Below are 144,179 nucleotides of genomic sequence, written 5' to 3' on the forward strand. Positions count from 1 at the left end.
TATTACTCCAGCCACGGTAGGCAGTCAAGAACGGACAATTAGGATTCAATTCATACCCCCATGAAGCATAATCGAAGATGGCGAAGGCATTCTCATTAACAAACGCTTTTGAAATGACATAAACTGAGCAACATCAAAAGGAGCCTCCAAGGAAGAGGCATCCTAGCTCTAACATTCACAATGGATGATTTAAGTAATGGCTTCCCCAAAATCAAGCGTTACCTGCAACGATATCGGGAACATTCCTTACAAGTGTCCGAAACGCTACTGAAAAGTGTAATAGCATAGAACACAAGATCCGTGGACATTAACTGAGCATGAACGAACATCAGTAGAACCAATATAAGCACAGCGCACCATCAGGCAGCATATCATTGAATATCTAGCTATTTCCGCCAAAGATAGCAAAGTGAAGATTCACACAAACTGATTTGGGAAAGGTGAAGATGAGAGCTTCAGCCACAGTATCATCTGTTACTTCAGTAATAATATCTCAGCTTCGAAAGCAACATTTACTTCAACAGCAAGTGAAGAGCCTGAACTTTCCTTGCAATTGTCAGCGAACCTCCTGTATATGAAATTCAAGCACATGGGGGATATAAGACAGTCATCACCACCACCACCACCACCGCCACCATCACACTACTATCAAAGGAACCAGTTAACAAATGATAGGAGGAACCAGCCACCCCCCAAAAAAGAAAAAATCCGCTAACGCCTTTTATTCTCGTATACGTAGTAGGCGGAGCATGTTTTTTTAGCCTTAGCCTTATTTAACGTTTGGAAACTTAGGGGGAAGTTGAATCACCACTGGTAGCCAATCAAAGATAGCTGGCCAAAGACTATACATGGTATCCTGTGAGGAGAGACTGATGACAAGTGCTACCATCGTCTGCAATCCTAACACTACATATTTATTGTCTGTGTGGTTTTTCTGGTAAATTTTCTTGAGTTTATGGGACAAAAAAACTCCTTGTCCATGCTGGAGATCGAATGACTTGGGAACCCAAGAAAGGCTTAGGAAAATGATCCTCTATTTGAATTGTTTTTTTCCCGACATATTCTATGTTTAATAGAGGTAGCAATTGCTAAGAGAGAAGAAGAGAGAGAGAGAGATTGGTCCGGTTCATGATATTGGACAGCAGCAGATGTGAAGCATTATCAGAGGGTACGAAAAGTTACAGAAGAAACAGATGTGTTAGATAGTGGAAGTTTGTCTTTAGATGACAAAAAGACAGATGAAATATATCTGAGACCGAAAGGGCATCAAAATATAGAGATGCCTCAGAACTTAGCAATATGATGAGAAATCTTTCAATATAAGAAAAATGAATCCAAAAGATTTCTTCCTAAGGTACATCTCTCCCTTTAAGAATTAATAACCTGCTTTCAAAAACCAAATCTGTTATAATTATGTTTTTAGAGAAAGAAAAATAAATAAATAAAAGTATACAGTATTTTAATATTATTTTACCCCTGGTATTTTAATCGCGTTGGGAGCTGAAAAATATTAGCTGTAAATGGTTCTGCCAATAGCTTAGACAGTAACAAAAATTAGAAGAATTTGACAGAACGAGACCAAAATACTTTTAGCCAAAATGGTCAAGAAGTACAGTTCCTAATTTGGAAATCTTTTAACATGTGAGATGCAAGTCTGTTATGTCAGAGTCTATGTAGCTCAGTCGGTTTCAACATAGCTTTTGACGTAAGGAATTCGCTGGAACCTACTTGGATCGGAATCTTTTCTAGGAATTAAAGAACCATTTTCAGGGCTTTTCAGGTGAAGGTGAGATAGTACGTGCAATATGGTGGTGGAAGTGTTTTCCACCACTGAATAAGAATGGCTGGCTTGTTGCGGGGTTTTCGTCCTGTAACATCCAGTCGAGGGGAATACGCGTTATATGCATAAAAAACTATATATTTCGGCATAAGTCTAACCACGTTATCAGAAACGTACGGTTCTGAAGGCCAAATATACGAGTTCTTGGCAGCTAGTGGGCATTAAGAACCTGTAAGCAAGGAGGATTATTGTTGTTGTTGTTATTAAGATTGTTATGTCAATTATACACAGCAGTTTTAATTATAGCAATTATGATCTGTGAAGCACAGTTTGTAAAAAAATTTCTAAAACTGAATCGACCGTAGAACGAATACTATTTAAGACAATAATATATAGCATTAGGGTTAGGGGAACACCAGATGGGGCATTCATCTCTTGTAGTCTTTTTCTCTACTAAAATGATTGAAGTCTTGGGCCAGCTATGCATGGTAGCAAAAGGGTGGTGTATTGTTCCTTCCAGTTTCCAAAAATTATTTAAGGCTCAACGGCCTTTGCTACTCTCCCTCTGAGGAATAAAGTACATTATTATTAGTGGATGATACCGTCGTCAGTAATGTTTTTAGTGTGTGTGTGTGTGTGCGTGTGTGTGTGTGTGTGTGTGTGTGTGTGTGTGTGTGTGTGTGTGTGTGTGTGTGTGTGTGTGTGTGTGTGTGTGTGTGTGTGTGTGTGTGTGTGTGTGTGTGTGTGTGTGTGTGTGTGTGTGTGTGTGTGTGTGTGTGTGTGTGTAACATAAGCTGTGAGAACAATTTCTTTAAGAAAATTTTGCCAAACACATTCCTTTATTTAATCAAAGCTCAATTTCATCAAATCAGTTAACTCCTTCTCAAGAATGTTGATTATTGGAAAACGGATGCAGTGAGGCAGAGTTTTAGCATTCCCTCTCATTGATTTCTATTACCTTCAGGTATTTTTTCATGCTATGCTGCATGTTTTAAGGATATTTGCAGGGCCATTCCTTTACAGAATTTCGAACTTATTTAACATCTGCAAATAAGTATCATAAGTACAATTAAATCACTTTAATCACTTATACCTAAAGATCTGTCTTGAGGTATAAGTTATTTATAAAGTTATATCTACGTTAAATACTACTGATCCATATGCAAAGAAGTGACAAGTGACTAGACGAAATTATTTTGATATGAAAAACAATTTAGCTCAAGGCATAGTAAAGAGATTGATAGGTATAAAATCATCCTGGGAATTACAGATACCAAATGGAATTGAGAAGGTCACTTCAAAAGACAGGATGGTAAGTTATTTGTTTACTCAGGTGGTTACTGAAAGTATCACTGCTGTCCCAAGATCCTTTGAGTCACCACCTAAGTAAACAACTAACTTACCATCCTTTCTTTTAAAGTGACCTTCTCCATTCCATTTAGTATCTGTAATTCAAAGGATGTCAATTTTATACCTATCAATCTCTACAATCTCAAGAGTACCCATCTTTAGACCCCAAACATTCAATGTTCCTATGTAAAATTCCCTTCTAAGATGACTTCTATACTTTCTGTGTTCCTCATTCAGAATATCACTGACTATTGTTGGAAAATGTAATATACTTCTCGAACTGCACTCTCTGCCTACGCCCTGAACGCAGCTCTGATTATTCTGCGTGACAACCGATGCAGCATGAGCTGTGTTATAATGCACAACCCTATTAGCATTTTGGAGTGAAGTCACTGCAAGAAGGAATTGGTAGAGTTGCAATGGCCCTTTCCACATAAGATGAGCTGAAATAGCAAAATAGGGAATTTTACAGCACAAGCCTTATTGGTGGTAACCCCGTCAATGATAGGATACTTTCAATTAGACTTAAGGCTCAGCCTGTCAGTGCATCAATCGTGGTAGTTTATGCACCCACACGAATAGCCTGAAGAAGAGAGTGCGGAATTCTATGAAAACTTCCAGACTGTTTTGGACTGCCTACCAAGGAAAGACATACTTTATATCTTAGGGGACTTAAATGCAAAAGTAGGAAAGAGTATGAGAGTTAGGTCGGAATGTGGCATGTTTGGTCTGGGTGAACATAATACCCATGCTGAAAGACTGTTTTTATTTGTCTATGATAACAGATTAGTTATTGCCAATACCGACTTTCAGAAACACTAACGACGGACCTATTCTTGGATACCTAACATTGATACATGAAGGCACCAGAATGATTACATCCTGGCTGCCCAGCGGTAGAAGACAAGCATCTCTGATGTGCATACTTTTCCTGGAGCAGATTGTGTACAGGACATCAGCTAGTAAGAACCAAATCGCCTTGACATTAATAAAGCTTAGTTTCTCAAAGAAAGATCGTTAAATTTTAATTCCGCTCAGCGGCTAAAAGAAATTCTCTTAAACCTTTCTTAGATTTGTTTCCGCGTTAAGTGACCTCTGGCAAGGATAAGTAGATTTTTTTTCACCATAAATAGTCGAGTATTTTCTTCTTCAACTCATGTTTGGGTTATTTCCCGAAGAGCCTGAAACTTGATATTTTTCAAGTGCCCACAACTCAAATCATTCTGGAAGTATTGCATGTTAGCTGTATTCACCCTATCTATCTTTGTATTATCATCAAACAGCTGTATACCACTAGTCACATCCTTCCAATGGAATTAGTGTAAAGATTGAATAACCAGATCGTGTGGTACACTACTGGTTATCTTAAATGTTGCAGACTCACACTACACCATTTTTGATATCAGTCAGGCCTCCTCTTATCCAAGATAACAGTTTCTATTCAAATTCCATATCTATCATCTTATGAAACAAGCTTCCATGCTGTATCACCTTCGAAAGCCTTAGTAAAGTCCAAAACTATCGTGGTGTATCAGTTTAATACCTCATAACGTAGGTGTAACATTATAGACCTAACACCTAGGTATAACATTATTATAAAATGTGAGCAAATTTCTAAAAGACTTCCTTTAGTAAATGCGTGCTGTTCATTATAAAGTATAGATTCTCTCTCAACTAATTTCTATATTCTATCTCTTATTTTATATATATATACCAATTTTTACAAAATCTTCACCACTCCTCCCGACTGCTATATCAATAGTTAGGGACATCAATCTTTGCACCACACTTTTGTAATGGAATCATCATGCATTCTTTACACAGCTGAGTTATCTTCCCTGCAAAGAGACTAAAATTATGTAGCCAGGTCAAACTCCAGCACAGCAGTTTAGCATCTATGCTAATATCTCATTAGTGTCTAATGCTGAACTGTTATACAGTGATGACAGCTCTTGTACCATCTTCCTCATACAACTGCAATTCTTCAACCAGTAATGAGATGCTACTGAGCTTAATGTTGCATACACCAGTTTGATCTGTCTAACAAATTGAGCAGTCATTACAAAGATAATAAGCCGAAATGCTATTTTACCGGCGAATTTGTTAATTAAGAGGGAGATGTTAAATCCCGTTTTATTTTATAGCCGGGTATGAAACTCGGGTCGAAATCCATCGACATCCATAGAGTTTTAATGCCGAAAAAACTATCGGCAGAACCAAGTGTGAATGATCACTTGGGCACTACAACACCAAGTTGCCCTGGTGTTGTACTACCCAAGTGATCATTTACACTTGGTTCCGCCTTCTCACCTTTTGTTTGAAGAATGCAAGGAGTTGTTCAGCTTTCTCTCTCTGTGAAGTTGCTTCGCTGTCTGGTCTTGTATGTCTGAGGTAGAAGCTGTATATTACCGCTTTCGCAATGATGAAGAGGCAATTGCAGAATGAATGATTATTTGACTCTGCATGAATGAGATTGAAATACTCCTCTTGCGTATGAAGAATACCAGGTAAGAGCTGCCGTTTCCTGAGACAAACTGATTAATTGGGTGTTGACTGGGCATTCTAAGTAGACATGCCGGACTGTTCCTTAACGGTAGCAGACCATGCAGTTATCTGAGACATCTCAGTTAAATTTTCGTAATATAGTTGGAGTGGGTAATACATAGTGCCACATTCTCCACTGAATATCTGGTCGGATTTGATTGCTCTTGTACGATATGGTAGGTCCCATTGAAATAGTGTTTGGTGGGATGATGCAGGATTTTCCAATACAGTGCTTTGGTTCGACTGTTGTGTTAGAGTGCTGTAGATTTTGTTGGTGTTGCTGGGTGTAAATTTCTCCCATGAATTATTAATTTTTATTAGAAAGATAGGCACCGGATCTTCTGAGTTAGGAGGGCTAAGCCCCTCTTTCGTTATGCTCTCAGTCATAGCGGCTTGAAAAGCGGCCTTTGCAGTTTGTATCTGCTCAGCCTGATTCCTGTATTCCAGATTTTCGAGCGATTTTGGAAAGCGCCAGGTGAGGCTCGGAGAAAGAATGCCACCCAAGATCCATACACACCTCGCCAGCTCCATGGAGGAAAGAAAATCTCTTTCTGAGTGATCGGGTTTCTTACCATCATGTTGTGGAAGATGGGTTCCATGAGGATTTTAGGAAGGGATGCTGTCTTCACTGTGTGCTGGAGGTGTAGCTTCTTCCATCTTCGAAGGGCATCTTTGTAGAAGTTTGTTAGATTCACTGGCACTTGCGCTGTTGTCATTCTTAAGGTTGTCGAGAGAGAGTAGTGGCAGAAGTGAAAATATATTCAGTGGTGCATTTGTGTGCTATTTTCTGTTGTAGGGTATTAAGGAAAAATAGAGTGCGGAACGTTGTTATCCTGTTGTCAATGGAAGTCAAGTTTTGTCCTCCATCTTCGAGAGCAGTTCATAGCTTGGAGTAGAAAAGTCAGTTTGTTTTGTTCCATATGAATCGATAGATGGTTGGTTTTATTTGTTTGAGGAATTGCACTAGTGGCGTGAGAATCTTTATTGTATGCCAAAGGACACTGGTGGCTATTTGGTTAACAATTACTGTTCTCCCTCTTGTGGAGGTAGAGGCTCGTATCGCTGCTCACTTTCCTAGTACTTGCTTCAAACGTTTATTTAGTGTTTGCCAGTTCTTATCCATATAAGAGGGTGTGTTTCCTAGGTAAATTCCCATGTCTTTGTTCCCCCTCTGCGGACCAGTGACCATACATTGGGGAATCGGTTCGGTTTTTCCATTTGCCACACCACAGTCCTGTGGTTTTATGTGCGTTTAGTTTGGCTCCTGAGACTGCTTGGTATTGTTGGTATGCTATTTGTATGTTATGGAAATCCTCTTGTTTGCGGGCTATAATTGTAACATCATCAGTATATGCTGTCAGGGTTATGGTTTGGTAGGAAAGTTCAGAACGGGATGCCCTAAGCAGCAAACTTTATCTACACAAAAAGGACTCAATGGCAATTGTGTAAAGAAGACCTGAAAGTGGACAGCCTTATTTAATACCTCTGCTATATGGTTCAGTTATGGTAAATTTGTTGTTTATTTTCATGCAAAAGCATGCTTCGGTATACAACATCTTAATAGAATGAATGATGCTTGAGCCAAAGCCGAAGGCTTTCAACCAGCTGAATAGGTATAGACGTTCAATGCGGTCGAAAGCTTTTTCTTGGTCTAGTATTACAAGACCCATTGTTTCACTGTTGTTGTTGGCTATGTTTAAGAGATCCCTTATGATGTGTAAGTTTTCGTGGATAGATCATCCAGGGATGGAATAGCTCTGATACCTATTTATTATTTCGTTCAGAGCGGGTTTAAGTTTGTTGGCAATGGTTTTTGATATTATTTTACAGTCGGTGTTATGGTGGAGATGGGTCTCCAGTTTCCTAATTTCGTCGCGTCGCCTTCCTTTGGAATAAGTTTAATAACAGATGTTGTCATATTGAGTGGGAAGCCACTGGCATTGGCATCGACATATACTCTGTAGAGGATTAATCCAAGCTGTTCCCAGAAGGACTGGTAATATTCAGTGGTGAGAACGTCTATGGCAGGAGATTTATCTTTAGGTAAGGAGGTGCAGGCAGTTGTCAAATCGTGTAGCGGGAGTTCTGTGTTATGTCTAGTTGCTGGTGAGAGTATTTTCACATCGGAGAGAAATATATTCGTGGCATCCGTAGATGTTGAGTTTCCTTGGTATAAATTTTTGTAGTACTGCAAGGTATATAAGAGGATTTCGTCATGATTTTCAATGGTGTTTCCACTAGCTGTTGTTATAGCAGATGTAGTGGTGCACTCTTGTTGGCGTTTTTACATTGAGAAGAAATACTTTGTGGGTGCATCTGCGAAGTTAATGTGTTTGCATCGTGCACTTATTAGTGCTCCTCTTGCAGAGTGCTCTAGGTATGAACGTATGGTAGCTTCTAGATTCCTGAGATTCCAGGTGATGTAATTGATCCTGCGCAGTAACTTCTGCTTGAAATATCCTTTTAATTTTATGGTGGACTAGTAATGTCATTAACACTGTAGCTTGGAGAAAAAATCATATTGTTAACGCTGTTAACAATAATGTTAACAGCGTTAACATTATTGTATACGAGTACACGTAGACTGATATCGCTATTCCCGTTTTTATAGTTTTAAAGTGATTTTAATTTCTGTTTTTAATTTAAAAGTGTTGCAAGATAATTCTTCGTGTCATGCTGGACATAGAGATGTAGTAGTAGTAATAATAATAACTGTAATAAATTTCAACAGGAGTCCATTTTCTAATTTTTCTTTTGTGGTTTTGTTTTCTTCCAGTTGTTTGTTCTACCTATCTGAATATTTTTCAGTATTACGCCATCGTTTTAGGATATAGTTACCATCAAGGAAAGTTAAAGGAGGATAGACGAATGTTAAGTGCATATCCTTTATTTAGAGAAGCGTAAACTGGACACCTTCATTGTTTCTTTATCACTTTCGGCAATGGCATTTTTGCGTATGCCTAATATGGCCATAAGTATATGTTTGACGAAGGATTTTGTAATCGCTTGCAGGAGGCATTACGAATTTACCCATTGTTTCATTGAACAAGAATTTTTTTAAATGTTTGGAACTGATTTTCATATAAATAATAATGACACTATATTTAGTGCATTTAGTCGGTTTTAACTGTCTAGTACGTCCAAATCATATTCACTAATGTTATTTTTTGAGTCTTCGTCAGTTTGGAAAAACTCATTAAACCACAATGATGCTTGATGAACATTGTAAATAACGATGACGTGTTTTGTTGTTGTTTTCCTAAGACTACTGACAGACAGTTTTTAGGATATATATATATATATATATATATATATATATATATATATATATATATATATATATATATATATATATATATATATATATATATATATATATATATATATATATATATATATATATATATATATATATATATATATATATATATATATATTTTTGCTTGAAAAGAAGAGAATGGACACCACAATCTGAGGAGCACTCACCTTAATAAGATATAGAACCTCCTTTCGCTGCAATAAATGCGCCGAACGTACGACTTTACACAAGCGTACGACAGCGATCAATGGGAATTTTGGATCATTCTTCCTGTAGGCATGTAATGACCTCCTGGTGTGTTGTGGGGTGGACGTCCCTTGACCACACCCGACGCTCCAGTTGATCCCACAGATGTTCAATAGGGTTGCGATCAGGGCACTGTGGAAGCCAGTCAAGTATGATGACGTTCATGTCCACAAACCAAGCCGTTACGACTGCAGCCTTATGACACGGTGCATGTCTTGCTGAAAGAGACAATGGTCAGTTTCATAGAAACGCCACCAAGTAGGAAGCAATGCATTCTCCAGAATATTCAGATACCTCTCGGAGTTCATTGTTCGTGGCACGACAAACAGAAGTCCGACTTTCATAGTTGGGATTACGCACTCTAGTAAGAGATTTTCGCAGGGTATGCGCCACATCCACATCCGTCGATCTGCTCGGTAGAAGGTGTAGGTGATTAGTCACTCCATAGCTTTTCCAACTTCTACGTCCCACTGTACACGCTCTTTGACTGAAAAGTTGGTTCGGGTAATACTACAATATGCAACCCCTCCCCCACATAACCCGAACCAACATGTTGGTTCGGGTTATGTGGGGGAGGGGTTGCATATTGTAGTATTACCATGGAATTTTGTGAGCTTTATTTGTGAATGTTTTTGTGTAGATTCTTGTTCCAGTCGATGCCCGGAACATCGAATTCAACATGTAGAATGATGAAGGGCAGTTTTTACATATTATTCTTCGTAGCATCATACGGTTACATTCGGTGAGTGTGGTGGGTTGTCCACTGTGGGCAGCACTTGCAGTTGACTTCCTGCATTTCCATCTCAGTATTTTGTCACTGATTGTTGACCTGGGATGGCCCAGTTTATTTACAATTTACCGAACAGATAGGCCAGCAATATGGCATCCTATCACAAAGCCTCTTTCAAATTCCAACAGTTCCTTTCTCGCAGCCATTTCACCTGGACCCGGTTGAACTGATTTGGGAGCACACATTCCACAAATTAATACTGGCTACAAACACGCGACTCCTTATATCCCACGTTGCCTATAGGGCTGTCCATTGATTTCTTTCAAAGTAATGTACGAGCTCTCCATATAACAATATTAAATCACGCAATTACTATTGGTGATCATTCTTCAATTGCATTCTTCAAAGAAGTCTTTGTTTTTCATAGTTTTCACCCTTAAAGAAGATCAAAGAGTCATGGTGTAACCAAGAGTGTTGATTCCTAGCAGTAATAATAACTGCTGCTCATTCCCTCCAAGAATATTTTAGACAAATATTATAGATAATATTTTAGAGTAAGATCACAATTTATCTAAATGTATGCCTTTAAAGTTAGATTTACCATTATGATTTCTTAATAATCTCAGAGTCACAGTTTTCGAAATTCTTAATATCTTCATACTGTAACGCTGCGTATTACATTGGTGGTGTTATATTACAAGAGGTGAAGGAAACGAAGGATCTTGGGATATTTGTGAATAGACGGATGAAGCTTTCAGGATATAAGTAATTAAATCAGCGAAAAGAAATGCAATCGTAGTAAGAAGAAAAAATTACAAGTAAAGACAAGAAAGTAGTCATTTCACTGTACAAGACTTCTGTGCGCAGATTTCGTCGTCTAGATTTCTAGGTAAGCAGCAAGTTCTGGAAATGGTTCAGAGGCAGATAAGAAAGGTAGCATCGGGTGTGTAGAATATTAACTACGATGACAGTTTAAGGGAACGCAGAGTGCAGTGTTTTGTGTTTCGTAAATAAGCATAGGTGACGTGATATGATTGAGGAATTACATGGCAGAGGACCTTATCAGATAGATGCCTGGGATAATTTTCCAACGGCCGAGGGAGAGAAAGGGATAAGAGGTCATTCTAGGCAATTGTATGAAGGTGCGGTGCATAAGAGAGTTTGTCATGACTTTTTTCTTGGAGAGTAGTTGGAAAACGGAATGCGTTGCGTGATGAGTGTTTGTGGATGATATTGAACCAATTTAAGTTGATATACGACAGATATCCCTGTTAGATTGCTTCATACTGTTACTTCCCTCGATGGATTCCAGGAGGTGTTTGTTAATAATAATAATAATAATAATAATAATAATAATAATAATAATAATAATAATAATAATAATAATAATGAGAAAGAGTTTGTCATTTGTTTTTATATTCTTATATTAATGGAAATGTGTATACTACGCCTTTCTTAACCTTTTGATTGCGTACTGTATTTTGTTTGTTTGTTTGTTTGTTGTTGTTGGTATCATTATTACCTTGATTTATTTGATTCATAATGATGTTTTTGACGTGTTTATTCTCCGTAGGAATCGCAACAGCTCTGCTGTCTTCAATATATCACTGTCATCATTATGTTATATAATAATTCATGTTTTAGAATAACAAACAACGGCGGCTCGTGCATAGGAATTGCAGCACCCCCACTTTTTCTCGATATATAAATATATGTATTTATTTATTTATATTTGCTTATAATATTTAATTTTATCATCAACAATCCTATACAATTCTCTTATTTTGTATAAAAAATAAGAAAAATCCATCTTGTAGCACTTAGGAGGGCGAAGGACGCTAGCAGCACTGTGTTTACCACAGTGCCATATTGCTACGCGCGCAAGTATATGCATGGCATAGTAAGATACGAGCTATTAGCGTAATGCGGCACTGTCCGTCGCGCAGTTCCTCTGTTGTTTATATGCAGTTTGCATCAGTAGTAGAGTGTTCGTAGTGTTTATCGTGTTTACTCCGTCTCTTTAAATATTTGGACATTACAATTAAAGAATTTAATTAATGAAATAAAGAGTCAAAAGGCTTTACTTCGGCGATGTTAAAATTAATTAAATTAAGGGGATATTTAATCCCACACTATTTCAAAGCCGAATAAGAAAACTCTAAGATAGAAATCAAAGAGTTTCATGCCGAATATAGCAAACTATAAAAGTTCAGCGAGTCCAAGCGTGAGCAAACACCTGGGTGGTGAAATACCGGGAAACTAGTTGTAAAAGTGGATAAATGGATTGCTATCCTTAGTATTTGCCCTAATGTAAAACTCATCCCATAGGAGATGTATGTTGTTTTACATTAAGGGAGATAGGTCACTACCCAGACCGGTTTCAATCTTTATTGAGGTCTCATCAGTGAGTAGGTAGACTAAATAATACGAAGATTATAGTGATGATAGCTTTAATACTTTACAGTACGAGTTGTCAAAAAGGTGCACAGATAAATTAATGAAATAAAGCGCCAAAAGGCTTCACTTCGGCGATGTAATGTTCCAAAAATTGTAAATCCATTCCTTTAATTACAAAGGAATGGATTATATTGTTAAGTAATTTCGAATTATACCAAACTGTATAATTTTATCGATAATAAATAATATTTTTTCATGTTTATTTTTTTATTTTAATTTTTACCATAATTTTGATATTTTATCCAAACACGTATACACTGTAACTTACAGTGTGTATGCATATTTCGAAAGTTGCAGCACCCCCACGATTTCAAACCACGAGCCGCCACTGATAATAAATGACAAATTTCTCTTATATATCCTTAATACCCATAAACCTAAGAATTGTACTTAGATTTCATTTTTGATAAAAGAATTTGAGTGAAAGAAGTTAGGAGGTGAATTAAAAGAGCTACCGTTGAAGATAGGTGAATGTACTTCTGCGATATACATCATTACCCAATCAGTTAACAACATTCCAAAAAAAATTATAATCTCCATGACCAGGAAAAGTTAATAATGCATTTCTTTTTGCTTGCTGATGCTAAAAAGGATACGAATCCCCAGATGAACTTATTAATCCTTAAATATTTATGACACGACACTAAGTTTAGCGATTTCGTTTTTATCTTATAATTTTCATTTCTTCTAGAAGAATTAAGTTTCATTAGTCTAGCTCCTCTAAGTAATCCCACTAGTTATTTCCTCGCTCTCGACGCTGTTGACTGCGATAAAATTAAAATAAAACTTTATTTAGGGTTGGAAGAGGCTACAATGTTGCTGTTATTTAGTTCCCTCCTATCTAGTTCTTCTTGAATGTACATGATAAATTCAGACATTTTAGGAGAATAATATGAATAGATGACATTTTCAGAAAACAAAAGACAATTAATAGAAATGCAATAAGTGAAACGCACAATGCAGAATAAAAATTTTATATATTTATTTTCTTTTTAACACAAAATTACATCATCAACGTCATATAATTTTCTTTCACAAATAAATATAATTCATAAAGCTTACTTTTGGTTGATCTCTTTTCATTATGCTTCAAAAAAGATAACCGATGTGTGTATTTAATTGTTTATTATCGTAACAGCATATATTCACATTTTATGCCGCTTCACGTGAATGACAGCTAGCCAAAATTTCCACAGTAGTACTGAAGTTATATGAATATCATTAGTCAATGAAAATGTGCGCTGGTTTTTAAACTAGCGATTTTAGGCATGCGTATTCAGTGATGATTTTCCACAGTGTTTGGCAGTAATATGTTTCATACATTTAATAAATATTATTTAAAACAGAATGCGTTTTTTTTTTTTAAATTTCGTTTTAAAGTTGGAATCCTAAAAAATAAGTTTAAATGCTTTCAGTGAAATTTACTTGAAAAAAAAAGCAAACTCTTATTAAAATATTAATCAAGCAAATATAGTCTACTGAAAGCATTATAAAAATTAAGATGTTCTGCTTCCGTATTCAATATTTTAATCTAATTACTGAATTAAGTTCCTTTAGTGAACGTTGTTTGGTAATATAAAGAATCGGTCGAAACGAGAATTAACATCTTTGCTCCTCTTCGGGCCATTTAAATAGCAATGAATAAATAATCAATGAATAATACTAATCTCTCTCTCTCTCTCTCTCTCTCTCTCTCTCTCTCTCTCTAAGCCTAGAATAAAATAAAACTATTAAATTTCCCAGATTTTTATGAAATGTTTATTGCCTTTTGAAGAGTGTTTATTAATAATAACGAACATGTTGCCATTTTTAATATACGGTATTTAGGACTTGTGAGATTGTAATGATGAAAAAACGTTAATATATTAAGAAGCTTAGAATGTTTGCGAATTTTTATATAAAATTTAGGATTTCTGAAGATTTAAAAAAAAAAAAAGAAGGCAAAAGAATACATTTTTAACGAAAGTGAAAGAGCAAACTTCGAACTAGGAAGGATAGTCGAGTGGATGCATTTAATAATTATCTAGTAAAAAGTAGTTATTAATTATAATAATGCTGATAACACAATAGCGAAAATGGGAAAAATGTATTTTGCATAACTAGACAAGAGGTCTTGCGTAGCCTTTTTTGATGAGATTCGAATCTAAACCTTCCCTGTTATATTTTTGTAACAAAAGGGAACCAGAAACAAACAAATGTCAATAAAATGTCTCAGGTATATCGCAGCCGCTCATATTTAATCACGATATTATAATTTTAATTATGTATTACTTTATTTTTGACAGATGACAAACACATCGCATTTCAGCCGTATTAATTAAATATTCACTTCTAAAATAGTAGTAATAATTCTAGATTTAATATTTCCTTCAACGAATCCTTTTGGTGTGACAACTAATAGAAAGTGTCCCGTACCTTCACAATAGAACACTCAACTTATCTAGTTTTAGTAATGAAAGGAAAAAAAAAAACACTTATAAATTAAAATCATCTGTTTCAGATTTAAATAACTCAGTCCTTTCTTCATGACAACATACCAAGATTCGCCTTAAGCAGATAACCATATTGATATTTAATAAAGTGGTAGCACTGAATGTCGCTTTACCAAAAAGAAAGAAAGAAAAGAAAAAAGTATAGCAAGTGCGAGAAAAAGAATTTGACTTAGATGTATTGATTACATGCCTGAGATTATATTAAATTATATTTTTTAATACCATAAACGAAGCTATGGAATTCTAGTATTACAAATCACAAACTTCATAATATTATTATTAGGATTTATTTTGATCTCTTTTTAAAGATTTTACTGATTTCATACACCTCACTGTGATATGGTTTTGCAGGCGTTGCGTTAGGGTTGGCCACCATTATCACAACACTCAATGATAGTGGGAAAGCTGCGCTAAAACGAAGTCTCTAGAACTAGCAATGTACACCAATAAATTTATTCTTAAATTCTCATATTAAAAATCAGACAATATACCTAGAAGGAAGAATTATCTTCCTTTGAATGTATCCATAGATTTTCCACAAAACTGATCCAAAGTAAAGTACGAAATTTCAAATGGTGGTCAACGGAAGAGATCTGTTTTGTTTTGTTTTTCAATATGTCGACGCTAATTCTTGATCCCAAAATTTCTCTCTAAAAAGTTTTTCTTAGTCGAAAAAAACATCATACTAAATTATGGATCGATCTCATAATGTATAGGACATTTCGTTGGCACACGGAGTCGAATCGATTGAACAGTGTTGGTTTAAAATACTTTCTTCGATGCCATACACAGCAAAGTGTAAAACAATTATCACACACACAGAGACACGTATGTATATAGTTGATCATTCCTTAGTTAGGATATTTTAAATAAATACGATATGTTGCGCATAATGTAGAAGCAACAATACACAATACAGGTGACTAGTCTTAATTTGATCACTGGGCCAGTTTCGGCAACATAATACGTGGTATACAGTAACTGGCTTGAGTAGTTGTTTTTTGACGATATCGACATATTCTTTGTCGTTATTTTCCTACAACAGGCTAATTACATACATCTTTCAATGGGTGAAACTTTGTAGCATTTTAGACTCGAGATAAAACCTGTTTAGTCTCTTCTGGCCACTGGTTTCCTGTATCAGAAGGACTTCTTTGCAAAAACTGCAAATAAACAGATTAGAATTTTATTTGTAATTATCATAGTAACACAATAGTGGTTTATTTTCAAAAATTTATATTATGATTACAAGCGAAAATATTATTTTTTTATAACAAAAAGGAATTAAAAAACAAAGGCAAATAAACTGTCTTATGTATATCGCGTATTATTCTGTCTACTCATATTCCATGAATTACTTAATTTCTATGTTTAGCCAGTACTCGTTGCTACGTAAAAAATAATCTACATGATGTCATTTAAATTTCCATGATTTCTCTTATTGTTTACGTGCATCTCCATGGAGTTTGTACAATATCTGTTGTACCTCTGCTTCTCATTGGCAGGCGACTCACTGATAGCCGCGCACTCTCACAACTCTCATCACACTCTCATTACTCATTCCATAATAATTGCTTAGTTTTATAATTTCTAATCAAATGTTCTAGTCCACGTTTACTCAATTTCCAGGGATGACTTCTTGTTCTGCCACCTATAGCCAAGTGCTGAAATATTTCCTGCGCATTATTCCTATAAAACCTTTTTAGTAACAGCAATTTAGAAGAAATACGACCTTTCCAACTGAATGAACAATTAGTCAAGCATAATAAAAGTATATAGAAACGCACAGTGAACTTTAGGATAATAATTAAGGTAAGTGAAGAAAACCCATTTATTTTTTTTTAGAAGACTATTCAAGTTATTTTTACATTTACACTTACTTTTAGACAAGAGGCTTACCGAAATGGTTGTAACCGCATAAGACATCCGCTTTCCTGTCTGCCTAACAGTTCGAGTTTGATACCATTTTCTGAGCAGAACTGAAGTCACCTACAAGGTGAAAGGAAACGTAACTAAAGGAAGAAGGAACCAATAAGAAGTTCACAACTGCTAAATCAAATATGCTTCCTGTTCTTGCTTTAACCAAACCTTCTCTATCTATATTATTACAATGTTAACAGAATATTAATATACTGGTATATCGAAAACTTTTGGCAATTTCTTGTAAAGAAATGGATCCGGTTTTCATCTCATGGAATTGATTTTAGCAATCTGATTAATAGAAACAGGAAATCATACGATTTTAAGCAAGTGTTCCAATTAAAGCGAAAAGCAATGAAGGAATTATAGATTTTATCTCGTTCAGTTGTATTATAATGTCGAACATCAAAGGAAAGCTGTTATGGAAGAGTTCAATTACACTACAGGTTCAATTATACTTATGCTAATCAAACTGGAAAGATTAAGTCGGGATGAACAGGCCTCATTAAGATTGAAATTAAGAACACGTATTTATAGCTAATCATTGAACATTTTTCGATTTGACTTTTTTTTTACAAACATAGAGGATATTGGACAGGAAAGAGCAGTGCACAACTGCTCAGATTAGCACAAGAGCGCAGTTTGTTCGCCAAGATGGTCGCTGACCTTCGATAGAAGATAGCACAATAATAAGAAGAAGAGGTTATAGTGTAGCTAAGTTTTTGGGACCTTTGGCAATTCGTAGCTACGCATGTTTTTAGTGTGACATTTCGATAGTTAGTAAAAATAGCCTGTTTGGAATAGGCTCTAGAAAGGCACCCTTCATTCACTGGGTCTTAAGGCCCAGTGAATGAACCAGATTTCTAGTTTCGAATAAAAAAAAAAGTTGTGATTATTAATTTATTTCGAGAGATGTATTTATATCGTTAAATTAACGTCAATTATTTATAACGTCAAAATAATCTCAAAATCTTTAAAAAATACCTGAACGAAATATTTTCTATGGAGAGAAAGTCATGAAAGCCTATTCATTTTTCTGTTATGTTAAAATGTCATTTTTAAATCTCATTACTTAGATTACGCTAATCAATGAACGAACTGATTCGAAATAATTCAATGAAATTCTGTGCGAATTAAACTATTCTGTTTAATCTATGTTGATCCTCATATACATTAATCACTTTTTAAAGTTATTTAGGACTTTGTTTTGTAAATTAGTTTCCTGATAATTAGGAATTTTGAAAAGTGGCCCGTAATGCCATTGCTTCAACTGACAATCAACTACTTTATGACACACGTTTAACACTGAAAAAATCAAGATTGCTCATCTTGCCCAATCTCTAAACAAAATTCTATGTTGGTCTCGGGAGGGGGGGATTTTGTCTTCAGATTATGCAATCCTCAGCCTACGTACTTTTATTAAATATGCTATAGAGCAGTGCTTTCCAAACTGTGGGCCGTAGGTTTTGTTGAGGGGGGCGTGAAATAATGAAAACAAATTGAAAATGTTTTAAGACTAAGTAGAATTTTTTATCTTAAAAGAAACGTATTTAATTTTTATTATTTATTATTTCTTTTTTTGTTATTTTTTATATTTTAATTGAAAAAAAAATCACACATTGGTGCGGGTTCACAAATTTTGCTTCCTCCGTATTTCGGCGCTTAATATATGTAAATATATTAAGCTTAATAATTAGTAAATATATGCTTATTCATATAAGTTGCATTTCAAAGCAGAAATCTAAGAATTTCAGTTTCAAATATTTCACCTGATATTGACTTTTTGTGTAGCAGTATTGAAACCCATTCATCACATTAAATTGTTATTAAACTTCTTTTAAGTTTTTAATTCTTTCTTTATTACTAATAACTTACTTTTCATGTGCTTGTACTGCAAATGTGCAATAACAATATACCTGTCTATATAAAAATATGAGATAATGTGCCATGTCAGATGTGTAGGTGAGATGCTAAAAATGTAATATTTGCATTTGATTTTTGCAATATTCGCTGTGTATGTTTTGTATTGAATATAAATACAATAAATATTATAATAATATACGTCTATATTACGATTTTTTTTTTCGAGGGACGACGAGTAATATTTTAATTTTTCCAAAGGGATTGACATTCCTTGACATCCAGAAGTTTGGGAAGAACTACTATAGAGGAATATCGGATGATACGGAATATCATGTGTAAGCGTGTGTAAAATTGTATTCCGTATTACTTGAAGTTTCTCTACGAAATGTATTACCAACATTTCGTACGTTTACTGAAATTTTGGATGCACAACGGACATAAAAGAAGTATGTTTTTCATTAAATTGGGCTTTATTTGGTGTAATCATCTTTTCTAGCGTATAAGATGACATAAGACAGAGAGAGAGAGAGAGAGAGAGAGAGAGAGAGAGATTCATTACACTAAGATTAGTTAGTGACTCGATATTATCTTACTGGTCGGATAGTAAAGCTGTAACGAATAACATGTCAATCTCTCTACTCTCTGTATATGAATTTTTTTTTTTTTTTTGAAAATAAAGGGCTAACTCTGTTGGTCCTTTATTTTCAAATGACTGCGAGATACAACTCTGGACTGCAAGAGAGCGAATACAAAAGCGTTAACATTTTGTGCAGCTAGAGAACTGGGAAGGACTGCACTGAGTGATGAATCCTGGGTGACGTCATTTCATTCGGACAAAAAAAAAAAAAAAAAAAGCAAGAATACTGCAATAACGCATGACATGTATCTGCCGTAACAGTGAAGGCACTGGCGGTGGAAATGACTCTTGGCACGTTTTCTTGGCTCTTCTTATACCTTCCCCTCCCCGACACCTGTAATAAAGAGCCCTACTTCAATACCGTCTAGAGAAGTACACCCCCAGCCCTAATGGCCATTTCACCTGCGCGTAATAGACATACGTAACAGGATAAAGCAACATGTCATGGAATCGCGTGCAGGAATGGTTTCAAAAACATGATGGATTGGTCTCATCCATCAGTTTCGATCTTCTGTGATGCAAAGAGGCATCTAAGATTTGGTTTATCATTCTGCCTGTTAGGGTATGTGATAACTATGAAGTGTTTCGGGCTTACGCAATCAATTCTATTTAGCATGCAAAGTAGAAATGATACAATCCTTCATTTAGATTTATAGAGATAAATCTAGAAAGCAACTGCCACATTAATCCACCAGTAACTTTGTAATTATAAGATGAAATATTTCATTATGTAGACTAAGAAGTTTTCCTTAGTAAGTAGTAGAACTTACCTCTCCATTGCAGAAGCAGAATAAGAGAGAGACGCAGAATCCCTGCAAAGAAAATTAATAATTACAAAGATCTTTTCCCCTGTGAAATCTTTAAAATTCATGCACATTAGAACATTTATATTTTTAAGTTTCTTCCTTTTGTAAGTTATTCTTTCTTAAATACGAAGAATTTATAGTCTATAGTCTTTATTACTATAAAGAATAAATAGCTATAAATAAATAAATATAAAGTTACTAACCTGTAGTGAGGTTACGATAGCTGAAATGGTTTCGTACACTTTCTCTCCATACGACATTGGTTCAGGACGGAAAGGGATCAGAAGATAATGAAGACCCAAAAGAGGGATTAAAATCACAGTGGCTCGTACTGCTTTTCTGTACCACAGGATAAAAAATAAAAGTAGCATGTTTAAAGGCCAGTGAACGAGACTGCGCACTGCGTGTTTTGCATCCAACAATATCGTTTCATAATTACATGAATTTATCAGTTCACATAAATATGGAAATTAAAGTTCAGAAATTTCTATTTATAATACGGCAATACTTGAACGTCATAGCATGTTATGCTGTTTAAGTGATTATCGCTTGGTGATTATCTCATTATGCCTACTTAGTAATTATTATATATGATCTACAGCAAACCCTTACTGTGCTATGAAAGGAAACCTAGCAAATCAAGTTATTAAAAGCAATTATTTATGGCCCACTCCTGCATGTTACAGATTCAATTAATTCAACAAGTTCAACTGTTAGCAATTTATTTATCAATCTGCCGATCACTACGGTCTCGGCAGGAAATCTTCCACTCTTGCAAAACTCTCAAAAACATGAAAACAAGCAAGATTTCATCAAAGATCATTTTAAATTGGATTGAGGCCAAAGATGAGGCAGAGATGCCAGAGGAACAAGGTTTTAGGAAAGGAAAGGGTACCAGAGATCAGATTCTTTGTCTTACTCAGATCATAGAAAAGTATAAAGAGTTTAGACGCCCTATGTTAATGTTAATGTGTTTCACAACCTATTCCAAACCTTTTAACTGAACAGCATGCGAAACTGTGGGAAGTGATGAAAACAACGGGGTTTCCTTAACACACTATCAGGTTGATTGCTAACTTGTACAGTAAGCAAGAAGCCACACTAAAAGCAGGTGTTGGATTCACTGATTGGTTTCAGGCAGGCGTGAGCGTCAAGCAATGATGCCTACTTTCTCCTTATGTCTTCAGTATCTATGCTGAGGACCACATGCGTGAAGCACTGGATGAACGTAAGACAGGAATTAGGATAGGTGGTAGATTGATCAGTCATCTGAGGTATGGTGATGATATGGTACTCCTTTGTAACGACATGGAAGAACTATGACCAATTCTCGACAAAGTTAACAAGAGCAGTAATAACAGAGGACTTCAACTCAATCCTAGCAAGACAAAGATGGTTCTAAAAGGAAATACAAACAGGAAAGCTCTTGAGAAACAAGTGTACCTTAATGGAAAAAGAATTGAGGAAGTCAGCAAGTTTGAGTATCTAAGATCCATTATTAATGTGAAGAATTGCTGTTCAGAAGACGTCAGAAAAAGGTTAGGAATGACTAAAACATCAGTCAGAGACCTGTCTAAAATCTGGAAGGATGGATCTATCTCCATGGGAAAAAAGTTGAGGATTTTGGATGCAGTTGTTTTTCCAACAGCGACTTATGGATGTGAGACTTGGAACCTAAAGAAGTCAGATAAGAAAAGAATAGCTGCTTTTGAGATGTTGTGTTACAGAAGGGAGTTGAGGATATCATATACTGAAAGGCGTACAAATGAATGGGTATTAGAAAAGATTAGTAGAACGTTAAGGCTCCTTAAGAATATTGACAGAAGAAAGTTTGAATATTTTGGACACATTGAAAAGAAGGAGGACTTCTCAGAACAGCAATTGAAGATTAAGTTCCTGGAAAAAGAAGAAGGGGTAGATCGTCAATGAGGTAGATAGATAGTGTGTCTGGAATGACTGATCGAGTTGAAGCTTCCAGAAAAGCACCAACAGGACTTCCTGGCAAGGACTGGTGTGTGTGTGTGGTATATCACCCAGCAGCTGAGTCTAATTTGATTATGTCTAATGAATAAACGGATGGACCTATCGAAGTGGGTAATTCAAGTAATGCTCTACAAAGAAAAGCATTACGTGGTAGATAGTCAAGAGTAGCTTGGGCTTCCCAAGATGCAAAAATTAGTTCCATCAACCTTGTGCAATTCATTGTGCTATTTTCTCTTCTCACAATGAATAATACGAAAATAGTGCTCTTTCGGATGTTCATCAAGAACCTTAAGTTCAACGACTGCAGCAGATTAAACTCGAAGTCATCCGAGCAGATGATGGGCAAACTACGCAGTCTGGGTTCAAGAGTGTTTCAAACTTTAGCAAGGTCGCGACCAGAGAGATTGCAGCCTGCTGGAAACTATTGCTTGAATACGATGAAATTTATTGCAACCACCTTATACAATGCTCATGCAAATGACTGCAAGTTGTACTAGCCATGCTGCGAGTCTCAGATGTTGAACGGGATTGCGATAGTCTAATGTTTGTCATTCATATTATAAATTTGAATCTTGTTGTAGTCATCAAACACAGTAACGAAGGAAAAGAGAGAATCAGAGCAAAGTGCTAATATTGCGTAGAGAAAATATGATTGTAATAATATATATATATATATATATATATATATATATATAATTCAGTGAGAAACTGAATTTCGCAATATATATTAAGAATATGCTATTTATTTCAAAATTTGTAAAAGTTAAAACCAGATTAATAAGACAAACATGCAGCATAGAATTAATATAATAAAAATAAAGACATAAAATAGCAATTTTTGATAATATTTTAATACAGTGAACAAATACCTTGTTTGATTGGTGTCCGGAGAGTTTACCGCCCTCAGTTTAATCACCAGAACACGAATGATATTGATGAGGAAAACAAGATTGAGCTATTTTCAAAAACAAATAGAAACTTATGATATTTATTACGAACATAAAGAAAAAATAAATAGAAAAACATTCCGAAAAATATGTCAAATGTTATTGTGCGAGAACAATTTAAATAAAAGATATTTTACAGTATATATAGCCTGTACTTAGCTACTAAATGAGCGGTTAGAATAGAATAATAATGGTTTGATGTAAAATATAATATTCGATAATGTTGCATATTATTTCCAATGTTACTCATCATCTATGTGGATAATGTTATATAAAAAAGGGACGTTAAACCCGATATCAAAACTTAATCTCAGCTCTTTATTTAATGAAGATGTTATATGCTTAAATAATTCCGGTACACGTTAGCAAGATTCCTTATCCAAATTGAAGATGCCAACTCCTGTAACAAATCTGGTTTAAAAATCAGACAATAAAAGGACTATACGAGAAAAAGCAGAATAGGCACATGGAAAATTTGACTAATTATCAATGGACAGCTTATAGAACAAGTAATAATTTTATTTATTCAGGCATAATTTTTAGAGAAGACCACAGAATAAGCAAAAGCTTATATGGGGGGGGAGGGAATCAAATCAATACATATATATAGAATAAGAGAGAGAGAGAGAGAGAGAGAGAGATTAGTCAAATACTACACTAAGACGATGTTCAAACTAGTTAAACTAGTTTTAACTTACAAATTTGACATTTGGGTTAGAAATGTTGATCAAAGACTGGAGACCACAGATATCAGATTTTTGCTAAAAATTAGGAAACAGATAACACCAATAGTAGGATCGTATTAGAACTGAAGATATCAAGAAGAAACTTAACATTGTGAGTACTCATAAAAGTGTAAGCAAAGGCAGTCTAATATGGTATGGCACTTAAGCAGAATGGGAGAAAAAAAAAACAAGTGTTGTTTTATTAGAATGATAAAGAAAACAAAAATCAGAGAACAATGAAAGATCTACACGGACTGATACATTTAGAAGTGCGTTAGAAGACTGAAATATTATATCTGATGATACTGGAGGTTTGACCAATACCAGCATAATTTGGAGAAAAACTGTTCATAACAAGCTAATAATAATGCAAACATAATCATGTGTACTGTCATAGTAGTTTGTGCACTCCCATGAGGGTACACATCTGAAATGCCGATGAAGAAGAGATATTCCACAGTAATGATTTCCAGTCCTTCTGCTCGTACGATATCTAAACATTAAATAATCCTTAGAGCACTCCCCCCCCCCCCTTTTTTTTTTAATAAATTGCATATTGTACAATATCTCTTATTGTAGAATTATTTCTGAAACAAGCTGTTAATATTATTAATATTACCATACTTGAATTACTTGATTTCTAAAATGATCCTTATCTTATTTATAATTTCTTTTCTTTATTTATTTATCTTTTCAAATGATATAAAAATATCGAGTTACACATTAACCACTCTTTTCCCTTTCACTTTTAACGGTGAACATGCGAGTACATCGAATCAAGCGTAACTTTCTTTTATTATCGAAGGTCACCTTTCTAGAATTACTTCGGTTCTATAAGTAAGAAATTCTTTTGGCTACAAAGAGTGAAGGCTGCCTCAAAGCTTACAAGTTCTTTTAAAGCGATAGTCTTGTAGACTTCTGAATGGGTGATAATCTGATGATGCAATTCGTCCCTTCCGTATTCAGAGGGCGGAACATGGAGTAGCCAAAGAATGACATTTTTCTTGCAATGCACCTTTAAAACACTGCTTTAGCGAGGAGAGGAGGTTTTGAATGTGAGGGTTTTGTTGGCTAAGACAGTTGTTTCAAAATATACCATACGTTTATTGAATGAAACGAAGAGGGGGAAACCTTTGTAAGATGATGGCCAGCTCACCATTGTAGTCAGTGGACTTTTCGCCACTGTCGACAAAGTCAAACATCGTTATAAAATCACCCACATTTTATATCCTCAAATAGGACGCTCATTATTAGATATGATGAGATTAGGTTAGAAATTGTGTGTGTGTGTGTGTGTGTGTGTGTGTGTGTGTGTGTGTGTGTGTGTGTGTGTGTGTGTGTGTGTGTGTGTGTGTGTGTGTGTGTGTGTGTGTGTGTGTGTGTGTGTGTGCGTGCGTGCGTGCGTGCGTGCGTGTGTGTGTGTGTGTGTGACACCAGCATATAATTAAATTATTCAGAAAAGCGTAATCACTGCCGCCATCACGACTCTACTCTACTCTAAGAATTCTCACCATTTAACAGGAAAGAAATACCCCAAAATATATTGGAAAATTAGTACAGCAATCTATAGAAGAAAAAAAAACTGTATGTTTGAGTGACATCAGCATATAATTAAATTATTCGGAAAACCCTAAACACGGCCGCCATCACGACTCTACTCTACTCTAAGAATTCTCACCATTTAACAGGAAAGAAATACTCCATAATGAATTGGAAATTAGTACACCCATCTATAGACAACCAAACAAAACATGACGACAATGACGAACGTGTGTTCACCCTGGGAAATTCCAAGATATCTTATTCAAAAACATTGCCCACAATTCCATAGCTAAACCAAAACGCCATGTGATATCACAGAGAGACATATGTTCCCGAGAAATTTCCAAACACATAACGTCACGATTCTTATCTCTAAATATCTCCCACAAGGCAAAAAACGAACCAAACACACCACGTGATGTCCCTGACAGACGAGGGTCCCAGCGAAATTCCAAACTCTATAAAAACACACATCCACGTCACGATTCCTTATCTTATCTTGATCTTGTCAGTAGTGTCCCACCAATCACGACAGGATTCCTTATCCACTAATATATCTCCCTATTCCATTCAAAACAATAACGTCACTTATTTACAACTAACAAATGACGTCACTTATTTAGAACTAACAAATGACGTCACTTATCTTCATCTGATAACAACAAACATTCACGTCACGATTCCTTATCTTATCTTAATTTTGATCTTGTCACTAGTGCACCACCAATCACAACACGAATCCTTATCTCTACCATCACCCATAATTCCATACGCGAACGAAAACACAAGAACTCACGTCACTGAAACATATTCCCCCAGGGAAATTCCAAACATTCCAATCTCATGACGCCACGCCCACAATGACGTCATCTTCTTATCAACCAATGACGTCACGATTCCTTATCTTATCTTATCTTGATCTTGTCACTAGTGGCTCCCATACTCATATGCCTGGAAAGGAGTGTCCTGGGTTCGATTCCCGTTGCCGACGTGATGAGCTTAAGAATCTTCCTCGTACATAGTCAAGTTAGCCGGTTTTCGGCGTAGACTGCAGGGTTTTCTCCTCAGTTTATCTAAGGTTTTTCCTCCTGTAAACCGGCCCTGTGAACACACGCACCTACAGCCATAGAATATATCGGGAGGCATAGAACTAGTCACCTTATCCTCGGGACGGGTACGACCTACAAGGGCTTAAGATAGTTCTGTAACAGGCCAGTAGGCCTAGCACGCAGAAGGAAGAAGAAGTGTTGTAAACAGTACATTTTTATTGATCAATAAGATTATCTCGTTCCATCATATGGATAATCTAGTTTTCAGTCTTTTTTTCGAGACCTTGCAAAACACGATTAAGAATGAAGTTGTTCAAATTGAGTTTCTTGAAAAGTATTTGAAGAGTTACAGCAGGATTCTCTTAAAGTACAATTAAGAACAAGTCATTGTCAAACTAAAGATGTCTGCCAGGACTGCTATAACAATTCATGGGATAAACCGCATTCATTAGATTTGAACTTTTGGAATCATTGCCGGCATTTTTAGCATTCACATCTTTTTCACGATAAATATTTTAAATGCCTTGAAGCGGTTGCAGATGCACTGTTACATTTCTTGAATTCTTAGGGTAGTATGTCATCATCATCATCATCATCATGCTTGTCAAGGATTTAGGCCTAGAGTGGCCTGTTCCGGCCTTAGAAGTCATCGTTTAAGAGGACGTCCTAGTTTCCTTTTTCCTGGCTTGCACTTTAAGGCTTGTTTTGGTAATCTTTCTGTTTTCATTCTTTGAACGTGTTCCATCCATTTATGTTTATATTTTTTAATTTTTTCTATTACTTGTTCTTGGTTTAATTCTTTCATAATTTCTTCATTTCTTTTTGATCAAATAGAACAGTGGTTTTCAATATTTTTCATAATATAGCACACGTAGACTAATTATTAAAAATCTGTACCACACTAAAAATATATTCTTTTCATTTTTTGACGATCAGGCAAAAAATAGGCATAATTTTGATTGATTTACATACAGAAGATATTAATAATAGTAATTACTTATCCTTTTTGGGAGCTTCAAGGAAATAAATGTGCAAGTAACGACATTTCTTTCTTTCAGTTAATTTGTTTTCACAAATCTCGCGGCACACCTGAAGACCTTTCGCGGCACACCGGTTGAAAATCGCTGAAATAGAGTATACTTTGCAGTTTTTCTCAAAAAATCCATTTCAGCTGTTATTAATCTTTGTATTTTTGTTTTATTGCCCAGATTTCACTTCAATACATTAGGACTGATAGGACTAATGTATTGTATACTTTTAGCCTCATTTGTTTTTGTACTAGGTTAGGTTTAAATATAGAATTAATTACACCTGTTATTTTCAAATATTTCGCAATTTTTACGTTTATATCTTTATCATTTTCATATGTAATCATACAACCTAGGTAGTTAAATGAATTCACCTGTTCTGAGATCTTGTTATCTATTACTATTTTAGTTCTAGCTGAATCTTGTTCTTTAAAAGCCATAATTTTTTATATTTTTCTGTTGATATTATCATTCCATAATCTTTGGCATCTCGTTTAAATTTAAAATACGGATCTTTCTGTAAGTTATCTTCAGAATTAGTAATAATTATTTGTTCGTCGGCAAAAAAGGAGAGTGTTTAAGTTCACAATAGGAGAAGGTTTAATACTTTGATGGAAAATTTTTATTCCATTTTATTATTATTTCATTTAGATAAATATTAAAAAGAGTTGCCGAAAGGGGACATCCCTTCAGGACTCCTTGGCTTATCTCTCTTGTATATGATAGCTCATGATTTAATCTTATTTGTACAGTATTTGATTATTTTCATATATACTTAGATTTTAGAATATTATTTGGTATTTGTCTTTTAATACGTTAAATAAAACGCTTCTTTTAACTTTGTCAAATGTTTTTCAAAGTCCATAAATGTAATGTGTGTTTCTAAGTTGTATTCTCTTCTTTTCTCTATTATTAATTTTAGACAAAAGGCCGGGTCTACACATGATCGTCCTTTTCTAAATCCATTCTGTGCTTCTAAAATAAACTTTTCAGAATATTTTATTAGTTTTTTTTTTTATAATTCTGCTATATATTTTATAACAGGAATTAGAATACTTATACCTCTATAATTTTTAGGATCATCTCTATTACCTTTTTTAAAGATAAGGATCCCAATTGCTTTTTTCCATTCTATTGGTGGGTTACTATTGAATAGATTTTTTTTAAAAATAATAGGAGCCTTTCTTTGAACCTTATTCCTGCATATATAGAATTATATACTTGTGTATTTCTCACACTCCTTGATTCTTTGAGAATATGTGAACCAGTGGCGACCCGTACATAAGCACTGCGACACTGCAGCAACCCCCCAAGAAAAAAATGAAAAAATTAAATTTTGTTTGTGTTTATAAATAATAACAATGCTTACAACATTATATAAATGCAGTACAACATGTTAAAGGTTATTACAGCTTATGCTTTGACATTCATTGAATAGTTAATAATTGGAATTGTTCGATTATAGATACAAGGCTGAATTATGATGAGTTATGTTGAAAATATGAAAAGAATTACATTTTTTCAATTATCGTTACACGAAACAAATACACTGCGATCTAACGCCGATATTCGTTTGCACTTGTCATTGATACGAAACTTTTATTATTGGTGTTTGTTCGTGGTGAGGATGAAATATTTTTAATAAAGCAATTTTTAATATGTAAATTTATTTATTAATAAATTCGTTACTGATTAGGAAAAAAAAGTTTTTTTTTTTTTTTTTTTTTGTATATGCCCACTTAAAATTTTCACCGGCCGCCACTGATGTGAACACAAAAACTCTGTTGATAACTAATGATTAATATCGAAGCATATTAACGTAGCACCATTCCATGTGATGTAACTGTATAGATCTTTAGACAAGATACATGCTTGGCGACATAGAAAAACAACGCTTTTTCTGCGAGCAACTCAATCTAGCTATAGTACCGAATCACATTATTCCATCAAACATGATTTGGATAATATATTGACTCCAATATCCCTACAAGGTAAACAACTTTATAGACCATACAGTTCATAAAATTTATTTGCAGAGTTTAGCCAGATGATCAATAGTTACAAATTACTCAGAAAACGTGATCGATATAACAGCCCTATAGAACTACTATATGTCAAATAATAACCAATATTCCGTTAACAATCACTGCGATTCTGATACACAGAAAAGCGTACCACAAATTGAAACATCTACTAGCAACTTTATATAAATTAATAACCTACATGACTTACATAAGCTAATGAATTACTAACGGACATGCTTTATGTATAATTACATACGCTGAAACATTACAGAGTATTTGGATTAATATAAACTATCAATGGCAAAAATATAAATGAACATGCTCAAAAAGATAACCTGTATTACATTTCTAGTATGGTATTTTAATTAAAAAAAAAATTGTGTCATCGTCTGCTAAGTTACATCGTTTTCTACGTTCTTTAAATTATGGTTCGTCTTATGTAACGGCAAACGGTATTTCGTAAGTCAAAAACCTTTAGGTAGATAAAACTACACGTGAACCGAAATAAGTTTCATTTAAAAGGTTTCTTTACCTCTGGGATTACGTAGAAAGAAACTAGATGCCAATTTTAGACGGAAAACACAAATGTAACGATCAGTTAATAAAATTTATCGAACCGCAGCGACATCTTCAAAGTGATTAATAAACGTAATGTCGCATCGATTTTCTCCGAGATAAAAAAAATAAAGTAAATCATCGCAGGTCGTTACTGAGTCGTTGACTGATAACCAACTAGTGCAGATATTAGTTTTGCGTCTAAAAGGTAATAAAAAAAAAGTAAGGCGGAATTCGAATGCGATCATTTCTGAGATTTTTAATTATTACTTCCTTTAAAAAAAATTCAAATTGATTCGTGAATAATTCCAAAACAGGAGAGAAAGAAGAGGAGAGAAACTGTTCTAAAATATGTATATAACAGTTGATTGGCTAAATATTTGCGTGAATAATTAAATAATTATTCACGTAAATAATTAAACATGACCCTTGCGTCATGTTTAATTATATTAAACATGACGCAAGGGTCAAATCAGATTTTTAAAAAATCCAAAGACTTTTTACTCCTTTAAAACAATATTTTTAATACTTTTCCTGTAAATTACAACACGGTGATTTAGTGAAAACACAAAAAAATACTCCTATGGTTTTTGGTAGGCCATTATGCATCTATAACCTTTCAAGCACCCTTAGATTTCATAACCGCTGTTCAACAGGGTGGTTAGCCCTACACTGGAACAACTGCTTGTGTTCTGCAGGCCTTGGCTATTATACGAGAAGAAAAACCCGAGTTTCCGGGAGGTAAAAAAACCCTTACAACTTCTGTATAAGACCAACTAACTCACTTTCCAATGAAAGCCCTGATAGAGGTTCTTGGCATCGTAGACGGGGCTGGAAACCATATCTTTCCAACCGAAGGACATCTCCGAAACTGACTGAGTTACGGAGGATTATAATTTGACGGTTATCAGCATTAAAACGAAGTGGAACATGTTTTTTTTTTTTTTTTTTAATTTTTAATGTCATCTCTTTCTCAATATAAATTCAAATCACGTGGTTATTAATTGTTAATATGAAATCATTAATAATAGGCTTATAAATCATGATTAGCAACCGAAGAATATGAAAAATTATATCTTCGAATAACAAGAAAATGATATAAATGCAAAATGGCGACTTCAGATGAATTGTTGCGATTTATACGTAATTTGAATTGGTTTCCAAAAGTTTTGGAAAGTCTTTACGCTCACGTGTAAAATTTGTTTTGAAATTTCACTGCGGTGAAATATGAGCAATAGAAAAATTAATTACCATTTTGACAAATGGCGCTCGGGAATCGACAGTCAGCGGAAGTTTTTTTTTTTTTTTTTTTTTTCATTTCTTTTGATAGAAATGCGGAGATAATTACGGCCGATGACTTCGCGTCACTATCAACCGAAGCATCGTATTACTCACCGATGGAGAGTTCGAGTTCGATAAAATAGCTCACGCGCTAGAAATTTGTGTGGATGTCAAATCGTAGTTACCAAATGAATGTAAATCGATATTTTTAGAAGATATTTATTATCCCAAATATCATATATATCATAAACATAATAATAATTACTTTAATAATTTGCTGAGAAAGTATTAAAAATCGCTTGGAACGGTATATTCGAGAGAATTGTCCAAAATATATTTTTATATTATAATTTTTGTATTTCATTTCTCATAGGAGCAGTTTCAGACTTTTTTTTTTTTTTTGGATAACAAAGGTAAGAGAAGGCAAACAAAGATTTTTCTTATCAGAAAAAAATATAAGGTTGTCGGACTGTCGCTGTCTAGGTAGCAATGAAGATGACTAGGTTGTAACACCCACTTGTAACATTCCTCCTACTCATTTCACAAAGCTTGGTGCCGGAAAATCACCAGGATTTTTGCAACCCGTTCCCAAAACACTTTTCCCCATACTAATGAGCCATTTTATCATCAGCAGAACTATCGATAAGTTATTCATGTATAGGAGCAAAAGGAAGAGATCGATATCAATTATTACATCTCCAGAGAGCCAGAGATTCATTGAAGGATGACCCTGGAAAATGTGATTACTTGGTACCTATCATACCCTCTTCTTAAAAGCAGTTACTGAAGACGCATTCAAAATATCCCTTGGCGGCATTTCTGTTCACTGACTTGATGCCATGAAAAGAACCTGAACCCCACATTCTTCCTGACCACACCCTTTAGGGATGACTCCGAGTTCTCTTCTACCCTGCCATGAGCCATAAAATGTTCTCTCTCTCTCTCTCTCTCTCTTTGTGTGTGTGTGTGTGTGTGTGTGTGTGTGTGTGTGTGCGTGTGCGTGCGTGCGTGTGTGTGTGCCCAATGATGGAAGTGGCGTTTGCTTCTATAACAATGCTAGGCCGTCCAAAGAAAGACTTTTCTTTGGACGGCCTAGCATTGTTCAATTCTAGTCGATGACTGAAGGAACGTTTTTCTAAACCTTTCTTCGACCATTTCCCGACATAATCGATCTCAGGCATGGGCAAGCAGGTTTTTTTTTCTCTCCGAAACTCGGCTTTTTGTCCAGTAAACTCAAGAAACTCCATCCTTAGAACCCGCACGCTTTTCAGACAAAAGATATCGTGTTAGGGTTAGAAATCACAAGATGGCAGCACTTGTTTGGCAGTCTTTTCACCGCTCAAAATCAGTGACAATCTCGGGCCAGTAATTTCTGATTGGCTACTGGTGGAAGTTGAACTGCCCGCTCGTTCTTTCTCCAAAAGTTGGATACGGCTAAATGACCTGGCGAACTCTCTATAAGGGAATAAACGGCGTTAGCGGATACATGGCTCCATCAGATAGCATTTAGTTGCTCCATCTTCCGACAGTCCGAAATCTCCTACAGTCTATTTTAATAATCGATTCAATAATCAAAACGACTTGAAATAAATAAATAAATGGTGACATAAAAGCAACCAACCTGTTAAAGTTACTTTTGAGTGAAACGATGACTCTTACTGTATCGGAAATTTAAATTTTCCAATACAGTGCTTAAGCATTTTAAAAAATAACTCATTTTTCTTATAACTTATTTTGACTACATCTGTAGCTAAATAAAATACAGATACATAACAAATAATTTGCGTTCATTTAATTTGACTATAGAAATACATGGAATATTTATGTAGTCAATCTAGACGTCAATAGATGGCGCTAGAGCAAAGCAACATCATATCGTCTAATTTGAATGTACAAACTTCATCAATCGAAGAGAATTATTAGGAAATTATTACAAATAAATAAATGCATAATATTTTATAATTTTAGATAATTTGATATCTTTTTAAATAAAATTATTTGTAAATATCACTCCGTATGAAAAAGCTGTCATTGCCCACTACAGCAAAAGTTTACATAGCCAAAATTTCCGAGTTTTGTTTTGTTAGCACTTTTGTCGTTGGTTTTAATCTTCCTTACAAGAGTTCGCACTGTGGAGAATATTCAATTACAGAAATGCTTTTTAGCTCTTGAAGGAAGAGTTTAATGGATAAATTGATCTAAAAATAAGCACAGTTGTAGTAGAATATATAACAAACGTACAGTGAATTGTATTAATATACAAAGTTTGAAAGACGACAATACTGAATTGTGCAATATATTGAAAATTGTCTTATTCTGTAAAAATCAAGTCAGAAATATCTCATTTATACGTCTTCTATAATCACTATTCTCACAAATGTATTGGGTACATGCAGAAATAAATAAAAACATGTTTTATTGTTGGAAATCGGCAACACTTTGGTTAGTAATGACCAGCGGAAGAACTTTTTGCTAAATCCAGTAGCTGCTTTAACACTTTCATTGCCAAGCTGAAAATTGGAATTTCGTTTGGTGGGCAAATTTTTTTTATTTTTTTATTTAGTTAGCGACGTCCACGCGATACCGCGTGATCGGCCGTTTGGTGAGAACTCGCATCGCGTGATATCGTTCATTGCCAAGCTGAAAATTGGAATTTCGTTTGGCGGCCAAATTTTTTTATTTTTTTATTCAGTTAGCGACGTCCACGCGATAACGCGTGATCGGCCGTTTGGTGAGAACTCGCACCGCGCGATATCGCGTGATTGGCAATGAACGTGTTAATACTAATTTTAAAGGAAGAGTATGCTTCATCCTTCCTAAGTTCTGCCTATGAGCATGCTGTCCATAATAAGATATTATAGGCCATCCCACAAGGGTCGTGTTGGTCTTGATTTCTTCAGGAAGTTGCACACTATGAGCTCAGAATGCGAACTGCATAGCAACAGCGCTTTCTCTTCTGAAATGCTGTTAACTTTGAACTCATGGCTCGCATACAAAGACCAAAGTGAATTCCAAAAAAAAAAACGTTGATCTATGTCGCATAAAGGCACAGATGAATTCATTTTCTAACAATTTCTTTTAGATGAATGTATATGTTTATAACATGCGATTTTTTTTTTTTTTATATTCGTGTATAACAGACACGTTGCTAATTTACTCACACAGAATTTAGAAATTCCAAAAGTTATTATCATGTGCGCAGGATACCTAGCGCACACATTGAAATTTCATATTTGAATAATAATAAAAAAAAAAAAAAAACCAAAGAGGGAGGTGGACAATTGCTTCTAAGAAGGTCGCAATCAGTGTAATGTAGTGGATTACGTTTGCGAAGAAGAAGCTCCGTGCCATGGGTATTGAAAAGAGGAGTTCAGATGCCACGTGCCATTCGAGTATTATTGTTAAAAACCAAATGCACTTGATTTTACATTCAATTCACATTGTTCCTTCAGTTTTTCTTTAAAATAATCCTATAACATCCTACACACACGTGTCATCGCAAAAGCGTCTTCGAAAGTCTGTTAGGATGATGTGAATGGGAAATTCCACGCGTCGCAGATTTCACCATTCACCTCAGGCACGACCTTCTAGATCCCATAAGTCTTAGAAAAAATTAGTTTTCTACAGATACGTGAGACAGGTTGCTGTAGGAAGCAAATCTATTAAGCTTGTGGAAGGGAAAGAGGAAGAACAAAAGAAAAAAGATTACCTTCATGCAGCGACAGAGAGAGAGAGAGAGAGAGAGAGAGAGAGAGAGAGAGAGAGAGAGGGTATTGCGATAGTAGTTCGAAATCATATTCACTTTTATTGATCTTATTTAACCCAGCTCTAGTTTGGGTGTGTTGGTTATCCAGCAGCTATTTGCTTGGAGATTAGTGGAAGGAGATGCTCTTCAAACAGAACAGCCCTGGATTAGTTAGAAAGAATCAGGAAAATGTATTGCAGTACGTATTTATGTAAGCAACGCGATAGCACGGATTATCTTCAAGGCTGTTTATTACTTTTACGAAAAAATATGAGTAGAAATACAAAACGTATGAAAATATATTGAAAATGTGAGCTTTGGAAATTGATTCAATATTTGCGTGGTATCGGGAAGAACTACGGATTGCGAACTCTAGAAAGATTAATCAATATTTTACAAGTAAAATTTTCCTGTCAAAATTTGCTGACTGTCATTTTAATTGGCAATTTGGATCTTCCTTGTTCCAGTAACCTATGATATTTTCAAAAGAGATTTTTTTTTTTTTAGTTTTTCCTCAACAGCGCTCTTTTAAATACGTCACACTAATATACGACGCTAATATACGTCACAAGTTAATCTGATACTTTTTTGTCTTTGCTAGAAATGCAATGTTAAGTCACTTTTTTTAAACAAAATAAAAAAAATCTCTCAATCAAAATGCAGGAAAAAGTGACACAAAAAACCACAACCAACGAACTTTTCGCACATGTTTAGTTTTTATTAAATTAGTGATTATCTCTTTTAATTATTTCTTATCTTCTTCATCTATATTTTAAACGGTTTTTTTATTATTTTTTATTTTTTATAAATCACCTTCTAGGAGTCCATTCCAACACTTTTTTCTTATTTTTTCTAGTTAAAAGCATCCCGTTTACTTATGCATAATTAATAATCTTCTGAAACTTATATAACTAATTATCACAAAAGAAGAAGCGGTTAACAGTTTCGAGAACAACAAAAAGGTAATATTAATCTAAATGTTTTAGTTATCAATCAACTGATATGTTTTCATTGAAAGTTGATAGCAATCAACTTTCAATGAAATGGATCGAATTTTAATGGATCGAAACATAATCTATTCACTTAATTTTCTTGTAAATATTTTCCAGTTTGTAAGAAGTTCAAAAGAGATCTGAGAGAGAGAGAGAGAGAGAGAGAGAGAGAGAGAGAGCAATGAAATTGAAGTTTACTTACCAACATGGAAAAACACACAGGGCCTGAGAGAATCCACATGTAAACGCTGTCATCTATCCAGCAGCTAAAATTGAAATACACAAAATTCATCATTGGCATATATTTAAGTACAGTAGTTCATATTAATGTTTGCATCCGGAGTCACCAGAGGGTTTATTTTCTATTCGAGCTGTGATCATGCAAATTTGATCTTCCCTTTGTTGATATCGGCTTGAGAAAAATAAAAACAAGAATAAAAAAAAGGTTAATTAAGATAGGATGAATATACGAAATGCATTCAGCAGTCACTAACCTTTACCAGAAATCACGAATGGAGAATTATAATTGATCTTGGATGTTCTTATGAGGTATGTTGACATGAAACTGAAGTGTCTTAATGATATAGTAGCGAATGTTTGGAATTAATTTATTGAGTAGTTTTCACAATAAATCTTCACCCGTTAACTTTACTAGAGACGATGGTTTATGGAATACAGTTATTTATTTTCTATTTTAGAGTTCTTTTAACACTGGTAGTAAGAGAGATCATTGAGGATGCCTACTTCTTGGCAGAGTTTTGGATTACCTGTAGGCTACAAGATGTCTTACCTTCGGAACCACTTATCGTGTTGTGTTAAAGGTGAAGTTAGAAACTGCACTACCTAAGAGGACATCAACCTACATTCGATTCTGGGAAGGAATACATAAACAATGTTGTATAAACAGATGATACGAGAGCCATTATGATATGTAAAATTATAACGCAATATCTAAGACAAGAAAAACTTAACATACAGATGCAAATAAGATAAAGAAAGAGGAGATGAAAACAGTCATTTATATGTATGAGAAACTAAGACTTAAAAGCTTGACGAGAATGAGTAAGATTAGATCCTTTCATGTACAGTATATTATTCGAAGGTAGTCAAAGAAGAAAAAACTGTTGTGTGCTCATCTTCTCTGCATCTATTGCTATGCTGTTTATGGATTTGAAGGGAAGTAAGTGCTTGTTGGAGGGAAACAGAAACATTTAAAATTGGCTTATATGAAAATCCTTTGGAGACCAAATGGTAGAAAGGACCGAAGTGAATGTCTGTTGCGGTGGATTCAGATCGGATGGCAATGCCACAGAACAAAACTACTGAAATATTTACCATCTCATATGATCGTAAATAAATAGGATGGATTGGATTTTAAAAATATACTAATGGATGACAGCATGAGTCGGCATTTCAACGGAAGTGTGCATTAGATAGGATAAGGAATCGATCGATTTTTTTGTGTTTACATGTGTGTGTGTGTCATGACATTTGAACACGGCATCTACGGCATCATAAAGTCGCGTCTCGGTGTATTTCTTCAGTCGTTCATGGAAAGCTTTGCTTATCGTAATGTCAAAGAATCAGGAACGTACTTTCATTTTTACATTTTTCTAAGGATTACACCTGGAGTCACCGGAGTTTTATTTTATTTTTATTTTTAAATCAAATTGGAAAGGAAACTCCAACATCAGTTCTTGTTGTTTATGGTGGAAAATACGCCGAGATCAGCCTTTGCTATGGCTGATCAAGAAACCTCTAACCTTGGCTCAAATTCTACGATATCTGAGTGATGCTAGGGACTTGAAAATTCGACATGCTGTAACTCAAGTTCTGAATATTCTTTCTTTCTTTCTTTTATTCTTCCCCCTACTCCACTCCTTCTTTACACTTCTGCAGACACCCTACAGAGTGCATTGTGCAATCGATTTCGATCCAATTTGGAATATAGTTCTTTAACTTTACGCCTTTTAGGTTTTCCAGAAAGGTCAACCCAGTCAGACTAAATTGTAGGGAAAGATTGTAAAGGAAGAAGGCAAATAAGAAAGTAGAATGTTGTAAAGACCATTGGGATTCCTCGACTGTTTTATTCATGTTATCTAAAAAAAATGAGTGATACCTCGCAAACATGTTATATCTAAAACAAAAGCGAATTAAGTACTGAAAAAAATAAAATAAAATAAAAGGGCTGGCTGTATTTAGAAGCTATTCAACTGTTTTAATTATTAGACTGTAGATTTCCCTCTGGAATTCCAGAAGTACCAGAGCAGCACTAAAAATCAATAATAAGCAAATTAGGTATTTCTAAACTACAACCAAGTGCCTTAGTCAGTCCACTTTTTTTTCTTCTTTTTTTATTTATTAATGAAGTGTGTTTTATGAGTTTGATCACAGCGGCTTCGGGATGATGAAATGGCCGTTAACACTCGAGTGATACTCAACGAATTTGGGTGCACGTGACTTTTCTTCTTTCTCCTCGTTATAACTAGACATATTTCAATGATGGTGCTTGCTTTTACCTACCACAAACAGCATTTCAAATGAACTTCCAGCTGGAACATGCGCATACATGACGACGATATTTATTTGAAAGGAGTTGAACTTAATATGTACATTTAAGTGCTGAACTGCATCGTTTTTTTTTTTCCTAAGGTTATTCCGTCTCGAGACACTTTAATAAGATTTAATAATAGACGAAGAGTGTATGCATATTGTCAGAAATCACTCGCAAGTGTATGGAATTCTCAGTTTTTTTTCCTGACTCTAGTATCATTGTTAACCTGGAGGTTAACGATAGCGTCGAAATATGAAGTTTAATTAGTGTTTATTACAAGCCGTAAATTGCCTTTCCAATCCGAATTGTCTTCTATTCTCCTATATTTTAATTACTTTTTGTTTTGGTATTGTAATTGGAAATTCGATATATGTGGTTGACATTTTAAATGGTTATTAACCCCTTAACGTACCAATTAAAAATCAAAAGCGGTCGTTTTTCTGCCAATTTTTTGGGCGAGTTTTGGGCGAGGGTAATTTGCTAGATCAAATTCATCATTGTTTGAAAAATAATGACGAATTTGTGCAAACGCAAACGAAATAGCCAATACACGCCGTTGGCAACTTTTCTCGGCTGAAAGGAAATAGACACAAGATTGTCTAGCGTCTATATTCGGTTGTATTTATAAGTGAAACCAAAGTTCAAAATCAATTTTGGTGCAATAAATAAAAGACGTGTCACAGACGTCTTTGTATGTTAAGAGGTTAAAAGAATGGTTGAACTTCGTTCGGGTCTACAGTCATCATTTTATCCTGTTTTGTAAATGTTGGTTATTAGCTATCGAAATGGATGTTAAACAATCCATTTATCTTAATAAAACTGCGTGAATACTTTCCTGTATAACTGTTTTTAAAGTAAGTTAGAGAATCAAAGAAATTCGCACAATATCCTGTTTGTGTCATGTACACATTTCGAGAAGACTTGCATAATACTTGACAAATTCTTATTATAGCGTTTGTGTGATAAATACTTAACGCAGTTGAATGGAAATTCTACACATTCCGAGGCCTTATAAGTCACCTCTTACAATTTACACCCAAAAGGAGACGTAAATTACTTGATTCCTTCATAAATTAGTTTCGAAGCAATTTCATTCTTTATCGTTCATACTTCTACATTGATTTTATTATTGTAGCTGCTTCAAGAAATTACATTTTCTGGATCGTTTTTCTTTTGTTTCTCGATGGCTGCAACTTTATAGGTTTCCTAGATGAGATTTCATTTCAGGAAGATGAATTCGCTTTGTTTTCAAGGAGAATATTACCACAGACGCTATACAATAAATGAAATTCGAGTCTCTCGAACGAATATATTCAAACATTACACTTCGCTACTTAACGTTCGCAAAATTTTCGAGCAACTGAAGAGTTATAATTTTTCACGACAACGATTTCCGAAATGCGACTTCCTTGACCTGGCAACGATTTAAATAACAAGAAATAAATTGCATAGCAACAAGAATCAAATGACAAGTAGTAGACAATATTGTAATATTAATTTTGCGATGTGATGACAGTAATACAGATTTTTTTTTTTTTTTAAATTCTGAAACAGACGAATATTGGCAGTCTTATAAATTGATGTATTTTGTGTGTGGATGCATCATTTATATAAAGAAAAGTCAGACTTTTAAAGCTTTTATTTATTGAAATTTCATAGCAAAATGAATTTTTAATTTTTACTCTCAAAATGAGTGCAATATTTTAAACTTGAAGTAATACTAAAACAGAACAGTTCTAATAAAAGTTAGTTTACTAGAACATATAGAATGCAGCATTTTTCCCATCTTTGTTTATCGTATTCATTTACTTCCAATTTATATATTTATGCTCATTTTTATCGTTGGAATTCCTTAAAATGGCTGTGACAGAATCAGAGGCCAAAAATTTGATTCAACGTTAGATGGTTGTAATTACGGTTGTAATTTCAAACTGGTGGGTGATTTCTTACTGTTGAAACCAGTGGTGGCTCGTGGTTTGAAATCGTGGGGGTGCTGCAACTTTCGAAATATACCTACACACTACAAATACGTGTTTGGATAAAACATCAAAATTATGGTAAAAATTAAAAAAAAAACATGAAAAATATAGTTTATTATCGATAAAATTATATAGTTTAGTATAATTCAAAATTACTTAAAAATAAAATCCATTCCTTTAATTGTAATTAAAGGAATGGATTTACAATTTTTGGACATTACAATTAAATCCTTTAATTGTAATCTCCAAATATTTAAAGAGACGGAGTATACACGATAATCACTACGAACACTCTACTACTGGCGCAAAATGCATATAAACAACAGTGGAACTGCGCGACGGACAGTGCCGTATTACGCTAATAGCTCGCATCTCACTATGACGTGCATATGCTTGCGCGTGTAACAATATGACACTGTGGTAAACACAGTGCTGCTAGCGTCCTTCGCCCTCGTAAGTGCTACAAGATGGATTTTTATTATTTTTTATACAAAATAAGAGAATTATATAGGATTGTTGATGATAAAATTAAATATTACAAGCAAATATAAATAAATTAATAAATATATTTATATATCGAGAAAAATTGGGGGGTGCCGCAGTTCCGCAGTGCCTATGCACGAGCCACCCCTGGTTGAAACCATTAGGGCCAGTATATTTTGTCTGTTAACTCTTCTAGCAGGTCGGTCTATTTTGCAAAGAAAACTATCCTTGTTTCCAGGAATCCTTCCACCTCCCTATGACCCGGCTTATCTTCAGTTGAAATCTTTTTAGAAAAATCGTTTTCATTCTACATCGGAATCCAGGTTTTTCTAACTAAACGGCAAATGTTGCTTAATCTTGCGAATGTACTATGCAAGCACTCACTAAGAAGCCTAGTAATTTTTTTTTTCTGAAATCCTTCAAACGTTGGCTACATGCATTTTTTCTTTATCTTTGTACATGTGTCATCCTTTTCTGGTGATGTGGTTGATAAAAATAAACGTTATGAAATAAACTCTTGCGATAAAAACTGCAAGAGTTTTTATCGCATATTTCATTAATTTGTAATGTATTACAACAGTTTCAACGGATTCTGACAGAAAAAAAAATACAAACATGCGAACTAGATTTCTTAGTGGCTAATTTGGCTCTTCAGTTGTTTAGAATAACGTTCTTACATCCAGACAGATTGCTATTCTAATCAAAGCTGCATTGGATGACAAAACTACCTTACAAAAGCGCAGTTTTGTGTACTGGACTCACTGAAATATTAAATCAAATGACAGCTCGTTGCTTGACTGCCAAACACGTTGACTCCAGCTGCACATACTCCAGTCTTGTTTCTCTCGCGAGGTGGCAGCAGCACTCCCTAGAGCAAGGTTTCCCAAACTATGTTCCGCGGAAGGTGAATAAGTGTTCCGCGAGAAGTTCTCCTGGAATTTGTCATTTTAGTTTTCTAAGCATTTTTCATGAATAAATATTTCATAGTGGAAATATTCCGAGGAGAATAATATTCGTGAATATGTCGAAAAGCTCGGACTCAGAACGTCTAATAACATCTGTGTATCGTTAATTTTCACACATCGAAACATTTGGGCAAGGGAATACCGCTGTTATGACTGGTCATAAAAATAGCCTGCAAGCGGATTATAACAATGGGCGGCGTATCCTCTGTTCTCAAAACTGAAAGAAATAACATTTGTGTTTGCAAATGTTAGTGATCAATCAGCATGGAAGTATAAAGAAAATTTTTCCACTAAAATTGAAGATCAAGGTAGTCTGTATCCGGTTCTCAAATCTCGTAATACTGAATACTTTCTTCGCAAGTTTGTATGTAGGGTGAAAGTTTTGAAACCGTAGTGCCGTGATTTTTTAAAAGTAATAGGCCTACAGATTTAAATTTTAACATGCATAAGAGACAAGGGACTTTGTTTAATTTTAGCATTAAGAAATCTCTTATTTGTAGGTGTTTGTGACGCAACAGATAGTGAGTCATTCACCACCAGCCTACAAAGCGATCTCCAGGATGTACAAAGGGAGGGGGAAACTACCAGCACACAGGAGAAAAAGTCTGCATTCACTCGTAAGTACTTATAATAATATGATAAATTTCGGTGATCTAAGGGAATAAAAGGCGTTAGCGAATTTATTATTTATTTTGGTGATCAGAATGGGATATGTCAATGAAAATCAGCACAAATTAATTTAATGATGTTTATGTTTAATTAATGTTTAATCAATTATTAATTAATAATTAATGATCAATTATTAATTAATAATAAAAATCAGCTAAATTAACAATTAATTATCACTTAATACATTACAAAATAACCAAGGTGTTCCGTGAAAATTTCAGGATTTGTGAAGTGTTCCGTTATAGAAAAAAGTTTGGGAAACGCTGCCCTAGAGTCGCATGACAAATGAAGACACACTTCACGTGTTTGTAAATGTTCGTTTACAAGAAAATATTAACAAAGTATATTTATAATGGAAACATTTAAAATTCTCATTACAGTTTATTATTATTTTATTTATTTATTATTATTATTATTATGTTTTTTTTATATAGGAATGTGCTTTAATAGGATAACATTATCGATATAAGCAGCTTTCCTTTAACTATTTCTTTCTTGATTTTATTCAGATATTAACTTTATTATCCCGATCTTGTATTGAACACAAGTTATCACAATTTAGTAACAGTTGTTGACCTACTTACTATACAACATAGCAAAAAAATAGCAGTAAAATTAATTATTAATTTTTAATTTAGATCCTGAATTAGAGAATACATTTGGCTGTTTTTTAATTAAACTGGAGAAAATAAAACGAAACATTATTAAACTGTCTGAATGATCATGACTGGCATTCAATTCTGATTGCCTGTTCAACTTCTGTTTATTATTTTGTTTTCGCAAGCACGTTTCGACATTCTGTAGTCGTTTGCAAAACTAGATTAGAAGCGTTTTTCTGTGATTTTCTTTTCTTTTCTTTTTTTTTTTTTGATGTCGCAAGAATTGCAAATTATGCAACTTGCAGTTAAGCTGTGAGGTGTATTTCCTCAATAAGAAAGCTTTGAAATAAATGGCGAATTGTCAATAGTTCTAATCTGCCTACAACTACAGCAAAGAACTTTATAAAAAGTGTAATAGTAGTCTTATCGGGCGGTCCATCCAATATTTTGAGTCCCACCTAGTATCCTGGGTTATAAATTTGTCTTTAGTATATAAATAGAATAACATAAATAAATAAATATACAAATGGAGGAGTAGGCGAGGCTGTTCAGTCCTAACTAACCTTTGAAGATTGGTGGACATCCAATAATTAATATCTGACTATTAAAGAATTTAAACTGGTCATTAATAGTTTTAATAGATATTTAGAAAGGAGAGAGAGAGAGAGCAGACAACTGCCGCCATCAAGCAGTCCCTAACACTATACAATAGTCTGAAATACGTTGAGTTCTACTGCGATTTTCTTGTGTCGTGGGATGAAAAACATGCCAGAGATGGACAAACTCGCAAAACTAATCGAAGAAAGGCTTACGAAAAGTTGCTCTAGATATCAACTAGAATTAAACCCTTAACAGTTTTTATTCTAGCGACACCTAACGCTACGGATGCAAACGCCATTTTCGCAGCATTTTTACGTGATGTAAAAAAAAAAAGCCATTTTTACATCATAGACATTTTGATGTAAAAATACTCAGAATTACTGCATGTCCTATCCTGGTTTATCCTGGTTTATTCTCAATATTCGTTTCTCAGGCAACGATTCATCATAGTTGGCAGTGTGCCTTCTTCACTAGTTGACATTTATGTAAAATGTCGACAGTCGGTGACAAACACGAGAGCGTTTGGAAAATTATGGATAAATTATCGCAACCCTTCTGATACGGCAGACTGCTCGCAAGTCTTTCCGCACCATTTAAACTCCCGTTACATTTCGTCGAATTCCATTAAGAAATTTAATCTGTTTTCTTACGTTTTACGCATCCTTGCATCTGTTAAGGAGAAGACGAATGCCGATTCTGATTACTGCTAACTTTAGTATGGAAAACTCTGGAGTCCTTCGAAATCATGGGGTCAGGCGACCTCCAGGATTAAAGAATTAATAGTAATATTCGTGTAATTTGGAATCTCGAGTAAAATAAATGATGATACATTTGAAGGAATGCATCTATAAATAAGGACTCATATAATTACGTATAATGTACATAAAAGTGAAAAACTCAGAGAGAGAGAGAGAGAGAGAGAGAGAGAGAGAGAGAGAGAGAGAGACACGTAATAACGAACAGGATAATTAATTCACACTAGAGAGCGCTGCAGTTGGTCATCCATTTTAAGTTTATTCATTATTAATTGTTGCGAATGCAGTTTATTATCTGTGTTTGAAATCAGTTCGTTACGTTACCTGGATTTACTGCTGTGCAAAATGCGACGGTAAGGATTTCTTATCAGTATAATCTAGAATTATTGTAGAGTGTAGAATGTTTATATTAATAGGCAGATATAGAATTCTACACCCTTCACAGCATTTTTTTTATGCACATTATTTTTATGCACTTTTCTAAAGCAAAATTTGCTATCCACATAACACGGAATCAGAATTGGTTTCGTGATATACTTCCAAGTTCGGATAAGTCATTCTTTCTAACTCATCATTAAAAAAAAAAAAAAGCAAGACAATTATATTTTAAAATCAGTTTATGACCATAAAACACAATTTTGACAGAAGAGAGGATTATGGATATTTATGGTTAGGGACATTTCCACAGGTTATTTATGGTCGATGTCAGGAAGAACACTACGCTGTGAAACATGGTTCCATTTATCAAAGAGACAGCTTTTGGAAAACAAGGCCAAGAAGAGGTTACTTATAGTATTTTGAAGTAAATCATAGTTAGCCAAATTTGTCACATATTGTCTAGCTGTGGTTTGGCCTATAATGTAGTTTTAGTATCGTGAATCACAATGCATCCAAGAGAGAAAATTTTTGACAATGCATTTATGAACATCCTATACATCAATGCTTCTCAACCTATACATGCTAAAGGAAAATGCATTTATAATTTATCAATTTAACATAGAAAAATAGTCCAGAATACGTAACATGCTTCTATTCGTCCAGAACTCCATAAAATATTATTATTTTTAACATTTATCAATATATATATCTTTTGATAAATAGGAATTAATGATTTCTAAGATAAATGATATAAGCAACTTCAGTAAGATTATATTCTTTTTTCAAGCCCTCTAAAAGTTAAATTCATTAAATTATTAATTTAAGAGAAAATAAATACTTACAAAAGTACAGACTCGGTGGAGAGTCCTCTAAGCACTGCGTAAGAGACGATTAGAGGCAAAGGCACACCTAAAAATATTAGCATTTGCTTAGATGCCATCAGGTAGATTCAACGATAAATGGTATTTGAACATTAAATACATAATTTAAATAATTTATGCAAATAATCTTGGCTGGTCAATGGGCAACGTTAGTATCGACCAAGCTACGAAGGGTTGCCAGAGCAAGGATCCCATTACATTCTAGACATAGAAGCCAATGTCTAGGTTATACGTCTCAGCATATTTTATTATCCGCAACTAATCGAAGTCTGACTCAAAACATCTCGCCACCTAACCAGTTCTTCTTTTCAGCAGAACTGTAGATATTTTTATTTTGTTATTGCTTGTATAAAATGCATATCAAATTTGTTATTCAAGGTATTTCTCAATGAACAACATTGAATTGTGATAAACTGCTCCAGTATTCTTAAAGGCACTAATGGTATGATTAATATTTCAAATATTAATTTACAATATAATTTATTCTAATACATTCATTATAATTTGATGGCTGCAATAGTGATTTATTCCAGACAGTCTGTTATTATTAATTGCTAGAAACCAACCGATTTTCGTTTAGTTTTCTGCAAGCAGTGATAGCGCCTCCACGCATAGACAGTTGCGAGAAATCCAATAAAAATGTGTGGCGAAACAAATATAGTCGATGATAAACCAGTGTGTAGATATTTTTCTTGCCACGTTTATTTACACTCTTACGCTAAATCTAGGCTACACGTTTGGTAATTTACAACGTTACTAATCACTCATTCTTTAAAATAACATATATTTACAAAGCGTGTCATGTTTAGGGTGAGAGTGTGAATAATTTGTATAATATGGTATACCGGTATATAATAACGAGGAATTTGTCTCCAGTCTTACTAATCACACCCGCCACGTGTACTCGCCACTTGACAAACCAACTGAACACATTGCCGTTTGTAAACTGTAATGCACAAATAATCTTTTTTTAAGCACAAATTATAACTTATTTTTCTCGTTTGTCGATGTCAGTTAAATAAAAGGAGAGAACCAGATGGCGTAACAGCTGATGGCGTAACGGACTTTAAACAAAAGTTAAGAAAGTTTTCACTCAACGAATAGTCGCATATTTGGAAGATAAAAAAAAATTACCAGCTGTCGTTAAAAAAAGAAACCTTCTTAGGAGAACCCGATAAGTTCCTTTTATATAAATAATAAAGGAATTCTCAAGTTTAAAGTACAGACAAAGTTGCCCCAGTGGCACACTCAGCACAAACTATTACGCCACACAGACCCGGAAAAACCTGCCGTCAACGAGGTGTGTCGAACGTTATTCAGTTGAAATCCTCGTTACTGACTGGAAGTCGAAATCGTTGTATTGAAGAAAAGCCCTTAAAAGGCTACATTTTGGTGATCCTGGTATTTGGGGGAGGGGGGGGGGAGAGAAGGAAAATAACGACGGTCCACAGCTGCATTTTAAGTAATGTAGTATCAAGACAGTTCTTAACAAAGGTAAACCAATAGTTTATTTTCGTTACCTTTGTTTTTTTATTTCTGTTTTTTAAACCTGTTCTATACATTTCAGTGCACCATTTATTTATTTTTTCTTAAAAAAAACAAAGGTAACGAAAATAAAGATTTGGTTTACCTTTGTTAAGAAACTATTTTCTTAACAAAGTTTTCTTACTTTCCCCAGAGTAAGGAAAAGTACTCCTCTCTATTAATATTGCAGTATATTTAACCCTCGGGGACTCGCAGCTGATCTGACAGATGCATGCAAAATGTTTATTATTAATATTCTTACACAATTCAGTGTATAGCTTGGAGGTCATGAGTAGCTGTGCATTCATGTTACGAGTGATATTCGTTACTGTTTTTTTTTTTTTTTTGCTGTCAGTTTGGTTTAACACTGTTATGCAAACGTGTGTGATATTTGACAGTAAATTGTATCTGAGAGATACCGCGACCTCCGATGTCAGTATAGTATGGTTTAGTTGTTTTTTTTTTAATTTTTTGTTCAATAATTTCTAGATTGTAACTGAAAATAAATAAACCATCATGTATTACTGAAATAGAGAGCAAAGGCTTATTTATCATGCATGTCCTCTAGGAGATGTGCTTTATTCCATCATTTACATTATGGAAAATACTAAGGAAAGTGATCTGGAGCTTACTCCACCTTTACTACGAGTTGCCCATAAGGTTGCTTATGCTTGCATCCGCCGAAACGTTTAGTTTCTACATATTCGGCACAAAACGTAGTTTCTATATTCAGCTATGAAATAATGTTCGATTCAATATCCAATTAATTTGCTCCATCATGTATTATATTTGCAGTGTTTTTTCATTATGTTTCTTTCTTTTTCTTTCTCAGATATACTGCGACCTACGCTGCGAGCTCCCGAGGGTTAAGAGTGGTTAATGCGATGTTTGAAACTTATATTTATTATTGTATATACAATGCATTTATTTTAAACTTGAATATCATTGGAGCCCGAAACATATCTTTTTGGTGATGATCCTGTTGATTCTCTATCAGTGATACGTAAAAGATTAAAATTTAAAATTTTCTTATGCTTATCTAATTACCTATGATTTTTTTAAAAGTTTTTATAGTTAAAGGAATTAACTATATTCATATTACTGACGACGCCCTTAGGCAGCGGATATATACAAGCCTTCCCTTCACACGAATCACGGCATACCATTACGAATGGTAGTGGAGGAATTTACTACGATGTGTTTAGTTCTTCCAGTTCTAAACTTGAATGCTCAGTACATTCTTCATCATGGCTTTCCATTCTTCTCTATCTATCTATTCATTTCCCACGTAGAAAGAGAAGAATGGAATAAATAAATGAATTATTGTGGACTTATGGAATGTCAAAACACTCTGCGGAATCAAATGCATATTGCCCGTTAGGTTATCCACATGTTTCGCTATTTCACTTATGTAAACACTGTAGATAAGTTTAAATAGTTTGTTTCAATATTAGTCAAATTATCTTGCGTTTTAGCTGAGTTTATTGCCCAAAGTTTATTGCCAGAAGCATAGCGCTTAACACAAGTTAGATGAATTATCGCCGTGTGTCACAGTTCTCAACGTTCGTACACAAAGTAACGCGAGGATAGTTTATTGGTGTTGTTCATTTTCTTCGTTACTTACTTAATGAATGGTTCCAAGTTTGAGAGTGTGGCAGTTAAATTTGGGTGAGTTTACGTTGCTGTCATGAGATAATAAATTTAACAATTAAGGAAATGATCGCACATTGCGTTTTTTTAATGCTCTTCTTGAATTGCGATTGAACTTTGCTATTCAAGAATACTATTCTTGAATAGCGAAGTTCCAGAATAGAATACTATTCTTGAATACTTCTAATATTCAGTTTTTGGCATATATATATATATATATAATGAAGACTTAATTTTGTTTTGTCTTAATTTTCTATTCAAGTGGTCGAACTAAAGAGAAAAATTTTAATAGTGAGCCTAAGTTACTAAATTTATTTAAATTCCATCAATCCATGGAGGAATTATTATGAGTATCATTTGGAGACGTTTAGTCAATAAAAACGGTCCACTCGTGGGGAAAAAATTTTAAAACAATATTATAAATCCAAATGGTTTCGCTAAGAAACGGGGATTATAACGGGAAAATGTTACCAAGTCCTAAGCTTGAAGCTTGGGACTTGTTGCTTGAAGATTGAATCATTTTGAGTACTGCAAGATTTGTCGAATAAACAAGAGGAATGGAATGGACTTTCATCAACAAATTGGCGGGTAGGATTTGAGGTTAGTGAAAGAAGGTCATTTATGTACTAGACGAAAAACGCGGACCTCTGTGTTACTTCCACACTGACATAGAAATCCAAAGAGAGGAAACCATCTACTACGCTACTCGAACAATCTGAGAGAGAATTTGCGGTCCATTTGCAAAGGGCAGAATGTAAACCATAAGAGGGGAATCTGCTGAAAAGACGAGGCCTATGACAAACCTGATGAACACATTAGAAATGTTAAGGACAGCCACATCAGTTTCTTTAAAACCTTTCTGAGGCTTGTGTCCAAAGATGGATAAGGATTGCTAGCAGATCTGCTGTGAATTGAACTGTGACACACGGCGATAATTCATCTAACTTGTGTTAAGCGCTATGCTTCTGGCAATAAACTTTGGGCAATAAACTCAGCTAAAACGCAAGATAATTTGACTAATATTGAAACAAACTATTTAAACTTATCTACAGTGTTTACATAAGTGAAATAGCGAAACATGTGGATAACCTAACGGACAATAAGCATTTGATTCCGCAGAGTGTTTTGACATTCCATAAGTCCACAATAATTCATTTATTCATTTCATTCCTCTCTTTCTGCATAGGAAATGAATAGATAGAGATGAATAGAAAAGACTGTACTGAGTGAAGTGTAGAACTGGAAGAACTAAACACATCGTACTACAAGTAGAGAAATCCATTTATAGTAACTAATTAATTTGTGGATAGAGCATCCATAGCTCAGTCTGTATAGACAAATCCTTTGGTTGGAGAAATCTGAGTTCGAATCCCATCTGGTTCCTTCACACCTTCAATTGAAAAGTCCTTTTTTCTACTGAAGGTCAGTTAGATTTTGCAGGTTTTTCATTTCCGGAACCTCAAGTTTTTCGTCCAGCAACTATGCAAACCAGCATCAGAACGCAATTTACAGAAAATGCATTACAACCAATAATAATATATTGGTTTCATAAGATGGCGCTAAACGTCCGTGTGGGCATCCTGAAAGTTGTATCGTAATAGCTAATAATAAATTGTGGATTTTTAAGTAGCAAAGAAGTTGACCGAGAGAGAGAAGAAATTTCACCGATTAGTATCAGCAACGTACAGAAAAAGGCTGATTGTTGTAAAAAGCAGGAGGTAAATATTTTTGATTTGGATACATACATACATACATACATCTTCAAGGCCCACCTTTCCTAATTGGGTTGTGGGGGAAAACAGCTGCAAGAGGAACTTCCAATGGTCACAGTCCTCTGCCACCAAGCTCAGGTGTTCTGGTGGGATTCCCAAACGTGTCCACCCAAGGTTTTGGATATAATCTATCCAGCGAGTCCTTGACCTTCCACGTGGCCTCCCACTCTCTGGCTTGGCAAAGAGGGGCCTGCTGAGGGAGCCTCTCCTGTTGCATTCTGACCAGGTGCCCATACCAACGTAACTGTGATCTCTCAACACGGAGAAGCAACGGTTGAGTATTGAGTGTTCCCAAATTTCAGAGCTTCTGAGTCTGTCGAGTCTTGTCAACCCCGCAACCCCTCGAAGGAACCTCATTTCAGCCGCTTGGATTCGTGTCCGCATTCTTTCGGTCATTACCCAACTCTCATTACCATAGGTGAGGATGGGGATATAGACTGTATTGAAGACAGCCAGCTTTGCCTTCTGGCTTAACTCCAGCTTCAATACTACCGAACGGCCAAGCTTCCATAATATTGAGCTAGCTAAGCCGATTCGAGTATCTAGCTCTACATCCCATTTTCCATCATCGTGAATATGGACCCAAGGTATTTAAACTTCTCCACCTGCCTCATTGGGACTCCACTTACATGTAGAGTGCACTGGGATGGTTGTCTTGAGACCACAAATGTTTCAGTTTTGGCCACACTGATCTTCATTCCGGCGTCTGCACAAACAGCTACAAACCTATCCAGGGTCCGCTGGAGGTAATCTGTGGAAGAGCTAAGCAGAACTAGGTTATCTGGAAAAAGCAGAAGTCCAATGCTACATCTTCAAATCCTGACACACTCACTGCCTCGGCTGTGCTTATCAATCCAGTCCATAAATATGAAAAGGAGGGGTGACAGAACACATCCTTGGCGGAGGCCAACAGAGACTGTGAAAGGTTCAGACTTTGTGCTGTTTACCCTGACACAAAACTCTGGGCATTCGTACAGGGACTAGATGGCAGCTCATAGTTGGTCATCCACTCCATACTCCTGTACTACTTGCCAAAGCTTATCCCGAGGAACTCAGTCATATGCCTTCTCCAAGTCCACAAAACATGTGTAGACATTCTTGGCATATTCTCAAGATTTCTCAAAGACTTGCGTTAAAGCGAAAATTTGGTCAGTTGTGCTTCTACCAGGATGAAAGCCACATTGTTCTTCCTGGAACTTTACCTCAACTATGCTCCTGCACCGTCTTTCCAAGCACCTAGCATACACTTTCCCAGGCAGGCTGAGCAGAGAGATTTCACGATAGTTACTGCAATCATTCTGGTCTGCCTTCTTGAAGACTGGTATTATTATGCCTGTCTGCCAATGCTTTAATGCACGCCCAGATATCCAAGCAGCCTGACACACTCGAGTCAGCCAGAGAACACCGTCTCGATTTAAGGCTTTTAGCATTTCGGGCCGAATTTCATCATCGCCAGCAGCCTTGCCCGATTTTAGCGATTTTATTTCTAAATGAATCCCTTCTGCTGTAAGCCTAGCCATTGCCCCGATCTGCGTCTCTTGGATGTCCACAACTGCTGGGCCACACGGGTTAAGAAGGCTCTCAAAGTATTCCTTCCATCTGTGGAGGATATCCTTCTCGGTTGTTAAAAGTGCACAATCAGAGGCCTTAATTGCCCTTGATGTGCACGATATCCTCCCTCGAAGGCGGCGGATGGTCTGCCAGAATACTTTGTTTGCATTTGCATAGGATAAGTCTAATATCTCTCCAAAGGATTCCCAAGCCTTCTGCTTTGCTGTCTTTACTGCCACAGCAGCAGCTTTTCTTGCCTGAGCATACCGCAAATGTATCTCAGGTGACCTGACCCTAAGCCATGTTAGGTAGGACTCCTTTTTTTGCCTGGACAGTTTTTTGGACTTCTTGGTTCCACCAAGGTGTCTTTTCTCACTGCCCGTTGCCACGCCAAGCCGCTTTCTGCCACAGCATAAGAGTGCCTAAGCAGTTACAGCTGTTCTGAACAGCTTCCACTCCTCCTCAACATCTGCAGTATGCTTCGTAATTTCTTTGAACCCTGGAGGAAATGTGATCTGCAAAATTCTTCCTCACAGCCTCATTTTCCAATGCCTCCCATTTCACGCGGTATAGCTGCTTAAGCCTACCAGCGTTGATGGTAGCATCTGGTTTTTTAAGCCGTAGAGTGCACACAACAAGGTGGTGGTCAGTTGACAGTTCCGCCCCTCTTCTCAAACAAACGTCCAACACTGAGGAAAATAGGTCTGCTGAGACTATAAAGAAGTCAATCAGAGCCCTTTGTTCTAGTGTACCCCTTACCCGGTATACTTATGGACTCCTCGGTGCTGGAAGAAGGTATTCATTATGGAAAAGCTGATAGTACAGCAGAAGTCCAATAATTTCACCCATTCGCGTTAAGGTCACGGCCGCCGTTCCTCCCAACTACACCCTTCCATGTCTGGTCATCTGTTCCAATATGTGCATTGAAGTCACCCATTAGTAGGATTGATTCCATGTCTGCCACCCTGTTAAAAGCAGCATCCACTTCCTCTAGGAAGGCAGAGTATTCTGACTCCAGATTAGGTGCATAGGCTTGCACCACAGCCAAATCATGGTTTTTCATCTGAAGCCTTAACACACATACCCGTCCCCCCAATGGGATCCACTCAGCAACACAGTCTGACAGCTGGGGGCTTGTGAGTATCCCCCACACCCGCCTGAGCAGACATTGTCGGGCTCACACCAGAGTAGTAGAGCTTCCACCCCTTATCCAGATTGACAGTTCCAGAGCTTCTCCTCTTGGTCGAAGAAAGCCCGACTAAGTCTAGCTGGTAGCGCTTGGCTTCCTCGACCAGTTCCACCTTCTTCCCTGTCAGAGAGAAGATTTTCCAGTTGCCTAAAGCCATAGTCTGGTGCCGTTGTCTTAGCCATTTCCGTCCTTTTGCAGAATCATTTCTTTGCGCTGCCCCTAAACACCTCCCGAAACGGGTAGCGGGCCCATTGATGGAGTTTCCTCTAGCAGAGTGCTGAGGCTGAGGAGTGGTGTCTACGGGAGACTGTAATATATTTTTCAAACGGGTCCCTCTGCCTAAAACCCGAACGTGTCCCTTGGTAACCCACGCAACGGACGTTGCGGCATGAACATTTTTTGATGGCATGATCATGTTACAGTGTTTGATAATATCCTGTTAGCACAAGAAGAAATGACACTGCAAAATAGGAAAGTTTTCCCTCGAATACTCTAATAGCATTCGGGTGAAGGAGCAAGAAGAGAAGAGAAGAGAGAAAGAAACAAGGGAGGAAGAGGAGGGATCAGTCTACAGATAATATAACAGATGTATATTACATGAAGTAAGACATGGTCCAGCATCAGATACCGCGGGTTTGCCACGCCCGTACTCACTAATGTGAGCCTCTGAGGTTCACTTTAGTTTGATTTGAATGCGTAGTTTAAATGGGAGTTTTTTTAAAATGGATATGGGGAATGTAGTACAGGCTCAGTGCAAGAATGTAGTATAGGCGCTCTTGGAAGAATTCCTTTCTGGAATTTTGTGTTTAGTAGGAAATGAAAAGTCACATTCGATCAAGGATTGTTTCAGTTATTTGACTAAGAAAGAGACAGCGAAAACAGTAAACAGACCGTTAAAAGGAGGGGTAGAAATTGGGAAGGTCGTCTCAATTCTCATTTGCTACTATTGACTACCAGAGGACACGGGATTGAGACAGACTGGCTTCACGAAGGCCGGACCGGGAAGCGAAAGATTATTGTAAGAGTCAGCCTTACAATAATCCTCCAAATACACTGATATCTTCAGTGTATTTGGAGGGAGGGAGGACGATGAGGGTTATCTGGTATGAACAAATTGTGTTCAGAATTGATAGTTGATTATTATTTCGAAAATTTGCTAAAACCTCACAGACATCTCGTGTGCATATCAAATGTTTTTAAATTCTATCATAGCGGATGGAAAGAGATTTTTCATCCTATCTACTGTTCCTGTAATAATATCAAAACAAGAGACTTCCTGTTTTCTTTTTAATGCAAGAATACGACGAGCAAGACGTGTGGAAATTAGATTGTTATATATGAAAGAAGAAAGGGCACGTTCAGATAATTTCAGCACCGTTTCGCTCCCCTCCCCGCGTTCTAGAACTGTTCGTATTGAACTAAAAATCAGAATGGCGAAAACTTTTTTAAGGTTTCCATAAATAACAAATTTTAATAAAATGCCTCCAGTCAGACGGGTAGACACATCAAATCTAAAAGGTGCTTACGTATTTTTGCGAAATCCCATTAAAATAGAAGTTATTTTGCCAGATAGTCATTCCTTTATTAGTATGACGTGTAAAATTTGTTTCCCCGCTCATTGCCTTTTACCACCTAGGTTAGCGTTTTTTACATGGTGCAGATGATAAGTATAGAACCATAAAATATTAGAGTGACTCTCTTTTCAAGCAAAAAGTAACAATTCCACAGATGTTAGAAAAGAAAAGAAATAAGTCCTTCGCCTTCGTAATGAGTAATATATGTGAATTGTAGTCTGCGAACCATAATCGTTTTATTATAGTATAATCTTATAATTATACTATAATAAAACGTTACCATTTAAACCAATCACATGCAAGTAAACGTATGTGATGACAATTCACAATTCCGATCGCCATTTATAATCCCGAATGCGCTACTCCAAATATTAAAGTCTAACCGATCTGTGTTTCATGTTTAAAATTGTTCTGCTTCTTTGACACACAACATACTATAACTTTCAAACATACTTAAATATACAATATTTAAGTGGTACCTTGGATTGCGAGTAACTTGGTCTGCGAGTGTTTTGCAAGACGAGCAAAAAGTTTTAATAAATTTTAGTTTCATAAACGAGCGAGGTCTTGCAATACGAGTAGAGTATTACTTATAAGCTTTGTCTGCCAAGCGTCACGTGATCACAAGCCTCTCGGGATTGTGGGTAATCGTCTCGCATGCTCGGTCTCAGTCAGCATACCTCATTCGTATAGTCAACATTCGTGCTAGCGTTGTGACCACGCGTGTGTGCATTTTTTTTTTTATTTTGTGTCCAAATGTAGTGACTGTTCTTTATTAACTGTACTACGACAATGGCCCCAATGAAGAAAAGGGTTGAAAAGGAAGGTAAGAAGAAGGAGATGATTACGGTGGAAGTTACGAAGGAAATCATCAGGAAGCACGAACATGGTATGCAAGTGGTCGCCATCGCAAGATTTTATAAGAAGTCTACGTCAACGATTTGCACAGTATTAAAGAAGAAAGAAGAACTAATGGGGCTAGATGTAGCAAAATGAGTCACGAGAGTATCAAAGCAACGGCCACGTATTCTGGAAGATGTAGAAAAGTTGCTTTTGGTGTGGATAAACGAGAAGCAAGTAGCAGGCGATACTGTGACCGAGAACTTGATCTGTGAGAAGGCAAAGGCCTTGTACGCCGATCCCGTAAGTAAACTGCCAAGTACGTCTGCAGAAAACGAAGAAGGCTTCAAGGCGAACAGGGGATGGTTTGATAACTTTAAGAGGAGAAGTGGCATCCATAGTGTTGTGTGGCCCGGAGAGGCTGCGAGTTTGGACGCAAAGGTAGCTGAGGCGTTCGTTGCCGAGTTCCAGAAGCTCATGGTTTCCGAGTGTTATCTGCCGCAGCAAGTTTTTAATTGCGATGAGACGGGTCTTTTTTGGAAAAAGATGCCAAAGAGGACCTACATTGCAGCAGAAGAGAATGCAATGCTCGGTCACAAGCCCATGAACGATCGTCTCACCTTCTTGCTGTGTGCTAATGCAAGCGGTGATTTCAAAGTCAAGCCCCTGCTCGTGTATTATTCTGAGAATCCACGAACCTTCAAGAAATGCAAGATGCAAAAGAGCCAGTTAAACGTTATGTGGAGGTCCAAAAGCAAAGCTTGGGTCACTCATACCTTGTTCGTTGAGTGGATTAACGAGGTCTTCGGTCCTGCGGTGAAGAAATACCTTTTAGAAAACAAATTGCCACTGAAAGTGTCTTACTGGTTATGGATTACTGCTCTTGCTCATCTTCCAGGCCTTGAGGACGACTTACTGGAAGAATTCAAGTTCATTAAGGTCAAGTTCCTTCCTCCCAACACTACTCCATTACTCCAGCCCATGGATCAGCAGTTCATTTCGAACTTTAAAAAGCTTTACACCAAGGCACTATTTCAGCGATATTTCGAGGTGACCGAAGGAACTAACCTTACCCTCCGAGAGTTTTGGAAAAATCATTTCCACATCGTAAACTGCGTTAAGATCATCGATACAGCTTGGGATGTGGTCACCAAGAGAACCCTTAATTCTGTTTGGAGAAAACTGTGGTCTGATTGCGTTGAGGGGTTTGCTCATGAACAGGAGCTGCCAGTTGTCGAATAAACTGTGTCCTTGGGGAAGACCATGGGACTGGAGGTGAATGAGGACGACATTCAAAAGCTGGTGGAGGAACATGGCCAGGAGTTTACCACCGACGAACTGATGGATTTGCATCGCGAGCAACAGTAACAGGTTAGAGGAGATCTCGTCTGAGGAGGAGGAGAAAAAGACGGAGACATCCCTCTCTTCAAATGAGATTAGGAAGGTGTGTAAAATGTGGGGAAACAGTGCAAAATTTTGTAGAAAAGCACCACCCGAGTAAGGCTGTGGCAATGCGAGCGATGAATCTGTTTAAGACAATGCAATGTCATATTTCCGTGAAATCCTCAAAAGGAGGCAAAAGCAAGTGTTATTGGATAGGTTCCTTGTTAAAGTCGCACAAAAAGAAAAAGAGTCAACAGACAGCAGTGATTCCGTTAGTGACAATGAAAGTCGTCCTACCCAATACAATTACTGTAATATGTAATTGTAATGTAATTAATAAATTCGATTACTTTATATATATTACATTTAAATAATAAAAATATAAAAAGGTATATGAAGATATATGTATTTTGTATTAATCATTGTTATATGGATATTTTTGAATTTTGGAACGAATCGTCTGAGTTCTCATTATTTCTTATGGGGAAATTCGCTTTGATATACGAGTGCTTTGGATTACAAGCACGTTTCCGAAACGAATTATGCTCGCAAACCAAGGTGAATGAAAACATGAAATACAAAATCTTAAATTTGTTATTATTAAGAGATGCCTTTATGGGACCTAAGGACACAGCGGAAGGGTGTACACCACACGACCCATCGTCGATGCTATTTAATCCAACACTTATTTAGTGTTTTGGTCTATTAATTGCGTGTATTCTATGGTCGAATTTTTGGTATAAGGGAGGAAAAACAGTCTCCTGGATTTTTGAGTCTCCATCTCAAAAATCACCTTCAATAGAATCCATATAAAGATTGTGATGACGACAACCGAACTCCGGTCTTTTCCAATCGGAGGGACTATGGCCAGGTCGTGCACACTGAGATTCAGGCTCTAAGAAAAAATAATCTCAGTACAGTAGTATAAATTCTAATACTCATAGTCATAAATGTAAATAAATAAAATCGTTTGTAATGTAGGAGGGAAAGGAAGGACACTGACAATGTTATATCCAGTACAATACAATACAATACAATACAGTACTGAAATAAGATTAAATATACCTGCAGACCACACACACACACACAATCATTTTTTACTCTGTTATCCCGCTCCAAGTTCAAGACGATATACATATTTTACAGTCATAATTAACTTCAAGTTTACTCAGCGTTTTTCTTCTAACCTAAAACGGTTAGAAGAAAAACGTGTCATCTCAAAATCAACGAAATCTACTGAAAGAAAATAGTTCGGTCCTTGGCTGATTTTCTACCAAACATGCGTGCAACACTTGTTCACATGGGAACAAACTGTCCTAAATAGGGAAAGAAACTTTAGTTGGAAATAATGAATTTTAATTAATTCAAGCTATTATTAAACCGGAGAAGCCATTCTTTGATTTATATAATTTTTTTTATTAATGCTGTTAAGAAAGAAGGCGAACTTATATACTAAAACTTACCCCATCCAATCAAGTAGAACCACTTCATAATCTTAGATTCTGACACGAAGGCTACGACGAGAATCGTGTGCAGGTAGAGTCCTTCGCAGAACATCCAGAAATAATTGCACACTAGAAAGTAGTGTACAAGAATGTGAAGGGCTTGACATGCGGGCTAAAGAAAAGAAAAACCAATTGGTTGATGGAAAGATTAACTGAGATGTACATTACAAAATGACAGATTAGATGAAATTTTTACCTCGTTGTTCATGACAACATTCGGATTGTTTACTACTGCTGTGTACCAGATGATCCACATCGTGTTGTTTATAATCAAAGATACGAACAAATTTTTATGAATGGTGGTCCTTGTGCACTGTAGTGACCTGGCCAGTAAATACAGAGGTCATTATAGTTAAGAAATAATAAACACGTGACAACTTCAATAAGTTTATTGTTAGAATTTGACAATGCAGCATATAAATCAAGAACATTTCTTTACAAACTATAAATAAAACAAACAACAAAATTTCTTATATATATTTCCGTATGTTAATCTTTAGTTTATTTTTAAAATACAAATTAACAAAATATTGTATTTCTTTTTAAAAATAAAATAAGCATTTGTTATATACGCCTATTTAAACGTGCACATTAATATATCGTATAATTTTGTTGTATATCTCAGTCCTTCCAATCTCTTTTTATTTATTATCACTGAGAGAAACTGTCATGTAATATGTTAATATGAAATACTAGTAGCACACGAACTAGTTTCGCTCGCCTTGCCTGTAGCGCCTCCTATCTGATTCGAGAAGACGATGCAACAACACTTGGGGTTTACAGCACGCGACATGAGCAAACTGCTCGAGAATGCACGCAAATAACATAGTTGCTTAGCGTGCTAGTCATGATCAATTTTAACTGGGGGTATTGCAATGTGTAACATTCTCTACGCATTTTACAGATCTAATCGAAGCTACGAATGCTCTAAGTAAACTGCTATAGCTTTTATTTATTTTTACAGGATGGGATCTAAATTATTTAAATAACTTTTAATATTGTTCTAGAATTCAGAAATAATGAACAACATCGCTGCTTATCATTGCAGTAACGCATGTTAAACTTCTTTTCAACAGATGATATATATATTTTTTTAGTTTAATATGGAACTCTCGGTTGTATCGATGATGTCATGCAATTTCTTGGAAATTGCATGACATCATCGGATTTTCAATCTCGCGAAGTCTTATAAGACTTTATTTCCATCTTATCTGAAGCGAGTTGGCCGGTCTCGTAAGAAGGCAGAGTTCCTCACCTGGAAACTGAGATTTTTCATCGCTGTAAGCAGAAAAACTGGCCAAAAGCTCACAAGTAATTTACGGAAAAATACTCCAACGATCATAAAGATAACCACTTTATTCTACCGACTTAAAGTTGAAGGAAACCAAAGATACACGACGCGCTTAAAGGCTGGGAAAATACCAAAAAATAATAAATGTTATGTAAGGTTTATTGAGGTACTTGGAAACAAGCTTAATAAAATTCTCGTGTATCGCAGATGCATTTCAAATAATCCTATCGATATTCGAAGATCACTATAGGGATAACTACCGAAATGACATTTTCAGGATTTACTGATCCTGAAAAGGTTAGTCTTTATTGCCTTATTTGCACAACTCTTCATTAATTAAGTCTGTCATATTTTCACAACGTTACAACTGAAAAAAATGTCATGCGAAATGAAATCTGATGTACCAAGCCAAGCCTCAAACAGTTTTTAGCACTAGGCAAACAATAAATTGCTGCTATGAAAATTACACCCATTATTTTTCCTGCGCAAGAGATTTTTCTTTACATGTGACCCGCTCACATTGCACATTATTTACAGCCAGGAAAAAGGAAAGAAAAGGTGACCGAATACCTTGAAGTTTACTTTTTGATAAATAAAATGAATAAATTCTCAAACTTTCTTTACAAAGAAAGCCGGCAGAGCTCCTTTAGGCACAATTTTTTGAATACGTAATACACACATCTGTTACCTTCTGGTGGTCCTAAATCTTAACATTATTAATATTGTCTGTAATAGTGTGACCTCTACGGTGGATTTTTTGTGCCGTGTCACTCAGGGAAAACTATAAGTTAGAGACCAACTTCAGTACACGCGCACATTAAGACACACAGCAGCTTTTTTATGCAGCATTGTCCACTCATCTTACTTCTGCATTCGCGTCACTCTTCAGGACATAATCTGTAAATTATGCCATTATATATATATATATAGCCAACCTGGCTGGCCTAGTGGTTAGCCTATCTGCTTTACCGCCAAAATGGCTGTGGGTGCGAATCCCGCCGTCGGCATGGGTGTTTTTGATTGTCTGTGGAAATACTAGTGGTGGTGGTGGTGGTGATCGGCGGTAGATAGCGTTGGTGCAGTTGCAGTCAGTTAGTAGTTTGAGTTGGTTGTAGAGTAGGTGCCCTCCCTGGAGGTGTCAAATAATAATTATAATAATAAAATATCACAAATTGCTCGTGCATATGTTTGATAAAATTAATATATGATTTATATCAAAGGTGTCGATAACAACGAAATCGAAAGGATGATCTATAGCATAATTCAGTAGCGCACTCAGGATTTAATCTTGGGGGGGGGAGCGAGTTGAGTAGACGATTTGAGAATATACACTATGCATCGCATAGACCTATGACTGAGCATCTGCAATGATCGCTAATTCATTAGTAGTATAGCAATAGAAGACACGACACAACATAAATAAATAAAAAAAAGAATTTTAATTAGGAAAAGATTTTTAGAAATTTTCTAGTGTTTTTTTTCCTTTTTCTTTGGGGGTGCCAGGGCCCAACCCCCCCCCCCTCTGGGTGCGCCAATGGCATAATTTACAGATTATGTCCTGAAGAGCAACGCGAATGCAAAAGTAAGATGAGTGGACAATGCTGCATAAAAAAGCTGCTGTGTGTCTTAATGTGCGCGTGTACTGAAGTTGGTCTCTTACTTATAGTTTTCCCTGAGGTTGACTAGAGATCAGAAGAGAGAGAAGGACGACTAGTTCTGCGAAGGGAAAAAAATGGGATAACAAAGAAAGTTAGATCAACAGGCCATTACTGAACCTAATGACACTTGGCAAAAGCACGGGAAACAGCCGAGCTCGTAATATTACCTCCATGAAACTTAATTTCAGAGTGGCGTATTGAAAGCTTTCTGAAAACTCAATGGACATATGCTATAGTCACGTGACTAAATCAGATGTGTTTATGAAGCATGACTCACTGCAAGGTCTATTACTTTTGCTATTTGCAATACAATTGTTTCGAGTTATGAAAGCATATGGTCATGAGGAGCTGCTTAGCCATTATATCATCTTAAGAAGGTTATTTATTTTCGATTATCTCCGTGCTCCTTCTGATGTTTCACTGACTAATAATTGTTGCAGTACTTTGGATACTTCGTCTTCTTTCTTACGCAGGCATTCAATGTTTCCAAACTTTAAAAGTTTTTCAATAGTAAGGGTGGGTATCGAGTGTCCACCCCGGCTACGATTTGTGGAACAGATTTTCCAAACTTCCCATGCCATTTGTAGAAAGGTAAGCGACATAATTAAGAAGATCTCTGTTGATCGGAATAAATACGGGTATTATTGGCAGTCTATACCAAAATGTATAGAATATTTCATTTTATTGTAGCATACAATAATGGAATCACCGAACTTTAAAGCAATGAATACGAAATTTCGTATTCATTGCTTTAAAATTTCGTATTTAAATGTTACTTATTTTTTTTTATTATTTCATGATAAAACTATATAATATTAATGCACAGTTTATTTTCAGAAACGTAAGTAAATCGGTTTGAGTTAGCTTTATTCAAATATTTATGAAGTCAAAAACTTACCTGAAGTAGGTGAAAATGAACAGGGACAATGAAAGAGCAATCAAAGAAACACAATATCCCCCTATGTACAGATTATTCACTTGCTGGCGAAACTGCATTACAAAGAAACACAAATCAGAAAGATTTTTCAGTGGAAACTCATAAATATATGAGTTTAGGAAATAATTATATTGAGTTATAAAATAAAATCCTCTAATATTCTTTATTCCCCAACGACAGTAGACGAAACCTTTAACCTAAAATGATCAGTGATAGTTGAGTTCATAGCTATGGACGATTTCAATAATTTGGGACGCGAGTATGGAAAACGGCTACTGTCATCTCGTATTCCCAACCTTTAACTAGCATGTTACTATCTGAAAACAGTATAACTTCTTGGTTTATTTTATGGAATTGTGCGGATAAAAACCCGAGTTTTCGAGAAAAATCTTAATTGCCTGTGTCAGAGATTGACTGGCTGAAAAATAAAACACAAGAAAAAAATTCGCGTAGTCAACCACTAGAAACGAACCTGCAATGGTATTTTCCTCTGGCACTCTATTAGACTAAAAGCACGATAAACGTTCGATTAATTATCTTACGTTTGCTAAATCTCATCATCAGAGCATTATTGCTTTTAACATATTAATTTCAAACCTGCCTGTTAATGAGATAATTTAACTAAAATTATTCCAAAGTTTGTCTCCACTTCGGTATCTGCAGTTACGAGTTGGTGGGCGTCGACATGTTCAGAAATGTTTATTTATTTATTTTTCATTTTTTATTTCTATTTATTTATTTATTTTTACTTTTGCTTCCATTTTGGAAGCAAAAATAAATAACAGAGAAATGTTTTATGAATTGCTGTACTGGTGAATGCGGGTCGAGAAGCTCCTTGTAAATATAAGTACCTGATCGAAGTAAGACCTTGAGTTTTAAAAAGTATCCCTACAGGCAGATGTTGTTTATTTAAGTTTGTTCAATAAATAATAAATAAAGAGAGAGAGAGAGAGAGAATCTTTGACGAAAACAATGATAAAATTGGAATTTTGGAACAACTGCTTTGCTAAATCTAAAAGTGAAACAACGTTGATCTGTCTTCTTAAACATCATAAAATCGGGTGCCAGCTAAAACGGCCGACTGTAATCTGCGGAAGTGTTCCAATATTTTTTTTTTTTTTTAAATTACAAATAGACTTTATTTGGAGTTTTGGTGTTTAGTGAACACCCGGAGATTTCCTTGCAACACAAAATTTAATGTGATTAGTAACGAAATATAAATGCTTGACTTATTGTAGCAAGTTTTTCTTTTGATTTGTCTACCCCTTGGCTCTACTAGCAAAGCCTTTCGTAGCGTAGGACTGAAAATAAACATTAAATAAAATAAAATAAGATGTTAGTGAGAATTGCGATGAGATCTATTTTGGACACACAGAAATCGCTGAAATAACCCGATAACAAAAAAAAAAAATCTAACTTGAGATGAGGTTCGGAAGGTTCATGCGATGTGAGAAAATCAATTTGTAAAGCAAACCTCTGGTTTTTATCGACTATATTTTGTTCGTAAGTGAAACAACTGGAACGAAAGAGGAAAGCTAATGCATCATCACTATTCTGATGTCGTGTTTCCTCTCTGTGTTAATTAAGTTTATCTCCTATTCTCAAAACTGGATAATCTGTTTTGTGAACAGAGGAATAATTTGGAGATCGAAATGAACAGAACCGTGGTGGGAGTTTTATAAATGTTTTATTTAATTTACATTGCAAATTATGTGAAGGAAGAAAGATAACAAAGACGAGTTTACAATGAATAAAGAAATGACAGATCATCTTATGCAGCAAAAATGACAGAATGTTTACGATGAAAAGCCAAACGGCTATTTTTTTCTGGCGAGGTTGATAAGTTAAGGGGATAAAAATCCCTTATTGTTTTTCAGCCAGTAAGCGAAACTAAGATCGAAAACTACGATCTGAACGTTTCATGCCGACGAACTGTCGACGGATCCAAGCGTAAGTGACCACTTGGTAGTGCCACACCCAGGCAACTCGTTGCAAAGGTGGAGCAAGATCTCTCACTATTCTTGATATTTTCTCATAATGTAAAAACACACAACTCCTAGGAGTTGTAGAACTGCTTTACATTATGAGGAGACGTCACTACCCAGACCGGTTTCAACCTTTTTTGAGGTCTCATCAGTGAATAGCTAGACCTAGAATATCAGAGTTTAAGTGAAAAGAACTTACATACTTTCGCTATAAATTCTTCCATGTTCGGTCTCAAGAGCAGGGTTTCCGGATTATGTTTAGTTGACCCATGAATTTCATCTCCCAGGCTCCAACCGGGCAGTGATATTCGTGAACCAACAAACGATACAGACATCCATGGTCACAGCGACCTTCGCACCCACGGCTATTAAATTGAACCTAGTTTACCTGTTAATAATTCTTATACCCGATAAGAAAGTTGACAAACTTATATAACTGATTTTTGGTTTTAAAATACTCATTTTTGAAAAGAGTAGATATCAATAAAGAAAAATAACTTCATCGTAGACATTTACGTATTTTTCTTACTAGTTTTCATTTCACAATTTAATATTGTACATGAAAGTTCGCAAAATAAAGAAGGTTTATACCAAAAAATATATTATTTTCTCCAAAGCGACATAAAATTGCACACAAAAATAAGAGAAATTACATCTATTCAATTCATTATATTCATGGATGTAAGCAAATTTATTCCTTTACATTTCAAATAAAGCACGTTTGTTTTTTTTTTATCAAAGGAATTTAAAATTTCATGAAAGAGTCCGATCTATTACATCACAAAAGGATTTTAAACGAATCAAACGAAATGTGAAAGTGTGTGTAACTATCAGTTTGGAACTTCTCCAAGAAAGGTGGAAAGAAGAATCAAAGCACTAATGAACAGATCACGGCATGATCTTCATCCAAGTGAGGTTCGTAAGAAAAATAGTCAAATGGTAATGGCTGAAGGGGACTAAACAAGAAACGTAAGGAAAATAGAGCACTCCAAAAGTAACACGAAGGACATGTGAAGTAAATAGCAGAGGACGAGATCTGAGAGGGGAATCAATCTCATGAGAACATACTTTCGAAAGAGCTGTAAAGTTTGTAAAGCCTTACGTCTCGGAGGTTTTCAGTCTGGTTTTCAAAGAATTATTTTAATTGCTTTTGAGCAAAGAAGCCGGTTGTGAGAGAGAGAGAGAGAGAGAGAGAGAGAGAGAGAGAGACTGTGTCTGTTTTATTCAATGGTTGTGTTCCAGTGGTCACAAAGAACTCTCCCAGTCGATGTTTTGATTCTAATATCCAAGTTTAGACGTTAAAGTTTTAAACTAAAGTTTGGCTTTGACGTTTACAAGAAGGGGTATCTTTTAGAGGGAGACATCCACAGGAAAAAACAGCAGAATAATGACTCTCCATCGTCCCACTAACAATTGTAAATAGGAAAAATTCCATCGCTTGTCTGCAAGTCACGTCTTCCTCTTTGCACTTTCTCCCTTTTGTGTCAAATGACTTCGTTCTAATAATGACAGTAAAGTGCTACTAACAGCGCTCCGAGGATGGGAATGTCTGCCAGAAACAACTGGAGAAACCATTAAATGTCCCGAGAATGAGAGAGAACGCTGCAATAGCGTTGATGTTTATTCACGTTTCTGTCACTATGCTTTTCCGTGTGTAGGTGCTCGAGGAGGTTTTTGAACACACACACACACAAAAACGCAGACGCCTGCGCGCTCGTTTCAGGAATGTCAAAGAGAAGGAATGGACAGACAGATTTTATCCTTTGATATCCTTCCTGCTGCATGTGGAGGATGGTAATTCACTACAACGAAAACTTTGTACTGACTGTGAAAGAGAAAATTCCACACTCAAAACAAAATTCCACCTTCTTCTTCTGAAGTTAAATAGTTCATGTTTTTAGTTGAACAAAGATCTTAATTGGAACCGGATTATACAAAATGACTACGAAATTCAGTACCACTTTTGTTAATTCTTTTGATTAATATTTTAAATTATATAAAACTAATTAAAAAATGATAGCGGGTTATGCCCTCCTCTCGGACATAGCCTTACGTCTCGGAGTTTTCTTTTTTCTGATTTCTTTACATCATAAACAAGTTTCGTTTGTCGCTAAAGGCCGATATGTCGTAATGCATCCATGACATGATTAGCTTTTAATATCTATGTACGCTACTTCTTTCAAAGCGTTCTACGTTTAAAGTCACACTTATTATTATTATTATTATTTTCTGTAGTTCTGTTAATGTAGCAAACATTTGAAAACAATTATAGTCAAAAAACTCTGCTGATCTACTCAATATCTTTTTAAGCCCTTTCAATGAAACATAGCTTGAATTGGTCCCTGAAGAGAAAAATTCGATTTATTTCAAATCTAGAAAATGCCTGTCAAGTTTCTAGTTGCCTTTGTATTAATTAAAATCAGAATTTTTATTTGACAGAAGCACGACCAATTGTTCCATAAGTTTGTTTACTCAGCCTCGCGACAGCCAACGCACATTCTCATGAATTAATAACGTGACAGGTGAGAATCATACTTCATCACATGACTGTGCAAAGCACGGGATATTGAGCACCGGATTTTATGAAAGTCATTGTTTTGCTGACTACTATCAGCATTTAACTGACTTCAACACTTAATAATTTATTCGAAACATTTCACTGTTTAAACAGCGATGCTCTTTTTGATCCACGTATGACTCATATTGCAGATCAAGTTTGTTTTCTACGTCATTAGCAAAGAATGAAATGCAGTCTGTCATTTGCAAATCTTTGCTGGATAAATGATTGGATACTGAACGAAAATATTTAAATATTTAGGATCAAACTGCATGCAGGAGAAAGTGAAGAATGTGTAGAAAACCTTCGTTAATTTTCTCTTCATTCTAATCAGAAATAGTCCACGTAGTATCAAAAATCAGCACCTCCCCCTAACACACACACACACACACACACACACACACACATTTTCACCTCAGAATTTTTTCTTAAAGTGAACTCAGTTTCTTTACTCATTTTTGGTATAAAAACCAAGAAGTCGTGAACCGCACACCAATCCGAAATTCATTTCAAACCTTATTGAAACTCATAGATGGATGTATTCTGAAATGCGCTTTTTGAATACTAGGGGGAGCGCGTGCTGAATTTGGATTGTACAAGTATTTCTAATATTGCTTGAGTGAGCATTTACCACGAATGCATGTCCAAAATAAGTGGTTTCAAAACTGTTTTCAGTGACCACAAGCTAAACATATGTTCGTCATATGTTGCCGATATGTCTATTAGATTGCAACTTAACTGTAGACTAAGCAAATCCAGAAAAACAAAGTTGTGAAATGGTACTACTAGAATTACTGTTTCCACCAACTATAACCTAAAAAATTTTAATGAAAAACATGTTTCTGTTGTCTTCCAAAACCCTTTTTCATTCGCGATATCAGTGCCAAAAGATTTATTAATCTTTCATCCTGATTAAAAAAAAAAAAAAATCTGCAAACCGTTTTAATTTCATCCACGGAATGTAGAAAATGTTTAATGTCAATACTTTCTCTCAAAAACTGCCATCAAATGATTTTTTTTTTAAATGTTATATAAATCGTAATTATCCATTTATTCGGATGAACCCACGTTGCTCTTCCATCACATACATACAGAAAAATCGGAAATCCTATGAGACGAGAACTGTTTAACATTTCGGAAGCTTATAATTTTACTAACATTGGTAAGAAGTAATTACAGATCAAGCAAAAGTCATTAGCGTTTCAAGAAACAACGACTAGCCAAAAGACGATAATGCCATCAAGTTAAATACCCTACGCCTTGTTCCCGAGAGATTTCAAATGCATTAAAATAATATTTACGCCGCAATAATTGAAGGAGCTTAATGTCGGCAGCCAGGTTAAAAGACGGGATAAAATGAGCCTCGCAAACATATACATTAAAAGCTCGGTAATCAGTTCTTAATCTCCATATCGTACATGGCAAATTCTAAAGAAATTCAGAGAGATTTAAAGCATGCATCAATGTATGGTAATACGAAAGGACACAGGCGGAAATGTATTTTAAGTAACTAACTCGGAAATGCAAAAGCGAACATGTCAGTGGTGATTATAACTGTCCTTTTTTTTAGTCCGCATCCAGTAAGGCAATTAAAGATGTAGAGAAGTCTTTATTTTAAAAGAGCATTAGCTCATTGTATAATGGAAATGGAGTCGATATATTCTTAATCTTGATTTACTTTTAATCTTAACACTGAAAACTTTACGCCTTATTTGCAAATTGGATTATAAAGCCGTAGGTTATTCACTTTCTCAGGGTTTGGCATATTCGTACTCTACACGTATAAATTCTATTATTATTATTATTATTATTATTACTATTATTTATTATTATTATTATTACTATTATTTATTATTATTATTACTATTATTTATTACTATTATTACGCGACACCTCCAAGGAGTCCAAAGACTCCGTCTCCATCAACTAAAACGAACTGCATCTACCATCATCTACACCAACGCCATCTACCGCACACTAGTATTAGTACCGGTCACTGTATGTACTGTATATATATTCCATGTATTTCTAGAACAACACGTTTTCCAATTTCCGAATCCTGTGGGGATGAAAACTAACGGGTTTCTATGCATGATAAAAAGTCTAATATTTTGGATGCTCAGTATATGCTTCTCATTACTACGACTTAAGACATACGTGAACAAGTAAATGACACCTCATTAATAAAATTAATAAGAAGTTCATTAAGCAAGAGACTGAAATGTATTCAAGTGACCTCGCTTGTGCGGAAGGTCAGAAAGAACATTTGTTTCAGTAAATGAATATGAAAAGCGCAGAATGCACAGCTTTATAAGGCTAATCATCTCTCGAGTTTTTTTCAGTTGGACTTCTGTTCGCCTTTTCATTAGATCTTTCTTAATTCCCCGTCGCAGAGGCAGCAAACTATCTATCATCCTAATGGGATTTTTTTTTTTTTTTTTTTTTTTTTTTTTGTGAGGCGACGTTGGATGCATATTAATTTTATTTCCGTTTTCCTTACGTATCCAGAGAATTGTCTTATGGAATTGTTACACTAGCAACATCGACTTCCTGCCTTGAAGGTGCGTTAGGGTGTGACGGTAGTGGTGAATGTTTTTCGCTCGAATGTCGGCAAGAGTTTTTTTTTTTTTTTTTTCCAGATTAAGTGAGCGCTTTATTGCAATGGGTAAAAGTAACAAAAAAAAGTGACAAACAGTAATAGCGGTAAAGTTGCAACTTTTTAGGTATACTTGAAGCAATTTCACAAGAGGAAACTTTCGTATTTTTAGTTAGAATTTTAGTAGAGACAACACACACACGTACGCACACAAGTTTTTAAAGACTGTACAAATAAAATGCAAATAGAAACTTGAAAGACAGTTTCTTCTTTTGTTAAAAAAGGTATTTAACTGTTCACTGAGCCTAAACGGAAGAATATTATAACCAAGAATCTCAGTACGCCATTCTCGTTACACCGTTCAACGTAATGGTCTTCAGGTTGCATAAAATATAAATAGAAAAAAAAGCCTAAAAACATAAAATAAGATAAAAATATTCAAATATTTAGTCATAAGATTATGTAGTTAAACAGTAGGATAATTTTTAAATGTACGATTATGTTTAAAATAAGATTTGCAATCTTAGCCGGTTGAGTGAATGGCGTATCCACGGTATAAACTCGCCATCCTACTCACTGAATAGTAAAATAGTCCGAAAACATTTGGAAGTCTGAAGTGGCTTGAAAAAGTTCTAGGCTTAGTGTCTAGAACAGGGATGAAATTACTAATATCTAGTGGTGTACTACAGTAGAAAATTATTTATTATATAAATATTTCATCTTACATATCGTAAAACAGCATCAATGTGAGCGAAGAACAGCAGTAAGGATTCTGAACAAAAGAACAGTAGAGCGCATGCGTAAAATCAGAATCCCTTTACGTATGCAGTCGCTTGTTTGTTAAATCAAAAGTTTTGTCTTTACTATTGGGCTGAAAATGATAATTAAAATAATTCAATTAATTACAATACATATTTAATACAATTGAGGATAACAATTTCTCAAACTTCTGGGAAAAGTTTTACCATCTATCCATCCGATCTACAAACGGCATCATGTTTAATTATGAATAAATGGATCTCAGAATATTAAACTCTGAAATGTTTTTGAAAACATGAGAAGGGAGAGGGAATAAGGGGAAAGTGGATCACATTTAATAATGATTTATCAACTCTTTTGAAAGATTAGTTTTAAACTTACTGTTAGGTCTTCTCGATCCACGCAAGTGGTGTAATTGGACCACGTTCTGTTAGTCTCCGGGTGTCGAAACCAACTTCCATCCCTTTTGCATACCTTGTGAGCCTGCTCTGTTGAGAACAAATCATAATGACATTTTTCTGATTATCAATTTAAATATGTTAATAGAAATCTGGTGAAAATGTTCATTCAGGAAGGAAATCTTGGAGTAGGAAGTGATTGATGGGTCATGAATAGTATGCGTGTGTGTTAAACTTCACAAGTAAGCAAATACTTTGGTTAAATATTGATTCCAGAGGTCTTACTCAAACGGAGATATTGGAGATAGACATGCAATAAACTTTCTAGAGAGCTGTGAGGCAGTTTTCCAATGACTGGAAGGCGATGCTAAATACACAGAATTCTAGATTCTATCTCGAATATAATACACCATTTAAATGAACATTTTATTTAAATGGTGATTATTATTATTTAGTTACATTTTAATTATTATTGAAACACCTTTTGTACTAGTAATGATAATGCAAAATTAGAGGAACGATGTCAGACATAACATCATTTGATCTAGAGTGACTTGAATGGTTTATCACTGTGGGAACACAACCAAATCAGGAGATTGTTGCCAAGAGCACATTAAACTGATGAGATTGAAGAATGTGAATTATATTATTTAGACTACGCTTCTGGATATTGAAGAAGCGAGCACTAGATGCTACAGTGGACAAGGAGCTGAAGCTTACGGCACATACTACAAAGTGGTAAGGTAGCTCAAAGGATAACTGATACGTTGGAAGAACAATGATGAGTAGGGAAACCGAAGAAGTTATTGTTTCTCTTTATGAGGTCTTGACCCGACTGGATCTGAACTAATGTACTGACGGTTCTAGTTTTTTTTTTTCTCTCGTGGATATGAGAGAGAGCAGGAGGATGCTCCTATGGTTATGCTTATAGAACACTGAATTTAAAAATAGATGAAGGGGGATGAGTTTGGCAAATAGGGAGAAAAGTGGAAATGTGTAAGGTCGAGGATCTTTTAAAAACGTATAGAGGGGACAGGACAGATTTTACAATATATGATAGGAGGAAAAGAACAAATAGAACGATCATCCACGGAAATCAGGTAAGCATTACTTAGCAAGAGAATGGCGACTAGCTTTATTTAAGTACGACCGAAGCAACAAAGGCTGTGATATATTAAGCCTGCTAATTTTGGCGTATTCTCTGGCATGTTTGCCTATTTTACGGCATGAATTAGTTTTCCCATGGAGAGTTGTGAGTGAGTGGGCTCTCGCCAGAAGTTGCGAGTGCGCCGATGGCGAGTGACTCAAGTGACGTGTTGAAGTCATTACATGAGACAGAATGGGCTTCCAGTAATGAGTCATAAGTTTCCATGGAGATTCCATACCCAATTAATAATAATAATCCTAATAGTAAATTACGATTCTAGTGCGTACACACCCCCCAAATTGGCTACATTAGGCTAAACAACAATAACATAACTGACATCATCGCTTTCAAACAAAACAAAGTAAATATGGCTAACAGATTATGTTCGCTCAGAGCAATTAATATCACCTGCGTTTGCACCGCTTACGTTACTGGCCTACTGAATGACGTCATGCCGTTACATTTAGGTTGATAATAAAGATGTTGCTCTGTGGATGAAAGGGAATATTTTCCTGTACTGGTAAGGCTGTTTTCGCAACCTGGTACTAATTTCAGGATTATAATACTAGAAACTGGTATTTATGACTAAATAATGAAACTGAAATGGAAAAGCATTTATTACTTACTTTCAGGGATAAAGCCAGGCACAAATCTGGGACAAGGTATATACGCCGTTTGACCTGCCGGAGTATCATTCCAGCAACCCCATCCATCAAATGTGCGGCGACAATACAGTTGTCCTGGAATATTGTTTTAAAGCAGACATTTGTAATAAATAAGAGAAAAGCAAAGAATTAATACAATTAAAAAAAAATGTTTATACACTGAGGTCCTCAGCAAGCAGAGAAAGGTATTTGTGATCTGCGATTCGTGGATTGGTATCAAAAAGTTTCTTCGTAACCAGTAGCTCTCATTCTCCCTGCTTGTGAAGATGTCAAATTCGTATATTGCAAAACATAAAGATGATGTTATTTAATTGTCGAGCGATAATATAGCTTGAAGGGCCACTTTTAAACCTGACTTTTAGAAGTTTAGTTAATGCGATAAGCTACATCCGAACTTTATGATCTTTTATCAATCTTAAAACCCGAAAACATTGTTCAGACAGTGTTCGAATCACATTAAGAAAGGTTAGTACGCGTTTTGGCATTTCAAGTACGTAACAAAACCGTTGAGAAGTTCTTTGCCATTCTACGAAAACAATTGGTTTGTTTTTCTGGTCATAATCATTAATATAGTGGGTGGGTGGGTGGGTCGAGATCAGCAGTGAGAAGAACTATGGGGGAGAGTAGAGCACCGCTCATCGTTCGTTTTATGAACTACAAAGTCAGAACTCACAGAGAAGTAACAACCGTCATTACGGAGATTATCTAATCATTTGGGGCAGTGTATGTAATTTTTTTTCAATATTTTTTTTTTTTTTACTTACCATGTTTCGGATCTTCCTGAAGAAACACAGACTCCACACATTCATTGAAGGCGTTCTCTAGCGCGGAATCGTTATAAGGAGAAAATGGCAATTTGTATAGGATATTCAATAATTCTGCTAGAAGTTGGGTTTCAGATTTCTACAATGTAAAAAAAGTAGAATATTAAAAAGCATAGGGAAATTATATAAAGAAATGATTATTTTGAAGAAAAAAAATGGCCTGACAAATTCAAGTTCTTTAGTCAAGAGAGATATTTTTTGTAACCAAACGACAGAAGTGAAAACGGATGTTTATTTCATTATTTTTCTGAGACACCAACGCAACCTATAATAATAATAATAATAATAATTAAAACAGAATAGAAGAATAAAATTTGCTGCACTCATTCATGAAACTTAACCTTAATTAAGATAAATGAAATAAATTTAATTAGCAAGGTTTCCCTACAAAATTCAGGTTTATTCCACCAAATAAAAAAATCGACTACAGAACACACACAATCAATAGATATGGCTTTCTGCAATGAGTTCTTGGATTCCGTTGAGTTGTTAAAGAATCCGCAGATTCCATTATAACTCAATAAAACAATTATTATAGAACAATTATTGTAATTGACTGAAATCGAACTTATAATGATCTTTCTTCTACAGACCTAGCATTAGTAGAGTTACCGCTAGACCACATAAGTTTTTTCGATAATAGTAATACTAATATAATAATAATAATAATTTCGACATCAATAGAATTACTGTAACTTCAACAAAATAAAGAGAATTAATGAAGAAAAACAATACTGTTCATAATGAAATATTTCACTTGCTTAGCTTTGCAAACAGTTCCCAAACTCTTGTTGGCAAAATTCCAAATCTACTGCTGATCTCTGATCTGTAAAACTTCCGTAAGCCATAGACAATACAACATGCTGAGCATGCACGTCACGTATATATACTTCCTACTGTTCATCACAAATCATAAATAACAAAATAAAAAAAGCGAAACCTTCTAGAATTCCAAACTGCAAAAGCTCACTCACATAGTGACGTATTAATGAGAGCTCTTCAAATACGACTTATACTTTCAGTTATGAAAATTAACAAATTAACAATCAGCAGACAGGATTGAAAATCCATAACGATACATTAATTCTTTTAATTATAAATATATGAAAGACCATTTTCGAACCTTACTAGAAATAAATAAATTAAGCTTTACATTAACAGCAATTTTTTTTTTTTTTAGGATTAATGCTCTCTCTCTCTCTGTGAATAACACTTTTTTTCAGTAAAATGATTTTATATTATAATTTACAAACTTCGGTAATATAATTTGAATCAATTAATTTGCTTTTAAATAATTTATGTCATAAATTATCTTTCCAAGGCAAAATTAATAGACTAAATTTACTCGTTTTTCATTAGAAGTTGTAACAAAAAGCACCATCAGATTTTGCATAATATTAAAGACTTTAATGCATATTTACAATTAGTTATTAATAAAACAAAACTAATATATGCCGTAGTATGTGCTTCCATAAACTTGGACCTGGTTAACAAAATTAAATTCATGCGTACGTTTATAACTAATTATCAGAAAGAAAAATGGAAAATAGCATACGGAATGGAAACAATAATTCTAAATGAATAAATATTTTAAATAAATTGTAAAAAAAATCTAAATTACTGCATAAAGAAGGTTGAAAGGAACCAGAGATTGTCGGAATCAAATGAAGTGTAGAATAAGGACAGCTCATTGCCCCTTTCTCCTTTTATTACTGTGATATCTTTTTTTTTTCTTGTGACATTCCTTTAAGTGCTATTAATATTCTTAAATTATTGTGTTGAGGGAAAGAGACTGACTTATTTCCTCGGCTGTACCTCAATTCAGACCTCTCACTTCTGTCGAGTAGCACTTTGGTAAATAGCAACAAGGGCTACTATACCTAAATGCGAATTTAAAACCCGTCTATCCTCTGCCTTATTTATCGTTTGCAACAGCGCGAGAATAGACGCGGTCACCGAGAAGAGAAGATTTTTCCGAATTGCGTACACAAGAAACGAATCATATAAACTAATCGTATGTATGAAATCAAATTCGATTTTAAGCCCAAGCATTCTGACGTTCCCCTTGAAAGGCTCACTTAGGATAACTTTTGAAAAGACTCCACAAAGAATAAGCTGCCAACTACCTTGTCACTATGCCCGCTATCGATTCCTTTCTCATGGAAATTCTTGTCTGATGGCAAGGAGAAGGGAGAAAAGCAAGCGACCGAAAAAATGTTGTATGGGAGGACGGTTTTGTATGTCAGCATCGAACTTGTGGACATAGATAGCAGATACTTCTAAATACTTAGCTTTCTTGGACGGTAGTGGAAAAAACGCCCACTGAATCACAAGGAAATACAAATTAAGTTTTACAGTGTACGTCATCTTACAAATGATGTGCTTATTCTCTTCCCTAAATCCCTTGAATACTTATATTCTTTCAGAACGCGAATGGAAATCATGTGAAAATGTCACAGCTATGGTCTAGTTCGAAAATTCTAAACACATCTTGTACGCTCGATCGCCATTTTATCAGAAATGTCGAATTGCATGTTATTGACGACTGTTGCGTGATCCTGCATTGTCATGGTTATCACACTCAATACAAAGTTGTAGCCCAAACTTCGAAGTTCAAGAAATGTTTCGAGTTTAAGAATGGTTCGAAAGAGATTTTAAACGTGGCATGACTGTATGAAGCAAGAGCCCACAATTAAAAAGCAGCTGTCCTAGTTGGAAGTCCACGAAAAAAATGGCATCAAACGAAAATTTTATAACAGAAAAACATGCCGATAATTGTTCATTAGGCTTAACAAATGAAGATTTAATAGAGAACTGCTTTAAGATTATATATGGAAAATGCTACTATATTACACTAATGAACACATATCCCCTACAGTAACATTCTTAGTAGAACAATTTATTTGATTTATAAGTAGTAAAAAAATATCAAAGTACGAACAATTGGCTCTCAATCGATAAAGTTTCACACATCGGTATACCCACTCAACACTCGTATTTTTAATAGCAAATGAATTAGCCGGACTGCGAGTTAAAACCAGAACGTAATCATCATCATTATCAACAACCATGGGTCCAATCCCCGTAGGTATTGTCTGCTGCCATCTTGATATGATTCTTCCATTGCATTCTGTTTTGTGCAAGATGACTTAATTTGTGTATAGAGTTTCCGCACCATTTGACGATGTCATCGCCCCATTCTCTGTTTGGTCTTCCTCTTTTGTTCTTTCCTTCAATCGTTCCAAACAGCAACGTTTTTAATTTTCTCTCGTCATTCATTCTACATATATGACCAAATAGACGTAGTTTCCTTTTGATTATTTTCTGAATAAGGTTTTCTTTTGGTTGTATTCGTCTGTAGATTTCCTCATTGTTCACTTTCGGTATCCAGCTTATTCTCAAGATCTTTCTATAGCACTTCCTCTCAAATTCCAATATCCTCCTTTCAGATTCTCTCAGGAGTACCCAGGCCTCATATCCATAGAGCATGCTGCTGAAGATACAGGTTTCTACAATGCGCAGTTTAGTTTGCATATTTATAGCTCGGCTCTTCCATATTTTTTCCATGGCTTTTAAAATAGTTGTTGCTCTGGCTATTCTAATTTTTATCTCTTTTTTGGGGCCCAAGTCATGTATCATGTGGCATCCAAGATATGTGAAGTGTTCCACATTTTACAGTTGAAATCTGTCTATCGTAACTCTGTTCAGTAGCTCCTGTTGTCCGAATATCATTGTTTTAGTTTTTTCAAAGTTGACATTTAGTCCATATCTTTTTCCTTCTGTGTACAGTGTTTGCAATGTCTGTTCCAGCCTTGCTGCGTCTTCTTAAATTAGGACGATGTCATCTGCAAAGCAGAGGTAGTTTATTCTCATGCCATTTATTGAAATTCCTCCACCTTCTTCTTTAATCTTATCTAGTGTTCTTCCCAGATGTGATGAAGATGATTGGTGATATTGGATCCCCTTGTCTTGTGCCAAACCAATCTCCAGTCTCACCTGCTATTCTGATTTTTGCTTGTGCTTGGCTGTTTATATCTTTCAACAGGCGGATCAATTTATTGTCCACACCATAGGATTCCAAGACAGCCCATGTTATGTTTTGGTCAATATTATCAAATGCTTTTTGGAAGTCCACGAAACAGCAATATATCTTTTTGTTCTTTCTTCGAGCTTTCTCTGCTATTAGTCTTAGTGCGAGTATCTGTTGCACTGTACTTCGATCTTGTCGAAATCCGGCTTGCTCATCCGGAAGATGTGCCTCCATATTCCCCTTCAGGCGTTCTGTTAGTATTTTCATCAGCACTTCCAAGATGACTCATTAATGCAATAGTTCTGTAATTAATGCATTCTAAAGCATTGCCTTTCTTATGAAGAACAACGAAGACCGAATTTTTTCACTCTTCGGGGGGCATACCCTGATCTCCTATTTCATTACACAGCTTATGTATTTCTTTTGCAACTGATTCTCCCCCATATTTTAGCATCTCGTCTACTATGTTGTCATTTCCAGGACTCTTGTTCTTTAGATGTTTTATAGCCTTATTCACCTCCTCTTCCAAGATGTCATTTTCAAAGATCTCTGTTAGTGGAGAGATTGCTTTTAGTTCTTTGATTCCTTCTGTTGCAGTATCATTCTCCAAATAGCTGATGATTTAAGTAAAATGTTTGTATAAATGTAAAAAAAAAATGCTATGATAATTTCAATTATACAATCGTTGAATTATAATATTTAAATTATAACACAATTAAGGTAGGCAAGTATTGCATTAGAATGCAACGAATCTATTAATACTTATCTCTTACTTGACACCATTATAGTGAAAATAACATTTAATATTCTTCCATTCGTGTTTATTTGGTGGTATATGCTAAATAAAATTAGTTGGTGGTATTCGCTATTCTTCAGATGCGCTTTCCTTCACCCTAGCGACAAAACTAATAACTAAAGCCGCTCATGCGTATTGGGAATAATTGATGCAGCGAAGTATAATACCAAATTACACCTGAGCTATGCGAAGCAAGTTGGTTTGCTAAGATAGCAAAGTGACAGAACTATTTCATTTTCATACTTTTTTTTTCTTTTTCGTCTTTTATCTGTCTATTTACAGACACAATTTTATTCATGAATATAAATCAATCTTTCTGTCAGAAAAAAATCTGGTGGCTTTGCTATCTTGTACATAAATAAATTTAAAAAAATATATTTTTATTTTTTAATACGTTTGCTGCAACATAACTATATGGTAAATCAAACCAATGGTCTGCGCATGACTCATAAACAATGCAATAGTAGGCTTATGAGAAGCCAGAGCAGGGACGAATGATATGGTCTTGTGTTTATTAATACATGACGGTGTGTGTTTTGATATGAAGTATAAATGTAATATTATCCCATCGCAACATATCTAACGGCTTACATTGCGAATTTCTGCGAAGCATTGAATCCAGTGGTTACTAAATATTGAATTAATTATAATAGCACCTTCAGTTTATTAAAACATAAATTAAACGAAAGTATTTGAATTTTAAGTAGAACCTGAATAAAAAATGTTACTTGCCGTAAAATTGGGAAGGGAACATATTGTGAAGTTGTTTGTTTCAACTGAATCTTGTTCAGTCAGAGAGAGGTCGCTGTAAACGCCACATCCTTGTTTAGAGTATCCTAAGAATTTGAAAAAATAATCATTGGTAAAATCTATCTAAATTATATATATATATTTATATTTATAATAAAATAAAATATAATAATAATATAATACACAAGAATGCAAACTTTATTGTCCAATCTTAATATATAATTTATATTTTATTATTTTATCATTAGATTCTGTGCTACGCCTACGGCTGGTTCCAGGAGAATCTTATAACACCTGAACGTAAAGTTGACCAAGCAAGCCCTATCAAGCAACTGTGTAGCTCATGAGATATCGTCAGATATTTTCTTTGAGAAAAGCAGTTTTTTTTTTTTTTTTGTAACACTAGAACTTTTTACAATGCACACGAGATACATTTTCAAAAGTGTGGTAGTTTTACTGAGTTTTGTGTAACCTACTTTACAATCACTGGTAAAAGTAGCAAAAAAGTTGTTACATAAATCCCAGAGAAACCAGAAAACGGAACCTTTCTACTCAGAAGTTAAACTGCTTTGTCAAAGTTAGATACCACTTTGTGTTACTTTGACAAAGTCTGTGCACTGACGGTCACAGAATTTGGTATGTGGCTTGAATGTTGCAGGTTTTTCTCTCATCGTTTCTATACAAACTGCTATATAAAAATGAAATTAGTTTGTGCAATGTAAAAAGTTTAGAAATCATTCTACAATAGAGACACATAAATCAAAACGTTCGCTAACTAGGAAGGGTACTAAAGAAGGAACACCAACTCTTTGAAATGGTGAAGAATAATTCTATTGTCGATTATATTCTTCCATTATGAATTATAACTTGTTTTCATTTGTGGAGGATGAGAACAGAAATTTAATCGCATTTCTATCTGTACATCCCTAATCACACTTTATCTTTTTTTGTTGTTTCAAGAGATACTCATAATTGCTTTTCTTTATATCTCTTATTATTTCACAAATATCACCTGTACTGATTAGTGTGCATTTCAATTCAATAGGAGGTATTTGGAAGAACCTCCATAGCTCAATTAGTATAGACGGAAGCCTTTTGGTCGGAAAGACCTGGGTTCGATTCCCGTCCATAACGTAAAGAATCTTTATTTGGTCTCTTTCGACGAAAGGTGAGTTAGCCGATCTCATATACGGAGGTAGAGTGGGGGGAGGGGTTTTTTCGTCCGCAAGAACAGGCAAACCAGCCTATGAACACACACGGAAACAACGACTAGATATTGGAAGGCGAATCTGATTATGCTCGTTATTGTGGGTAGCAATAATGGATAGCTTTTAATTTCATAAACAATCCGTTTTATAAGTAATTTTTCCATCTTTCTGTTTGAATCATAACGTCCAACTTTTATTATTAAAACTTCCGATTTTAAAAGAAAAAAAAAACATTACAAAATTAGTTTATCTGCGTTTCCTCAGGATACTAGGGGAAAAAAAAGAAGACGCTCATCTCTTAGTTGTAGAGACGTGCAACCGTCACGACTCCAAGAGCATTTTCTAGGCATTTCTTAGCGATGAGTTAGCAGATCTCAGACAATGGTGACACTTACGTTTCTCCCGAGAAAACTGGTATTTCTCCAGAGTAATGTAATGGAAGCAACTGTTTCTCCACTGAGCAGCAGACAAATTGGTCTAATAACGTAGGCAATTGACAGATAAAACATACGGCGACCTGACGGTGTTACTTGCTGGCCTGGTGCTAAACCAGCGAACTGTAAGTAAAATTTATTTATCCGCACTGCTGTGTTTGCTTCGTCGTTCTTTGCTTTTGTTGCTACGCCAGTCCGTATATACCTGCTTCTCTCTCTCTCTCTCTCTCTCTCTCTCTCTGGAGATCATTTTTATAACTTTGTGTACGATAAAAACTACAATAATTCTAGTGGCATGCGTGAGTTGATTTTCACGACCTTTATATAACACGATTACTCTAAATACCTTATGGTATTTACTGAGAACAATAATACCATTTATCTATAACTAATAAATATATTTCATCGATGTATATATACATATTTACATGAAATATATTTATATTTCACATTTTATATTTGTATATATTTATATCTATAACTAACAAATATATTTTATCGAACCGTTTTTAGTTCTTGTTCCATTTTCAGGCGACGTTCCATTATTCACATATAATAAATATTTTCCTTTAATACAAAATGGAAATTTAGAGTATTGTATTATTTACATCAATTCCTTATCCTTATAAGGAATTATTTACATCAATTCCTTATCCTTATAAGGACTGGCTTAAAGGGGCGAAGCAAGAATGCTTTTCATCTTCCCCGTTATCTGTAGAGAACGCTGTAGAGATAAGGTGTTATTGAACTATTAAAGCTCTGATCATGGCAGGAGGGTAACAGCAATAGCCGAGCCTCAGTTAGAACTTCACTGGCTACAGCATTGCCATCCATTACCCTCCAAGGGTATTGGGTTGAATGTATCAATCACCGCATCTCACGGTCGATTGATTCTTACATCAATTTAGAAGTAATATGTATAAATATACGAGTATATAATAAGCCATCTTTCGCTGTACATTATTGCTTTAATATAAGTCTTTGTCAACCATGCTGTAGCCCGTCAGATGTTAAATTGATAAGGAATTCTATGGAATCCATGGAGGTGCATTTATATAATAATAAAGTTCTATGTCCGAAAACAGCGTCTCTAGCATTTCTATTTTGAAGTGCGACAACAGTGTAGTCTATGATAGTTGGATGGCATAATGTTTGAATGCTAGATTTGGCAAATCTATTCTCATTCAAACATAAAAAATGATGGTAAAACAGTCATTTGAAAATCTGATTTCACAGGTGAAATGTCTTATTTTATATACTTTGTTTTATTGTTATAATTCCAATATAGCAATGCAAAGAACAAACAAATAGAGCTCAAATGGCGTACATGCGTTATAGAAAGAGGTATATAAGGTAGACATCAGTAAGCACCAGCTTCACTTTGAACTATAGCGTAATTCAGGGTAGAAATTAATAGCTTCGAGGTGCTAAGCAGCGTTCAAAAAAGAGAATAAAAAAGATTGAAAACATATATTGCAGAGGAATGGATCTCGCTAGAGTCTTATTTCATAGGATGGACGAACCCAGATCTGAGAATGCATTCTTAGAACTCTCTGATGGGGGGCGGAAATGGGGTGTTGCTTTACATGGTTGGAAATTAATCTGCTGCTTTTTTTAATGGATATTGCTTTGAATAGCGAGGTGTATTCCAAATTCTGGATAATGCTGAACTTATCGAATTCTCTCTGCTCAAGAAAGACAATGTCTTTATTGGGAGATAGTGGCTTGCTCCAAAGAAAACAACATCATGTAATGATCTAGATAGCTCAAAGCTCCTATGTAAATGAGACTGAACACTTGTGAAATGAAATAAAGAGAAGACGGGAGGAACAGTCCTTAATTATTAATTATTAATTTTCTGGTAGACTTCAAGATAGCCTTTTCTGAGAAACTGAGGTATGCCTAATAAAAATATTTCATCTCCGTCTGTATTTTATTGGATTCCGTTATTTTGGGAACAATGTATTTCGTGACTTTTTTAGAATATCTTTATTCTTAGATATTCTCAGATTACTCAAAAATCACTTAAAAGCAATTACTGACTGCTAAACTAATACCAGTGAAATTGAAAATAAAACTAAAAAGGGCAGAGTAGTTGAAACCAAAAGCCGGATGTCAGAATTGTTTATTTATTGCATTTAGTTCAGTCAAGAGTAACATTAGTATATTAATACGAATATAACATATCGGGATGATTTTATTTAACTGACACCCCTTCCCCCCTGTTTTTTTTTTTCGAAGAATAAAACTAGCGAGGTTTATTCAAAACTTCGCAGAGACAAATTGCATTAATACAAACAAACCGTTGCAGTAAATCTGTCTTTATTCCGTGTGCAATACAAGATGGAAGGTAGACTACAACTGGAGGAGATGAAGGTTAAAATAGAGCGACATTAAAGTAGACAGTGATTAACGCTTCTGGGCTTTACGATGGGTACTGAGGCGTGTTATTAAGAGCAGCATGCACTAGTCCGCCTCAGGGAGCTCCTAATTAATTGTCACTGTTACGTTTCTTAATCGTAAAATTTTTTTTATGACCCGGAAAGGCATAACTTATGAAATATGCCTAAGAGATCTTAACCGTTGATTAAGCTCCACCTATATTTTACATACCGTTTTTCAGTTTTATGGAGATACGGGCTATTGTACAGATAGAAATAATGTTAATAATCATTAAGTAACATTTATCTGACTTTACTGCAGTGAACAAAATAGCATTTTTGAAGTTCATGCTGACTCAGCAAAGCTTTGCGCCATAGGATTTTATGATGCAAAAAGGAATGGGGAATATATGAGGCAATAGGGTTCAGATTGAGAAAGAGAATGGTTCAAATCCATGATTGCTGAATGTGTGTTACTACACATCATCACAGGTCATTAATTTTTTTAAATAACGAAACCTGTGGTGCGTTCATAATCATGCGCCCTAACTGTATGTTATTCCTATTATTGTTTTAAACTGCTGTACTGATGATGTCCGAAGATACTTAGGATGAAATATTTACAATTAAATAATTTTCACTGTGGTTTATACGTGTGTTTCTTCTAATTACAGGTCATTAACATTCTCCAATAGGATCTTTGAAAGTGCCTCAGTAATAACTGTCAATATTATTACTTGGAAATACATTAATTGGAAACTCTACATTAATAAATGGACTGATGTCAGAAATATTTATAAACGTTGAGGAAAAAAAATCTACGGGGTGTCAGAATAAACCGAAAAAAAGGGAGAAAATTTATGTTTAAAAAAATACGTTAACTAGATTTTCAAATAATATGATCAGTATGTTTTCCTTCAATTTTCAGATACTTTTTCTTATCTGAAAGGCAAAGGTGTCGGGATTAATATTGCGGAAGGTGACGTAATTCACTCTTGTATATGTTTCAGAATTTGAAATTGGGCTGAATGGACTTTTTTTTTGTTAACAAAGCTTTAGAAAGAAAAATGTTAATTGTCATTTGAACATGTAACTACGGAAACGCTTTAAAATAATTTCCCCCCTTGTTTCTAGACTTTTTATGACATCCTGTGTTATAAATCACAGCTATCTATACGTATTATAGGGATAACCGCAAGATGCTTACTCTTAATGTATTGGACAATTACAAGGGACAGGCGCTATGAAATAGAAATTCAAGGTGAGGAAAAACTAAAGGGGAAAAAGTGAATATAAACTGAAAATATTCAACCTTCTTAGATTTCGATCGTTAAAGTAAGATGTAACAGGAAACTAGCTGCAGAAGAAAGTAGTCATTTTTTTTTTGTCTTTTTTTTGTGAAGCCATTTTTACCCGATTGATGATAACTTAATGTCAACTTTTCGAATTTGGGAAATAATTATTCGAAAAATGACCATGTAATTAATTATGGGCTCATTATTATATATATATATATATGGGAATAAATTTTTAACTTGGGTATATTAGGATAACCAAGCAATTTTATGTGCTTGGTTATTTTAGCTCCTAATCCCAACTATGCAAACAATTAAGTTTGCGCCTGAAACAAAGTTCAAGTCTAAAGATGGTACAACACCTGTGCAACTCATTGTAAAGGTGGGTAAAGCTCTGATTACATTATGGGAAAATACTAAGAATAGTGATCAGAGCTTTACCCACCTTTACAATGAGTTGCACAGGTGTTGTACCATCTTTAGACTTGAATTTTGTTTCAGGCGCAAACTTAATTGTTTGCATACTTGGATTAGGAGCTAAAATAACCAAGCATATAAAATTGCTTGGTTATCCTAATATATATATATATATATATATATATATATATATATATATATATATATATATATATATATATATATATATATATATATATATATATATATATATATATATATACAGGGTGTTCGGGATAAATTTGACATATTTATAATTATTATAAATATGTTTTTAATATAAATTTTTATATAAATATAATAATATTTATATAAATTATAAATATGTCAAATTTATCCCGAACACCCTGTATATATATATATATATATATATATATATACAGGGTGTTCGGGATAAATTTGACATATTTATAATTAATTATATTTTTCCGTAAGTTACATGTATTAACACACACTTCTCTTCATTTAAAAGTTTGGACCCTTCTTCATTCATATACAAGATGTCAGAAAGGATGGATAGCTGGAACCCACCTGAATCATGGAAGAGAATAACTTGTATCATGATGATTCGTGCCCGCCATCAAAATAAGGATATTACGACTGCTGCCCAATGCTCCCTGAATACAGTAAAAACAATCAGCAATGAACTAGAGACTTGCAATGGTGACTACGAGGATGTAGCAAGAAGAAAGATCCCTAGCAGACGATCTGATTGCGTTCGTACAGCAGAATTCCTCGCAAATCTGCAGGAACAGGTGTTGAAGAACCCTGGCATTGGAATTCGGGGCTTTGTTCGTGGAGTTGCTAACTGTAGTCAAGCCCTGGATAACAAGGGTAGCCAATGGTAGGCCGTATGTATGGCAGCAGGATTCGGCCCCTTGCCACACCTCTGGGAAAAGTCAAAAATGGTTGTCTGAAAATTTCTACGACTTCACCAGTCCAAATGTTTGGCCTCCAAACTCCCCAGACCTTAACTCCATGGATTATTTTGTATGGGGCGCAGTTGAAAAAGACACCAATCGCACTTCCAGTAATACAAAAGCCCAGTTAATGGATAAAATTAAAACAGTTTTTGCGGCCCTTCCCAGGGAGACTGTAGCATCAGCTTGTTCGAGGTTCCGAAGCAGAATTGAAGCTGTGATCGATGCTAATGGTGGTTATTTTGAGTAAATCTTGTTGATAGTATTGTAATTAACTCTGCCTGTAATGTTTTTTTGTCAATTCATTAAATTTAATAGATACAAAGAAGATTTTCTTTTTCCTTACGAAACTGTCAAATTTATCCCGAACACCCTGTATATATATATATATATATATATATATATATATATATATTCTTTATCGAAGCAAATAATCTGATCTCCATGGATTTTTGATAATTACCCCAACGTATTCGAAACGACACACGAACTAAAAGTAATTATAAGTGTAATGGACACTATTGTTTACAGTTAACTTGATAAACAGATGGCTCAGGCATTAACTGAGTGTGCCTGTTACACTTCCTTCACTTGTTTCAAAATTATTTCGACAACTACAGTTAAGAGTATGTTAAGCAACAGCCAATACATAAATTTTAAAAGTTATCGGTAGGCTAAAGCACTCAAATGACTTCATCATAAGAAAACATTGTAACATTCTTCAGGAACTGAATTTATAACTTTATTTACATTCTTATCTACAGTCCATGAGTGAAGTAGAAAATAAAATAAAGTACCCGGTTTTAATGGATTCAGTATTGCGCAGTACATAATTTCAAAAGATGAAGTCGCATATGTCGTTTATTTATGGTGTAAGTATAAATACAGATGGTACTTCCGAAATGATTTTTTTCTCAGGTATTTAATCCAAAAGAAATACTTTATGGAACGAAAGTACTTTGTAAACATTAAGAATATTAACTTTTTCTATTTATGCTGATGTTTCTTCAACGTAAACCGTACACATAGTCATTTTATGCAGTTCAACCTTTTATCGAAGTTAATATTTTTACCATTAGGCTAACAGCAATAATACAAACGTCATACACACACAGAGCCTTGAGTGCGCCATAAAAGAAATGTTAGAGTGTGTGTGTGGCGTTTCGATGTACAGCGAGAATTGAATGGAAAATATATTCAAAACTGATAAGGGAAAAGTGATATTTTTATGAGCATAAATTGCTTCCTTTTGTGGCTGAATCAATTGTCTAGAAGGGATCTTATGACAGAATTTATCATTGTACAGATAAAGAATATGACAATCTTTTTCTTGGGAGACTACTATAAGTGGTTCTTATCCAAAGTAGCAAGAAAGGAAATCTTCGAACGCATCAACGAATGAATGGATACAAATACATTACCTTAAAACCCATTCCCAATGTTTACGAAGATTACTGTCATAAAATACCGCACTACAGATCTCTGGAAGTAGAAAAAGTCTTACATGAAACCATCTTAGGTTTCATGTAAGACTTGTGATTCGAATGTCATGTGATTGCTGCTTCTCTATTAATAACAGTTATATAAATGAAGTTTATTATTTCTTCATGTCAGAATTAATTTGAATACGCATCTTAACATTTCTGATGCTTCTTTCATTTCGTGTATCTGCTGTTTGTTTTCTATTATTATATTTGATGTATTCGTATTTTTTTAACAACAAAATAATAGTGAATAACATGAAGTCTTTTCCCATAATTAATAAACAAATGGTAATTACGACACTAATTTCCTAGCCAAGAACTATATAATATTGCTCACTATACAGATGAAATAAGAACTTTGAAAATGTGTGTAACTAATGGTTGCTACAGCAACAGTACTCTTTTTTGCCTTTACGTATGTGGCACGTGATAAAGATAGAACGTGATTATATTAAAGTAGTGAGATCGATTCATGACGTAGTACCAATAATGAACAGATGATCGATTCAGAAAAGAGATATTTCTGTATTTGTTAAATTTTCGCAAAATTAGAAAAAGACAGCATTTATTAATTCCAGAATATCGCATACACGGCAAGGGAAATAACTTGCTAACTCTTTAATTTATATTTATTTACTGTATCTTTAAAAACTAAATGATGTAATAATTAATGGTGACGATGAAATTCTACTTAAGAATGATAATTAATTCTTTAGTGCTTTTTGAAACACTTACCTGATGTGTTAGTCATCCCATCGGGACAGAGAACTGAAGATGCATCTTGTACTGAGTTGTTGTTCCAACAGTTCCACAAGTCGGGAGGTGACTGACAAGGTAACTTACCTACAGTAAGGAAGAAGTGTAAATTGCTATCGGATATAACTAAGACAGAAGAGAATACCAAAGAGTTGGAACAATAATATCCTTATTACTATCCTTGTTATAGTTTTTAAAAAGGAGACAGAGACGATATTAAAAATTACCGTCCTATCGGTCTCCTTTTTTGTTCTAACCTATAGAACAAGCAGGATTCAGAAAATATATTGCACCATTGATCATATTTACGTAATAAGACAAATAATTGAAAACAAAACACAAATGAATAGCAAAAACCCTTAGGTCCGTCATTTATTGATTTTGAAAAGGCATTTGATTCATTCTCAACATTAGCTATTTTAGAAGCCCTTAAAAACTTACATCGATATACTCAGTGGTGAGTTATAAGGGGATCACGGGGGCTCGTGCGAGCCCTTTGTTAAATTTTTCTTAAATTTGCGAGCCCCTTATTCTTCTTGTTTACTTTTTATTTTTAACAAAAAAAATTTTTTTTTGAAACATATTAAGCGACAAACTCATACGGTAACCTAACAAAAATTAGTCTTTCGGCAGTGTATAGATTATTTGGAATTATTGTTTTAACTCCTCTATAATGAATGCGTCCAAGTTTAAAAATAAAATAAGCGCATGCGCTATCTTTACCCTTCTGCCTTCTGGTAGCCAATCGTATGGTAAAACCAGTAGCCAATTAAATGCTTTATAAAAGATTTCATTCTTATTATATTTTGATAGTTAAAAAATGTTTTTCTTATGTAAGATAAATTAACACAGTTGATTGTGTGCAATCAAAAAATGTTCATACCGCATCGTCGGTCGCGCTGGTTACCAAGGGACGCGTTCGGGTTTTAGGTAGAGAGACCCGTTCGAAAAATACGTTTGTCTCCCTTAGACACAACTCCTCAGCACTCTGCTAGAGTAAACTCCATCAATGGGCCCACTACCCTTTTGGGAAGGTGTTTAGGGGCAGCCCAAAGAAATGGTTCTGCAAAAGGATAGAAATGGCAACGAGAACGGCACCAGACTATGGCTTTAGGCAACTGGAACACCTTCTCTCTGACGGGGAAGGAGTTGGAAGTGCTCGAGGAAGCCAAGCGCTACCAGCTAGACTTAGTCGGGCTTTCTTCGACCAAGAGGAGAGGCTCTGGAACTGTCGACCTGGATAAGGGGTGGAAACTCTACTACTTTGGTGTGAGCCTGACAATGTCTGCTCAGGGTGTGAGGATGCTCACAAGCCCCCAGCTGTCAGATTGTGTTGCTGAGTGGATCCCATTGGGGGATGGGTATGTGTGTTAAGGCTTCAGATGAAAAATCATGATTTGGCTGTGGTGCAAGCCTACACCTAATCTGGAGTCAGAAGTCAAAAGCAGCATCCACTTCCTAGAGGAAGTGGATGCTGCTTTTGACAGGGTAGCAGACATGGAATCAGTCCTGCTAATGGGTGACTTCAATGCACATGTTGGAACAGATGACCAGACATGGAGGGGTGTGGTAGGGAGGAACGGTGCCCCTGACCTTAACGCGAATGGGTTGAAATTATTGGACTTCTGCCGTACTAACAGTTTTTACATAATGAATACCTTCTTTCAGCACCGAGAAGTCCATAAGTATACCTGGTAAGGGATACACTAGAACAAAGGTCTCTGATTGACTTCTTTGTAGTCTCAGCAGACCTATTTTCCTCAGTGTTGGACGTTCGTGTGAGAAGAGGGGCAGAACTGTACTGACCACCACCTTGGTGTGTGCACTCTACGGCTTCAGAAACCAGATGCTACCATCAACGCTGGTAGGCCTAAGCAGCTATACCGCGCAAAATGGGAGGCATTGGAAAATGAGGCTGTGAGGAAGAATTTTGCAGATGACATTTCCTCCAGGTTCAAAGAAATTACCAAGCATGCTGCAGATGTTGAGGAGGAGTGGAAGCTGTTCAGAACAGCTGTCACTGCCTCTGCATTCGCATGCTGTGGCAGAAAGCGGCTCGGCGTGGCAACGGGCAGTGAGAAAAGGACACCTTGGTGGAACCAAGAAGTCCAAAACAATTGTCCGGGCAAAAAAGAAGTCCAACCTAACATGGCTTAGGGTCAGATCACCTGAGATGCGTTTGCGGTATGATGAGGCAAGAAAAGCTGCTGCTGAGGCAGTAAAGACAGCAAAGCAGAAGGCTTGGGAATCCTTTGGGGAAAGATTAGACTCATCCTACGCAAATGCAAACAAAGTATTCTGGCAGACCATCCGCCGCCTTCGAGGGAGGATATCGTGCACATCAAGGGCAATTAAGGCCTCTGATGGTGCACTTTTAACAACCGAGAAGGATATCCTCCACAGATGAAGGGAATACTTTGAGAGTTCTTAACCCGTGTGGCGCAGCAGTTGTGGACATCCAAGAGACGCAGATCGGGGCAATGACTAGTCTTACAGGAGAAGAGGTTCATTTAGCAATAAAATCGCTAAAGTCGGGCAAGGCTGCTGGCGATGATGAAATTCGGCTCGAAATGCTAAAAGCCTTAAATCGAGACGGTGTTCTCTGGCTGACTCGAGTGTGTCAGGCTGCTTGGATATCTGGGCGAACACCAAAGCATTGGCAGACAGGCATAATAGTACCATTCTTCAAGAAGGGAGACCAGAAGGATTGCAGTAACTATCGTGGCATCTCTCTGCTCAGCCTGCCTGGGAAAGTGTATGCTAGGTGCTTGGAAAGACGGTGCAGGAGCATAGTTGAGTCAAAGTTCCAGGAAGAACAATGTGGCTTTCGTCCTGGTAGAAACACAACTGACCAAATCTTCGCTTTAAGGCAAGTCTTTGAGAAATGTTGGGAATATGCCAAGAATGTCTATACATGTGTTGTGGACTTGGAGAAGGCATATGACCTGGTTCCTCGGGATAAGCTTAGGCAAGTAGTACAGGAGTATGGAGTGGATGGTCAACTATTAGCTGCCATCAAGTCCCTGTATGAATGCCCACAGTTTTGTGTTAGGGTAAACAGCACAAAGTCTGAACCTTTCACAGTCTCCGTTGGCCTCCGCCAAGGGTGTGTTCTGTCACCCCTCCTTTTCATAATATTTATGGACTGGATTGATAGGCACAGCCGAGGAAGTGAGGTGTGTCAGAATTAGAAGATGTAGAATTGGACGTCTGCTTTTCGCAGGATGACCTAGTTCTGCTTAGCTCTTCCACAGATTACCTCCAGCGGATCCTGGATAGGTTTGTAGCTGTTTGTGCAGAAGCCGGAATGAAGATCAGTGTGGTCAAAACTGAAACATTTGTGGCCTCAAGACAACCATCCCAGTGCACTCTACATGTAAGTGGAGTCCCAATGAGGCAGGCGGAGAAGTTTTAATACCTTGGGTCCATATTCACGAATGATGGAAAATGGGACGTAGAGCTCGAATTGGCTTAGCAAGCTCAATATTGTGGGAGCTTGGCGGTTCGTTAGTATTGAAGCTGGAGTTAAGCCAGAAGGCAAAGCTAGCTGTCTTCAATATAGTCTATGTCCCCATCCTCACCTATGGTCATGCGAGTTGGGTAAAGACCGAAAGAATGCGGACACGAATTCAAGCGGCTGAAATGAGGTTCCTTCGAGGGGTTGGTTGCGGGGTTGACAAGACTCACAGATTCAGAAGCTCTGCAATTCTGGAAACCCTCAATACTCAACCGCTGCTTCTCCGTGTTGAGAGAGATCACAGTCACGTTGGTTCGGGCACCTGGTCAGAATACCACAAGAGAGGCTCCCTCAGCAGGCCTTCTTTGCCAAGCCAGAGGGTGGGAGGCCACGTGGAAGGCCAAGGACTCGCTGGATAGATTATATCCAAAACCTTGGGTGGACACGTTTGGGAATCCTACCAAAACACCTGAGTTTGGTGACAGAGGATCGTGACCATTGGAAGTTCCTCTTGCAGCTGTTGCCCCCACAACCGAATTAGGAAAGGTGGGCCTTGAAGATGTATGTATGTATATATATTGTGTGCAAATATTTCATGTTTATATCATGAAATGTTTGTTTAAAAATGATAGCTTTTAGAGGTTGATTGTCCTCTCATACGTTTTGATGGGAATTTGTACAGAAGCTGTATTAATAAAAGTTTTGGTGTGAAATACGGCTTTTTTTGCTCGATGATGCGAGCCCTTTGTTAAAATTTCCATAGCTCATAACTGGATATACTTATCATAAATATAAAAATTCAACTGTATCTTTAAAATGAACAGATATGAAATTTCCTATAAAAGGGAGTTAGACAGGGAGATGGTATTTCACCTAAATTATTTACAGCAGCCTTGGAGGAAATTTTTAAAAAGCTGAATTGGAAGAATAGAGGAATTGCGATAAATGGGAAAGAACTAAATAACCTAGGATTTGCTGATGACATTGTTCTTTTAGGAAACTTTGCAGAACTTCAAAATGTATAATAAATACATTACCAAAAAGCCATTACAATTGGAATATCATATCAGGAAATTGATATAGTAGCCTCCTATATTTACCATCACAGTGGAGGGTTACTGTGAAGAAGACATTATATGTAGAATTCAAGTTGGAAAACACGGTGAAGCACTCAAGGGAAACATCAAACACCAATCGACCTTAAAAGAACAAATATTCGACATTGTATAATTCTGGTCATGACATATGGAAGTCAAACATGCACTTTGGCTAAAAAAATTAGCAACAAGTTGACATTACCCAGAAGAAAGTGGAAAATCATTGTATTAAGATTATTACGACAGATCATTGCTCGGCAGTACGATTCTTGATAGAAAGCTCAATATTCGGAGCTCAGACCAGGGTGAGAGACATTATAACAGCTAAAAGATCCAAATGGCAATGGATAGTCATCTTGCGAAATGTAAGACTCAAAAATGGACAAAGTTGATAACAGAATGATATCCTAGAGATGGAAAGAACTATTGCTACAGGAAGACCAAAGAGACGGCGGGAGGATGAGATTAAAGAGATGGCAGGAACTTGGTGGCACAGAAAGGCTGAATGGAGGATTTTGGGGGAAGCTGTCGTCCAGCAGTGGACAGAAAATGGCTGCTGCTGCTGATGATGATGATGAATACACAGATACATAGAAGACATACAGAGCTTTCTGACACCATTCCGAATTCTATTTCATTTACTATACCGCAACTAATTTAGAGGTCGGATTCATTTACATTATGCGCCTTCAGATTTGATAGTATATTTTTTGATCAATGCTATTGAACTATCTACAGCTGGTTGCTTCTGAATTTTAACTTTATCAAGGTATGTTGCATCGCTGAAAAGCCAGGAAGACTTCGGACTTGTAAGTTGATTGTAGAAATGAACAGTTTAACCTTGGATGATTGTTTAACACAGGTTAATATCGGTGATGATTTGTAATGTGCCTGTCATTTATTCGTGTCTTCATGACTGTCTTTAATCCCGCGTTCTGTTTTAGTAGAATTGCTAGTACAGTCCCAAATTCTATAGTGCACGCTACCCACGTCAGGTTGGGAATCGGATTACTGTGTTCTTCTAAAGAAGCGAAAGATTGGATTTCCATCTTAAGTTCTTATTAAGATGATTAAATGCTACATTTTATTATGCCTCCTTCAATGCACGTGTTCCTGATGCTTCGGGATCGGACTTGTTGCAACATCTATCACTGATTCCACAAGGACCTGCAGCTGTTTCTGCAAATGTCCAGAATAGGCATGTCGTAATTCACATTAGAGGCCACCGTACTTATGACAGGACTCTGGCTCGAAAGATGCGCCGTTTCTTGTACAAGTGAAACGTTTTGCTTTAGGGCAATCTCAGTTCAGATGATTAAGTGAGCCACAGTGGAAGTATCTCTAGGGCAATTCAGCTTTCTTAATATTGCTCTCTGCTCAATTTAGTGAGGGAAAAAAAGAAACAAAGTACAATCTTATCGTTGTTCTTGAAGTACTCCATTGGGATTCTCGATCTTAACCGCCTGCCGTTATGGTAGGTAGTTAAGTGATGTAGTTAAGAGAAATAATATACCCTTATATGGAAATCCTTGGAGAAACATATCTCTCGTTTCTATATCGTTTAATATTGTTAAGCATTTACCGTCAATGTAAGGAGGTAAATAAAGAAATCTTATCTGTGCGTAGATCCTCTTATACTAGAAGACCATAAATTTGCATGAAGAATACCGTTGTGTAGGATGTAAACCTTGCACCAGAAAAAAAAGGGAAATCTCTGTGGATCATCAAAGATAAATAAAAGAAACGTCAATGATTAGAGCACACAGTAACGTAGAAACAAGACGTCCTATGGAAGTAGGGGCGAAATCGTATGCGTCCGCAGACCAGGTGATATAGAAGGTGTTGTCGAATGAACGAGCTTAAAACAAACAAATGTTACCGATATTGAACGGACGCCAACAGTTAGAACTTCACACAAAAGATCACGAAAATTTTGTGACGGCAATATCTCTCTACTATACCATAAAATCTTATGTTTGAAATTGAGATTGGTTTTCATAAGTGAACTTCCAGTAGGTGAATAAATACAACTACAGAAGGATTTGAAAAAAAAAACGTTAAAGGCTTTGACTTGCATATTAGATATTCATTATGGTTTTATAGCCAAGAAGCAAAACAATTTGAAATTGAAAATTTGTATTTGAAACTTTAAAAAAATTCTTAAAAGATGAAGGAGTTATGAGAATACAGTTTTCAGCATACATTTAGCCTTAGTATTGCAATACATAAAAACGAAAGGCAACAAACATCTATCCACGAACTCGCATTCGTCTCTTATTAATGACTTTTATTAACGTTTCACTGGTCTGAGAGATGTTTCGAAAGAGGGATTCTTCTCAAAGAATACACAAAATCGCAAAAAAGGTATTCCTTAACTAAAATCGGTCTTGCTCTTGGATAGTACGAATACACAGGCTTATGATCAAAGTTCATTGTCTTTTACATAGTGCAATAACCAAAGCAGCGTTGAGAAAAGTTTTATCCTCTTATGCTGTAGGTATTACTTACAACACTAAGTTTCAAAGACAAAAATGCTTTGCTGCTTATTTATAAAAAATACTGAATACTGTACTTATCTTTTGCTTTTCGGAATATTTTTCTTTAATAATGTGACTTGCTGGAGGGAAGAAGCTAAAGATTCGAAGTAAGGAAAATTCAAAAATTCCCAAAAAGTGATGTAATTTAAAAGTTGAAAAAATTTTCTTTACTCTAATTTACCGGTTAACCCTGTTTGCGTTTGGAATGATATCAATCTGAAAAGAATAACTTTGTATTTATATTTATTGACTATATATAATTTTTACTATCTGTAAACTGCTTGTTTATTTTTATAACATGATACATTGATCTAATGTGCAGTTTTTGGAGCTGCTAATTCGTGAATAAATTTTTGAGCCATGTCAACGTGCATGTATAAATACCGAAGGACTATGCGTAAATTTTATCTCTACCTTCCAAATATAGTTTTTTTTCCTTTTTATTCTTTGCTTTTTTGTCAGTAATTAAATCTAAGAAATCTAACTTATTTTTAAAGAAATATGCCTAATAGAAAGAAAGCTTAGTTTTCAATATACAAAAAGAAAAGAAAAGCAGATGGAAATTTTGCACATTAAGTTTATTAAATGGAAGATAATATGCAATATAGACTGCTGCCTAACAAAAAAAATATCGAAAACAAATTAATGGCATAAATTCAAAACAGAATTATGTCTTTAAAACGATATTATTCAACAGCCCAATCAGAATGACGACGATTCAGGAAAAGAAATTATCAGTCAGTGATAATTCCATAAATCGTATAGAAAAACGTGCCAGAAAGTATTAATTACTTTAATCCATCCTCCTGTTTTTGTCTTTTACTCTTTCAAGCTTTCAGAAATATATCTTTTTAAATATATAGCATTTTTCTGACTAATATAAAAAAAAATCGGTTAAAAAACTATTCTCCGATAAACTAGACCGGCAGGTTGTGCTGTAGAAAGTCACGTGTTTGGCAAGTTTCGTCTGCGCTTATTGTATTGCTGTAAGTCAGTGTTTCTCAATCTGTGGTCCGCGACGATGGGATAGGTGGTAAGTAGCAGACTTAAATTAAATAAATAAATATATATTTTAATTATCCAAACAAAACAAATTAAAATTTAATAAGTAAAAATTATTGAAATAAAATGGATACTTAAAAAAAACAAGAAACAGAATGTTCTTGTTTTTCCAACGCAGAATGTTCATGGAATGAACATTCTGCGTTATAATAATTTGTAGCAGCAGAATGATGTGTAATAAAAGAGGGATGAAGTGAACAACAATATGATTTTATTGCTTCCGCTTTCCCTTGCTGTTTTGTCAAATAAATTAAAATTGAATAAGTAAAAATGTGATGTGAAAAATAAGCCAATTGAATTTTTTCAGCGACGCTTAGGGACATTAAATCATGGAAAAGGTATAGTTTCTGGCCATGGGTTCCATTAATAGCAAAGCACTGGAAGCATCCTATCTCTTAAGTTTGCGCATAGCGAAAACAGGGAAAGCTCATTCTATCGGGGAAAATTTACTACTTCCAGCTATAAAAATGTGTTAAAAACTATGTTTGGCAACAAGTTACTAAAAGATGTTGATTTGATTCCTCTTTCCAATGATACTGTCGGTCGAAAAATTAATGATATGGCAGGCGATGTAGAAACTCAGTTAATCGAAAGAGTAAGAAGAGCCCTTATTATGCATTACAAATAGACGAGACCACTGATGTTACAAATGATGCGCAGTTAATATGCTACGTAAGGTATGCCATGATAACAACATTCTTGACGATATTCTATTTTATAGAACTTTATCATCCCGAACAACTGGAGAAGAAATATTTCACACTCTCAATAATTACATAATACACAAAGGGATCCAATGGGGAAAATGTATGGGCTTCTGTTCGAATGGAATTTGCGCCCTTACAGGCAGGCATAGTGGGGGTTGTTTCTAAGGGTAAGGAAGTAGCTCCGGATATGAATTGGGTACATTGTTTCATACATAGGGACAGGGCCGTCGCCAAATTAGATCGCTCCCTGAGGTAAACAATTAAATATCGCCCCTATTGGATTATAAGGCAAAAATATAAGAAACTCTCCAATTGCTATTTTGTTTTTATTACAAGAGAAACATTAAATGCAAAACGATTACATAATAATATTAACCAAATGTTTGCTCTACGGGGATATTGCACAATAAAACTGTTTATAAGCTCTCTAAATTTAAATTATGAGCTATGTCCGCCTCTATCGATATAGTTGCTGAACCAACCAATCTTTCTTGGATCATTTCTGTTCGAAAATAATTTTTAATCAGTTTAAGCTTGGAGAAACATCTTTCCGCACTTGCTACGCTAACAGCAATTGTTAGCGTAGCGACCGCGCTTACCGCAATATGGCTGAACGAGTGCCCTTATTAAGCCACGCGGTGAGGCAGACTGCCTCTATGCTACACCCTGTTGACGGTATTGTATAAGGAAACGTTAGCTTCCGAAGGAATACCACAGGAAAAAACTGTGCTGTACATCGCTGTAAAGGTAGTTAATTTTATTAAGTCAGCAACACATTTATAAATAATGGCTATAACAAAAATACTATTAATAAAGTACTTCATAAAACATCATCAAAAAAGAATCTACATTACAGTAAAACCATAGCCATCCCCATACATTAAAGGGTTATCAGAAAAAAATCAATAGAATCCTACACCAATATAATCTCAATGCCACCTTTAAACCACTTACAAAACTTAAAAACATATTCAACTCCTCTAAGGATTCTCTCCTCCCATTGGCACATCCTGGAGTTTATTGCATCCACTGCACCTGTAACTTACCATACATTGGTGAAACAGGACGTACAATCCCTATACGTAAGAAAGAACACATAAAACACATTAAATATATCACGCTTTCAACCCCTTACACCAAATCGACTGGAAACGTACCCGCTCTTTGCACCATACAAAAACCTGGTATGAAAGAAAATTTAAGGAAGCCTGCGAAATTTTGATAAACCACCCAAATATCAACAATAATGGTGGCATGAAAATTCCAAGTATCTGGATGGTACACATTCAGCCTACTTAATATTTAGTATCCTGCATACTTCAGGACTCTAGGCAACCTTCAGCTAGTATTGAAAACTATCCCACACCAACTGGTTGGAATGTATGTATAATTATGGTGTTTATATGTATATATGTATAATTAAATGCATATGTATAATATATATAAGGTTCATATGTATACTCATATATATATAGACTTGTTGTTGCTCCCAATGTAATTTTACAACCAATAGATAATATTAATAATAGGACTCTAGCGTTGATGTAGTAAGTTTTTTTTTTTTTCACCAGAGGTCAGGCCAATAATTGTTGTAACGGTTGGTCAGTAACTTTAACAAACCATGTAGATTGTAGTGCAGCTTGTTTCTCTGTATATATGCTCCAGAAATGACCTTGATATAAAGGTCGAAACGCTGAATGTGGATTTTGGTTTATATTAGACTAAAGTTTTACTCAAACACAGTAGTTGTCTGAATAATTTTCCGAAATGTATTCGGATCACCGTGTAAGCCTAAAAGAAAGGATTAATTTTATTAAGGCTCAACCATTAAAATAATAGGTTATTTTCAGTACCTGCGATGATATGGGCAGTGAATATGTACACAACTTTTGCTTCATTCTGAAATTCGCTGGCTTTCCAGGTGCAAAGTACTAACAAGGACATTTCAATTAAGGCACGAAGTTTTATTATTTGTAAATGAACGTAATTCTGATTTTGCATCAGTTTATGAAGCATGGTTATCAACGCTATTATATCTTTCAGACATATTTTCGAAATTAAATGAACTAAATCTCTCCCTTCAGAGAAATTCTTTAACTGTTCTTGATTTCTACGACAAAATAAAGGCATTCGAGAAAAAAAAACAACTGGTGTTATGGATAGTTATGCAAAAGACAGACAATTTGCACCTTTTCCAACATTGGAATCCTTTTTAGTGGAAAATGATCTTTTGTTGATTTTGAGTTCCTGGAAAGGGTTTGACCACCTCAAAACCTCTGAAAAAGAATTTGTAAACATATTTTCCGAATAACTTTTATAAGAAATTTCTGTGGGTTCGCGATCCATTTCGGGTTTACGGTCCCGAGAACGACCTTTCGTTATCGAAAAAAGAACAGTTAATTGAGCTTTCAAGTGATAGCGGACTTAAAATGCAATTCCGTGATCTTGGATTGGCTCGATTCTGAATCTCGCCTTCAGTGAGAAATGAATTTCCCGAATTATCTGAAGAAGCACTGAAAATCGTAAGGCAGTTTTCTACAATCTATTATTGTGAGAAAGGATTTTCATCGCTCCTTCAAATAAAAACAAAATACAGAAATCGCCTTAGTTGTATGTGCGTGCCGATCTTCGACTGAAGTTGACCAATATTGAGCCAGATATCCAGCAACTCGGCAGAGGCCGAGAAGCTGAATCATCTCATTAAAAGTAAGTAGTAACATAATTATATCATATTATTTAATAATTATATAATTATATCATTTAATAAAAATTAAAACTTTGTTAAAAGGTGATGCACTTTTAATCGTTTACTTCCAATTTAATTAATTATCTTTCCCTATGTATTCAAAACACGCTTTTAGATTTATTATGTTATAAATGCAGATTTTCCCAAATGTTTTTTAAAGAAAAACACATAGGTTTTTCTTTAAAAAACAAAATATACATACTTAGTGACCCGTAGAATTGTTTTAGGTATATTTTACTGGTCCTTGGACTTAGAAAGGTTGAGAAACGCTGCTCGTGCATGGAAGTTTGTGTGTTATTATTGGCTTCATATTTCATGATGTCTGTTAAACTTTTTATGCGAAAATTAGTGAATTACTAAAAGGCATTTTATTGTTTAAATTACTTTAGCATTATCGTGCACTTATTTGAATTGTTTTTCTAAAACGTTGAGCAAAAAAATTTAACGTCAAATACTGAAGGGAGAAAGGGGTCAGCTTTTAAGAAATTAGGTAATGTGGAAAGTATTGGAGGGCAATAAATTCTTACAGTGCAATTCCGCCACGTTATAATTAACGTAATACTATAGCTTACGTATGGTGGAATTTAAGCCTAGCGTACATTTGCATGAGTATTTTATCAAATTTTGACAGGGGCTAGTTCTGATAAAGTAATTTCTGGAATGGATTCTTCTGTTATTTAAGAAAAGAAGTTAGGATCGCTAATTCTGCAATTTACGAAGGAAGAATTCACACAATGAGAGTGCGTTTATTGCGCCTTTTTTAAGTGTTTCAGCGTAACTGTAATCACTAGTGCATGCAGATATTCTCTGCAATAAACTGCAGTTGATTCTCAGCGCTCGTATTGATGATTTCGTCGAAGCGAAATACCCAAACTAACTTTATTGGATACTGTACACTGGAAATAATAACTTTAAATGAATGAATTCCAATGAGGTCATTGTTCTCTTTTAATAAGTTGTTCGCAAATAAGTTGCAAATGACTGGGTTGTGAGATTTATTAACGTGTCGTACTGAGCTCTGTTTCCTTCAATTAATTTGCAAAACAAGTAAAAATTTGCAGAAAAGCAATTGTTAATATATCAGTAAAAAGTCACGTCTGTTTATAAGTTTATTCTTTAGCTGTTTTAATGCAATTTATACGTATTTTTCCCAAGATTAATCAGGTGTGTGCAAACGAAAGTTCCGTCTATAGCTACTCACGAAATGTTTTATCGAACAGTTATTGGAATATTTCTCGTTTTAGTAGCTTATTGCATCCACATTCCTTCATAATTAATTTTGGTTACATCACCAGAAATGGTGTAACCAAAAACCGAACACATTAGAAAAGAATAAAGAATATCAACCTTCAAAATAATAGAAATAACTACCAAAAAAATAAAAACACGCCGGAGCAAATATTATATTATCAATAATACCATTCATGTTTAAAGGAAATAAAATTAGTACAGTAAACATTAAATTCTGTCATAAAAAAAAAGAAAACGTCAACAAAAACCACAGTAATTAAAAAAAAAAAAAACACGAAAGCACCCACACCAGTATCACCCTTTTGGACAACTTAACATTACCAAGAATCAGACGCACACAAAGTAAAACCCATACCCCCCCCCCCCATTCCCTCATGGTGAAAATTCAGGGATTATTCTTAACATCAGAAATGCACATACTTGGGTACATAACACCGAAATCAATAAAATCGCCCGTTTCGTCCCGACACGAAACTAACACCAAAATACCCTCTTAAATATCATAATAAACAACCGACGTTATTGTTTGTCAGGATGTTATATGAAACGATGCTATGGGGTTAAAGAATCGACGATATATCTAGTGGATAAATGGGTGTTTCTCGGTGCGAATATCTTAATAGAAAATTATTTTAATTTATTATTTTGTAAAGACAGGTGCTTTTGTGAATTTATATATATATATATATATATATAGCTCTAATAAATAAAAACGCTATATATATATATATTCTGTGAATATATATATATATAGCGTCTTTGGAACATGCAGATTTAGAACTTTAAAAGCCTTTCTGCTATGCTAAGTTCGGCACGCACCTGCACAGCCGATTCAACAGGTACCACCTTTTCGGCCCAACAGTATCGCCATAATACATGCTAATATTCCTACACGGTTACTTGACATGGTTCACTGTAACTCCCCCACCCCTCTGTTTTTCAAAAGTGTCAAAATGCAAATAGCTTCCTGCGAAAACGAATCTCGTAGCAGAGTTCACGTGATGCTTCCTCCAGTGCGCGAAATGGTGAGACACGTATGCAGACGGTAGAAGAAACACCTCTTTCGAAGATGAGCTTCCATTGTAAGTAGCATTGTAATTTTTGATGTCCATTTTTATCTTAATTGGTCCTTTGGTTACGGAGAAGAGCATGTATTATATTTAATTCATGCTATTAATTTAATCCAATATTTAAAAGAATAATAGAATTATTCTCCGTTTAATTGATGTTATTTGTTAAATACCAGTACATAATATTTGTTAAATAATTGTGCGTATTCGATTTAAGATAGAATAACAAAGTAATTATATAATAGATGGCAAAAATAGGAGTTCATTGAATCTTCCTCAATTGAGATGTACACCTTAATAGTGTACAACGTTTGTCCTTTGTGGCGATTGATTTCATGGTCCCATTGAATTTGTGTTAACTGTGAATAGTATATTAGTAGATAATACTACAAAAGAGTTAAATTTTTAACATGTTAGTTTCCTGGTGGTATGCGCCGTGTTCTGTCCCCCATTCAGATCTTTATTACAAATAAAGGTATTCAAATCTTCAAGGCATATACATGACTTCAGATAAACGTATCTTAAGACACGTATAATCGACTTCAGATAGCTTATCCGAAGTCGCATGTACGTGAACTACTAGAGGGGACAGGTGGATCTTGGATTTTATAGTAACATCACAGAAATCAGTTAAGGACTTTATTAATTATTTAGAACCCCCTCCATGCAATAGTAACATTTTTGAAAGGAAACCTAAGACTACAAGAAGAACGTCACGAAAGACCCGTGGAATTTCAAGAAAGCAACATTGTGGGTATAAGAAAATTAAGCTATACTCAAACTTGCTGATTAAACGCACCAAATTGCTATTGATTATTACTTAGTGGATAGATGAGAGGAAATAGTGCTTGGAGAAGTCTTCTAAGAGTCTTCCAACATACATTCATCAGTTACCAAATCCTGGTCCACCACCTGGTGGACCAGGATTTGGTAACTGATGAATGTATGTTTGAGAGGATTCTGAACGGAAATTGTATGAAGATAACGACTTATTTTGTCTGAAAGAAATATTTTAAGTTCTGGTAAGAAATTTGTAACAGAATTAGTAAAGATCAGCAAATTGTATGTTAAATTAAGAAGTTAAACTCTTGTAGGAGAAAGGAAACTATGATAGCATTATTCACGCGTCTCCGATGAAGCCGGTATCGTACTACGGATTTAAGCTTTAGTCATTAAATTATTTTAATGAATGTCAAGAAAGTAGAAGTTGTTCAAAAGATTCGCAAAGTGCATGAAGGAGTGATTTTATGGTAGTGATGAGAATCGGTTGGTTAGTTGTAATTTGTTAAATTTCTCTGAAGAATGAGAGGAAATATAATTGAAGTTTGTTTGTTTGTTCAGGACATAAGTACAGCGAAAGATTTGAAAGTAGAATGATCTTCAACCTAGGGTTATATATAGAAGGCAGTGTTACACAACTTTAAGTTAGCTAGAGGAGAAATTTATTAAAATTTTAATTTTTTTTCAAGGATTATCTAACTTAGCATAGATGAACATGTTTTGAGTAAGTTTTACTTTATTTTTTTAAAATTTTACTCACCTTTATCCATATCAGCGAACAATGGTCCTGCCTTTTGACGACAATACCAGAGACTCTTTAATTGGTGATGAAGATCGCCATGGTAACGTTGTTGAGAATAGTTAGAGGATATCATTGCTGAAGTGTCCTGAAAAAAAGTTAAAACAATTCTCAAGATGCAAGGTTATCTAACGGATAGGAAAAAGAACCAAATACGGGAAAGACGTGTCTTGGGAGATATAAAGAAAGCATTTCCGGTAATTAAGTAAACTGCTATTATCGCAGACGCTCAAAAACGACAAAAGTCTGTCGAGACATGTAAAAGACACGTTTGTTCAAAAATTACTTATTGGTAACTAAGTGAGAGGTAATGCATCAATGTTGTGTGTCAAATACTCCAGGGTATGCAAATATGGTCTTTACTACTTACTTGGAAAATGATTTTGTCCTTCACTAATCCTGTCTGAACCTCATCCTGGCGTGGAGAAGGTGAACGGGTGATATCGGTTACATCAATGTAGTCGGCTAACAAAAGGAGGGATGGTTGGGTTAGTAGTTAGCTAAAGAACGGTCAGATTGCTCAAAGAAACCAAAGTTTGAAAGAACGAAAGACTATCGAAAAGAATAAGGAAGGCGAAAGTGTGAGAATTCTTACGTGGAATGCAAGATCACTTATAGGAAAAGAACTGAATAACTTGCATATAAAAAATTTAATTTTAATTTATGCAACATCAGAACAAAGAAAATATGTAATTATAGGAGAGTTAAAAAAAAGCCGAACTGAAGGAGTTGGAATAATAAGAGAATATATATCAAGCAGAATACCACATTTAAAACTAAAAAAAAGGGGAAGATTATTAAATATTATTAGTGTATATAGTCCCGAAAAAGAGAGTAAAACTGAAAATAGAAGAATTGTATGAAAATCTATAAAATGTAATAGAAAAATAAATTAAAAAATGTAATAATTGGAGAATAAATGCAAGCAGCGTGATTATTCTAGGTATTTGCCAAAGATTTACTGCAGAAATAATTAATGAAAATGGAATAAATTTGTTACATTTTTGCACGAATAACGAATTAAGAATACATAATGCATTCTTTGTTCATAAAATAACATGCGGGAGTAGCAGAGGACAAAATCTGTAAGTGATTTCCTTAAAATTAATAGAGAAATCACACGATGGCAAATCGTGGATGTTAAGAGCTTCTAGCTTCAATGGATATAGGGAATGACCATGAGTTAGAACATGGTAAAATAAAACAGAACAAATATAGAAAGAAAAACAAAATACAGGATTACTCTAGGAAGATACCTATACAATAAAAGATTGTTAGATAGACAAAAACAATCAGCGGAAGGAAAATAGCCTTTAAAAACATTGTACATGAAGCAGCAAATGAGAATTAGGAGAACACACAATTAGTACAAAAACTAATCAAAGATGGAGACAGTGATTTAAAGAAGCGAAGAGAAGATTAGTGAAAGGAAAGAGCATTTCGCAGATATCTACATGAAGAAACAAATACCTTAATACGAAGAACGTAAAACCAGAAGTTAAGTAAACAGTGAGTTAAGTAAAAAATAAACAGCAATACTGGAACAACTAATCCAAAAAAGAAAAGAACGTGTTTTTTTATGGTATACAAAGAACAATCTTGGAGAATAATACAAACTCAAAAGAAAGAAAAGTATAAAACTAACAAATGTGGGATTGAATTAATGGAACGATTTTCAAAATCTACAGAGGAAAGAACGAAGATAGTATACAACAAAAGATCCTTATGAAAAGGAGGATAACATAATTTCTAAATAGTAGAACGATATTGGATAAGATTTTTTTTTACTTTTCCATTTCATCAGAAACATAAATTTGTGATCAATCAGAAAATTCTTGTGTAGCAAGCACTTTTTACTAGTTAAAATTTCGAGCTACTGCCAAAACAATCGGGTGTTATTGTTTGTCTGAGATAATGAGGACTTACTTCGAGATAATTCGTTTGCCATGCCTGTGTCAGTTAATCTCCAATCAACTCTATTCTACTACCTGTTATTCAATCATGAGGATTGAGCTGGGACAATCTGGGAGATCCATTGTTGAATATAGCCATTTAAAGTTTTACTGTGAAGCCAGTTGCAGTTTGATTTTTCTATCGATCCATATGCGAGAGATAGAATCTATCACACACAGTGCTGTGTGCAGTGCAGGTGAAAAGTTGGGACAAGAGAAATCTATTGAGTTCCTCTTGAAGAAATGGAAGTTATAAATATTGTGAAACGTTCGTGAGCAAAGCTATTCCAGGGGCCAAAAGTAGAGATAGGATAAATGAGGAAGGGGAGAAGCAGGTTCTGTATGTTTGCAATTGTGCTGAAAATGAATAATGGGAATGTTGCTCTTATTTTAAACAGGCCAAACAAAAGGAAGTTTTAACAGAATGTCAGGTCAATAGAATAGTGACTGACCATGGAAATATCTGTGAAAGAGGGCTGAAACAGTGTGTCTTTTGAGATAAGGGTTGAAGTGTGTGTGTGTGTGAAGGGAAGGAGTTATCTATGAACCGAATCTGGAGTTTGAATGAAGTTAGTAGGTATATCGATAAAAGTAGCTCCCTTGAGCTGAAAAGAATGCCTGCTGAGTATTTTTTAGTAGACTGAGGAATTTATTGATGCCATGTGTTTATGCCAGGAGACTGTGAATGTCATCCAAGGAGAAAGAGATCCGATTCAGACTGGTGATTTATATATTATTGATCGTAAAGGAAGAAAGGCCGAGATCTCTTTAGCGGAAGAAAATGAAACTATTTGAAATTGATTAGATTATCCTTATTTCATAGAAGAATGATATGGAGATAAGTATTTAAGGCGCAGGTTGCAAACAACCTTGAAGCTTGGGATGCCTGAGCACTGTTGATTTGTCGAATGAGTAGGACCAGTGAGGTGCACTATCGACAACAAATTGTGGTCAAGATTAGTGGTGGTGATTAAAGAGAGCTTTGTGCTTCTGCACTAATTCAGGTGAGCTCTAAAGCACTTCGGTGTTAGTGGAGAAAATGAAGCCATCGCTATGACGAGTAATGAAAGACCAGAGAGACACTGGCTATCTAATTTTAGTGGCCATAGGATGGCAGTTCACTAAGCAGACCCCCATGCTAGACACGAACCGTTGCTCTGGAAATGTAAAGAACGACAGTATATGCTTGTCCAAACCTTCGGGCACGTGTCACTGATTAGTGACATGAGATAAGAGCCAGGTTGAGTATAAACAGTTTTAGTTCTGGAAGACTAGTGAGAGAATAAACAGAATTCGCAGACTGTCTACTCCTCAGCCCATCCCTAATACTTATGTGCTGCAGGTTTGCAGTTTTTCATAACTGTTATTAAAATGCCATGATTAGAACGAATAATCTATTTCCTGATATGTACCTCGAGGAATATTCAGGCAACAGGATTAAGTTTACATTATTATTAATCTCCTATGAACTTCCTCCAAATTAATGTATTACTTATCACAACTCCAATATTGCCTTATCTAATATTTCGGTATTTTAGGGCACTTCTGACTGAATCAGTACGCTTAGACCTCGGTCTTCCTCTGGATCTCTTTCCTTTCATGATTTCAATCCTTTTTTTTTTCCTAACGTTTCCTCATCCATTCTATTTAAGTGAGCATACCTCCTGAAATTAGCTTTACTCACACATGTTTGAATGCTAATAATTTCAAGTTTTATAAAATCTTAATTTTTAACGTTTTTGTCATCGATTCCATCTAAACACACTCATAAGTTTTCTCAGGACGCGAAGTCTAGTGTATAATCAGGTGCTTTATTTACAACGCAACTCTCCAATCCATAACTTAAAACTAGTTTGAGCACTGTATTGAATACGTCTAGTATGTTTTGGCTAATTTCTCTATTTCATATAAATTTATTCAGCCGGCTCCCTCCCTACCATGATTGTTTTGCATTATTATCTTGTCAATTTCCATATTTAATTTGCCATCAGTAAAAACTATCCAAATAGCTGAAATAATTTACTTGTTCTATAGGTTCTCCGTTGAGAATGCACCTGGAGTTTTTTTTGTCCTTGCCCATTTTCATAATTTTGGTCTTTTATTACTGATTTTCATGGCAAATTTGTTACAGCTGTTATTCAATTTAGTTAGAGAATGCTTGCTACTTGCATTGTGGATGTGTTTAGGAGTTCAACATCATTCGTATAGATAAGAGTGGAGATAATGTACATTCTTGTCTGATACCAGATTTAACACCAAACCATCTTCCTGTACTTCAATTCTAATTGCTGACTAACAACTTAAATATAGACGTGTATTGCTCTGAATAATGTTTTAAAAAGCTTTTCTCTTAGCAACTCGACGTATGCCTTTTCCAGATGTACAAAATCTTGTTATATTCCAACTATTGGTCTTAAAGTGAAAATCTGAGCTTGATAACCTCTATTTGGCATGAACCCGGTTTGTTTTGTTCCGAGTTTCTCTTCCAAACGTTTTCTCAACCCCTTTTCAAGTATGCTTGCATAAATCCTACCTGGAACACTCAGAGAAACGTTTTTTTAATTTTCACATTCAACTTTATTTTTTTTTATAAATGGGAACTAAAAGAATATCATTTTTCTTATTAACTAGGAAATCGCAGATTTCAACCCGTTGAATAATATACAATGCCATATAACGAAGCTATTTAAAATAGAAAAATATTTTACATACATTCCTGCTATTTCCTTTGCAATTTCGAAATGTATTTCGACAGCAACACTAACTTCAGGCAAGGATTTGTTTTTATGTTAATCGAGATGCAGTTCAGAATAATATTTTTGTATGCTGTGATGCCTTTTTTAACTTTAATATATTCATTAATTGTTCTTTTTTATTAATTTTATGCTAACTGATTTTTGCATAAACCATTTCTAATTATAACGAAAAAGAGGAGTGGATTGATATGTAAAAGAATATACAATCAATTTAAGATTCTGGATATTAACTTACACTTTATAAGGAAATGGAAGCATAGTCAACTTTAAAAGCAAATTCAATGGAAAAAAAAATGTTGCTTCATCTCACGTATTATGTTATCGCCAGTACTGGGCAAAGTGTCCTTTTTTCCAAGTTAAAAATCTAATAGCCTATCGCAACAACAGAGTAAGTATCCATTAGTGTGCTTAAAATACACAAATGGCTAAAAGCAATGCATTAAGCTAATATGGCAAAATAGAAATTTTTGCAGTACTAAATGAAAAATGCACGTAAAAGGTATCATTGCAGGCACATTAACGATATTGAAATATGTTGCTTAAAATGGCTTCCTAATGAAGAAAAGAAAATTACATTTGCTAGCAGCAAATATCTCCATAAAATGATTCAAGTTTTTGGTGTTCAAGGATATGTATGTTGATGGTCATGTAAAGTGGTGGACGTTGCCCACTTTTTCTCGGTTTTACATATTGTTTTAAAAAAATTGGTTCATCTATTTGACTTATTTCGTGAGTTAATGATGAACGTAATAGGCCCTTTTTTGCTTGCAAATTCGCGTAAAAACCAACAGCTTAATTTCCTTAGCAATTAATTGATCTTACTACCAAGAAATCCAGACAGAAACAAAAAATATTATTTCGGTAATGGGGCTGGTTTCTTCATAGCAATTTTTATTTTCTTGTATTCTATCGATCTGCTTGGGATTCGAAGTGTAACAAGAGTTTAATGGTCAATGGAGTAGTTCGAAATGTTGCATTGCTTATTGTAATTCAATATGTTTACCTCAGGATAAGCAAGACTCATTATTTTAATTCAAAGAAATATGAGACAATTACTCGAGATTAAGTATTAAGGACAACGATGGAAGCTTTTTTCCCCATGCTCTATTCTGATAATGATGGGTTTTTTTCATAAACGGATAAATTAATATGATAAACTGAATAAAAGAGATTTCATAAGTTTAATATTATATTTCATACTACGAAAATGATAGCATAATCTTGTGCTCGTTATGTCACTATAACGTTAATTAGGAAAACATTTGAGATGTGGTAAACATGTTCCATATACATCTCCATGTTATGAATATTGCTTTGAGTAAGTCCGTTCTAAGGCTATTATTATCTGTTTGCTGCAAAGATTGAGGCACAACAACACGCTATTAGCGGCTTTACTATGCAACTGCTTGAAATCGAATATCAAATAGGAGGATGGTCATATGATATTTCATTTACGTGATTTATGATATCCAATTTGGAGACGATCTTTGCGGTTGAAATTACCTTGCTGTTAGAACATTACTGATACAAACGTAGCATATGAAAACAGGAACTACAGCTTAGCCCTTGAGATTAGTATAGATGCGACTCGCATTTCCTGAAACCATGCATTTTGTGCGATAGTTTATGCATGCCCCCCCCCCCTGAACCTATTAGAACGACGGTATAGGCGTCATGAGAGACTGAAAGAAAAATGAAATGGTCTCTCTTTTTACTTCTCTCTAAGTAAAGTTTCACTTTACTTAGAGCTTCACCCTAAGTAAAACTTTACTTTGTAAGTAAAGTTTTACTTAGAGCGAAGCTAACTGAAGAGTATACGAAAGTTGACGGAGATTTATTTGTGTTATAAAAGTAATATACATATCTGAATTCTTTTCATAAATAAAAATTTGACTTGTTGGTAACACAAAAATCTTAACAGATATTAAGGCTCAGATTCTCTTCTGTCTGCATAAATCCCAGTGAATTCTTGAAGAAAACTGCCCAAAATAAGTACACCTTCTCGCAGAGAATACAAATGCTGACCTACATGCTCCTGAACGGCATAAAAAACATTTTTGCAAATAATACAATAGAAGAAAGATCTGGGCATTCTCAGCGGGTCCATATAAAACTCTCAAGAGAACAATTGCATAGGTTCTTTACTGAACAACTATGGCAATATAGAGCTCTTGAAGCTGACGACGAGAAAAGCTTTACGTCTAACAAGATCAAGTGGAAGGATCTTCAAAAAGTGCACTTCTGGAAACGAAATTCATACCTACCTTTCAATTAATTTAAATCACGTTTAAAATCGCATATCGTGTCCAAGTCTGCTTGCTCAAGATTTTTGATGGCCGATGACCAGGATGTCACTGAATAAATGAAAGTACCATTTCTGAAGCTTCCTTGAATTATCTGACAACGCAGTTATGCTTCCTCAAGACGGCATTTCTGTGTCTTACCATACCACAAGGATGCCTTTTGTTGGTTGTATAAGACTATACTGGATTTGTTTTCCTTTTCCACATCTGTAACATGTTCTGATATGTGAATCGTAGATCTTTCTCTCTCTTTCACCTCCCTGGACCGTCATTTATGACCTACATAGAATATGGTGCATGAACAGTGGAGTTTATAAATCCCTGTTTTTTTTTAAGGGTAGGTAAGATGGTTTAGAAGTAATTAAAAAAATCTTGCGATCATAAGATCATGTAAAGTGGGGGTGAAGGCTACTTTTGTGGTATGCTATCGAAGTATTTCAGAAATTTTGCCTGTTAAATACTAGATATAAGAAAGTGTTACCTCACTTTTGTATTCCTTGCTTATTTGTCGTAATCTACGGAGCATTCTGCTGGAAGCGGGCCTGTGGTAGAAGTATCCTGGTAGGGAGAATTGTTTTCATGGACATTATAGGTCTTCTCAACCTCTCTCTCTCTCATACGCACACACATATTTCCACCTAATTCCCCTGATTTGAATCTCATTGAACATCTGTAGGATCATGTGGCTCGTACCGCAACATTCCGTCTTTTCATCCCCCCCCCGTGACTCGCTTGGTCGCTGACTCAGGGGACATTATTCTGTCTAGCTGGTTCACAATACCCGAGGACACCTTAATTGATCTGTTGAGTCATGTCAAGTCTAGTCCAAGCGTTTATCTCGGTGTGTGACTACGTTTTAGTGGCGTGTTGTCTCCTCTTGCTCTTTAGTGGCGTGTTGTCTCCATCACGCTATTGGGTCATAATGTTTTGGCTCATGTATGTCATTATTTTTTTTTATGTGTGGCACTGTTATTAGGTGTGACAGATGTTTGGATAGATTTGGGAGAGCTAAGTAAATCTAAGTAAAATAAGTCCGCATACATGCAAAAATTATATCCTCGAAAAAGGGCTTCAATGCAGAACAGATCCACACTGCAACGCCGCCAGCTATAAAACAGGATGGGAAAGCGGGTGCGATATGATCTGTAACGGATGCATGCGACGTGCCTTTGTTTCATACCATCGAACACTTCTCGAATGTGGGTCCCATAACCCCATCTACCGAAAAAATAAATGGAGTGCCCGGATCTACAACAACCTCTGAACTGTTTTCCCATGGAAATATTAAACCCTTTCATATCATCTTTCAGGTATAAGATATACTCAAGTTAACTCTCAGCCAGCATTCACCTCCAGTACTTAACCTACTACGAACCATTTCTTATTTTCATATAATAAAAAATAAATTACCATTACCAAAACTTCAAAAATGTAGGGGCCTGTATGAAAATCAACATGCCCTTTAACACAAATTTTGTCCATACAAAATATACTTAAGTACACATTGGAAACAAGAGGAACAAAATGAATAATAGATTACATTATTATTAACAAACTAAATAATAATATCAAGGATATAAGGGTTTTTAAAGGGAGCCAAATTGATAATGATCATATGTTAGTTGAAAGCAGATTTGAATTCATAAAAAGAACCATATACTTCAAAAGAAAAAAAGATAATGAACCAACATCTAATAAACAGTTTAAAATTCACCTCCTAGAACAGGAGAGTATTAGAAACTCTTATAAAAACATAAGAAATAAAATAAAACTAACCACAAACAATATTGAAACTAACCGGAAAAATATAAAGGAAACCATACTAAAAGCAACAGAAGTTGAGGATACAAATCAAGGAAAAACAAAAACAAATATCTCAGAACTTGGAATGATGACTTAAAGGAATTAATCAAAAGGAAAAAATAAACACTTTTAAAATTTATCTGCAAAATAAAAACACTGCTGACTATCTACACTATAAGAAACTATGGGCTGAAGTCAGAAAGTTTTAGCTTTCCAGAAGTATATGCAGAGAAGATTGGAGTAAATATGTTAAATCATTAGAGAAGGATGTCACTGGACCACAAAGAATAGGTTTTAAAATTTTCAGGCAACTACAAACATCAGAAAGTAGTGATCAATTAAGAAATCTGATTTTCAAAGCGGATTAGATAGAACACTATAAAACATTGTGGAATGAAAAACAAGAATTACAAAACTCACAAAATTGAAGATATCAATACACAGGAAAGTACAGAAGAAATGGTAATGGAGGAATTAGAAAAAGAATTTAAAAGCTCAAGAAATAGAAAAAGCCCCAGGCCTTGATGGAATATGCGTTGAGCTCTTTAAATATGCAGACAATAGCTTAAAATAAAACCTACTTACTCTTCAATAATATCTGGAAATATCAAAAGATCCCAAAATAATGAAAAAACTGGAGTACTAATCAATATTCAGAAGAAAGGTCCAAGGACAAATGTGGAAATTAGAGGCATTACTCTCTTAATAACAGCATCTAAACTCTATGCAAACATCTTAAAGAACAGACTAATTAAATATATAGAAATTATTTAGAAGAACAGTGTGGTTTTAGAAGAGGGAGAGGATGCACAGATGCTTCTTTCACAATGCAACAGATCATAGAAAAAATAGAATTTAACTTGTCCACTTTTCTTCTATTTATTGACTACGAAAAGGTGTATGATAACTTGAACAGAAAGGTACTAAATATTACAAGATGATAAAATACTTACTCAATTAAAGCAATAAAAAGCCTATACAGAGAAACAAATTTGCATATGGAACATTATCAGAACCTTTAACTATAAATAAAGGAGTAAGACGAGGTTGTGACTTATTCCCAATCCTATTCAAAATTTATATAAACGGAATTCTAAAAGAATGGAAAACAACTGTCAAAGATGGAATTAAACTAACCAATAATAAACAGCTAAATACAACACTTTATGCAGATCAAGTAAAAATTTCAAATTCAGAAGATAAACTCCAAATTGCAACTAACCATCTAAGTGAAATAGCAAAAAAAAGAAAAAGAAAATGTCAAACAAAAAAGCCATGGGAATGTGTGGAAACACCATTCAGAAAGGCAAAATTATGCTTAACAATAAAATAATAGAGCAAGTTACGGAATTCAAATACTTAGGAAATACATGGCACAAATGTTTACCCTGATCATAATATAACTCTTCAGTGGATACTCGACATGGAACACAAAGTTAGACTTCAATGCATAACATATAGAAAAAAAAGTCGATGAGCAACTTCAACATGTGCACCGCCGGTAACACGTAAAATATCCAAGCAGTGATCAATAACACGCCACACATTCTCCAACATTTGTTGTGCGAATCCTTCAACTGCATTTCTGATGCGCTGTTGCAAGGTCTGGAACTGATCTTGCATAAACAAGATCCTTAACATACCTCAAAGAAAAAACTCTAGGGTTATAATCCGATGGCCCTCGGGGGCCATGGGATTGGACAATCTCTGCCAATCCAGCGATTCGGGAATTCTTGATTAAGACGATTGCGAACATCACGAGACCAATGAGAGGGGGGGGGGTCTCCGTCCTGTTGAAAGATAACATTTGGTTGCATCTCCTGTAGCTGGGGAATGGCAAAATTATTGAGCATGTCTAAGTACCCATTTTCATTAATTTCTTTTTCAAGAAAGAAGAAAGGGCAATCACTCGATCATGCATTAGTACACACCACACCTTGTGTTTCGGACTAGCTCGAATGTCTTCTCTTATGGCATGTGGGTTTTCAGATCCCAGATGCTTTGTCTGTTGACTACTCCACTCACGTGAAATTTTGCCTCATAAGAGAAACAACACGCTGCAAAAAATCATTATCCTCGTCATTGCGGTTCAAAGTGAGGTTAGCAAATTCTTCACGCCTTGGACGATCATCTGGCTTTATCTCCTGGACAATTTGGACTTTGTACACACACAATTTCAAACGTTTGCGTACCATTTTGTGGACTGTACTCCTTGGCATTTTGCAGTTCTAGTGAAGCTGTTCTGATTGACTTCTGCGGTGACCGGGAGAAGGCAGTTTGAACTACCTCAACTGTCTCCTCGGAAACCGATGGTCTGCCACTGCTTGTACCCTTATGAACTGGACCTTTTTTTAAAAAGGTTGTCTTCCATGACTTAATGAACTTGACATCAGGTGGGTTCTTCCCATACTGTGCCCTAAACCTTCGCTGCACTGTAACTGGAGATTTTGTTTCTGCTAGCCACAGAACACATTGTACTTTTTCCTGTACGGAAGCCATTTTTAAAGAAAATCAGCAACAGCGCTCCTGGTGGCAAAAGCAGTATACTGAAGATACCAGTATGGAAACTTTGAGTGCGCAAGTTTACCTGCAACAAAACTTATTCAGTTAATTTCATTGTTAACATATTCAGGTCAGTTGAAATCAGGGTAAACATTTGTGGACACCCTGTATAATCTCGCAAGACTACAAATTTACAATAGAATGAATGGAATAATTAAAAGAAATTTTGGAAAACAAATAAAGAAACTCGATGAAGATTACATAATATGACTTTCTAAAACATCTCTCAAATTTGGAAGTGAAACTTGGATTCTAAAACCAAGACAAAGATTGGAAGCAGCACAGATGAAGTTTTTCTAAGATCTCTCCTGGGACTCACAAGAAATAGAATATTAGCAAAACTGGCTAAACCACATAAAGGATGAATAACAATAGGATTCCTAAACTAGCACTAGAATATAAACTTACAGGAAGAAGAGACCGCGGACGCCCAAGATTAAGATGAAAAGATCAAATTCACCTGCAGAGTAGGAACAAGACATAAAAAGCTTATACCTGCATTTATTCAGACGATAACAATTTTTTTCCGATGAAATCTCGGTATATTCCCCCCCTTCCTTTTCTTGATGCATGTTTTCTGACTAGTATGCTATTTCTTTTTTTTATTTCCTGCTTGTCAGACGATGGCATTATCTAAACAAGACAATCCGATACTTTTCTAATTGCATGACTTTCGTTCTCCCATTACATACTAATAGTTCTAAAATCCAACTACTCCGGTTTCGTTTCACTATAACCGAAATGACGTAATTGAAGGCAGACTGCAAGACACCAGCTTCTTCCAGACAACATAACCAAGTACGTTTTTCTTTTTCATGCCAATAACAGTAATCCGTGGTGACTCTGCCACTGAACACCGAAAAATCAATGCTTAACTACCCGCTCTGTATATTCTAGTTTTACTTCATTTTAGCAAGTGTTAGTAAAACACTTGCGCCCAGAACAAACAATTCAGCGAATCAATTATATCATACAAATACTTGGTACTGCATTGAATTATACCATACCATTCCATATTGGGAAACAATCATAACTATACAGCATTATTTGAATCACGTGAGCTCACCGGAATTTATTGCCTGTTTTTTAGTTTGCCAGCTCCCAGGTCAGTATCAAGAAATATATACCGCAATCTCGATAACAGAATCGGATACAATCTATACACCAGGATTTGGCACATAGCAGAAAGCCTTAATGCACAGTTGGTACAGTCTGATTTTTACTGGAACTGCGCAGACTCATTAACTTACAGGTAACAGAAGAGGTTCTGCAATATTGGTCACCAAGAGACGATACAAAGTATACTTTATTAGTTGCTCAGTATGAAATAATATAATATATTCTACATATTTTTCCATTGTCTATGAATTGTAGCATTTTACATTACTTTATTTTATTTTATTGTTATATTCGTTGCATTTTTTCATTTCTCCTGATCGGTAAGGCGCGGTGATGTCACTTCCTGTGATGTTGACGTCATCCTTGTTATGAAATGTGGCTGTACGATATTTAGACCTTTTTAGAAATATTCAAACTACCAATGTATCTGCTGCTTGAAGATCAGTTTATAATTTCTTCTTCATAAAAGTCTTGTTGGATGCGTTTAGCAAACTGAGCAAGCCTATTCATTTCTTTCTGTCCATCTCTAAATAATCTGAATTTACTGAAATACGAGTATTTGAAATGTTTTCATTTGTAGTGCTGCTACGTTGTTTCGATCAGATCATTTGTACAGGGGGGGGGGAGTGTTTTCAAATTATATACAGCAAAAACCATGGTATATATCTGGCTCAATGGTGTTTGATAGTTTTGTATTTAGGAATGCCCACGTGATTCGGTTTCAAGTTCTTGATTTCAAGAAGAAGCAGTCAAATAAAAGAAAGCATATCAAAAGTTCCTGGCGAGTAGGTGGCCTTATGCTCTTAGGGGAATACAAAGAAAAATATAAGAAAGCAAAGCATTGTGTAAACTTTGCTTGGTAAGAACATTGAAAATATTCTGGAGGCTATTGAAAAAAAAGCTCGGAAAAGGAGGAAAGAGTGCTGTAAAAGGAATTAGAGACGATAAAGGTGACATGAAAACTGAAGATGAAAATATTCTAGATGTTTGGAGTAATTACTTTGAAAGACTGATAAATGAAACGAGCAGTGGCAGCATAATGATAAAAAACACTCAACAGGAATGCCATAAGGAATAAATAGCTGTACTTGAAGTAGTAAAGCTATCATAAGCCTTAAATATAGAAAAGCAGTTGGCGTAATGATATTTGACCAGAAATCCTCAAGTATGCAGGTATAAAAGTTGACAGTGGCTCCACTGCATAATTCAGAATGCCTGGTCAGAGGGTCGAATTACCGACGATTGGAGTGGAGTTCTCATTGTACCCATCTATTAAAAAAAAGGGGGCGGGGAATAAAGCTGAATGTGAGAATTACAGAGGAATTACTCTGAGTGCTCCTAGTAAGATTTATGCAATCATACTTGAGAAACGGCTAAAATTGTGGAGGAGAAGCTTGGAGAAGAACAAGCCGGGTTCAAGTTAAGCAGAGGATCAGGTTTTCACTATTAAGACAAATAGTTGAAAGTTATAATGAGAAATCACGGGAATATAACTTTTTTATATAAGAAAAGCGGTATCAAACTTGTTGTCAAGACTGGAGACGTATATCTCAACTCTTTACTTTAAGCAGATGATGTTATACTCCTAAATAAATCTAGGATAAGTCTTCAGCATTCCCTGATCATATTGAATAACTGCTTTATTAAATTTGATATGACGAATATATTCTAACCACAGAAGTATCAACTAGCTTTAGAAAAATAAATATATATCAACTAGCTTATTCTCTCAGGCTCAAATATGTATTTGTTTAAAAAAATGCGGTTGTACATTATTATTATTTCGGGCAACTCCAAGGAGTCGACACTCATCGAGGGAGACCCTAACATCATGTCAAGAACAACTATTCGACATTCACACAGTATCTATCATACCCCGCCTTGAACTCATTCACAGTCATGGCACCCACAGCAGACCCTGGCAGCTTATTCCACTCATTCACCACTCCAAGTAAAAAACCTAGCTCTTAACACCCTTGCTAACCACATTCTTGCCCAGTTTCCATGTATGGCCCCTAGTCCTCCCACCACCAGTCCTATTCTCAAAAATATCTTCTGGATTAATCTTATAGAGATCCTTCAGTAATTTGAATGTCTCAATCATATCACCCCTTTTCCGCCTATCAACTAATTTTTGCAACCCACAAATCTTCAACCTGTTCTCATAAGGTTAATTCCACAGGCCTGCTATCATCTTGGTCACTCGTCTCTTGATCCTCTCCATCTCCTCATCAAGAAGAAACCCTGACGCCCATATCTGGGCACAGTAGTCCATATGGGGTCTTATCAAGGCTCGATACAAGTCTCTGCTTGTTAAAGTATTTTTCAGAAGCCAAGTGATTTAATGAGCTGATTTAGCCACTTTTGCGATGTGCCCCCAAAACGTCAACTCCCTATCTACCAACACTCCTAAATCCCTGGCCTCAATCTCCTGGAGTGCGGTTCCACCAATGTGATATGCTGCTGCTAATCTTTTCGCCTCAAAAAGCATAACCTTACGCTTTGCCACATTAAATTGACATCCATTTTCCTTAGCCCAGTCCTCCAAACTATCCAAATCATCCTGTAAAATTTTGACATTCTGTGCACTCACAATTGCTCTACCCAACTTTGCATCATCAGCAAACAAGTGAACAGATCCCTTCCTATATCGTTAATGAACAAATTGAAAAGTAGTGGTCCAAGAACAGAACCCTGCGGCACACCACTAGTCACAAGCCGTCTTTTGGACTCAACTCCTGCATAAACCACTCTTTGGTATTCTGGTCTCTTTCCATCAACCACCCTCCTATCCATCCCCATCTGCTCCAGTTTACTGATTAAAGTTCCATGTGGTATACTGTCAAAGGCCTTGGCAAGGTCCAGTAGAATCACTGCAAACCCATTACCTTTATCCAGTTCAGCCGTCACCGTGTTATAAAACGTGAGCACGTTACTGAGGCATGATCTACCCTTCACAAAACCATGTCTCCCATACGGTATCCCATTTTTCATCTATCCAATCCTGTATTCTTCTCTTGACTGATTTCTCCAAGACCTTGACAATGATTCCTGATATGCTAATCGGTTGCTAATTTACAACAGCAGTCTTGTAACCTCCTTTATGCAGTTGAACTATTTCCCTCTCTTTCCACCCCCTCGGGACTAACCCAGACCCGAGGCTCAAAATTAAAAAAAATGGTCAAGGGTACTGACAATTCTTTAGCCGCTTCACGTACGACACGAGCTGGTATACCATCCAATCCCACAGATGTATTGACATTGAGGTTTTGCAATAGACTACTCACCTCCACTTCATTCACTACAATTCCCGTATAATCTACTGGTTCATTCATTTCTGCAATGTCACCACCTGGATGATATATTCTTGCAAAGTGCTCACTCAGTAACTCAACTATATCAACTGTTTCGATTACCGCCCCTATCATCGGCATTCTTTAAAATCATTCTGCCATATATATTTTTTTCTTTTACTTGCAACATATCGAAAAAACTGTTTGCGATTGCCTTTAGCCTGCATGGCCAATGTTCTTTCATAATCCTTTTTTGCTTTTCTTACCACACTCGTTAACCTTCTGGCCTGCGCTTTATACCGTTCATGTGCCTGCTGGTTACCTTTCTCCTTAAATTCCCTCCATAGTTGTTTCTTTTTTTGCAGCTCAAGCTTAATGGTGTTATTCATCCATTTAACCCCTACTTGAGTTATTATTCGGACTCTAGATATACAGTCAGCCATTGGTTCATGCAAACGCTTCTTAACCGCCTCCCATGCACTATCAACTTCTAGCCCTTGCAGTTGTACATGCCATGGCACTGAACCAATCAAACTCCTAAGCTTGTCATACTTACCAGCCCGATAATTCCACATGTACCCTGTCTTAATTGTAAATTCCACACCTTTAGCCACCTCTGAAGTCAAGACCCTATGATCACTCTCACCAATTGGTGACAACGTGGTCGTATTCGTTACAGCCAAATTCTCAGATGCAGTTACTAGGTTAAGCACTCTCTGATCCCTAGTATTTTCCATTACATGCTGTCGCAGATAGTTATCCCTTAATAACCGCATAAAATCCAATTCCTTCCTCCCATGTGTCCTCTCCTGCTTCCAATCAATGTTACCATAGTTGAAATCTCCCATAATAATTACCCTCCTCCCACTCATTTCTTCTATTTGCTTATGCATACTATCTCCACCATCTATTCCATCACCTGGTCTATAGCAGCACCGAACTGTATATTTTGTTCTGCTGGTTTCAATCTCACAACAAATAGCCTCAAATGTGCTCTTTTCTCTATCCTGCAGTTCCACTTCTATTCTCCTTGGCTGTTGCTCATCAGCTATCATCAATAACACTCCTCCCCCCATTTTATTCTCCCTGTCACTCCTGAACACACAATACCCTTCACATTCAATCCCACTAGCTATGTCATCTTCTGTCAGCCATGTTTCACTAACGCCAATAACCTGTGGTCTGGAAGTGCCAACCAAGGCCAAAAATTCTTCCTCCTTGTTCCTAATACTTCGGGCATTAGTATACATGAATTGCAGAAGCCCATTTGCCCCATCCCTATTTTGTTGCCTTATACTAACTATCCCATTCTGATTCGTGGTCTTTCCTACTCGCTTGTGCATATTACACACATTGACACACTCAACTCTCTCCCTTAAGTCTGCATATCTACTCCCCCCCCACCTTAATAACTCTAGTTTCCCTGATTCTGCACATTCACTTCCACTACATTCGACAACACCTTCTCAAGTCTCCGTACACCAAATCCATTCAAATATAAACCATCCATTTTATATAAATGCTTTCGCCCATCGTACTCATTCCACACATCCACAAATTTCACACCACTCGTCCTGCATAATTCATGCATAAAGTCATTAGCAATTATGGCGCTCCTTCTATACTCTTCACTGTCATACTCGTTCACAGTATGACAGTGAAGCAGTTCGTTCACATCCTCACTCATAGCCATTTTGTTTCCTTTCAAATCATTTGTACCTGCGACCACTATAGATTCTTTCACCCGCTGCTTTTGCATTCTAATTGACTCGCTTACGTTCTTAACGTTCGCACCAGGTTGGTACGATTTTGTTAAACTCTCAACTAACACACCTCTTACTAAGGAATCTCCATACAACACTCACTATTATACCCTTATTTTTTCTATCATACTTTTGCCGATTATTAGTCAGTACGCTTGGTAAACATTTTTGCCAACGCTCTAGCTGCCGATTTGCCTTATGTATTATCGCTCCGCGTAATAGAGCGATCTCACTCATTGCGTCAGTGTCATCATTTTTATTCTCCGATGATTCATTCAATCGTTCTGTATGTTTATCTCCATTCTCACCTTCAACGCACCTCTCACAGCTATCAGGTACTACCTCGCAGATATTCGAGGTATATCTCGAATATCACTGTTATCTAGATTCTCACTTTCATCAACGATATCACTCACACGACTCGAAACGCTCTTTAAATCCTCACATTCTTTACACTTTTTGCACACATTCACTCCACTATCGTTGTTTAACTAGACTCCAACCGCTCTCCTCAATGCATACATTTCGCAAATGGTACACTGAATCAAATCCTTTAAGTTAAAATTTTTAGACAAATATGGCGACCTGGATGTCATCTTTGTATTTCTCTTTATGGGAGCCATGTGCACAGATAATCGTATCTATCAATTTACTATTACAATACTCAAAAAAACACACACAAAAATCACCCAGTCACGCTAAAATACTAAAAGTAAACAATACTATGTAAACATGCAAATTCACCAATTATTACTTAAAATATCACTTATCTGTTCAGGAGCTATCCACAAACACTACCTATTTTTAGAAATATTAATAGTTAAGTTCACTACATGAGCCTTTGTCTAAAGTGCAATCTTTCTTAAAAGTAAAAATTCATATTTTCATAAGAGAATGAAAGAATGTTTTTCTTCTCTTGTTGAGAGTGGGTACGGAAATAAAACAGTTCTTTAAAGACAGATACACAACGTGTTGTATATCTCCTATTATTTATCTTTAAATCACTGTAATTTTTGATAACAAAGCAAAGCTGGCCGTTGTGATTGAGTTGTCATTATTGGAGCAGGGAAGGGAAGTAGGAAGGCACGAAGTCATTGTCGTGTTTCGTTTTTGTGCGAATCGATTCTATCAACATTAAATTGCTCAATAATATAACAATTATAGATCCAAAATACAGAACAGAAATTTGAGTAATACCTCTACAGTTTTTCAGCTCTTGATTATAATTGGCAACAAAAATTGAAAGCTCGTTTACCACTACCATTAATTAATTAATGGCTACGGATAAGATAAAACTACTTCTTATGCCGAACACGTCTGTCCTAAGCATCTGCTTTGTGTTACTGTAAGATAATTCTATTAAGGTCTTTTTTTGATATTGTCAGCCCATCTCATTCGGGCTTACCACTTTTCCTAACGTATTCTGGATCACTCAACATTTGTTGAGCAAGCAATTATCCCACATTCTAACAAAGTTGATAGTGTTTCCTTACTCAGGATAGTGCTAAGAGGTAGCTGAACAAATCCACCACAGAACCTTATTCACAAAATCAAATTATCTCACAAGACACTCGCTAAGCACCAAACTTCGCGTTCACTTTTACAGTGTCCAAGTCTTAGTTCTCTCTCTCTCTCTCTCTCTCTCTCTCTCACACACACACACAAATAATATAGATATATTGAAGATTAATTATGATATTGCTTTATAATTCGAACGATTTTTAATATTCTTGGCTTGAACCAAACTCGTATCTTACTGTACGTTACAACTTCTCCAAGATAATGCCAACAACACTAAATATTTCACGATGCTACTAAAGCAGTTGAAACAGCACGTCAGTTCAGTTTTATTATTTAGAAGCATGTGTTAAGGAATAAAGCTCCATTTCTCTGTGTGCGCGCACAAGCAAGCTATACAGCAGAGGCAGCGAAGTGCAAATTCCTTTATGCAAACTTGTTACAAAGCACTGTAAATATATAGGTCGCATACATATTTAAGGACACTTCATTATATTTTTGTGAAGCGAAATAAATTTAATTATGAAACTCATTAAATTAATGTTTACCGAACGCATATTTTAAAATTCTGTTATTGTTAGTTTTAAAATTGAAAGGACCGTGCTATAACTGTACTCCAGTTCTGTAAAAATATCGGAAATAAGTTGATAGTTTTATAGTGATTGGAACAGCATTTTCTACATTAGTAGGTAAAGGTATCTTTCTCATGTAAAATGTGTTTGAATTCACAATAACTGTGGTTTCTTAAGTTATTCTTAATAATAAAAAATAATATAATTTACAAACCTTCCTCATGGTTTTGGTCCTTTAAGTATATCTGGGATAAACAAGCATACGCCGATTTTAAATTACTATTACAGTCATCGCCGGTCAAAATATACAATTCTTTTGTCGCGCTACCTATTTCCTTTCAAATATCTGTGCACATATCGTAAATGACCATGCCGAAATTAAAAAAAAAAGCAAATCAACTTTGGAAAGGACTGAATATATTTAAGAATACTGCTGTTCAGCAGTCGTCACAATGAGAAAAACGAAGGATCTTTCGAAGTTCGATAAAAGGCTTATTGTGAGTGCCCGTCTGGTTGGAGATAGATTTTGAAAACAGCAGACTAGTTTCTCAAAAGGTTTTTAATCAGTGGAAAAATAACCCGCATTGCTTGTCTAAGAGGCGTAGCTGTGGTCGTAACAGTTTGTCAGGAACAAACAGAACTTCCCGTGTGCAGCAATTGATCGAAGCATTTAATGAAAACTGTTTCGATCCATATCTCATCGAACTAGCAGGGAATTGAAGAGTATCGGTATTATCAGTCGCTAAAGGAGATCCAACACGATATTAAATAAGTTTCTAATCCAGTGGACGACATGTGTAATTAGTAATATTTCCACGGTGGGAGGGTGGTTACCCTTCCTTCTTATTGACCAAAGAAATGAATGTAAATTTGTAATAATTTATTACCCGTAATAAATAAATGATAAAGAATACAATAGAGAAACTTTGACAGATATTAACTTTTTCCTTTGCTCGCTTGTATGGTGAGAGCACATAAAGCAACTTGTTGGTAAAGATGGTGTAAGGAAACATGGCAAAAACCCGGAGAGAAAGTTCAATTGTGGAAAATAAAGAGGTGCAATGCTAGAAAATTATCAGAGGTTAGAATTAAATGGACGGTTCATGATGATGTGCAACGTAAATGAAAGATAAGTAGTGTGACTACGATAGCAAAGTTTATGGGAAGATCACTGGACCGAGGAAGGTAAAATGAAACAGATGAAGTGAAAGCATATAGAAGATCGATGAGAAGAAGAAAATATTTTTTTTCACATCGATCGCCTAAAAGAAAATGAAGATTGGAAGAATGTTTGCAGAGATAAAAAGAAGCAAAAGTGAGGAAAATAGTGGAAAAATGAAAAAAAAAGGTTGTTAGATTTAGAGATACATGAAGGAATATCGGTGCTGGAGTTTTCTTAACGCAACATGAAATGTCTTTTCACACTAACACTACGGCAAGAAATATTTTATATAATTTAACGCTTTGAGCTGTAATGTCTTCGTTCATTATCGTAAAGAATATTCATCATCTTTTAGGATATTCGTGACTTTATGACGATTAATTCAAGACATTGTAGAGCATGAAATAACAGGCTGGCAAGTTCAAAAGAAAAGCATTGGGTAGTGCAGTGCATCAGACAGTAAGATGTTGCTCAGTCAACATCGTGTTTCATTGTTGCCTTACTTGGGAAAATAACCGAGAATACGTCATTGATCATTCTAATGTCTTCGGCAGAGCAATCAACGGCTCCCATTGAGGAATTTCAGCGATGACTTTCACAATGAATCCCAAATATTCATTACCTGGTGACCTTGCATCAGATAATGAAATTCATCTCCTACCTTCAAACATTCATAAACTCTTCTTTTTATTGATTTTCTAGAGAGCGTTCCTTTGCGAACAGAAATAAAGTTCTACCAACGTGTTCAAACATCATTACATTTCACTAGGAATGTCATGCAGTGTGACGAATTTTCTAGTCGAAAGATCCAGTCAACCCCAAGTACGACACATTCCTACGTGTTGGGTTAAATGGAAAACGTGACATGCGAATGCAAGTTAGATACTAAAGAACTAATTCTGTAACCTTCCAATACCGAAAGATGTCTGAATAATGTTTATCGCAAAGTTCCACTCTCATCATTATTCTTAGATGAAGTGCATCTCCAAACTAATGGAGACCATTTCGAACATTGATTAAGCTAAACTGTAGACAAATAAAGATACTTCTAGACTGTAACCTTCGAAAATCTAGTTCATGGTCAATTATGACTTGGAATGTTTCTGGAATAAGATCTAGAAATACCGATATGAAGTCAACTCTTAAAAAAAAAAAAAAAAACTTAATCTCAGTTTTCATCTGCACCTCACACATGACACTGCGTTTATACATCCTTCAACGTCTCGTGTATGGAATCTATATAAAAAAAAAATAAGAAATTGACGGACTACTATTCATGTTGTGACTTCTAGCACTCGTTATGTACATTTTCTCCTCCGTTCAAACAGTATATCGGAAACGAAAAATAAAACCGCTATATTGCAATATGGAGTCATAGTCGCAAAAAAAAAGCACTAGAGGAAGCAGAATAAGTGCATTCAGTTTACACAAAATTATGGATTAGTGCGAAAAGCGAGGTTAAATTTTGAATCCGATGAGGTGGAATATGTAAACCAGTGGTGTAAGTGGTGAAAATCCTTTATCAGGGCTTTTTAATTAAAAGTGAGTTAGCCGGTCCCATACGGTGTTGGAGCGTTTTTTTCTTCCTAGAAAATCGGGTTTTTCGTCCTTCAAACAGGTCCAACAAATAAAGATGCTTACCGACATAAAATACGATTGGATAAGGAAGGCAACCGGGAACCACACTGTTCTATAATAATTCCGTAGTCAAGTAGCAATGCTTCCCTAACAACCATTTAATTGAGGGAACAGCGCAAACATTCTATTAACGGCATTACTACTAATGCGCTAATAGTTAACGGCTTTTCGTGGGTGTATTCACATGAAAAAAAAAAACAGATCAAGTTTTTTTAGATCAGAAAATAGATAACTAACATAAGATATATTATCGGATTGGGGATTGTTAGGAGTGTGAGTGGTTTGTTTGGAAGAGTTCCATCCGTAATGTTTGCTGAATGCATGCTTTCACTTTGTACCTATCAGTATAAGGAATCGGGGAAATAAAAAACAAATATTATTTGGAGATGTAGGGTTCGAGGTCGATGATGCAAATGACGAGATATAAAATTGAAAACAGGCGTAAGGGGTGCTTCAGGACTGGAATATATTGAATATTCTGGTGGTTCTGTCACGTGCGTGTTAGTACTCTTTCAGAACTCACTCCGAAAGAAATTGAAGGTACAGATCGGTCTTAGAGGGAAAGAGAAACGTGAAGAATCAGAAGCTCGAGGGGGGGGGGGGAGAAGGAAAAGAGAACTTTTGTCATCAAACTTGGTTTAGCCAGAATGAGATCGATATTAAGAATTTTTTATTTTATTTTGAGTCTTGGAATTGCACTTAAGACTACAGTCACTGTCAACAGATTTCTGTGACTTGTTGCAGTGTCCTCACATGTTGAGTCACACCCTCTAAGTTCGTTGAACTAATAAACTGAAGAAATTAAAAGGAAGGGAAGCTAAATGGAACATAAGATAAATGTGTCTTGAGTTCCACAAACGAATAGTGATAAGTTAAAAAAAAAAGTACTTTAAAGACTTATATTATTCAGAAAAGATAATCACGCGAATATTTTTAATTCTTACGCTGAGATGCCTATCTATAATGACACGTGTATATTAAAAATAGTATAAAGATAGTTAAAGCAAAGAATCATTAATAAGGTTAGTCAAAACTGTGGACACCATTTCATATTTTCAAAGAAAAATATAAATGATAGATGGAAGAAACCAGATGACAAACGCACACTTTCAGTTTTGTGCTAAGAAGATCGAGAAATTGATATTGGAGCAATTTGTCACCGGGTAAATATGAAGACTGTATTCAAGTTTCTGCCTCACTTTGTTCAGTGTGTCAGGCACCACAGTATTCATTCTCAAAAAAAAAAAAAAAGTTTCAAACCTTTGTCAATGCTCTTCTTAACTAGAAAATGTTGACTAACCTCTTTGCGGTACTGTCTATAGAGTAATGATTGATTTCATCTCGGGGAACAATTCTTCCTCCTTGAGTAGCCATTTTGTAACATATATGGCATGCACAGTAGCGCCTCTACCGGACATTAAAGAAACTACAGCTGCTTATTCCAATGTTTTAACTATGCTTTTATTTTCAATCTTTGTGCGCAGAATTTACAAAAAGATGTCCAGGTAATGCTGGAGACCATTTGTCAATAATATAACAATAATACATCTTTATTGAAATATTATATATTCAGAAAAATATATAATAATCACATTCCAAATCGGGTAAATATTTGTCAGACAATTCTAATTGATAATTCCAGATATGGATCTTGACCACCTTTTTTAGTTTCAACCAAAGTTTTTCGAACTCATATTTCCGAACACAGAGAGAGAGATTGCAACATTCGGTATTTTAAATGATAAATTATAGCAGCGGTAATACACTCCCAAAAATATACGGAAGCTCACTCGTCTATTAATTCATAACAAAAGTTCTGAACTTTAGTTTTCCGAAAAATATAGCTTACGGCAAAAGCAACCTTTAGTTTCCTCTGCAGTCGCAGCAAGTTTCCTACGCGGTTCGAACGATTAGATTACACTGTTCGCCGAAGATGCGTAATCTAATTGTCCAAATTCTAACATTTCAACAAACGGAAGCAGGATTTGGGTTACAAATGGAAAAGGTGAAATGGGAAACATCGCGAATCTCATTTAAACCATCACCGCAATGCAAAGCATTTGTGGAAAGGAAAGAGCAAAAAGGAAAAGCTTTGCTCAACTGAGGCAAAATTAATTTTGATCCTAAATAAATATTAAAGTAATATAAGAATGTATTTAAATACCAGAAATAAGAGAGGCCTACTTTTGAAGATTGTGGGAATCTAGATTACCGTATTTGGTATAAATGAAAATTACCAGCTTTAATGACGTAAGGCATCCCTCATTCTCTGGCTACACATTAAAATGTTTCAGGGGGTTAATTCCAGTTTTGAATATTCATAAGATAGAATGAGATGACAGAATTACGCCGAAAAATAATCACAAAATTGTATTCTTACAGATTGTTTACAGACTGAGGTGTTTTCGAGAATAAATAAAGTAATTAGAATAACACAGAATATCAAATATTCAAAAATTTTGACTCGAGTCTCTAGCCCTAGTCGAGAGTGACCGGGTTTCGTGATTTAAAGGTATAATTAGTATTCTGAATGTTTGGAAGTTTTTTTACAGCCATTCTTTTAGGTTAGGAGTGTTCTTGTAAAATGTCCACAGTTGGACGTCCGATTGTGCAGATGACAGGATTATATCATCAGGATACTCTATAAGATCAGGGGTATGTAGGAGACATCTGCAGAATTATGTCTTGGGATGAATGTGAACAGATCAAGAGCTCTTTGGTGGAACAACAAATGCTGGAATGAAATAGACATTGCCTAACATGCAGTATAATAAGAGCTTGGGAGTTTTACATCCGAGAGCTGGTGTTAATGTTGGAGAGAGATAAGGTGCACAAAGATATAACGCAGGGATTCACTGGTTCAATTCCTGTGTTATATCTCTTGGTTGTTTTGAGAAGATTGAATAGTAAATGGAAATTATAACAGAACTGAAATGATATTTAATGACAGGATGAAGCGCTTGTATGGATCAGAGACAATGCGATATAGCCAAATTGAATGGTTTTCAAAACCAATGAGCAAAATATTAAGTACTTTGGCAATAACGTGTAACAAGTGATGGCTTATGTACAGACACATCAGGAGTATATTGTCAGTGAATTCACTGTTTACTGAGAATGGACAAGAAGTTCAAGGAATGGCTATGACGTATTGCACACGTAAAGAGAAACGGCTGCTTGGAAGAGCTGGAGAGTGACAAAATTAGTTGCGAAATACTGAAGAAAATGGATCATAGCCTTACGTTGTGCATTAGGACACGAAAAACGATCGGTAGATCTGTTGATTTGTCAAGGCCAATTTAGTGCATGATTGGAACTCATCGGTATCGGATATCTTTCGACGAAGTTTAGAAGTTGGGATCAACAAATTCAAATAACTTGATCTTTTTTTCAAAAAGGAAGGAACTAGTATCAAATCGAACATATCATATAGAATGAATTATATTTCTATCTGGGTTGGTGGTGTTGATTATATGGAACAGGAACAACATATTAAAATAGTACTGGAAGACCCTTTAAAGCAGGACATTAAATGGGGGTGAGGTAGCGAGTCTCATGCGAAGATGTATCCTTCCGAAAACTCGAGTTTCTAATTCATCACTTTCTGGATGAAAACTCAAGTTGTTCTTTGCTATAATTCAAAACAAAATTAAACAAATTATAAAATTAAAACAAATGAAAATTATCTCGATGCTTTTTGGTATGACTGCAGAAATTTTGTGTATATTAACTTTAGTGAGTGCTATAACAACGATATTAACCGTGACGTAGAACAAAACTTTTTATATTGCTTGAAGTTTGTTTAGTTTAAGGTGATTTTGTCTAGTTTTGTGTTAACTATTTGCACTCGAACCGAAAAAATGAGACTGATAGTCTTTTTTTTAATTTTTTTTTTTACACCAGCATTACTCAGCTAGTATGAATGAAGCAGCATGCATAAGACTGCGCAGTAGATATTCTCTGGAAACTGTTAAAATACACAGAAAGTGGTAGATACACTAACACATGTTGTTGTCGAGTCCATTGACGAGCTTCTAGATATGACCGTGGATCTGTAGAACTGCTTTGGCAATCTGTTGAACTTTGATGGAGTAAAGTTTTTCTCGAGGGTTATTGTCAATTTTCTGTAGAGCAGTGACAATTGCTGGGCAAGAACTGGGCAAGAATATGGGCATGTGTTAGTTCGACTCCTGGACAGTTCTTGCATATTTCATAACTTCTAGTACCGTCCAGCTGAATTTTAATGCCTTTAAAATATTCCTCCTTAGTCTGGTGATGATTGTGATTCTTTTTCTATTTTCATTAATTTCGCTAATTCCATTCTTCTTGATGGTTTGTTTTACCGATCTTATTTTTGCGACAGAGTTAGCATCAGTGAGTGTAATTTTTGAGGTAAGTATGTTGCTTCTTTGGCTAGTCTGTCTGCTCTCTCATTGCCTTCAATATTTACATGGGCTGGTATCCATTATAGTGTACAGTTCTTATTTTTCAAATTTAACGTTGTTAGTTGTTCATGAATTTACTGTGTGAGTTTTGCTTTTCGATTTTTAAATGCCTCAAGTGCAGATTTTGAGTCATCACTATGGATGGTTATTTCTTCTGTAATGTTTATTACTGGATTAGAAAGATAGAATTTGAGAGCTGCTTGTACGCTGTTAATTCACAAGTAAGGCTTGAGCTATTTTTCCAGATGTGGTTTTGATTTGCATTTCCTCGCTTCCAGGTAGAGTTGGAAAAACCTCTGGTTGAGTGATGATCCATCAGTATAGGCAATGACATGGTTCAGATTTAAGTGGTGTCAAGTCCTTTTCTTTTCATGCGATGAATCCTATTTTGAACAAAGTTCTAGCAGATTTAAGTTAATCATTGTGTTTTTGGTAGAATAGTATAAAAGAAAAGCTTTTTGCTTATTTCAATGGATGGGTGCTCTAAGTCGATCTGTTTTTTAATTTCATGATCATATTGTAACGTAGATTGATCTCTTGATCTAGTCATCGAAAGTCCTGAGTGAGACGTGATCCTGTTGTTTTCTCCTGAGTCTGTTAGTGAATTTAACTGTGGAGAGTGCAAAACCTATGGCACTCATACGACTCACGATGTTCCATCGTGAGTCGTATGAGTGCCTTCGGTTTTGCACTTCTACTTTGTTCCACAAAGTCTTTTGATAATATTAAGCTTTTTAAGAGCTTTATTAGATATATTTGCAGTCCGCGCGGTTAGCTTAATGGCTTTGCGCTTCGCAACCATATGCCCGAGGAAGGAGTGTCCCAGGCTCGATTCCCGTCGAAGGCGTGAGGAACTTGATCTTGCTCAGCCATAGCCAAGTTAGCTGGTCTTGGGCAGTAGGGTTTTTCCACCAGTTTATCTGGCGTTTTTCATCCCGCAAGCAGGCAAACCGGCCCTGTGAACATACGCCTTTACAGTCAAAAATATATCTCCCCCAGCGGCAGACTAGGCGACAGGTCGGTTGTTAGTGGTACTAACAAGTAGTCGCATCTAAGTAACACGCTGACCCTGCATAGGAAGCGGGAATAACACGTGGTGAAAGAAGATTAGATATATTTGTAATACGAGCTGTAAATCTCAGTTCAATATCTAGGGTTAGTCCTAAGTATTTTGGAGACTTTATCCTATTTTGGTATATTATTTTTAATTCGGGGGTTGTAATTGTGTCTATTTTTTCTGTCAGTATAGAAGATACTCAGTTTTTTTTATTACGGGTTTATCTGTAATTTGAGTTCCTTTGCCCATCTTTCTAAGCCTTTTATTGAATTATTTAGGACTTTTTAAAATTGTTGAGGATTACTGCTTGTGTGATAGATTGCTATATCATCCGCATAGCATGCAATTTTTGTGTCATTTATTGTGTGAGGATGGATATTGTTCATATAGATGAGAAATAGGAGTGGGCTTAAAACAGAACCTTGTGGGACTCCAGCCCAAGTTAGATGCATGTTGGAATAAATTCCATTAACTTTTACTTTAATTTTTCTTACTTTAAAGAAATCTGAAATCCAAATTAATGCGTTCCCCCCTTATTCCAGTATCGTATGCAAATTTTATTAACTTTGGTCTCCAAACGCGATCGAAGGCAGTTAAGATCCAAGAAGATTGTTATCTTCTTTGGTGGTTTTTCTTAAAAATCATCTATAATTGATTGGTAAAGATAAAATAATTGATCTTCTATACTGTGTTGAGACCTGTATGCGGTTTGGAAGAAGTTGATCTTGTTATTTTCTAAGAGCTAATTCATAAGTCTAGTATGTATTATTCTTTGGTTTAGTTTACAGAGAGTGCTAGTCAAAACTATTGGTCTGTAGCTTTTACAGTCACAATAGGTTTTAGTAAGGGTATAATGAATGACGTTTCACAGATTTTTGGCAGTTTACCTGTATTCTAGGAAGTGTTAAATATCTTCAGAAGACAGTTTTTGGCTATTTCTCCCATGTTTTAATCATATGTCCAAAGATAAGGTCAGTTCGAGTCATTTGTCAGGGCCAGTTTGATTAATTGCTGTTTCTGATTCTGTCATGAGGTCCTGAGTAAAGATGTCTTCAGAAGAATAGGTTCTGGATTGTATTAGCAGATATTTTGGCAGATTACCTGTATTCCTTTTACCTTTTTTTGTCTTCTTTGTTGTATTGCAGTTTGCTTGGAGTAATGTGTACATTTGCCATCTGTTTGTTTGTTGGTGCTGTGTTAATTCCTGAGGAGATTGTCAGTACAGTAACGAGGGTATGAAGCGCCTGTGGCAAGTTACTAACTTGCGCCCCCTAACTAAAAAATTTTGAAAAATTTAAATGTAAGTAGTTAAATTTTACTAAATGCAATATATTAAATACTGTACTTACTATTGACCCCATCAAAATGAGTTGCAGTGTGTTGCCGAATTTGTGTCTCTAAAGCGGCGTATTGCCGAAATTTAAAAATACAATATAAAATAGCGGACTTTTATCTATTTATTTATTTTTTTAAATTTTTTACATTTTGTACCCCAAACCTGATGGCGCCCGTGGTGGATGCCCCTTTCGCCACGCCCTCGTTACGGCACTGGAGATTGTGTTAGAAGAGTGATCAGTATGAAGAGCGTCTGTTCTGACACGTGATTACAGTATAAGGATATCAAATCTTCGCTATTATTCCCAAACAGTTTTGAAACACAATTATCTATTAAATTATTTTCTAAATATGAACTATTTATAGTTTCATAGACATTTCTAATAAATATAAAATTACCCGATAATAATTTAACTAGTGGTTTTAAAATTTCGAAATCTTTTATACTAAATGCGATAATTATTTTTCCACAAAATTAGAACTTGTAATCGAGCGTGCTGACTTAAGTATTTCTTAAGTCATCACACATGAAGATATGTGTGATGACTCATATCTTATTCACAAAACGCATGTGTGTAGCTGTTTTGTTAGGGCTGGAGGGAAAGAGCTACTTAGAATAGATAAAATCTGAATAATACTCGGATATAAATGAAAAGCGGTTGAAGAAAGACCTTTTTTTTTCTCGTCTTATGACGTCATAAAGTAACTCGAAGAGTGTATATCTTTTCATATTCGAATTCCAGGAAGAACTCGGATTAAACAAAAGGAGCAAAAAGTTGAACGCGTCAACAATTGAACTAAGATAACCATGTCTTCAATATTGGCTTTGTAATTATAAGTTTTGAACAGTTTATGGAAAGTTTTTTTTTTTTTTTCTCATTCAATCGCGCATTCTTTTGGTATTTAAATCAAGCTGTAATTTACTTCTTTTCCATCTGTCGGTTAGAATCTCTCTTTAGAATTCCACTCACGTCCAGATTATAATAAGTGACATCTCGTCTAAGAAAATAATGCCAAATATCTTCGGGATGCAGCATAAAATCTGATACACAAAAGACAGAAAAGAAAAAAAAAAAACCGAAATGAGAAAGCCCACACGAAATGTCAGTCGACTGTAAAAAAAAGCCGAGTGTAGTGGCGAATTTGAGTGCTTCTTAACTCTCGAGATCAATAATTTCCGAGAACTTTACCCGACTTCCGGTATAGAAGAGGTATGGATCTTATTATTGTCGCACCTTTCACTGTCATTTTCCTCCTTTCCTCTGCAATAACACTGTCTATATTTGGAATCCATTCACGGAGGCTTACACTGTGGAAATAACATTGCACTGAGAAAATTGTGACGGTGTCCTATTTCGTGCCACCTGTAAAAGCTAACACGTTTACTGTCGTCTTTTATTCTGGATGATACGTCACATTTCTTTTCTCTCTACCTCTCATTAAACCATTTTAAGAACGGTGGTGGATTACGCAAACTATCTGGGGAAAAAAATCAATTAAACTTCTTTGTAATGCTATTGTGTTCTGAAATTATCAGTCATGTAATATTTGACTGATCAAATATATGTAATATATGATATTACATATTATTGCCATTTAATCTGAGCTTCACAAAAGCTTAAGCGAGATATTTCTTGTAAAAAATAAAAAAGAACTTGTATTTTGGTAGCATTAAAGTTCACAATGTCATTGTCGCCCTCTACCGACGGACAATAATTTTCGTTTCCAGACGTCATATCCACCTTATGTTTTATATATATAGGCCTGAATTGCATAAAAACATGTTACCCCATGTGGTGGCAGGGATAAGAATAGCCCCACTGTAGCCCATGCATGTCGTAAGAGGCGACTAAAATGGGACGCAGAGTTTCACTCTCTTAGGTTTCTTCCCGAATTGTGCTTCTGGTGAAGGGGGGGGGGGAGTTTGCCCTGAGAGAGCATTTTGAGTCTCTCGGAAGTGTTCTCCAGCGTGGCCCGTGAGGGGCCTTGTCGGCGGATGCTTTTCCCTGGAATATGAGCAGTTTTGTTCGGTGGTGGGGGCCGTCACTGAATGGAACCAACACTGAGTTGGACGGTCTTTCTGCTATTCGTAGGGAATGGTCCCGGGGGGGGGGGGATTTTCTTAATTTTTAGAAAGGGCTTTACTTGCATATCAGCCCCACTGCAGCCCATGCATGTAGTAAGAGGCAACTAAAATGGGCACCCAGGGAGGGTAACGGATGGCAATGCTGTAGCCAATGAAGTTTTAACTGAGGCTCGGTTATTGCTGTTACTCTCCTGCCATGATCTGAACTCGATAACACCCTATCCATAAATTTTCTTTACAGATAACGAGGAATATGAAAAGCATTTTTGCTTTTCCCATCTAGCCAAAAAATAAAAATAAATAAATAAAAAATTAAAAAAAATAACATGTCATACTGCAAGTACTATCATACGTTTTACCAATATGTGATTTCAGAGGAAAAGTGGATCGTGCAAACATGTTGGTTGTAGGTTACCGCTGCAATCTTAGATTTGAACCTGAAACTAAGGATATAAAACTACAGAAATTATGCACGAGGACGTTCAGTCTACATAAATCTAAAAATGTGCTATGTCATGACAGGTGAATTTGGGGAAGTGAGTAGTGAAGAAGGTGAACTAATTATAATAATACAGATAGTGTCAGGACTGTTAAACTACTAAGCACTCATTGCAGGAGATCGTTTTACGGATTCGACTAATACTTCACAAATTCAACGATGAAATGTTATTTTTGGTAACTGCGTGCGTTTTCTATACCTGCTCTGAAGAAGGAAATATCCGATTTCGGAAGGGAAAACCCTTGACAGCCATATGTGATCAGCAAACTCATTTTTCTGTATTTTAACTCAGTTTTTCAGGATGTCTTTAAGTCGGTTACAAAGAAATCCTTCGCTTTAATACCCGTATTGAAAAATGACTACCATCAGGTACTGTCGATCACGATTCGAAATAGAATACCAATCTTATATATTCAAGGGGGTTGCCAGGACGAAAATCTAGATTAAATTTGTCGTTAACTACATTGAGAAGTTAACAAGAAAATATATTTTATTTTTGCTTTCTACAAGTGTTTATAATATTTTTACTAATTTGCAGACCATCTTTTTGACTACGTCATTGATTTTGTGTTGAAACTGTCCTTGATGATTTTGTATTTCAAAAGATGGAGAACAGCAGTTCGTCTCGCTAAATTGCTGGACATTGCTGCTTACTATCACGATCATTTACTTGACGGTAATCTCAATCATTTTTTATTAGAAACCTGATTTTCTTAAGTTTAAAAATGCTTACCAAATAAGAAAATGTGCACCCTGATTTCTTTTTATTAAATTTTTTTCTTTTGTTTTGCACTTTAAGTGATGGTGTACTTTGTCAAGATCGAGCACAACGCAGTTTTATCTCATAAGTGTTGAATATGAACTCTCTTAGACAGTACTGAAAGTGTTGTCTTCAATCATGAAATAGACAGATGCGTGTATTAGGAAACACCCCCTCGTGGTTGTTAGCCGATGGGTGCAAGGAAGTCTGGCAAAATTGCATCAAACGCTTGATCGATGACATCTTCGTTTCAAAAAGATGGAAGGCGGCCAGTCTTGTGATGTTCCGCCCCCTAAATTTAGATCCTTCTGTTCACATGGAGACCATAAAAATCGATTGGATATTGTTTGAACAATCTCTCTCTCTCATATACGTGTCTCTGCTAGACAGGTATGTCCTCAGGGTTCTGGTAAGCAGTGAGTTTCCAATATCTTCTTTCCCCATGCGATTTTGAAAACGGACAGTGTGAATATTTTGAATTACTAACACGCTATTTGAATTAGTTTAATATTTGGGAGGATATCTAAAAGTTAGTTCGTATTAATTTAACCGAACATTAACCGAAAAGTGATATAAAATATGACTATCGCAAATTTTGACTTGACCAAACAATATTTTTTTCTGCAACGAAAATAAAAGAAAATGGAAAATAAACCATGAGTCAAGTTCACGAATCGTTCATTTTAAGAAAAATGAAAGGTAAAATTAACTTTTACATATTAACGTAAAAGTTAATCGTCAAAGTTGATTTTAGTAGTTTTCTAAGAAATTCATAAATTTAGTTTTTCTTAAGGATTTATTATAGTAATCGATACTAGAAAAAGTGCACGTCTTATTTCAAAGAGAAAATGAGGGAAAAAACCCATATGAGCAAGCTGAAATATTTTAAAGAAATTAATATTTAAAAATGTTTAATACTGAGGAGAGAAATAAGAAAATAAAGTAAAAAAAATAAAGGAAAACATTTTTCAATATTTCTGTCTTCGGAGTGGTGTTCGTTTACTTTTTTAATAGCTTACAATAACAATAATCTTTTTTCTTTTTATTATTATATTAAAACCTTGACAAGACCATTAGTGATTATGGTATGGGAATAACTTTTGACAACAAAAGTTATGGCATTTAAAGAATGAGCCAATAGGAAGCAAAATAGTTAATAATGAACTAATAAAGTTTATTTCTTGCAGTTTCCGTTTGTTACACTTTTAATACCATTTTCGCTTATATGGTTATGGATCAGGAGAATTATTTTGTGGTTGATTTCTTGCCCAGAATTTTGCCTCTAAAAGCATTTTTCAGCGGATAGAATTTCTGAAAATGTTAGAATGTTCGGACCTCTTTGTTCGTTCTTGAGGACCCATTTGCTTTAACTTATCTTTGAATATTTGTTGTCAAAGAATAAGTAAGTTATATAATGTATTCCAATTTTTTATTTGATCTTTGCTGGTGTGAAAAGTTTTTATTATTTCATTTTCTTATAAATCCAGATGACAACGGATTCTTAGTAATTTGATTGGTGTCATTTCCTATTACTTACATTTCTGTTGGTGCTTCAGTTGTCATTGATTCAATTTATTTTGTCGTGCTTTTGTGTTGTTTAAAAGAGTGCTTTTAGGATTTGATCGGTGATGATGACGTAAGTGACAACATCAGCCTGAACTAGACATCCTCCCCCTAATATTTGTTTGTTAGGACTACAAGGTTTTTGACACTGTCTTCTCCATGACCATTTTTGCAAGTAGGTCTTATTTAGGTCGCGTATAAGGATGAAGAAATAAGGTAGATCCTGCCTGATACCTTATGATATGTATGTTATTGGACGGGATGCAGTAATTTACTGCAAATGTCGTCTGTCATACGTATAAAATGAGAATCATAAGTGAGGTCTATCAGTCTATTTTAGGAGAAGTTTTACGTTATTTTTATGCAGATCAAACAGTGATTTCTAATATAGAACTGCAATTGGGATATTTAAACCTTGACAAGAACATTACTAAATAAGGTATGCGAATAACTTTTGATAACAAAAATTGGCATTTAAAGAATGAGCCAATAGGAAGTAAAATAGTTCATAATAAAGTTAGTTTATAAAAGCACATTGAAGTAATCCTTTGTTATTCTTAGTTAAAAACCAGATGCAATTCAGAGCTTTATTGGGTTATATAAAATTTGGTTTGCAGCACGAATGAGCTAAGATTATCCACGCCAAAAATGCAAAACATAAAAAATATTAATGTTTAAAGTATTCACTTGAATATCTTTTACGCAGATGTCTGCCAATCTTCAAATGTCATTTAATAATATTACAAGAGGCCATAAACACATTCTTGCAAGAGACTTGAAGTTCGTTTATAGTGTATTTGTTTATCTCTGCATAGAGGAAGTTGCTGGATTTGTACACATACCATTGGAATTTCTTAATGAGTCACACAATTAAGATTCTGGTATTTCAAACACCTTTATTATACCTGCCATTAATAAGACTAACGTACGTTTTTAATATTACAAAGGCTTACCAAAAGTTTCCATTATTTCGTAACACAAAATAATACGTGTTTAAATTTTTCATTGTTGCTTTGTAAATCAATGTTTTTTTTTCCCCATTTCCAACAATAGCATTAGTAAACGACTGTTATGGCTTTTTCAATCATTTTGTTTGTCATTGGTAATTTGTTTTCATTTCAACAGTCCTTGAGAAGGAATGAAGAATATTGAATTTCAACTGTCAAAAAGCATTAATATAAGAGAGAAAAACATTAGTTAAGACTCTTGAAGGTTATCGTATTCTATCCAACAACTGAATAAAGATTTCTTTATATTCCCGAGTGAACGAATTACTAAGAAATCGTTTCTGTACACGAAGACAATTTTTTAAAATTTATCTGCAATAAATCAAAGTTGCTTTTGCATGTACTCCTGTTGCTCGGCGTTTAAAGAAGCTCAATAATTAAGTGGTGTTCTCGTGCATAACCAGCTCCAGACAGAACAGTGAAGACGAGAGGTTTTGGAGTGTTTGCATCAAAGAAAAACATTTCTGACAAACGGGTGCCACTAATCGATACAGTCAGCGATCCGAAACAGAATGCCTCGTTTTATTCTTGCGTAATTGCGTACAACACAACTAAAACGAACGTTTCCAAAGTCGACACAAATTCAATTTTTAAATGATCGGATTATTAACTTCTTTTCTGTTAAGGGTTCGCCCTCAGAATCCAAGTACGACGTAAGTGCTCAAAGAAAAACAAATCATTTGTTGTTCAAATGCATTCCATGTAATTCATTTTCTGATAAATGAGCTATTAGTAATAATTTTTTCATTTTCCAATTACTATTATTTTTATTTCTCATTTCTTTCTTAGCTATTGTTCAAGTTTTCGCCTTCTTTCAACAATAGCATTTTTCAATCTTTTCCATCGATGGCTTTCTTCGTTTATTTTTTTTCCTCTTATTTTTATGCTTCTCTTTTTCGCTCTTTCAGTTTCTTTTTTTTTCTCTTTCACATTTTTTGTCTTTCACATCCCCTTTTATTTTGCGCCTTCTTTTAACCAAGTTATTTTTGGATTTCTCGTGCACAGATACCAACCGTCTTTTGGTTTAATCTTTCTTAGTTTCACAAGGCCGTATTTTTTCATCAGAATATAACTACTAATCTTCGTTCAAATTTGGTTTTCTTTATTTTAATTTAATTAATTCCAGTTTAATATTCGCATTTTGCTTTTTTTTTCTGACTCGTAATCCTTTCAAAAAAAAAAGCTTATGAGACTGCGCATTACACTGATAACTAGTGCGCAAAAATGTCAATTTTGAACTGGTTTACTGCACGGACGAATCTTGTCACACGTTCTTGCAGTGTAGCTGTTTTGGGTAACGATAACGAGAAATGTTTTATGTGCAACCACCATACATCTACTAACCGTTTCGTGTGTTTTATGGATGCTTTTTTTACAGCCACATTCGGATCGATTCTACTTAGTCCAGTACTTTTCGTTGCCAGACGAATTACATTCAATCGCAATACCGAAGAGACGTCATGTAGCTCTTCAGATTAAACTACTAAAATACAGCAAGAACTGAAATTTGATTGTTATTTCAGATTAGATTTTTTTTTTCACTCGCATGACTTTCAGTGGAAGAATGAAAGTCATGCAGACAACTTTGCATATTCGATCGATCAGATAAAATACTCGCAAAGAATTTTAAGTAAAAAAAAAACTTTATGATGCGTATATAAATAAAATGCTTATGGCTTTTAGCTGTCGAGAGAATATTTACGAATAACTGTACCAGAATAGAAGCATAATTGAATTTAAACAAGTTTGTGCTGTCGACTGACATGTAAAGTGTGCTTCGGTATGATAAGCCTTATAAGAAATCGAAGAAAGTCCCTTTGGAAAAGAATGGAAGAGAGAAACGAACAAACCCTTGACAGAGGGAGCATGCCAGTTTACGAATCCACCATCTTGACTTGCTGTTTTCTCTCTCCTTCTCGGGCACTCATCTTGACAATCAAGTTACTATCTTATTACCGTATTCCTTCAGGAAGAATTGTTCAGGGAAGGATTTAATAACTTCGACCTTCCCATGCATTTTGGATTTAACTTTTCCAGTTAAACAAGAGCCGGCAGCCTATTGATCTCTCAAGTGATAAAGAGAAATTAATTTCTTTTGCCTTCCATGGTTTTCTTTAATATTTCTGTAATCATTGTTGTAATCAATATGTTAATCACTGATCCTTGCGATTCTCCGGTCGGATAAAGAAAATCTTTCAACTTCACTTGGCAATAGTTGTCTTATTTCATGCAACAAGCTCAAGTTAATCCCTCCCCACTGTCGATACTACAGATCTCTACGCAAGTTCGGTTTACTCCGCTTGAGTTACATGTTTACTGGTGCAAACACAACCGTATTCTTTGTCCCTTCCAAAAAAAAAAAAAAAAAAAAGTCTCCTCCTTTTTCGCTCAAGACAAACGTGTCACCTCTAAAACTTCAAACACTATAAATCCCAAATAAGCCCCACCTCGCAGTACTGCTCTCTCATCTAGATTGGTGCTGCAAAAAAAATCCCTAAAATGCTTGCTGCCAGAAGATGTGGTCCTCTTAGGTGATGATCCCCCAAAACTCTTCTACTCACTTCCTCAGACGTTCGGTTGTTAACTTATTTCTTCACTTATTTTTATGAATGCCCTTCGGTCACCATTACTCCCATTTCCGTTGAAACCTATAAGCACAAAACCTAATAATTCCTTCCATCTATCCCTGCTTAGAACAGTCTTCTCGATAAAGTTTCTCTCAAGACCGCAACTTAAACCTCCAACACAAAGATGCTAATTGATACCTAGTCTTTCTTAAGCTGATACGTACTGGACTATATTCAGAACTGGATCTCCTTTTTTAAACTCATAAATTATACAACAGTTTGCCAGATATTGATACTTGCGCCTTAAATGGGAGGGCCATGGATTTATATCAGTACGCCACCAAACACTAGAATTTTCTTCCTTAGTTATTGTTTTTATACAACAAATCTGTGCATTACAAACTATACACAAAGAAACTAGAGTAACCGAATCAAACTATATGTTAGGGGGCTCCACTTTTAGTCAATTGGAGAAGAACATAACAGTTCAAAGATAAACTACTAACGCTGTAAAAACAGAAGTCGAATGAGACAGAAAAAGTAGAGAAAACGAAGACATTGAGTTAAAATAAGTGTTCTTTTAGATATTGTCGAAATTATAGTTCAGAACTCTCAAAATATTAAAATAGCTTTAGACAGAGTTTAAGAAAACTACCCAATCGGATTGAGCTCTGAGGGGATCAGTCAAGTGTCGGATATATTTTTAAATTTATATAACTGTGTTTGTTCCTAATAAAATACAGTATAGACAGGTTTGAATCAATCTTTACTTTAAAATGATAGGCATAACAATTACCTGTATATGAGTAGTATACACCAACAATGAGATAGCTGCTTCAACTAGCTTAATTACTATCATTGTTGGAATTCACAATGTCATTTTAGCTCAGTTTAACAAGTTTCGTTTTCACCGTAAAAGAGGTCGGCCTTCTTTTTCTTCTCTTTCTATCCATTTAGATATAGTTTTTCCTCTTTTCATTATGCAAACCTATAAGAGAAAAACATAAGCAACATCAACTGTATTGATTTATGCAGATCCAAATAAAATAGCATGTTACATAGAAAATTTAAGGTTAAAACATAAAAAAGGCTATTCACATTTTTATGGTTATTGGCTTCATTCAATAAATGACAGGAGTAGCAGTTGATTTCACAATATGTTTATTTTTTTTTTCATATTTTTGCTGACGTTTGTGTCTAAATTGACAGCACTTCGGCCAAGAATGAAAAAAAAAAAAAAAAAGACGATGGCTGCAGCTCAGGTAATTGTTGAAGCCAACAATGTAGTTGTCAGCTAGTAAACAATCATCTCAAGTATTATTTTCGTTGCATGGAAGTTAAATTGAATTTAGTCTTTATTATGACGTTTCTTTAATATTTTAGGTCTTAGACACGGTGACGAGTAATTGAGTGAAAAACATTTTAGAAACGCATTCCGCAACTTACTTATTTCTTAAAAGCTTTTAAGTTGTTTCCTGAATGTTTCTACTGTGAGAAGATACTAATAACACATTGCGTTCTTTAATATTTGACGTAGTCATTTGCATATATGATACATAATATATAAGCTTCTGTTAGAAAAGCTTTTATGTATCATAATAAAACATTTCAGCTATCATTCTTAATTAAAATCTCAAGAATCTGTTTGTACTTGCATTTCTTTAGTAATGCAATGAGTGTCAAAATATTTGAAGATGACGAGTGTAAGTTACAATAGGACCACAAGAGAGAGAGAGACTTGGAAATTATCCCAATTTTGACAATCACCAAAAAGCCAAAGTATAAGTTCGCCAATGCACTCGTCTTAGTCTAGTGTAGTTCAAATGTGAAGAAAGCTTAACTGAACTAAAGAGAATCGAGGAAACGAACTAAAAAACCCGATATTTTTTCAGACTAGTTGACAATATTTATCTAATGTTCAGTGAAAAATTACATAAAACATTCTCTCTTAAAATTGTAGTCACGCTTGAAATAACGTGTTGTAACGGCGCCAAGCGAAAAAAAGGTATATTAAGGTCAATAAATACGATATTTTTATTGGCAATGTAAGGCATGCGCACACCGCAATCTGTGGACTGTGAACAAAGGCAAATTGCCAACACATTACTTCAACAAAAAATGACTTTTGAATCAATACATACGCTCACACAAAAATCATAAGTTGTTCAATATTATAATGATTACATATATTTATTATATTTTGTAAACAATATAAAACGAAATAAAAAGTGAGAGTAATGTTTTATATAACAGGTAAAAAAAATAGTTTTAAAATCGGTATTTTAAACAACTGTACAGCATTTTGTACTTCTGTATACCATTGTCTGTTTCGTTTAGTGCTTCACTCTCGTGACTCATAACAAAGCAAGCGTTTATTGTTAATGATGGCTGGAAATCGCCAATCCGATCTTTTGACAATATTGGACTTCAACAATTAGTCACAAACTACCGAGAGACAGCTGACACGCGCCGCACGTAATTGTAGTCATTTAATTTACGTTACACTGTGTTCTCTACCAATTTTTTTTTTTTTTTTTTTAAACATAAACTTTACTTTCTTTTTTCTTCATTAATAAAAAGCCTTGATGACGGCAGTTAGCGAAATTAGTCGGTTTTGATTAATCTCTAGTGTACTGTATATTACAAGAAATTGGAGAAAATAATACTGTAAGAAAATATCACATTAAATATCAATAGAAGTGAAATTTTACCGTGAAATC

The 144,179-nt window shown here is 35.4% G+C and overlaps 1 protein-coding gene across 1 annotated transcript; it reads right to left on the reverse strand.

Moving 5' to 3' along the window:
• Window positions 1–16,006: 16,006 nt before the first annotated feature.
• On the reverse strand, window positions 16,007–115,012 carry LOC150105491 (calcitonin gene-related peptide type 1 receptor-like). Its single transcript, XM_090393971.1, has 16 exons — window positions 114,800–115,012; window positions 103,661–103,787; window positions 88,173–88,280; window positions 79,242–79,345; window positions 73,624–73,762; window positions 72,821–72,934; window positions 71,031–71,137; window positions 62,714–62,805; window positions 59,063–59,189; window positions 58,825–58,978; window positions 45,840–45,906; window positions 36,218–36,281; window positions 22,997–23,082; window positions 20,348–20,483; window positions 20,109–20,150; window positions 16,007–16,081 (listed from the first exon to the last, which is right to left on the reverse strand). Exons 1-16 carry the CDS (start codon window positions 115,010–115,012, stop codon window positions 16,007–16,009), a joined length of 1,755 nt encoding a protein of 584 aa, XP_090250097.1.
• Window positions 115,013–144,179: the final 29,167 nt, after the last annotated feature.

Source organism: Typopeltis vanoorti, chromosome 6 (assembly GCF_054136105.1).
Source record: "Typopeltis vanoorti isolate ZY-2024b chromosome 6, IOZ_Tvanoo_1.0, whole genome shotgun sequence".
Classification (NCBI taxonomy): domain Eukaryota; kingdom Metazoa; phylum Arthropoda; class Arachnida; order Uropygi; family Thelyphonidae; genus Typopeltis; species Typopeltis vanoorti.

Coding starts and splice junctions, on each gene's coding strand:
- LOC150105491 (XM_090393971.1), bottom strand. CDS start 115,012: ATGGCTTCCGTACAGGAAAAAGTACAATGTGTTCTGTGGCTAGCAGAA. Junction 88,281..103,660: donor GTTCGCTGATATGGATAAAG/GTGAGTAAAATT, acceptor TCCTTACTGTAG/GTAAGTTACCTTGTCAGTCA. Junction 71,138..72,820: donor GCCTGGCTTTATCCCTGAAA/GTAAGTAATAAA, acceptor TGTTCTCAACAG/AGCAGGCTCACAAGGTATGC.